Below are 144,179 nucleotides of genomic sequence, written 5' to 3' on the forward strand. Positions count from 1 at the left end.
GCACCCCTCTAGGGAATTAAGGCCATGGGTCGATCTTGCAAGAGATAACAAACTTTAATCTTTACAGATCATGAGGAATGGGGGGAAATGGCAGAGGACTCTGCCATTTCCGACCAGCATTCTGTCATCTGTGGCTGGCTCCCAGGTCCTGAAGACTGGTGCTGGGCCTGGGGCTTAAATACTCTTGACTTGGTTGCTGGATACCAGCAAACCTCCCCCAAAATTGTCCTTCTTGCCATACAAGGGATGCTGCAGTTTTTCCTTCTGGCATGGCTGGGTTCTGTTAGGGACAAGCTACATAACATTATGCTGCATATGCAGGAATACATTGTGCTCTTACTTAGCATCATTTGCTATGTTTTAAACAGTCATACATATCCCACCATTCTCGCAACACAACTCAACTTAATTATATTTGATCTGGTCCAGTAATGCCTACAAATAACCCTTGTTTTCCTAGTACTATGTATGTTGTGTATTGAATCTTTTTAGTCTCCATTGGCTTGTAATGGACAGGAACAGCTGCTGAGTTACCTCATGCTCTCTGCTAGAGCTCGCCGGGCCCCACGCAATGGCTTATAGTCTATTTTTAGTACAGGCTGCATTCTTTCAGGGAAGGGAGGGGGAGTATTTTTGGGTCATGTGCTAAGAACTGTATAAGCTTTAACATTTACAAATTCATTCAGTTAATGGACCTTATATTTAAATAACTGCCTTCTATTAACCCCCTGGTCTTTTGTGGTGCCTAGAAATAGTAACAGAATCTTGCCCAAAAACAATTAGCAGAAGTCTTGCCTAATTCTAAAGCGCTTGGAAAGTTTGGAAATGAAGGAAAGCACTAGGCTCCTTTCCAACTAAGGACCATGGGGACAGAACCACAATGTACCTTGTGCTGTAGGTGTTCTTGGTGCAGGGCAGGGTCAGTCAGCTTCAGGGCGCTTTGCAAGCTTCAGTGACAGAGTTCAAAACAGGAGTCAGCTGCGGGCATCATATGGCAAGACGGTTCGGCGAGTGAAGCTGGACGAACGGCTGCAGGCTGGTCTATACAGCAGCTCTGGATCAGATGTCATTGCCTCAGTGCTGGTCGGCTGTTCTGAAGCACTGGTCGAGACGTCTCAGGTGAGATCGCCCAACGCTGAGGAGTGTGTTGCAGATAGCTGCCTTGTCCTTGGTTTCAGGTTCAGAGACTGCCTGGCACTTCCCATCTAGAAAGCTTTCTGCAGAGCCCCGCATGGAACGCTGTGTGCTGGCTGGGTACCAGTTCTGGAGCGGCTGGAGAGTCCTCTGTATTCGGTATCTCCCCCTGTTCCCTGGGAGATGCTTGGGGGAAGGATATTGCTTCCCTCTTTGGAGGCCCTGGCATTCCTCCACTGGCGGAAGATGTAATGCAGACTGTACCTTCAGTCAGGGTCCAATGTTGAGTTCTTCTTGCTACTCCTTGCAAAGTTTTCAGGTGATCTGCCAAAAGAGGGATTCAGTCCTCCTTTAAAGCCAAATGGACCACCGTGATTGCTGTAGGCTAAGCCTACCTTAATGAGCCAATCATGGGGTCCCTACCAACAATCTCCTGTATGCAAGAGGCCATAGCTAGAGTGATTTGCAACAGGAAAGGTAAAGGAGTGAAAACACGTGGTACTCAGTCCCACCCATCTTCCTGTCTGTTGTGGATCAAAGAGGCTCTCTGGTTAATGGATCTCTCTGTGGTTCCTGATTAAAGCAGCAGGCCTCCCTTAAAGCTCCAGCAAAACCAGACTCTCTGAATTCTGCAAACTATATCCTCATACCTCACGAATGGGGTCCCCCTGTGTGGTGAACTACTGTAAACATGCAGTCCCAGACATGACAGCTCACTGTCAATTGATACTGACGGCGTCACTGGCTTCAGATTGACACAGTTTCATATGAAAGGTTGTTGGGGTTTCCTGTCTCCTTTGTTAACCTCTGCAGCTAGTCCTCATGTGGGCCTTTTTGAAGTACATTCTGTTCATCATTTAATTGCTGCCATCAGCTGCAGGTCCCAACAAAAGGACAGGGCATATCCATGGATCCTTTGTTAGTTAATTAGGCTGGCCCTAGCAGGGGGAAGGTTTGGTCCTCCACCTTCTGGAGATGCATTGTGTACTCCTCCTTCATATCCCAACTAAATATGACTAGGGGACTGCGCCTGTAGGCTGTGTCCACTCACAGTACACGGGTCTATGCGTATGCCGTGCGATGAGCATAGGAAAATGTGTGCAGATTAGTGCCACACATTTTCCAGAGGTTGATCTACCATCATGCAATTTCATTAAAAAAATTCAAAAAAGCCCAGTCGAGCGCACACCTACCATGCGGATGGTCGAATTCATACATACAAACATACAGCACGTATGCATGCACACACACAAAAACACACACACACACACACACACACACACACACACACACACACACACACACAACACACACACACACACACACAGACAAACACAACATTTTATTTTTACCTGCTCCAGACCCGTACCCATCTTCCCAGAGGAAGACCTCTGCTCCACTGCAGCAGCCGCCTCCCATGCTCCAGCATCCACAATGCAGACAGGATGCAGGGAGAGCTTACTGTTTCCTGTCATGTGCAGTGGGACCAGAGCACCATGCCCTGCAACTGGAACCTTTCTTTGTGCAATTTTACAAAGAAATGATTTGACTTCAGAAAGAATTCCCTTCTTTGTGAAGTAAAGGATTACCTTCTGAATGGGCCCCCCAGGACACGGGCTGCTGGGGCAATTGCTACGCCAGTGAATGGCATACATTATTATACATTGTATTTTGCTGGACTTCCAGATGTATGCATATTGCACAAGCACACAGTGCATGTCAGGCAACCCTAGATGTGTGAGACTTGCAAACATTTGTTGTTTATGGAATCCCTTCCCAGCTTCCTGGAGGTTACCCATGGGTTTTACAGCAAGTTTATTTCCTTCTTGTTTTCTTTATTGTATTACTTAGAGCACAAACTTAGTACAAGAGCAGTGGAGTGCTTTACAACTGGATTGTGGCAGAATTATCTTTGTCATTTTATACAGTAAAATAGTACTGTTGGTGGAGGGAGAGAAGTATTTTTATTCGTCAAATCTGACATTGTCATCCTTGGCTACCCTATACCTCATCACCCTTTCCTGTTACCAGTCCACCTGATTTGGGTCTCACTCCTCTCCCTTCTAAATGTGTTTGCAAACTATTAATAATCTCTAATGTAAATTCATGACCAGATTAACCACACAAGTAAAAAAAACTAATTTTGTAAACCTTAGAATGGCTCTTAACACTGCACCTTATATTTCCTATTCCAACATAGCCTCTCTCATCAGAGCTGTCATTCTCCAAGGAATTCACTATGCAAACACTTTTTCAATTGGCCTACTTAAATCCTACATCACCAAACTCCAGTCTATTCAGAATTACACAGCCAGACACAATTATACCTCTCAGGATCTGTCATTAGTACATGTGCTCCCTGTTTCCATCTTGGATCCGCTTGAAATGTCTCTGATGTCGCTGTATCAGCACTACATGACTGAGCTCCTTCTTCCCTATGAAATAACATTAAGTCCTAATGACCCCGCACCAGTTTCATAGTTTTCTCAGCCACAAATAGGTGACCATGAAGTCTCAGTACATCCCCTTGCCCTCCGGGACTCCTGGTGCCTTCAACATTGGCAGGAAGAGAAAAACTACTTTCATTGTGAACTTGGGACTCTTTTGTTTTCTGCCCCTTCCTAAATCTACCTTCGCTCTCTTTATTCCCTTCCCCTTTCCCGTGCTGATCTACGACACTAATTCCGGTCATCTTAAATGTGTTCATAGCCTGCACTTTCTGAAAAGAGACGTCAGTCACACAGTTGTGTAACCCAGCAGTCATTAAATGAAAACATACGTTTGGTCTTGTAGTAGGGGGATGGGATTGTTGAACAAAGTCTTAAATAGGGCTATTTTTGTTTAGAATATGAAGAAAGTAGTGCTGGGACTAGCTTAGAACATGGGCTAACTATCCTTAGGCAAAGGAGAATCTTTGTATAGAGATGTTTACACTCCATAGTAACTTATATTTAGATCTTGGAAAAGTAATACATGTGTAACTGTGTAGGATTATTAGTTTCCCAAAAGTAGCGCGTTTGGACTACACCCATGGTGAAAGGTGCTATACAAATGGTGAAATGAAATTAAATGAAATGAAAAAAAATACATAAGCAGCATTTGCGAGATTTCCGAAAAGAAGAAGAAACACTATGTATACATTCAAACCACTATGGAAGAGTTTTGTTGAACTATTTGCTTAAACCATTGATGTATTTAATGATATGATCATTTTCTTTTTTTAAATTCTTTATTTAAGCCTTATTCGAGGTGCACACCTTACATATTTTGTCATGGCACAGTTTTTCATGAGATTGGCTTCTCGCCATCGGCTAAGATTTTGAACTTTTTGTGGAATCAACAAACAAAAACGTAATACAATATTGTCTACTTAACCCCTATCCCAGCCCCTCCCCCTCATCCCCAACAGACGAGATGACCCAGCAGTTCAAGTTAGATTCATTGGTGATCCGTTGTTTAGGGAATGATTTGGGGGTGGAACTTGGGTGTCATTCATTTGTATGCATTGAGGAAGGGTGACCATTCCATTTCTCTTGAGGGCGAGAGGTTGTGTAGCGCCCTGTGATATTCTCCATCTCATAGATCTCTTTGGCCTTTTGGGAACCACATACTTTCCGTGGGAGCTTTGGTGTTTGTTAGGAAAGATTTCGTAATTGTAGGTAATTTTCCTTCCATGTGGCAACCCCTAAACTTTTTGCTGTTGTTTTTCACCTTGTTCTTGACTTTGCCAGAGAAGTGCAGCCTTCTGCTGCACTCCTCTGGGCTTTCGCTCCTTTTCTTACGGGGAAACTGACATGCCCTTAAGACAGTCAGTACCGGGGAACGCTGTTTCCCGTAGTTTCTTTTATCATGTTGCGGCTTTAGTGCAACATGACACAAGAGGGCACTGTAAGCTAAGTTACAGCTCTCTTGGGTCTCTAGCCTTCTACAGGCCCTAGATACTCGTTTAGGATTGTATTTGATCGGTGCAAGTCATTCAGGGATTGGAATGGTGGCAGCGATCGTTTTGTGTATTTTGAGCTCCTTTTGGCGTTCTGAGCGCATTTTTCGCGCTGAACCCAAAATGGTGGCCTGGCTCCCAAAATGGCCAGACCACGAGGCTCCTTTGTCCTGTCCACTGACCGTCTTGCTCCCTTCACCTTCCCCAGGTCGAGCCGACCCGGGGCCTTCCTTATTTGGGCATGTACTTTCCCGCGAAACACGGATGCTTTCGCGGGCTTCTACATGTCTTTTGTGTGCCTCCAGGGTGTGGGCTGGGATGTCTGGTCCCAATACACATCCTGGGTGCCAGAGAGTCTAGGGTGGTGTGAATGCCTGGGACCACCGTGGTCCGTGATTGGTCCACGAATGGTGTGAGTGTTGATGAGCGGATCTCCCATTGGGTCCCCACCGTTTTGGCGCGAAGGGAACCGTGGATAAGAGGGGGCTGGAAACACCACTACCATGTCGATCTCCTGAGTTCTCACGAACGAAGGAATACAGGAGCCAAGTATCCTGCAACCAAGAGGCTGGACCGAGGAATCGCTGGTGACCCGCTGAAGGACTCCTCCTTTGCACTGCTGTCGTCCTGTGAAACCCTTTCCTCCTTTGATCGAACCAGAAGGCCTGTACTGGTGCTTCGACCTTTGGAATAGCAGGAACAGCTATTCTCTGCGACTTCATCATCTCCTGCCAGTAAGCCTTCGGAAGCGTCTCTGGGCCATCCAGTTGACTGACCAGCTTACACGGGAGTCCCGCTCTGTAACCGCCGCCAGGTTGTGTTGTATTTCGAGTCCTGGTCACTCTCACACGCTTCGTACACTTGGCGTTCCCAAGTCTGAAGTGAGTAGTGTACATTTGGCTCAGATACACACGGCCGCTCCGTTGCCCTGCTGTGGTGACAAAACTGTGCAGGTTTCTTCGATTGGGACGTCTTTTTTCCTCTACACGACGACGAGGCATTCCCGGCTCTTCTGAACCTGCCAGCTGCTGAAACTAATGTGGAGAAGCCTGGGTCTGCTTGCATCGGGGACCGGTGAGTAGTATAGCTAGGATCTGGTCGCCCTCCTGCAGTAGCCCATTGCTTTTCCCCGCTGTGTAAAAACAGCACCCTTTTGTCCGTACTCGCGCTCTGCTTCTGCTCACTGTGGAGGCTGCGCTTGAGTCGCGGAACCTGTTCTCCTTCTGTTGTGCACTAACCCGAACTGCCTGACTTCCTCCGAAGAGCTTCTCCTTTTGCCCGTTGGCACCAGCGTGTGCAGGTACTTTGAGCACAAGGCTCCACTCTTCGCAGGGCTCGGACTTCCATCTAGTTAGGTGCCTCTGAAGGCGAACTGAGTCTAAAGCATTATCGCACTGCCTGTTTTCCTTCCCTTTCAGGTGGACTACACATTTCGTGCATATAACGCTTGCGACTGTCGTATTTGTATATATATTGTGTTGATATGGTATGTGTTGGCTTAATATTGTGATATTGTGATTTTCTCGCTACGGTCGTTGTTTTAAAGGCCTTAAAATAAATGTGTATATATTTTTGATATAACAACTGTTTGGAGTAGTTTGTAAGCGCTCTTGCTTTGTGTGCTCATTGCGGGCTTTCAGTCACCCTCACCCCTCTTGAGACCTAGTCTTGACCGCCGCGATCGCTACCTTGATTGGTCTGGCTCGTCCAGAGGTTACCCTGTTCCAAGTAATTAGGTTGGCCTTCTGAACTTCTGCGCCACCAGGACAGAGTTCAGAAATCCGTCTTAACAAATTGGTGTACAGCGGTGGGATACGACTGAAGGTATCCAGTGTTGCGCACGAACTAAGGCATTTCAGGTTATTCCAACCAGGACACGTAGTGAATTGTTGTAGTATAACTTTAAAAAGGCCATAGTCCTATCTAACAGTATGGAAACAAATACCTTGTTAACTTTAAATGCTTCCAAATCAGAAACATTGAAGAAGATGTGTGCGGAGAGAGGTGTTTCCTCTCAAGGCACTAAATTGGAAATGATCCAAAGAATCGTGGCGTGGCAAGAAGCGCAGCTTGACGCTATAACTTCTGAGGACAGTGCAGAAGGTGGTGGGGCTGCTCTCACTGGTAGAACCGACGGTTCTGCCGCTGCACTGATCCATCGCGACCACGAGGACGGGGAGGACGAGATGTCTAATGTTTCCTCTGCCAGTGCTGATGGGGAGGCTATGCTTGAATTCAAGAAGCAAGAGCTGCGGTTTAGGCAGCAGGAGCTTGAATTCAGCATAGCCAAACTAAAAATCGAACAGGCAGAAAAACAGAAAGACAGGGATCACCAGTTGGAACTGGCCAAGCTTCAGGTTGCAAATGGGTCCAAGTGTCCTGGACATGGGTCTGGGGCCTCCTCTCATCCACGGTTTCCGAAAGATCTGCTCAGTGTGTATGATGAAAGGAATGACATTATGGACTGGCTGAATGCGTTTGAGTATGCATGCGAAGTTCAACAAGTTGACAATGCTGATAAGATTGCCTGGTTACTCAGCAGACTGCCCCATTCTGGCTGTAGTGCCATTATGGAAATGTCGAAGGCTGAGCGAGCTGATTTCGCAATGTTAAAGCAAACTCTCATTTTAAAGTTTGGGAAGACTCTGGCCCAATATTTGAAACGTTTCAGAGAGTATAAGAAAAAGGAAGGTGGTACTTGGGTATCTTATGTCACTGAATCCTTGAAAAACTTAACTGGCTGGGTCGAAGGTTATAAGGTTTCTACCTTCGAAGGCCTGATAAATCTTGTCATGCTGGAACACATTTTTGCTTCTTCTTCCCCGGAGCTTAAGCAACATTTGGCCGATTCGAAGGAGATAGATCCTAAGAAGCTGGCCATTGCAGCAGACTTATGGGTGTCACATCGAGTGTCCCATAAGGACAAAACTCATCCTGGTAAGCAGGAGGAAGGGAAAAAGTCCAAAGATATGGAGGGTGGAGAACCTGCTAAATCTTCTTCCCATAAGGGCCACAAAAAGAAAAATAAGGGTAGGACACAAGAGAACTCACAGGGTAGTGGAGGTCAGCCTCCGAAACAAAACTCTGGTTACAATAAGCCTCCCTATGTAAACAGACCCAATGGATCTTGTTTTGCTTGTGGAGCAACTGACCACGTGAAGGGGGATCCCCGTTGTAAGGTTAGACCTTTGGGGGTCCACTCCGCTAATCTGGCCTTCTCCTCCTACGAGGAAGAAGAGATTACAGGAGCATCCTTCTCCTCAGACTCATTTCCCAGCGGGATAGAGGCTGAGGTAGTTTTAGTGTCCCTGGGTTCCTGGGAGCCTAAAGTCGCAGAGGTTTATGCTAGGATTCCGGATAATACCAAGCACTACCTTAAAGACAGTGTGCTGATCAATGGAGTGGATACTCCAGCTCTTAGGGATAGTGGGTGCAGCCGCACTGTAGTGGATTCTACCTTGGTAGACTCAGAGGAAGTTGCCAGAGCTACTCTGATGCCCACTAAATTGGCTGACGGCCCCCTCCGTATGTTTCCAGTAATACCTGTAAATCTTACTTTAAATGGTACAGCAGTCAGGATTCCAGTGAGCATTCAGAGAAACGTCCCAGGAAAGGTCTTGTTAGGTAATTTTCTCAGAGCTTTAGGGCTCGTAGGAGACACTGCCGAAAGACCCTACACACGGTCTCAAGCACGGGCAGCATTGGCCAAGTCCAATACGCCGCCCCAGCCGAAGGGGAAACCAAGGCGAAAGAAGTCGACAAGTCACGACAAGGGAAAGAGAATATTCCCCCGAGCTCGCCTACCACTGCGGTGGAGGAAGTTGGTCAATCGCCCGGGCCTGATGAGGAGGTGGCGATGCCTGAAGTATTCGACCCCAACGATCAACCTGAACTAAAAGACTTGTTAGTTGAAGGAGGTCCTGATAGGGACGAATTCAGTAAAGGCCAACGTGAGTGCCCATCTCTGGAAGGCCTAAGGAGACAGGCCTGCTCCCAGCTTGAGGGTGAACCTCCTGGGACGCATAGGATTTATTGGGAAGGTGGACTCCTGTATAGCGAGCCCACAGAGTTTACAGAAGGAGACCATAGGAGGTTGGTGGTTCCCCTTGCTGTTAGGCCCTTCCTCCTGCAGTTGGCGCATGAAGTTCCCCTTGCTGGTCACCTTGGTATGAAGAGGACCAAGCAAAGGTTATCCATGCACTTCTACTGGCCCAAGATGGGGGTGCAAGTAGAAAGTCACTGCAGGAGTTGTGCCTCCTGCCAGTTGTCTGGTAAGGTTGGCGCGACAATCCAAGCTCCGTTGGTACTGCTCCCAGTTGTGGGGGTACCATTTGAAAGGGTAGGGATCGACATCGTTGGTCCCCTTGACCCGCAAACATCCTCGGGCAATAGGTTTATCCTGGTGCTGGTCGACCATGCAACCAGATATCCTGAGGCCATCCCATTGAAAACTGTAACTGCCAAGTCAGTTGCAAAAGCTTTACTTGGCATATTTACTAGGGTTGGCTTCCCTAAAGAAGTTGTGTCAGATCGTGGCAGCAACTTTATGTCGAAGTATATGCAGGCTATGTGGAAAGAATGTGGGGTCACCTACAAGTTCTCTTCTGCATACCACCCCCAGACCAATGGTCTGGGGGGGCGTTTCAACAGGACGTTAAAGAGCATGATTGGGGCTCTGGAGGAGCCTCAGAGAAGAAAATGGGATCTTCTTGTTTCATGCTTACTGTTTGCCTACCGAGAGGTACCACAGGAGGGTGTTGGCTACAGCCCCTTCAAACTTCTGTTCGGTCATCCCGTACGGGGACCCTTAGCCATCGTCAAGGAGGGATGGGAGATGCCCACTCCCCCTGTTACTACCAACGTAGTTGATTATGTGCTAGGGCTCAGAAAACGGATGGTACTTCTGATGGGCTTGGCTAGTGATAAATTGAAGGCAGGGCAAGCGCTGGGGAAACATTGGTACGACCAGAAAGCTTCCCTCATCAACTTTACACTTGGTCAGCAAGTCCTGATCATGAATCCCATAAGGCCTCGAGCTTTACAGGACAAATGGTCAGGCACTTACCCAGTGGTGGAGCCCCTGGGTGAGGTTAACTATTCAGTGGACCTTGGAAGGCCTGGACAGGCTCCAAAAGTGTTTCACGTGAATAGGCTGAAGGCTTTCGTCCCAAGCGTCGAAATCGCAGCACTGCTACTGGCTTCAGACGTTGAGGAAGAGGAGTCTGAACCTCTCCCCGACCTGTTCCAAAGCAGTCCTTCAGATAGCTCTTTTGAGGGTGTCCGAGTGGCCCCTCACCAAAATGGACAAGGCTCAGTGGTTTACCTTGGACATGAAGTAGGTGGAGGGAGGAGACAGCCTCTACCCAGTAAGGTACAAGCAGTACAAGACTGGCCTACCCCCACTACGCAAACCCAAGTGAGAGCCTTCTTAGGACTCAAAGGGTATTACCGCAATTTTGTGGCAGACTATGGCACCATAGCTGCCCCTCTGACTGCCCTCACAACTCCGAAGAAACCCAAGAAGGTAACTTGGACCGACGAGTGTGAGAAGGCCTTCAATGGCTTAAAAGACTCCTTGTGCCAGGCCCCTGTCCTCAGGGCCCCTGATTATCAAAGACCTTTTATCGTGCAGACGGATGCCTCTGACACTGGGATAGGAGCTGTACTATCACAAGTAGATGAGAAGGGTAAGGAACACCCTATCGGTTTTATTAGTCGCCAGCTTAAGGACAGAGAGCTCAGATGGTCCACGGTAGAGAAAGAATGTTTCTCTGTTGTGTGGGCCCTAAGGAAGCTGAGGCCCTACCTCTATGGGACCCACTTCACTGTGCAAACTGACCATAAGCCGTTAAAGTGGCTAATGAACATGAAGGGGGAGAATCCAAAGTTGCTTAGGTGGTCCATAAGTCTACAAGGCTTCGACTTCACTATTGAGCATAGGCCAGGTGTCCAACATAGCAATGCTGATGGGTTGTCCAGAATGTTTAACCGACCTGAACAAGAGACTCATCCAGGGGTGGATTAGTTCCCCCTGTCCATAGTCTGGGAGGGGCGAGTGTTAGGAAAGATTTCGTAATTGTAGGTAATTTTCCTTCCATGTGGCAACCCCTAAACTTTTTGCTGTTGTTTTTCACCTTGTTCTTGACTTTGCCAGAGAAGTGCAGCCTTCTGCTGCACTCCTCTGGGCTTTCGCTCCTTTTCTTACGGGGAAACTGACATGCCCTTAAGACAGTCAGTACCGGGGAACGCCGATTCATGGCTTACATCTGTCATTGTCCCGATTTTTAAAAAAGGGGACCGTAGCATACCAGCCAACTATCGTCCGATAGCACTTTTGGATGCCCCAGGCAAAATATTTAATAGATTAGTCTTAAAGGTCTTTAACAGCTGGACACTTGAAAACAAAAGCAGAGACCGTAACCAAACAGGTTTTGTTTGCGGGTTAGGGACGTCAGTAAATCTAATGATCCTTAAGACATTAAAGGCTCAAGCACAACAAACTAAAACATCACTTTATTTCGCATTTATTGACTTAAATGCGGCGTTTGATTCCGTCTCGCGTGTAAGACTATTACAAAAACTATCTATAGCACAGTGTCCACAGATTCTAATTGACATAATAGCTGCGCTCCACTCAGGTACGTCCATTCAAATCCGGTTATCTACCACCGGACTGCTTTCATCAAGAATCAGCACATCAAGAGGCTTGAAACAAGGGTGTATTTTGGCTTCATCACTCTTTAATTTTTTTATTCATGATGTCAAAGAAGTATTTTGTAATCTCTATACGGACTCTCCAAAAATGAATGGTCATATAATACAAGCATTATGGTATGCGGATGATCTGGTGCTAATTTCTAAGACTCCAACAGGCCTTCAAAAACTTATAACTGCACTTTCAACATACTTTAAGACCAATGAACTCTCAATGAACATAAAAAAATCTCAGATCATCGTCGATGTTCCAAAGAGATCAAAAAGAACTAAGTTCACATGGAGAGTTGATGATATCACATTAGATATTGTCGCAAATTACAAGTACTTAGGCACGCAATTTGAGGCCAACACTGCAACTATTGCCTATAATCACAAGCTACAAAGTAAATTGAATACAGCAATTTCACAGTCCAAGTTGATTCTACATAAATATGGCAAATTCTCCATCAGTTCTGCCATATTCTATTGGCAACAAAAGGCAACACCAATACTTCTTTACGGAATGGAAGCCCGAGATATAACTAATATAAAAGAGCTAGATCGAATGGAAGCCAAATTTTGGAGAAACACCCTGCAGCTACCACAAGCCACTCCTGTAGCATGTATTAGATACGAACTTGGTCTTATCTCACTGAAAGCAAGATATCACTGGCAGCTGTGTGCTTTTCTTAGGAAATGTTTGATGAATATTGGAGCTGAATCAATTTTGGCTGTATTAGCGATATATATACTCAAATCAAATCATCAATTTGCAGTTGTATGGACTACCTACGTCTATCAAATAATGGTTGCAGCCGAAGTAGATTTAGAAACTCTAATACAGAATCCAGTTCGAGCTAAGAAAAAAATCTTTTTGCATGATTGGTTGGTGAATCGTACTGTCTGTTTGCAATACAGAAATTTTAAGAGTCAACTATTTCCGGATAAAAAAATGGGCACGGTTGAAAACTATTTACTAAAATCTCCATCTCCACAAGTACGCACAGCGATCATGAGAATGCGTTTCAATCTGTGGCTGACTCGAGACATCTTGGCACAGCGGAAACAAATAAAAATGATAGATAACTTTTGTAGGTTCTGTCAAAAATTAGATCAAAAAGAAACCTTAGAGCACATTATAGTAGAATGCCCTGCTTTGTGTGCAACAAGGTTTAATGCTTACAGAAAACATATGTCTGTGGTGGCCAACATACAGCCGAGCTTGAGATGGGCCTGTTTGTTAAATTCTGCTAATATGAGCATATTTATTGCATCTATAGAGTTTTTGAATTGTCTGAGCTTGCGCTCTACATGCGATGCTTGAATTTCGATTGCATTTTTAAAATAATGAAATATAAAATGGTCTCTATGAATTTTAAAATCATGTACTTTACAATCAATTCACATGTTTGTAAGCAAAAAAGTATTCTAAATCATATTTTTGTATTATTCTTGTAAAAATCATTTCTGATTAAAAACAAGAAAAAAAAAAAAAAAAAAAAAAGTTTCCCGTAGTTTCTTTTATCATGTTGCGGCTTTAGTGCAACATCACACAAGAGGGCACTGTAAGCTAAGTTACAGCTCTCTTGGGTCTCTAGCCTTCTACAGGCCCTAGATACTCGTTTAGGATTGTATTTGATCGGTGCAAGTCATTCAGGGATTGGAATGGTGGCAGCGATCGTTTTGTGTATTTTGAGCTCCTTTTGGCGTTCTGAGCGCATTTTTCGCGCTGAACCCAAAATGGTGGCCTGGCTCCCAAAATGGCCAGACCACGAGGCTCCTTTGTCCTGTCCACTGACCGTCTTGCTCCCTTCACCTTCCCCAGGTCGAGCCGACCCGGGGCCTTCCTTATTTGGGCATGTACTTTCCCGCGAAACACGGATGCTTTCGCAGGCTTCTACATGTCTTTTGTGTGCCTCCAGGGTGTGGGCTGGGATGTCTGGTCCCAATACACATCCTGGGTGCCAGAGAGTCTAGGGTGGTGTGAATGCCTGGGACCACCGTGGTCCGTGATTGGTCCACGAATGGTGTGAGTGTTGATGAGCGGATCTCCCATTGGGTCCCCTCCGTTTTGGCGCGAAGGGAACCGTGGATAAGAGGGGGCTGGAAACACCACTACCATGTCGATCTCCTGAGTTCTCACGAACGAAGGAATACAGGAGCCAAGTATCCTGCAACCAAGAGGCTGGACCGAGGAATCGCTGGTGACCCGCTGAAGGACTCCTCCTTTGCACTGCTGTCGTCCCGTGAAACTCTTTCCTCCTTTGATCGAACCAGAAGGCCTGTACTGGTGCTTCGACCTTTGGAATAGCAGGAACAGCTATTCTCGGCGACTTCATCATCTCCTGCCAGTAAGCCTTCGGAAGCGTCTCTGGGCCATCCAGTTGACTGACCAGCTTACACGGGAGTCCTGCTCTGTAACCGCTGCCAGGTTGTGTTGTATTTCGAGTCCTGGTCACTCTCACACGCTTCGTACACTTGGCGTTCCCAAGTCTGAAGTGAGTAGTGTACATTTGGCTCAGATACACACGGCCGCTCCGTTGCCCTGCTGTGGTGACAAAACTGTGCAGGTTTCTTCGATTGGGACGTCTTTTTTTCTCTACACGACGACAAGGCATTCCCGGCTCTTCTGAACCTGCCAGCTGCTGAAACTAACGTGGAGAAGCCTGGGTCTGCTTGCATCGGGGACCGGTGAGTAGTATAGCTAGGATCTGGTCGCCCTCCTGCAGTAGCCCATTGCTTTTCCCCGCTGTGTAAAAACAGCACCCTTTTGTCCGTACTCGCGCTCTGCTTCTGCTCACTGTGGAGGCTGCGCTTGAGTCGCGGAACCTGTTCTCCTTCTGTTGTGCACTAACCCGAACTGCCTGACTTCCTCCGAAGAGCTTCTCCTTTTGCCCGTTGGCACCAGCGTGTGCAGGTACTTTGAGCACAAGGCTCCACTCTTCGCAGGGCTCGGACTTCCATCTAGTTAGGTGCTTCTGAAGGCGAACTGAGTCTAAAGCATTATCGCACTGCCTGTTTTCCTTCCCTTTCAGGTGGACTACACATTTCGTGCATATAACGCTTGCGACTGTCGTATCTGTATATATATTGTGTTGATATGGTATGTGTTGGCTTAATATTGTGATATTGTGATTTTCTCGCTACGGTCGTTGTTTTAAAGGCCTTAAAATAAATGTGTATATATTTTTGATATAACAACTGTTTGGAGTAGTTTGTAAGCGCTCTTGCTTTGTGTGCTCATTGCGGGCTTTCAGTCACCCTCACCCCTCTTGAGACCTAGTCTTGACCGCCACGATCGCTACCTTGATTGGTCTGGCTCGTCCAGAGGTTACCCTGTTCCAAGTAATTAGGTTGGCCTTCTGAACTTCTGCGCCACCAGGACAGAGTTCAGAAATCCGTCTTAAAAGTGTTTTACACCCTATTCCACCCTATCATGAGGCAGACCCTTGCTGCTAGCAGGAGGAAGTGTGGCATATGCGAGAGACGTACTCAATGGCCTTCCACTTCTTCCAGCCCAAATAGCACTAACCAGGGATCGCAGTGTCTATTGATGCCATCTGTGCTTTTTGCCCAGCCCAAAACATCTTTCCAAAATGTTTGAACTTTCGGCCAGGACCACCACACATGCCAGTAGTCAGCTTTTTGGGTGCACCCTCTAAAGTGTAGATGACCAGATCCCTGAAGCATTTTGGAGGGGCAAACCAAACCGGGTCATACTTCCATCTATAGAGGAGTTTTAGACCATGTTGTTTGTACTGGCATGAGATAGATGTTTTATGGGTGTTAGTGCATAGGCGTTTCCAGAGGTCCTTATGGATAGATCTACCCAAGTCCCTTTCCCACCTTTTCCTGTGGGCTTCCTTCATATCTGTTGCTTTACTCATTGGGACTCTGTACATTTGTGAGATTAGCCCGCTTGGGAACGTGGTTGCACTCAATATACCCTCAAGTGGTGTTAGTGCTCTCTGTAGGTTGTTCCCCTATTTCAATGACATCAAGACCCCCTTCAGTTGCAGGCAGTGAAAAACCGAAAGGAGCCCTACTTTCAGACCCTCTGCCGGTTCCTGCAGGGAGGTGCAGGTGTCGCCCTTTATTATCTGTCTGACCCTCTCCATGCCCGCCTCAAGCCACTTTAGAAAGTGCTGTGGTTCTTGATTGTTGTCTCTAAACGGGGGTGCCCATATGTGACTCATCAGTGATGGCCATTTTGTGATTCCCTTCATTTCGTGTTTGTTCACCACAAATTTAGGAGTGGGCCTAGTATTCTGTGGTTTAGGACTTTTTGTGGGAATGCAGATTTCGGTGCCCATAGCCATTCCTCTAGTGTCAAGATAATGAGGTTGGATAAATGAAATACTACCAATCCGGTTTCTCTTCCTTATTCCTCCTGTCACCTTTTCATTGTTTGTTCTGGTTCGCCTATGCTGAGTTGTATCTTTGCCTTCTCACTTCATTTCTTGCACACCAGAAAATTGTGGTATTATTTTTGTTAATTAAAATTGACTTAATTTTGCACTTTGTATAGATTATTGTTTAACGTGTAAGAAATATACTTTTTGAGAACAAATGCATATGTAAAGGTTTCTAGAAAAATAAAGAGTTTGATACAATAAGTTCGCCAGTAACAGACTCCACCTTCCTAAACCAACAGTAAAACAGATTGCAATGCGTTTCTTATGTAATCTACGTCTGTATATTTTCTTTCTAGACACCAAATATTTATTGCAAAAGGATTTGCGCTCATACAGTATCTTTTTTAGCTCTATCTCTGCTTTTGCATTGGGCACCTGCTCAGGAAAAAAAATCAAACAGATTTATTAAGGAAAATGGAAACAATTGCTGCAATCAATGACTGTTATCAAGTCCTTGTGCCATTGATCTCTAATTTGTCACCCTTTGGAGTCAGAAGCGGTTACCTCAATGGTCTACTTTCAGTTTACATTTATAGGACCTGGCTGTAAAACGCGGGCTGGCAGCAGAGAGCCTTGTCAGTTTAATGACCATGTTTAAGTTTATGGCGCCATCAAATTATCATAGGCGCAGAGCTGCTAAAAAGAGTAGCGACCACGTGAGGCAACGGCCCTGATGGAGGCATCTTACATTACCCACTGGCTATGCTGCGCGCTCGATAAACATGAAACATTATGTGGCGATGAGCTTGACAGGATCCTAAAGACTTGGAATTAACACCCGATGAAACGCATGAACACAAACAGCGGCCATCTTTAATAAGAGGTGGGGCTCGGCCAGGAAAGCCAGTTGTTTTTTTGCAAAGTTGTTTTACTGATGACATGTTCAAAAGTACAAATATATGTTAACCAGATGTATTATAATGTTTTAAATGTTTTCAGATAACGGCATCGATGAAAGCGTTTTCTGAGTAGTAAACGACGAAAATCCTACCTGTCAAAAGTTCACCAATAGTTTTTTGATTAGTACACTGTAAGCACGTGGGGTCCAAGCATGCAGATAGCATGTGACTTGAAGTGGATTCTTCCAGACTCTAAATTGTCTACCAGGGGGCCCAGTAGTGTGAATTTGAAATAGGGTTTCACTGTACTAGGATGGGGGCGGCCATTCTCCCGGGCTACTCCAGTTTTGTGCTCGGGTCTCCAGTGGCGGGTGGTGAATTTTGATGTGTTGGAGCATAAATGGTTTTTTGTGACTTGGCCTGAGGGAGTGGAGCAAATTAGCCCACACCAAGGAAAATGGGTTTGTCAGGGAGTGACGAAATGACTCCTGCTTTGGAGGGATGAGTAGTGGATGAACTGCCTACTCAACCCCACAGTACTAAGAAACAAAGCAGTGATCCCATTCATAAAGGTGAAACAGGCATAGACCAACAGGTATAGCTTCTTGCGCCTTTTATGGTAAGGTGGGCTGAGGTCAGGCTATATTTTCAAGAGATGTAGTCCAAAAGAAGAGAATTTCCAATCAAGTTTAAAAACAACAGAGAGTTTTAATCAAACAATCAAATGCAAGCAAACTAATCAGAGAACACTAGAAAACCCACTCTCATTAAAAGAAGCACACACTATGCAGACGTGGGTGAAAGGCACTAACGGTAGATGGGCCAGAGTGTTCTGGCAATAGATTTGCAAAGATTTCATTGTTCAAGCAAATGTCTTGAAAGAACAAGGTAGAGAAGGGTGGCTTAAAATTCAATGTAGTCCCAAAAAGTGGACCAGGGGGACAGGGCCTCAGGACAAGGTGAGTCTTTCTGTTTGCACTCCCACTCTAGGGAGCTTGGTTGGCACCTAGATGTGGTCCATCACCTCCAGTGAACATGGTCCTGGTTCCAGGGCAGCCAGCAGCGAGTACTCTGATCAGTTCAAGCCCAATGTTCACTGGGAATAGTTAGGAGAGCTTGGATGCCTTCTGCTTCACCTCCCTGGCAGAGGACTTTGATATAGACTGTATCCCCTAAACAGGCCCAATTAATTCTTCCTGTTCTTCTGAGAGTCCTGAGATGAATCAAATATAAAGGTAAAATATCCTAAGTAAGCATGTGTAGGGGGTCCAATCCAGGCTGTTGTAACGGGTGCCCTTTGCCTTTTGACATCACACCCACAGTGCCTTGCCTGCAGGAAATGGGGAAGGGGGCAGAGAAATGTAGAAAGCCCCAGCAGAGACCAAGATGGTGTAAACCCTCACTTAGCCCAGCTCTCCCTTCTGTCTACTCTAACTGACCCCCTTCCCGATCCCTGCTGACTTCGAAGTGAGTCCAGTGGTCAGCATCCTGTTGTGAGTGTGGCTTTGTAATGTCACTGCTGCCTTTGAAACACTGGTTCCCAGGAGACCTCCTTTGGGAGGTTCCTGAGCCCCTGGATGAAAGTGTTGCCCTTCCTGCATATGGATAGAAGACAACCCTGTGCTCCATATAGCAGCTGTAGAGTTAGTCAGACCAAACACTAATAAACATCAGTCCGGCCATAGCCCTGCTCAAAGAACAAACACTATTCTTAAGTGCTTACTTAATCAATGTTTTTCACCAGATGCTACCCATTACTTACAACTAATCGGGTGTCTTCCATTGCATTAGACAATTTAATATGAGCCACTGTATCTTGCCAATTCGCCTTGACCTGTACCACGTGATGCTACATTGAACCCATGTACCCCCTTGTGTTTTAGCCAATTGTTACCACTTGATGTTAGACATTTCATTTAGCCATAGCATTTAGTCAAATCGGCCCACACCTAGATCCCATGTGCTACCATTGGCATTTGCTAACTGCCTTATTTTACAACTAGATGCTGCCTTTATGTAACTCCTGGCTAATTGCTTCTATTCTGAACTACTTGGTATCACCTTATTACAACCTAGCCAAATTGATTAACTGGGGCACTAAAGCTGTGGCTTTATTCGCTGCGGCAACCTAGACGAACTTCATTGAACATAGCTGTAGACACTGCATTTTATCTTCAAGTTCCAGTAGTACCACATACACTGAGTTCCTAATCACTGCCCACCGGCATCGCTTACCTCCACTATGTATTGGTGCCTAACTACTCTCCTCCACCTATTGTACACTTACACTAGAGATTGGACTTGTCAGCCCCTCCTACATACTAATCAATACAAATATACTAGCACACTTAAGGTAGCTACTACCCACACCCTGTGGATTAGTACTATGGCCTCTGCAAACCCACACCTGGATGATCCGGCACTCTGGATATGCCACTTTGCTACCAAACCTCTCCTAATCAACCTTGTACTATTACTAATGGAAACCTTAGACTTAATTCCAGAACTGCCCCACTAAAATAGCGCCCATACTTGCAAAAACGTCACAAATAATCTCGCTCCTACCTCACCTTGCTCTCACCACCCTAGCATTTTAACTAGAAATTCGAGATTAGGAGCCTGATTGGGTACTAAAAACCCCCAACCACATGCCCACAAGAGCAACAAACACTCACGTAGAGATAACAACCTAGCTAATTTGGCCACTGATTCAAATAGCAACCTAGACCCCATCTCCTTGCATAACCTACCCCTACCTCCACAAAAAAACCTGCAAAAGACACATTCATCAAATCAGCCTTGGTGAATGCTAGGTCCCTCCCCACCCATGCTCTGGACATCGCTGATTTCATAACTCATGAAAAGCTCGATCTCCTCGCGGTCACGGAAACCTGGCTAAATGCAGCCTCTGGTCCATCTCTGGCCCTTGCTATACCTAATGACTATGCTATCATCAGACGTGATAGAAACACCAATCAGGCGAAGGGAGGCAGACTCGCCCTCATCTTCAGAAACACCTTTGACATTAGAGTCATTCAGGATGCCCAAATCCCCTTTGCTGAATCCTTGTCCATCAAACTTCCATTATCACCTAACCATATGATATGATATGATATGATATGATTGTTTATTTATATAGCGCCTATACACAGAAGTGTTTCAAAGCGCTTCAAGGAGGGAGGGAGCAAAGGAAAATACAGTACATTCGGTAAAAAGTCCTTGAAACAATACAGAATGTGAAAAAAAAACTATCGTAATAGGCCTGACGACATTTCTGATAGTGCAAGTGCAAAATAACAAGTAAGGAAGGAGGTAAGGGGGAAGGAAAACAAAGCAAGCAGTAACATTACTATGTCTGACGACAATTTACGCAGTGCAGGTGGAATACAAGAGGAGGGTTGGGAAGGGGGGGGCCGAGGGATAGAGGGGTGAGGAGGAACAGAACAACTGCTGAGCAAATTCATCAGGGAAAAATTAAAGCAGGGGAGGGGGAGAGGAGAACAGAGGGGGAGGAGGGGAGACAGACAAGCTACTATCATCGGTCAAGGAACAGGTGATAGGAGTAAGTGCTAGGAGGGGAAGACCTCGAGGGAGAGTCTAGGTCCTCAGAGGAGGGGGAGATGCAGGAAGTGAGAGTAGGAAGAAGGGTGGGAAGTAGAGAGGGTGGGTTTGTGGTACCCAGCGCGTAGAACAGGGTGGGCATCTCAAGAGCGTGAGTAGGGTCGGCGCAGAGCAGGGGGTAGAAGGTCACGAAGGTCTGGAGGCAGGGGCACGACGTGGACATACAATTAACATTAAAGGATGGAGATGAGAAAGGGAGGGAGATGACCAGACATACAATTAACATTAAAGGATGGAGATGAGAAAGGGAGGGAGATGACCAGAGGGGAGAGGGAGTGAGGCAAAAAGGCGAGAGAGGGGGGGAGCAGTAGATGGGTCAGAACAGGTGTACATGGCACAATTATACAGAAGTAGGAATCAAGGTAAGTTAAAGCAGTGAATGCAAACACAGGAAACTTGCATAGATAATGGACCAAACATTTACAGTGCGTTTGAATAGAGGAAGAGTGAAACATGAATGAAGTACGGGTAAATCCCCCAAAGCCATGGAGGGCAGATGTGCGGTATGGAAAATAGTGCATAGACAACTACAAGCGGTATTGACAGTGTTGATTTACAAGATTCTACTGAGGTGGAATTAGAGACTGTAGATGATCAGTTCCAGAAAGAAGGTGGCGTGCCAAGAATACAAGTGCCAAGATCGAGAATGATTGTTGTGGCACAGAGGGTTTGGGTTTGCCCTTAAATGCAGAGGCTGAAGCAAGAGTCAACTGGAGGTGGAGGGCATTGAAAGTGTCACGTTGGTGCAGCAAGAGAAAGCTGCAAAGTCAAGTTCACCAGGGTGCTGGGTAAGTGGTAGGATCAGGAAGGGAATGTAGACATGGAACGAGGGGGAACAAGCAGAGGTGCGTGCACACCTTACCTTTGCGCCATGACCCTGCATAAGGTGTTGTACTGAACGCTGGATGACCAGGAGGGTAGGCTGCAGGCAGGTCCATAGGTAAAGTCCATGGAAAGGACAGGGAAAAGACAGGAAGGAGCCCTTAAGCGCTGCCCTTAAATGCGCGGACCCGGCTTCGCCTCACGGCTAGGCCGGGTCTCTGCATTTGATGAGGGCAGGGGCCAATCAGCAGGCAGGAAACAAGGATGTGCCTCCAAGCACCGAGGATGGTGCAGACAAAGAAGGAAGCTCGGCGGCCATCTTGGCATGGCCTCGTCCGATGCTGCAGGAGATGTAGTGGCAGCAATTCCGGGTCCCACGGTGGACAGGGGGGGACATCCTTCTCGGTGGAGGTCACAGCAACAGTGCACCTTATTTACCGACCACCAGGACCTATTTCCACATTCATAGAGGATATTGTATCCCTTATATCCACGGACACTAAACCTAACTCACAAACTATCCTACTCTAGCCTACTCTATGTGATCTAGCCAACACCCTATCTGACTTAGGTCACACCCACATTATTCACAAGCCTACACATATCAAAGGAAGAACATTGGACTGGCTCACTAATATTAACTGCTCTATTGATCTCCTATCTAATGATCCTTGTATCTGGTCGGATCATCATAAAATAACCTTTTCCATCAAAGCCAACACACCTCACCCGACTCCTATCATCGCTCCTGCCACCCGCACGAGAAACAAGAAAGACATCATACCGGATAAACCCCTTCCACTATTACTCCCCCTTCTCAACAACACTGCCACCTCTGACCCTACAGTCTTAGAGGACATTTACAATCAGGCAATTCTTAAAGCGCTGAATACCATCGCACCACTAAAATTGCGGAAATCTAAACCACAACCCCACTTAAATACATGGTTTACACCGCATCTAAGAGAATTACGCAAAACTAAAAGAACTGCAGAAGCAGACTGGAAAAAATGCCCTACAGCTACCAACACGAATGAGCTAACCCTAGCATCCTCTAGCTACAAAGAAGCCATTTTATTCACTAAAAAATACACCTACAACAAAAGGATTACGCAAGCAGAATCCAACACAAAAGAACTGTTCAAGATCCTAAAATAATTGGAATCCCCTATTGCCCCTATTGACAAATATGTCACAGATGCACTATGGTGTAGCAACATCCAGAAGGCACTATTAGATAAAATAGCTCGATTACAATCGAAAATCAATGCGAAAAAATGCTTGTTACTCTCTGACCCTGATTACAAACAACTCCCCAACAAGTCACCCACCTTTGAGTCAACTTGTAAGCCATTCAGCTTCTCACCCCTTTCAGTTTGGGAAGTAGAAAACATCATTAGGAAACTTAAACCGTCAAACTGCCAAGGCGACGCCTGCCCTGCCCCGATCATCAAAGCAGCAGCACATGACCTGGCACCATTCATTACTAACCTTATCAATGCCTCCTTCAAAACCGGAGTAGTGCCTGATAATTTAAAAGACGCCTGGGTCATTCCACTACTTAAAAAACCAACTCTTGACCCTGCCAACCCGTCTAACTATAGACCGATAACAACTGTACCCTTTTTACTAAAAATACTAGCTAGAGCAGCCTACCTGCAAATACAGCTTATCTAGAATCGAACAATCTTTTGGGACTAAGGCAATCCGGCTTCCGACCCACACATGGCACGGAAACTGCCCTAATAGACCTCACTACTCAGATCCAAATCTTAAAAGACAATGGTAAACTTGCACTCCTCTTACTGCTTGATCTGTCAGCAGCTTTTGATTTGGTCAACCACCAAATGCTCTGCCACCATCTGAAATCTGCAGCACACTTCTCTGACGCAGCCACTGCTTGGATCAGCTCCTTCTTGGCAAACAGAACTATGAGGGTCATCTCTCCCACTGATTCTGCTGAGCCTTCACCGGTACCTTGTGGGGTCCCGCAAGGCTCCTGTGTGTCTCCAACGCTCTATAATGTATTTACGAAGCCCCTCTTCGATTTCCTTGACTATCTGGGTGTCACGTATACTAATTATGCGGACGACACCCAGATACTCATTCCCATATCTGGTGACTATGCAACAGACAGCATAACCCTTAATGAAATATACGCAGTAATACAAGCATGGATGGCTCATCACGGACTTTGTCTCAATGACAAAAAAACAGAGCTGCTTATCCTTGGTACTCACGCCAAACTAAAAAAACTAAATACTGCTTTTAAATCTTTCACTATAGATGGTAACACTATTGCCATCTCAAACAACACTAACACCCTTGGTATCTACCTGGATGCTACCTTATCCTTCTCCAAACAAACTAATGCAGTAGCATCATCAGCCGCCTACACCTGTAAACTTATCACCGCATGTAGGCCGTTCATCTCCACATGTAACTGCATTACACTTGCTAGAACGTTAGTTTTGTCCAAAGTAGACTATTGTAATGCCCTCTATTTAGGCACCAGCCACAAAAATATTAGCAAACTACAAGTAATTCAAAATAATGCCATCAGGGCAGCCCTCAACATCCCTAAGAAGTCGCACATCTCTGGGACCAGACGCAATCTCCATTGGCTCCCATTAGAGCACAGAATATCCCTCAAAACTCTTGCCCTTACACACAAAGCCAGGGCCAACCTTGCACCATCCCACCTCACCAACCAACTTACCAGACACACATCATTAAGACCTCTTAGAGCAGCTCAAGCTAACACCATGTCCATACCGAGATTTAAACTCCATAACTCGGGAGGAGCTAGCTTCCCTGTATAAGCCTCAAAGCTATGGAACACATTCCCCGCTCTCCTCAGGTCAGAACCCTCATTCAACCTATTCAAACTTAACACTAAGCGCTGGCTTCATGACCTTGACACAATGACAACCTAACTTCCTAGATCCTAATCTTGTTGCCTGCCTAATGTATGTATGTAAATAATATATTATATTATATGCTATATTATTATTTGCACCCTCCATTGCCTTCCACATGAAAATGACAACTTGTATGGATGTACCTGTAACACCAATGTCTGTATTTATCTGTAACCGTAACCTTGAAACCTTTGCCTCCTGCATTATAATGTAACTGTAACCCAGTTTCCTGTAACCAGATCTAAACCTACGCGCCCGTATGCCCCTGGGCCTGGCTGTGCTTTATAAATAAAACAAATACAAATACAAATTGTGATATCAAATTGCTGCGGCTGCATGATTGTGTGCTCCCAATAGTCATCATGAGCAAAAAGAGAATAAGCCCTGCTGAAAAATGGTACTTCCAACCTAAAAGTTATACTGTGTAGGTGAAGTAGCCCTCGTCGGGCCTGCACTGTGTCAGATCCAGGTCACCTCATTCGGTATGTGATTTATACAATAAAACAACACACATGTTGTGACGTGTTAGGTAAAAAATTGTTAGAATTGTTGTTCAGTATTTTGATAATGGACAATACATTTGCAAAACAATAGTGGAACAAAATGCAAACAAAGCTAAATGGAAAAATGTTGTTGACACACTTAATGTAATTCCTGTACCAAATCTGTGGACAAATCTCTAGTTTGCAGTCCACTGTAATGAGCGCAAGAAGATGCAGGATAAAAGTTCTCAAAATCAGTGGTCAACAAAAACCCCAATCTTGGTTTAGAAATAGAAAGAAAAGAGTGATTGAGTGTGGACAGAACCCTAGTGTTAAGGGAAAGGAACTGTGTCTCCAAAGTTGGTCACAGGTGATAGAAAAGAAAAGCTGTAGGACTTAAATAGAGCTTAAACAACTGTGAATGAAAAATACTGACCTTAGTCTTTGATAGAGACTGGGCTCTCTCTCTCTGTTGACATTTCTAGAGAGACTGCTAAGTACCTATTATTCAGATGTGTAGCAAAATCTTTTTCAATTGTGCAACAGTTTTAATAGCTTCACTAAACAAGCAAACAAACAAACTGCTCTTGGGTTGAAGAGTTCATAACAGTGTAGTTAATGAGAAAGGCTTTCATTCGATCTGCCGTACACTGATTTTAATGGCTTTTGCTAATGAGTCTCTTGATCTTAGCCAAACTAAAAGATTAACTCCTGTATTGGAGAGTTCATGGCGGTTTGGTTCATGAATAGTCATCATGCCACAACCAGGACTGGCTTATTTAAAGATTTACATGCCACCAGACTGAATTAGGCATGCATTTATTGGATTTGGAACCAGATGTGCGGAAGATTAAAATGCCACCTATGTCTGCAGGAACTTTGTGTTCCAGCAGCAGTCAGGAATGCACATGTGATGCTTGAGCGTGCCCTGATCCACTACAGGGCTGGTGCTGAGGACGCGTGTGGGCTATCTCATCAGAAGCACTATCCTTTTGTCATGCAGCATTTATGAAAGGGGGTTCTGATTAGCATACCACCTTTTCAAAAACAAAATGGCTCACCCATTTTATATGAATACAAATAAAAAAGCTCAGACTATCACACCCTAAGCAAATCACCATTCGGTCAAAACAGCGATCTCAGCCAAGATGTATTTTAAAATAATAGGTGGAAATGTTTAAAGTGCAAATTTCAGAAAAATATAGTAAAAAGCCATCAATTTTACCATTAGTTTTGTAGGGGAAGGTATGCAATATTCCAATAGAGGCCAGGTTATGAACAGTACCAAGGAGGAAAACATTATCATGGTGTCTGTGCCGAAAGAAATTCATGAGGCCTAACTCAACAGTACATGCCAGAAGTGCAACTGTAAAAAATGTTCATGCTGCATGTGCCTGAAAACCACAAGGCCTAAAAAGGTTATACCTTCCCACTCAAAGGCCGTTCATGATGGGTTTTGATGGTGTACTTGTTTTTTAGAAGGATCACGATTACTTACTAAAAAGTGACTATGCACTGCATTGAACATTTGATTCCACTTTGCACCTGGAAACCCCTCACCACCTTTACCTTTTCAGATTAATACTCTCAAAGGGATGGGAACATATCCCACTGCCACCAAAGTTTTGGGAGAAAATATTCCTATATTTCTAAGCCCAAATAAACCCTCCTCTCTACTGAAGGAGGACTTAAAAGCTGCAACATCACGCGTAGCAACCGCATTCCCATAGTTAAGGTGAACATTTGAGAGGTATACCCCCATCGTTCGCTTGTGTCATCACCTTTGCAGTGATTTTACAGTGATTTGTATCTGCCAATCGCCCATTTAAGACTTCTTCTTCAGTACACTCGATTATTAACATATCCTAACTCTCCATGCCCTTTCCGCTTTTCGAGCAGAAGGAGTATCAAGTTGTGCCTTTCTTCTCCATGATTTTCTGATGACCTTCTGCTTTGAGTAAGCAATAAGGCCTCAGCTGTGTCTCCCTTATTGTTTTCATGCTTTTTTTGTAAATCTAGACAAGATATGAACACAGAGAAATAGCTGTGTATTGTCTTTGTTTTAAATTAAATGAGATCTGACTCCTTTAAAATGGGAAAACATCACATCAGACGTACCTCCTTGATGGCTCACCTCAGATTCCGGCGTTGTGGTAAAGGTCATGAGTGGTGTAATGTAGTGCCCCTTTAAATGGGGGCATGTTGAATCCTGAAGAGACGTGGGTCATCACTGCGTCATGGATGTTAATAAAAGGGGCCACTGACTGCAGGCACGTGCAGTAGTGCAGTGGAGACCCAGTTAGTGGCAACTCCTTGGCTTCTGTCTTTATTTGTGTGCCTGTCAGGCCATATGATCACGGCCCTGTAACCAGCCTGGGCCGGTGTGACCACCGTGCCTGGACATTGTGTGCTGGGTGCCCCCAGTGTGCCATCAGCTGCTGGTGATCCTGCTGCCAGAGGGTGCCCCCGCCTCTACTGTCATTCACTGCGTGTCCGCAGTGAACCCAGGTGACCCTGGGAACTTGGGTCCTGCTTCGATGCCCCGGAGCACCCCACAACATTGGCGATGAGGTGGTGCCCAGCGCTGGTCCCCCGTGCTGTTCTCGGCGCGGGCTGCCGAGGCGCTGTTGGTACCCGGCGTGTATGAGGTGCGCCAGCGAGAGGCGCGTGGCCACAGGAGCGCCAAGCCAGCGTCGAGCATGGCCAAGACCCCGTGCGAGTCGAGCACAGGCTGATGTGGGGCAGAGGTCGCGGGTGAGGAGACCTGCGGGTGGAATGTGCGGCATCTGCCGCAGAAGGATCACGGCAGCAGCGTCAGTCGCAAAGTCGAGGGGCCCGGGGGCAGTGTAACCGGCATCCGCCGCAGATGTGAGGGGGCGTGGTGGCAGGAACGTGGGAGCCTGCCACCAGCCCCGCTGCTGCTGCGGTGTCCCCCAGAAGGGGCAAAGCCGTGACGAACAGGTGAGCGGCGTCGGCCGCATGCTGGATGGAAATGAACGCAGCTCCTTCCCGGGCCCGCGGCGGTGTGCACAGAAGCAAATGCAGCTCTTACCCGGGCCGTGGCGGCACATACATAAATGAAAGCTGTCAGCTCCCTGTGATCCCCATAGGAAGACGGTGCCCGAGGCAGGAGCAAGGGGCTACCTAGCCCACACGGCCCTTTCAGGTGAAGAAAGAAAAAAGACGGTGATAAAGGGAGGACTTCCCCAGGAACACTTCCCCAGCCCACCAATACGGGGCCAACCCTCTCCAGCCCACCAGAAAAATTTTCCAGCTCACCAGAACGTGGGCAACATCGTTCCAGCCCACAAAATACATTTTCTAAGCCCACCAGAACGTGGGCAACACCCTTCCAGCCCACAAAAAGCCTTTTCACACCCACCAGAACCGAATAGGAGGTGACTGGGGCTTGCCCATTCCCCAATCAATCACCAGAACAATAAAGAGGGGAACACACAGATTGTTTGACAAGGACACCACAGGTGGAAAACCCAAGCAAACCGGAAGGGTAGCGGATCTGTCCAGGAGTGCTCGTGCGCCCTTTGGGTGTCAGTGTGGTGACCCGTAGCATGGACCCGTCTGTGGGTACAACGTACAGGGCCGCATCAGGACCCATCATGAGTGAGGAGGAAGGTGACGCCCATGGGTCATACAGGCAAAATGGACAGCTCACCCCATTACGTATCTTTGACATGGTGTGAGCACCGGCCAGTTTAGGTCCTCGCTGGGTGGCGTGGGTTGAAAATCTGGAATCATATTTTGAGGCTGTGTAGGTAAGGGAAAAAGCAAAACGACCAACCTTGCTGGATTTGGCCGGCCCTACGGTCCAGAGACTGTTTAAAAGATTGCAGCCCAGGGACCTGTCATATGCAGCGGCCATTGAAGCACTGAATGTATATTTCTTGGCCATGGTAAATAGGGACTATGAGAGATTCACGATGCGCAGCACGAGACAAGAAGAAGGGGAGAGCCTGGACGCATTCCACGGGAGGCTTCGGGGCATTGCGCTGTCTTGTGCCCTGGGAAATTCTGAGGAGGACGAGGTGAGGGCACAAATAATATACGGATGCAGCTCCACCAAACTGCACCAAGTTCTCAGGGAACCAGGCCGGAGCCTAGATAGGATCCTGGAGCTAGGACGGGCCCAAGAGCTGGCGAAAGTGCGTGCTTCAGTAATGGACAGCTCTAGGCAGTCCATCAAGCTCGAAAGCCCCTACAGCGGGTGAAGCTGGAGGAGGCGTGCGCTGTAGGCAGATGGCAAGGCGGCAAAACAGCCAGAAGAGGGGAATGGCCACGGAAGGAGGCAGGCAACATGTGTCCCCAGTGTGGATGGGACCTGCCACACGCCAATGAGTGTCCGGCAAAAGGGCACACGTGTGGCAGGTGTGGAAAAGATGGACACTTTGCAAAGGTGTGCCTTGCACCGGCATCGGCCAGCGCAGGGAAGCCAGCAGCCGCCAGGAAGGAAGCACTCACGTGAGGGGTGCCAAAATGCTTGTTGGGAGTTATTGTAGGTTAAAAGCGGTGTGGACTTCAATGCACCAAAGTTGGCGGCGGTTTTAAGCCCTCTTGTTAAACATTCTGTTTTGTTTCACTATAATAAACGAGGATGTAATGTAGGGCCCCTTTAAATGGGGGCGTGTTGAATCCTGAAGAGACGCGGGTCATCACCGCGTCATGAATGTTAATAAAAGGGGCCACTGACTGCAGGCACGTGCGGCACTGCAGTGGAGACCCAATTAGTGGCAACTCCTTGGCTTCTGTCTTTATTTGTGTGCCTGTCAGGCCATATGATCACGGCCCTGTAACCAGCCTGGGCCAGTGTGACCACCGTGCCTGGACATTGTGTGCTGGGTGCCCCCAGTGTGCCATCAGCTGCTGGTAATCCTGCTGTCAGAGGGTGCCCCCTCTACTGTCATTCACTGCGTGTCCGCAGTGAACCCAGGTGACCCTGGGAACTTGGGTCCTGCTTCGGTGCCCCAGAGCACCCCACAACAAATGGGAGCCACGCTGTTTGATCTTGCGCTGGGATGTTTTCCCAATCATCGACAGCCGAATCCAGTGGATTCCATGTATCCACTTGAGGCATTAGTTCAGCAGTGTTCCCTGTCATTTCAGCCTCCAACGCCGCGGCTAGCAACTCCTCCTGCACTTCCATACCTTGGCTGTTTTAAGGAAGCAAAGAAATATCAGTCTTCAACTGTTTTGGCGAGTAGACTAGTAACTTGATATGTGGTCACCGCGACCGGACCGTGCCATGCACCCCTGCACACCCTGCACATGGTCACACAATCACTCTGCCTCCACTCCACCTCAGCTCCACCGACAGCAGAGCACTTGTATTACGTGCTGCACACGTGGAAAAGGCAGTGGTGAACAGACTGCAAAAACACCTCCAGCAGTCACACAGTCACTCTGCCTCCACTCCCATTTTCAGTTGCTAGAGATGGATGTGTGACTGGCGGCTTTGTTTCCTACCCAGTTGTAGGACTATACAGAATGGCAGTCTATGGGGGTCATTACGACCCAGGCGGTAAGTACACCAACTTTACCACCATGGTGTAAACTACGTTTACACGATGGTGGATGGCGGATTTACCGCCCCATTCCAAGGTGAGTGGGGCGGTAAATCCCCATTTACCCTTCCCCATTCCCATTTTTGCCTCATAGGGCATAATGGGAGTGGGGAAGGCGCTAATTACGGCACCGTAAATTACGGTGCCGTAATTAGCACCAATGCGGTTTAGCGCCATGGATTTTAACGGCTGCTAAAAGCAGCCGTTAAAATTGGAATCAGGCGTTAAGAGTTAACGACGGCGTTAACCCTTAACGCCTGAGTTGTAATGTGTAGTCTCATAAGATGGTTGGTGACGGTGGCCCTTTTAATGGTATGCAATTGATTTGCCCCAACTATGCACTCAAAAATACATAGGGCCTCATTACGACCCAGGCGGTAAGTTACCGCCTGGGCCGTGACTTTACCACCATGGCGTAAACTACGTTTACGCCATGGTGGTTGGCGGACTTACCGCCCCATTCCGAGGTCGGCGGGGCGGTAAGTCCCCAATCCCCATTTACCCTTCCCCATTCCCATTTTTGCCCCATAGGGCATAATGGGAGTGGGGAAGGCGTTAATTACGCCACCGTAAATTACGGTGGCGTAATTAACTCCATGGTCCCTTAGCGCCATGGATTTTAACACCTGCTAAAAAGCAGGGACCTCGTAATTGGCGGTAAGGGGTCGGCGCAGCTAACGCTGGCGTAAACCCCTTACCGCCAGGGTCGTAATGAGGCCCATAGATTGGCTAACATTACAAGATAGTTTACCAGATAACAGATATTATTTTAACTTCAAGTATGAAACGCAAATTCGTTAAACAAGCGCAAGTAACGATCAGAGCTATTATTATACATGTTGCCATATGCCAAATATCAAACATCTGACCCAAAACAGAAATTATAAGATTGGTCCATAGCAATATGGAGCTTCTTTCTGAAAATTAAAATGTGATTTCGGTCTGTCAATCACATTGGAAAGAAAATTGCACGGGTGCAGTTTCAGGATAGTACAATTCTGCTTAGCCACTTACATCATGGATTCGCCCAAACCCACTATCAGAATGGAAAGTAACAAGGCGTTTGGCCTCCACCACCATTCACAACTTCTAGATCTTTTGATGTAGACAGTGGGCCTCATTACAAGGGTGGCGGCCACGGCACCTTTCATACCGGCCCGCTGCATTACGAGTTCTGCTCGCGGGTTCATGACAGCCCCCCTGGTCTTACCCGGCGGACTGTGCCGCACCCACAAGCAGAACTCGTGATTGCACCGGCACTGTTATCAACAGTGCCAGAGCAACCATGCTCCCCATCCCCATTCTGCCCTATGTCCTATGGGACAGAATGGGGTTCGGGAGCCCGGCATTACCGCCACCCACGAATGGGCAATTACTGGCCCACTCATCTCGTAATGGACCGGTTATTGCCCAATCGCGGGAGGCGGTGCCGCTAGCGAGCATGGCAGTAGCCATGCCTGCCATACTGGCACGGCAACCGCCATGCTCGTAATGAGGCCCAGTTTACGGTAGCAGGAAAGGCTACATTTGTCATTTAATCTCAATGCTGTGGAATGCAGGTCACAGTAAACATCTTCAATTAAATTACAGACAGAAATGTCTTTCGGGGTGGAGCCACAACACCAAGACACGGACATCATCATCTTTGCCAGTGAGAAACCAAGCCCCACCGTACTACTAAAACCATTTGGTAGGCCACCAGTGAAACCCAATAAACTCACCAAAGAGGACAAATAGTATAGGCTCCGCTACTACCTCACCGATAATTCTATATACTCCATCCCAAAACTCTAATAAGCCATGATTCTAGATGCAATAAAGTCCACGTCTGGCATCCCACATATAGCCAGGCATCCGCCCGATCTTATAAAAATAAAGAGTATTATGGTATATCATGTGCATGCATTTAAAGTGAACAAGTTTATGTTTGTAATTCATCAACACTTCTGTTGTTTGCAGATATATAAACAGCCACGGCATGTCCCCAGTCGCAATCCCCAGGAGATGTTTTCAGGCCTCTTTAACTTGAAAGGTGGGGGTCTCTCTGCTCCATACAAATGCGAAGGTGCCTACCCTTGAATCCCATCTAGAGACTCAGCTTCAAGGGCCCATATAGGGCCCATATGTACAACGCTGACATGGAAAGCCTGACCAAAGCATGCCAAAGGCTTGTTTCATCCATTAGTATCAAACACATTACATCATCACCACAGTGGTTAAAGTCCTTCATTGATAGGAAGAGCCCATCCACACAGAAAGGCTCCCAACTGTCATACTCTGGACTGTATTCACAAAAATGCCACTGTTGAGTAAGGGGCAGCGTAGGGATGTGTAGGGTTGAAACATAGGAGAGTCCCTCTCTGCACCATTCAGCAAATTTAACCCATGCCCTATGTGTCAGAGAAACAACATGCACCTCTCCTAATAGCGCAGGGGAGTTTCATAATAAGTCGGCCCTCAACTCATTAGGGTGCCCTCTCCAGTCAATCATGCCAGCAGGCGGAGATGGTTCAACACAGTTAGAGAGGAAGAAAGCCTGGGCAACCAAATTACAAGTCTCAAAATTGGGGACTGCCAATCCCCTGTCCACATACAGCCGAATAAACACCATGCATCGCACTCTTGGTTGTTTGCCAGGCCATATAATCTTCAATAATACCAAGCTCAGAAGTGAAATCCAGCCAATCATTGACAGCGGTAGCTTCTCCCATTGTACGACCTAATCTGTCTGTTGATGTAAAGCAGCAAAGTAATTCAGTCTAAAAGAGGAGAGCAACAGGGACACCAAATATTTAAAACTATCCTCTCCTTAATTAATACAGGTTCCTTTCTGGGGTTAGACAGTAGAGTCTGTTAAAGGACACATCTCAGACTCCTGTTTATTGATTTTAAAACTCAAATGACAGCCAAATCTCTCAACCTCATCTACAATCACTGGGACTGTTCGAGTCAGATCTGTTACATAGAGCAAAATGTCACCCACGCGTAATGACAAAGACATCCGAAGAGTAAATAGAAAACCCTGTATCTGCATGCAGCTCCGAGGGGATTGAACATTGGGATACCACTGTGAAAGGTGGCGAAGGGGGCACTACAAACATGTCCCCCTCTCCAGAACAAATGACTTCAAAATCAAATAATGAGTGCATGCCCTGTCACGTGAGCTGGAATATAGAAGCTTGTCCTTTGAGAGTAAGATACCACCCATGCCCATCCCATGTAGAGCCAAGAAAACAAGGAGGCCATTCATCTGAGTCGAGTGATGTTCAGGCATCCAAGACAAGAGATACACCTTCAGCTCAGTGTGATGAAGCAAGAACAACCTACCTATATTGTAGGGAATCGACCGATGGGCACCAGCCTGATCAGACAATGCAATTGTAGGCATCAGCCTATTAGCCACAATCTTGGCAAATATTTTATTGTCCATATTCATTAAGGAAACTGGACGATAGGAACCACAATTCTCAGCCATATGATCTGTTTTCTATTGTACATTTGCCAAGGCTTCACTAGGAGACACTTGCAATCTACCCATCACTAGTTTATATTTAAACACAGCCAGCAAGTGGGTGCTCAGAAACCTAGAAAAGGAGTTATAAAAGAAACAGCTAAGGACCCATTAGACCCCCAAACTTACCTTACACAAATGCATCTATGGCTGTCCATATTCAGCCTCTGTGGAAGCACAATTTAAAGTCTTCCATTCATGCTATTCCAATCAAAGCAGTGGTGCCCTATCCAGAAAGACAGTTATCGGAGTCCCAGAGAGAGAAGGTTTAGAAGAGTATGAGCTCTGTAGAAAGAGAGGATAGACTCAGGTATCCCAGAATCCTGAGAAGGAAACACACCATTTTCATCTCCATGCATCTGAATATCTGTGAACTCTTGCTCATGCGTGAGAATCCAAGATCCATTGACCCAGCCTAATTCCTTCACCATATCTCCTTGCCAAAAACCTTCAAGCAAAAAACACTCTTGTCTTTCTTCTGTCAACCTAAAATCTTCTAGGCAATAATGAATGTACCCAAGGAACACACGTTCCAGAGAAGCTTCATACACATTTTCCTAACCTTTGATTTTTAATCAAAGGTACCTCTTAGGCTGAGCAGATATCCCACCACACCAGCAATACAGGCCCCATGTGTTTATGCTTTTAAGGTTTCACATTGAGTACTCTGGGAGTCAATGGAAGCAGGATTTCTAACAAAATTGAACCGGGACAGCCGACCCAGCCCTTTAAAACGAGGTAGCAATACCTTTGAGATGAATGGGGATGCAGAGGTTACTCAAACATCAATCATTTCTGCACTAATTTCGCCTCTTCACCTTTCCTAACAACATCTTTCTTTGATTCTTTTCCTGAAACAGTCTGCAGTAATGCGAAATAGTCAGCTGAATTTCTGACCATGGCTTCGCTGCCATACCCACCAATTTTTCGAGTTTCTTCTGTACTGGCTCTTACAGTCCATGGCATAATATGTGATAAAATATAGGCCCTCATTACGACTCCGGCGCTGGACCATGGTGCTATTGGCACCATGGTCCATGCCGGAGTCCGGCATGGTGGATGGCAGAATTACCGCCCCATTCCAAGGTGAGTGGGGCGGTAATTCCCTATTCACCATTTGCCCTTCCCCATTCACATTTTTGCCCCATAGGGCATAATGGGGATGGGGAAGGCGCTAATTACGGCACCGTACATTACGGTGCCATAATTAGCACCAAGGTCGCCTAGCGCCTTGGACTTTAACGCCTGCAAAAAGCAGGCGTTAAAGTGTGAATCAGGCGTTAAGGGTCAACGGCGACGACGGCGCCGTTAAACCCTTAACACCTGACTTGTAATGAGGGCCATAGACTTCCCCGAGGCTCACGAGTTTCCAAAGACCATTGCTCTTGGAAACTTTGAATGTAAACAAGAGGATCATCCCCTTCCTGCATCTTTTTCATCATTATAGCTCCCATGTCTGACGTGTCCGGATACAACATCTACGCGCTTTCCAGACTGCCACTCTACTGTTATTAAATGGTGCTCCGTCATGAGGCATGTTCTGCATAGTGACACTTGAATATCCTTGAATATCCTGCTCTTGACCATACATGGCAGCTAACGTATTTCCTCCTGTCATTTTTTCTAACTCATGTATCCACTTCCCAGCACCAGAAGTTAAGCTCAGGAGTTTACACCTTAAATTGTCCTTATCCATTTGTGGCCCAGTATATACTGTGGACTGACCCCTCCTTTATTCTAACAAAGGAAACTGTGATAACCCAATCTCACACTCGCCCCCCAACCTCTGTCTGTCCATAGCAGAGGCAATGGTTCCACACCACCTTCTTCCTGGCAGCAATTTTAGCCTGCTTACATAAGGTGACGAGTCCCCCCTCTCACCATGGGACTGCCCTTTAGGTTGATCTAGTCGCACCAGAGATTCTGACGCCCTTGATTTGGGTAGATCTAGATCTGACCATCTCACTTCATTGTCCGTCAGGGAACATCCCTTGGGACTATATATGTTACCTCCCTCCTCCCCACGGAAGGTTTCTCTGTCTTCGTCTGAAATATCCTGTCTTCAACTTGTGTGACTTCCTTCCTCTTCGTCTCTATTCAGAGTCAGTTTATCTAAAGACAACTCTTTAGGCTCAAAACTATATGAGCCTCCCCCTCTATCGTATAAATGTGTACTCTCGAGTCGATCGTTTTTACCCTTTCCTTTCATCTCTTTCTTCTTTCTCATGTCATGATAGACTTTATCGATTGTGCTTCTAGAATCAAACTCATCCTCTAGATATACTCTAGACGGACCTGGCAATGGTTCATATGCAGGGAAGAATTCTTCTATGTCCTCCCATTCTACCACTGGATTAGGATCTATTAATTATTTTTCTACATGCTCAATGTCGGGTTCTCTCTGCCTTCTCTTTCGTTCTATTTCATCATCAAGCTCTCTTCACTTCCTTGCTTCTTCTCTCACCCTTCCTTCTTCCTTTTTTTCATATCTCTTCTCTCATTTGCCCTATGTATTTCTTTGTCACTTCGTCTTTATATCCTTTTATCCCTTAATTTTTGTACTGCCTGTTCCTTTCTTTCTTGCCTTTCTCGTTCTTCGATTGCCCTCTGTCTATTGTCATATTTCCTCTGTTCCTCTTCCCTTTCTTGCTTTTTCAGTTGTTTATTGATACAACTGTTCTCCTCTTTGTCCATCCTTCCGTCTTGCCCTATCTTCTTGTAATCGTTCTTCTCTGTCCCTATATTTTCTATATTTCTCGTATTGATCTTCCTTTTGTCTTACTTCCTCAATGCTCTTACCATCAAGTTTGAGAAAAATCTGGACACCCATCAATTAGTTCTGTATTAGCGCTACCTCATCAGCCTTATCCTTTTCTCCCTTCCGTCTCTTTATTTCTCTTCCTTTATCTAAGGATGTACTTGGTTGATCACATCTCTCCTTGTCTTTTCTCTCTTTGTCCCTTCTCTCTTTGTCCCTCAGGGCTTTAGAGATCTCTTCTTTTTCAGGAATCTTCTGTGCATCCTCGTCGCCGCTATGCACGGGCGACTCATATGCCGGATTGCTATACCGTGCCACTGCCTTAAGTTCTCCTAATGGGTACACTCCATCATCTTTTATACTATCACCTTTCACTTTCACTTCAGGCACTGCAGGGGGAGCAGAAGGCTCTTCACCCCCCTCTCTGCATATGTTAAGTATCCAATCTTCAGGAGGCAGCTCTTCTCTTTCCTCTTGGTACATTTTCCAGAGCTCTAAGCTCACTAGCCTTTTCTCTAACTTTTTTCCTGTGTGGGCTGCATGCAAATATGTCATTATATGCTGCAAAACAACCTTTGATAATGATCCCCCTTGTGGCCATGGCATGAAGATCTTGTCTGCCGAGTCCTTAACCCATTCTGCACTGTACTGTTTAAGCTTAGGTGCGTGTTTTGGTAACTGCCTACATTGATGTGTAAGTTGAGTAATATCCTCCATTTTGACTCATCACACTGGACTGTCAATGCTCACCTTTACACTTTGCACTTTTTCAAAAATGCATTTTCAGAAAAATAATACAATATGAGCGTGCACCAATCGTCGCAGCTCCAAACCCTTTGTATCTCGTTTTTACTTCAATCTATTTGTTCACTAAACACCATCAATTTCAACAAATAATGAACTCTACAACCTTGTGTTTTCCTCTTCACATCTCTTGATTCATCTAATATTTCTTAACCACATATATGTCTTCACAACACATGAAACAACTAGACAAACTGACGTACTCTACCAGCCACATATATCGCAGTCTCCGATCCTCGAGACTTATCCTGCCCATAAAAAATACCCAAATTGGGATGTGAGTCTTTCTCTTTAGACAAGTCTTTAAACAACTCTGTAGTCTATGTCATCTGCTAATGGGACTCTAGATACGACTCCTTCTTTTACGTGCTATGACGCAGGACACAGGGCGTACTCTACTGTGAGGCTCCTCATCTCACAGTTTCTCAATTGCTTGGCTCCTCTCCTCAAGTCAATTACTTAATAACTCGACGCTCATCGTCTCGAGTTTTCTTTTACACCAACCTCCCTCTGATACGTGTTTCCCCTTATCACTTTCTTCATTCACTGCCCATTCACAATTTTGTCACCTCACCCAGTTTTACTCACCATTCGACTTTTCGACTTCTGACTCTCTGGATCGATGCCTCCTTATCAGCCTCTTCAACCTTCCATCCGTTCAGCTTCCTGTAGAAATCGGGAGGGGATTTCATACAAACCGAGGGACCCGTCTCACCTATACTTGCAAGCCTAATTTAAAAACTTGTTCTGCCATCTACAGGGAACCTCACGTCTTTTCAGCCGAATGGCAGAGGACATTCGATATTGCCGGGAACCCCAGAGCTTCCTAGGTCGATGGGTCTTTAACCATCATCTCTCTGCTACCACGTGAACTGGGACAGCCGACCCAGCCCTTTAAGACGAGGTAGCAATACCTTTGAAATGAATGGGGATGCAGAAGTTACTCAAACATCAATAATCAAAATGACTCAGAAAGCTGGCAAAGTTACCTGTTTTATTATCAATTATCTAAAACAGGGAGTACAGCGGACATCAACAGACATCTCATGGCAAGGCTCTCAATTTGCTTCAGGAAAAACATCTTATAGTAAAAACTCGTTATTGATGACGTTAGCATACAAACTTACTAACGTCATCCTACGTGGCAAACTACAAAAACCTAGTGGCAAATGTGATATGCTTAAAGGGAAAATCTAGGTATACGTTCCATAAAAGTCTAGAAAGTGATAGGCTCCTTAACATCAGATGGGACTACTAAGCCCATCCTTTGAACAAGTCACTATGAACATCACTAAATACACAACGTCCCATTGGTTACACAAACTATAGGGCTCTCAATCATGTGCCCCCCTACCTTTGGTTGGCACTCTTACATTCATTCAGTACTTTTACACCCACGTTAGCAGCAGACAGGCTGGACTTTCAGGTGCTGGTGAGCTAGTCACAACTATAGCTTCCCACCAATTAGCAGCATATCATCTAGCATCACCTCCGTGGTCTGCATGTCATTTAAGCCTTTGAACTTGGCCTTGGAAATGTTCTTAGCTCTGGAGAATACAGGGGAGTAGAGCCACACTCTGCCTCTCTGCGTAGGTGTGGTTTGTCATGTTTGTCAATTTCCATCCATTCACGTGACTGAAGACCACAAATTTGAGCTCTGGTGCATTTAAAATACAGCTATTTTATGAAACTCTGACATCTTTCTTGTTTTCGTCCATACCTTCTGCACAGGAGTTTCATTCTTTCACACAATTGTAACTAATGTCTGCTCATCTCAGTCTGATAAGACCTTGGCTTCTTGGGGCTGATCCAGCCTCGCCTTTCTGAGATTCACTTCTGTAATTTCATTGTTTTTCAACTGTGACATACTGGAAAAAAGGTCTTCTTTCTCTGGTCCAGCTATGCTATAATACGTTGTGGAAACATCCATTCTTCACTTGATTCCTATATATGTATACGTTGGCGCATGTCGCAATCTATTCACTACTTAGCTAGCCTTCTTTGCATCTGTACATCTGTAAAATGACTTGATATGTTCATCGTTTCTGTAGCATAAGTGTCTTCCCCTCGAGCCCAAGATGTCACTTATCTTTGATACTTTCTTGATGCCTTATAGAATATCTACATTCTCTTGTCCCTGCATCACTTCACATTGCATCAGTATTCCTTTGTATGATGTCACCAATCTGCTCTTTCATTCATTAGTCCTTTTTCTTATGGGATTTTATTCAAATGACCATCATAATGTCTTACATGCAGGTATGGCTTTCTCAAGGGGAATATTGCCTCTAGAATTCTGCTTGCTAATGGTATTTTCACTGGGACTGCACGTGTCTCAACCTCTGGTTCCCAACATTTAGGCAAAATGGGTGAGTTGGTTGAGGTCCGGGTACTTGGCTCCTTCTCTACAAAATCCAATATCTTCCTTCAGAGGCATTGCTAGGGAGTGACTGAGGGGGCTATAGTCCTGGGTCTTTTTGTTGTAGCCCCGGATAGAATCTCAGGGGCTACAACCAAAAGGCTAGCTAGCCCCGAGTCCCGACAGCCCCGACATTAGCGTAGCCCCGGATCTTTTCCAGACCTAGCAACACCCCTGTCTTCCTTCATTTTATGATGAAAGTCTGTATGCAGCACATTATTCACTTTAAAAATCCAAATTATTCCAGAGACCCTTATCACAGCCACCCTTGGAGAATGGTCTTAGAGGGGCTGATGTAGTACCTTACACTCTCAGGTCCATTGAGACATTCTTTTTGACCCCATTGGCAAAGCAATGCGCAAGGCTAAGTCATGGGCTGTACAACAGAAGGAGAATTCCTGAACATTGGGATGGATTACGACATACTTTTCTCAGAAACAATTAATTGATCGAAAAAAAAACAGATGACCTTCGACTTCTACTAGAATTATAGAATACATAGCTATATCCATGCAGAGTTCAGAGCCAAATGAAAATCGATCACCATATAAACTGAGTCAATTATCTCACGCATATACCTAATCACTCTACACTAAAAGTCATCGATGTTAGCGCTATACACATTGGCTATTAAATATTAACTTACCAAAGACCAGCAGCAACCAACAGAAACCTACCATTTAAGTCAGGGCTAATTTTGAAAAAACTTAATTCAGTGATTAATGCAAATCTGGGGAATGACTATTATGACTGGTGGAATAATGGTAGCAACCCCAAGATCTTACAGGTGGCCCATGATTAGACAATGTTAGGTGTATCTCCTGCACAAAATCGATCTTAACAGGGTATCTTGAGCAAGAAGATGCAACCTTCCTCATCTTAATGAGATAAATGTGGCCTCCAACATTCCATGGCATAGCCTAGAGTTTAGCACACCTAGGTACCCATCACCAAAAGAGGGACTTATATTTCCGGTACCCATTACTAGAACATAGTCAAAAATCTGTTGACAGTCTTTCAATCCACACAGCTCAAACCCAAAAAACATAATGTAGCTCAGGTCTATTATCCCTGGCCCACCAGTTGGCCCTTGCTGCCAACACAGGGGCAGACCATTATAACCCCTACCTCCCTGCCCAGGCCAGCATACGCTAGGCAGCCTACATTGTGAAGAGAACAGATTTAACAGGGGTCGGGCTACTATTCTGAGTTCTAACCATCAATGATCACCTCATTCAATCAAATTGGAAGAGGAGTAATTTTGGGATGCAACTCCTCCCCCAGACCATACCTCTTCATTACACTTGGACAGAGCATAGTCTGTGGTTCTGGGACATCGCTGTTGCCAGGTATGTGTGTGCCTCTGTGGGCATTCTTCTAGTTATGCAGTGAAGAGCCACGATTTGAGCAGTTTCCTGAATAGTAGATGGTTTCTTGTGTTGCGTATACTCTTCGGTAAGTCGTTCCAAATTTTTGATGCGAGGTGAAAGAGGATCCTCGACAGTTTCTATTGTTGTAGGGTTTTGCTTCCAAGCGAATGTCATTGCTTGTTCTGAGCATTCTTGTTGTGTGATGGAGGTGTAATTTGTCTCTCAGGCATTCTTCACCTTGATTCTGGATTGCTCTGTGCGTGATGCACATAGATTTGAATTTGATTTGTTGTTTTATTGGTAGCCAATGTAGTGTTTCTAGCGCAGGAGTGATGTGTTCTCTTCGGGTTCGTTTGAGGAGCAGTCTGGCTGATGCATTTTGTATGTGTTGAAGTTTTTTTAGAAGTTGTTCAGGCATAACCAGGTATAGGCTGTTGGCGTAATCTACTCTGGACATGATGATAGCGATGATGGTTAGTGCTTTGTTGGCAAATGATAGGAACGGTAGGATCCTTTTTGCCACTCGCACGTTGTCTCTCTGTTTACTTGTGGAGTAGGTTGCACATTCCATGTACAGCAGTTGGTTTGTTCTTGTTGGAGAGTCCTGCTGGGCTCAGGGTTTCTGCAATAAACATCCTTCTCCAACTACCAAGTGTCCTCGTTAATTCCAAACGGTCTCCATTACCACCGCAGCAGTACATTGCTCACTTAAGCAAGCAAGGCAGCAATGCAGCACAGTAACGCATGTCCACCTCCTGCCTTCCTCCAAGGTGTATTTGAGGGTGGCAGGAGGATCCAGATTGAGTGATGACGACAAGAAAGCTGCCCTTCTGAATTGCCTAGGAACTGAAGGGCTAAAAGTCTTCAGGCATCTTCCATTGTGCCCCCAGCGCAGATCTAGGATATGGAGGGGATGAGGGTGAAGGAGTTGTATTGGCTTATAAGACAGCCTTAGGAAAGTTGGAAGCACATTTTGGCAAGAGGACAAATGTGGTGTTGGAAAAATACCACTTTTTCTCAAGAGCTCAAGGTGCGGGAGAGAATATTGACTCATACATGACAGCACTACATACTCTCATCGCATCTTGCAAAATTCACTGGACTGGGGGGCGAGTACATCCGTGATCAAATCATGATGCGCACAAGTGACTCCAGGGTGAGGGAGAGACTCTGGATTGAGAGGGATCCACCATTGGAAAAAGTGATAGAGAAAGCAATAGCTATAGAGGAATCCAAGAGGAGTGTCCTGGAGGTGACGGATAAAATACGAAAATGTACATGCCATAATGACTAAGAGAGGGAGTGATGATCACAAAGGAAAGTTCAGGGACAGCAATGGAACACCGGCACCTAGAGAAGGGTGTAAGAGATGTGGATGGCAGGGACATGCAACTGGCTCGAAGGTGTGCCCCGCTGCCACCGTTGACTGCAGAAAATGTAAAGGGAGAGGGCATTATGCCCGAATGTGTAAGAGCATTGTCCAAAACAGGCAAACTATTAGGATGGTTGATCCTGATCCAGATGAAGACAGTGTAACTGTTGTAGGTTATGTGAGTGACTCCAGCTCTGATCCTGGCGGTGAAGCTGTACACGAAGGAATGTTATTGAGTCTGGGAAATGGCCACGAGAGAAAAGGGGCATGGGCCATGCTGACCGTGAATGGTGTACCTATGAAGATGATGGTAGACACTGGTTTACCGTATACTATGATATCACCCAAGTTATATGTGGCAAGCTTCCACAAGCAAGTGGATGACTTGTTTCCTTCAGACATTAACCCATGTGCATATGGACGAGTGCCAATAAAAGTGTTGGCATATGAATGGGCCACCATTGAGTTTGAAGGGCGTAATACCCGCGGAAAGTTATACGTGGCCCACAAGGCCCACAAAAGTTATACGTGGCCCACAAGGAGGACTCTGTAGTAGGGTACGATGAGCAGGCGGGTCTTGAGATAGAAATACGGCTAGGGAAGGCCGTTCTCGCTCTAAGTGTGAGTGCGGACGGAAACTGGAGGGGGGAAGAGGTGTTGTCTGCAGACAAAGAGGCCTTTCCCAGTGAGTTTACTTCAACCCTGGGAAAACTAAAAGGGGTTTCCCATAAGATAGTTTTCAAGAGGGGTGCTGTGCCGAGCGTACACAAGGTGAGGAGGGTCCCCATGTTAGCCCATAATGGCTTTAAGGATGAATTGGTCAAGCTCCAGGAAGCTGGCATAATCGTGGAAGTGGAGAGCTCTGAGTGGTTGGCGTCCGTAGTATTGGCGTGAGAGGCAGATGGTGGAATGAGAATGTGTGTAGACCTTAGGGATTTAAATGCCAGCATATGAGTGGACAGGCATCCCCTGCCCAACATAAATGAATTACTCGCATTGGTGGGAAGGGATTAATGTTTTTCGACCTTTGACCTATGATCGGCGTATCACCAGATTGATCTCCATGTACAATCCCGTACCTTGACGTCACTCGTGACCCCTTTCGGAGCTTTTCCGGTTTTGTCGGATGCGATTTGGTTTAGCGTCTGCATCAGCGTTGTTCCAAAGGATTATGCAAAAGTTATTTGGTGGCATTTCTGGAGTTGAGTATTTTCAGGATGACATTCTGGTTTGGGGGGGAGTCGCAGTGAACATGATGGAAGGGTACTTAAAGTAATGGAAGTATTAAAGAAAAGCGGCCTCATCGTGAAATTGAGTAAATGCCACGTGGGGGTGTCTAGTGTGACCTACCTAGGGCACACCTTGGATGTGAGTGGAATTCATCCCAAAGAGGATCTTGTGAGGGTGTTGAAAGATGCCCCGGCCCCCATAAATAAAGAGCAACTTAGATCATTCATGGGTCTAACAGAATTCTATAGTCGTTTTGTTGCATCATATGCTGACAAGACGCTCAACATGCGGGCATTGTTGAAAAAGGGGGTTTGCTTTGAATGGTCCAAGGAGTGTCAGGTTGAATTCGAGGGGCTGAAGGGGTTGAAGGAGCAGGTCGACCGGGCTCCTTCTTTAGGTTTATTCTCTCCCAACAAAAAGACGGTCGATGCCAGTGAGGTGGGCATTGGAGCTGTACTTGAACAGTGGGATGAAGGGGAGTATCACCCCATAGCATTTTCCTCTAGGGTATTGAGGGACGTGAAACTGAGGTATGCTGTCATCGAAAGAGAGGCTTTAGCTGCTGTCTGGGCTTCTAAACATTTTAGAACCTTTTTGTGGGGTGTGCAGTACACCTTGCGGACTGATCATTAGCCCTTAGTGCACGTCCTGACCGCCAAGGGTTTGTCTCACGCGTCATCCAGAATTGTGAGGTGGATGGCAGACATGCATGAGTTCAATTTTAAGGTGGAGTACATCCCTCGTACAAAAAATGCCGTGGCTGACTGTTTGTCTCATCTTCCCTGCGGTGGAGGTGTGGTTGAGGAGAACAAGGTAGATATGGACAAATGCACCATGGTGGCCAGTGTAGTTCCGGCTATTGATGAGGAGGTGTGGAACAAGGAGTGCGCCAATGATTTGACTTTGACAAGTATCAGGGCTGCTCTCAAAAATGGCATCCTAGATAAGGAATTGAGTAGGTACTATGGTCATGTGTGGCATGACCTTTTGCAGGGCCCGTGGGGTGTCGCCAGAGGTCAGAGGCTGATACCTCTGGTGTCTCTGAGAAGTAGGCTTGTTACATTGGCTCATGAAGGGCATCTAGGTAGATCCATGACCAAGAGGAGATTGAGGGAATCTTATTGGTGGCCCAGAATGGATAGTGATTTGGAGGAAGAAGTGAAAGAATGTGAAAGAATGTGTGGCATGTGCCGCTAGTGATAAAAGCAAGGCTCCCAGCCCCCAACCAGTGTATCCGGTGGTTGTTCCGAAGGAGGTTTGGGCAAAGGTTGCCATTGATATTATGGGTCCCACGGATGTTCTAGGAGGCCACTTTAGGTTTATTGTGGTACTGGTGGACTATACTTCCAGATGGGTTGCGGCAACTGCCCTGGAAACGGTGACCGCAGAGAAGGTGGTGGACTTCCTAAATAGAGTGTTTGACAGAGAAGGAGTGCCGGCGGGCATTGTTACTGATAATGGAGTGCAGTTTGTTTCGCGCTACATGCAAAAGTTTTTAAAGAACATGGGTATACGGCATCATAGGGTCTCCTTGTACAATCCCGCGGCTAACGGTCTCGTGGAAAGGATGAACAGATTTGTTAAGGGTGCGATTCAGCTAGCGGTGGCTAATGGTCTGTCGTGGAGGTGAGTGGTGGCAGAAGGGCTTAAGGCATATAGGTACACCCCTTCTGCGCTGACTGGTTGTTCTATGTTTGAGATTATACGCGGAAGGAAACCGCGTTTTTGGGTGGTACCCATTCTAGGGTGAAAATGCAGGAGGTGTTGGAGCGCGTCTGTAAGAAGCAAGAGGTACTCAATGAGCTCCATGGGAACACGAAAACTTTGGCAGTTGTGGTAGGAGACCATGTTCAGATTAAGAATCCCAGGCATGTTGTTAAGGGCACCAGTATGTATATGCAACCCATTGTTTTTTTTAAAAAAAAGTTTTTATTAAATTTTGAACAAACAAACAATAAAACCAAACAAACAGTGCATGTTCAACAGTTTCATTACACTTTTTAAATTCCCTAACCACTACTCCCACTACCCCACCCCCCTTGCGAGTCTATCACCTTGAGTCATCAGATTCCACACCCTGTGGTTCAGTCTCCTCCTCAACAGGTTCAGCCGGGTCATCTAACGACCCAAACAATCCGGCTATCAGTGATTTCCAGGCCATCAGGGACTCATTCTCCTCCTCCCCCCGTTGCTGCACACCTCTTGCCATGCTATGGTTTTGGCTTCTGCCTATTTTTGCAAGTCTTTCCACCACACCTCTATCCTCCGCAGATGGCATGACTTCCATCCCATGGCAATCCTTCTCTTTGCAAGCACATAAGCCAGGTCCCTTAATTTGCTTACATGCCTGAGTTTCCGTGGTCTGGGGAACCCCCCCAGCAGGCAGGCCCATACCGTGTTCACTACTATCTTGACCCCTCTTCCTTCTAGTTTCTCTTTTACGCCCCTCCAGAACCTCTCTTTGATTGGGCAAGACCAAAACATATGCACCATGCCTGCGTTCTCTTCATCGCACTTGGGGCATGCTTGCCGACCTGCCTTCTCGAACCTCGATTTCCTCCAAGGCGTCATTAAGCCCTGTGTGTTATGTAAAGCTGTATCTGTTTCAGTCTCGCGTTTCTAGACACCTTCTTATGATACCTTTGCACCTGTTCCCACATTCCATCTCCCATTTGGGCCCCAACCTCTGTTTCCCAGTCCAATCTCAGCTGTGTGAACTCCTTCCCCAGTTTAGACATCAACATCTCGTACAGTCTGGAGACCTCATGGCCCCCATCAGCTATATCATATATAATGTCGATGGTGGCGTCCAGTTCTTCCACCAACACAGTTTTGGTCCACATTCTCTTAATCCTCTGTACCACTCTGTGGTACGTGATGTACTGGCCTTCGTGCAACCCAGCCTCCTCCCGCAGCCTCTCAAAGGTAACACAAGAGCCCCCCTGCCAAATATCTCCCATCGTTGCCACACCAGCCGGCTCCCAGTGGGTCCGGAGTATCAGTCGCAGCTGAGCGTCTGCCCCTGTCAATACCATCAATGGCATCTGCGGCGAGCATGGGGACGGGTTCCCCATCAATTGGCATGCCCTGCGCCACACCTACCACCCCAGCAGCATAATTTTAGGGCGCCCCACCATCTCCGCCCTGGGTGCCCACATAACTTCTTTCAAATAAAAGGGTGCACAATCCCGCCCAGCCTAAATTCGGAGGTCTCTTCATCAGATAGCCATTTGGCAACATATTGCAACTGGCTCGCCACATAGTACGCCTCGTAATTGGGCAGCTTTATACCCCCTTTGTCATGGAAGTTCTGGAGCTTCCATAACGCCACTCTGTTTCGCGTGCCATGCCACAGAAAGTCCCTACACATTTTTTTTGCTGTTCAGTTTGGCAAAAAACCCTTTAGGAATCAGATACGGAATATTACCAAAGTAATGTAGGAGCCTTGGCAGGACCACCATCTTTAGCATCGCTCCCTGCCCCATCATTGCCAAAGGTAGCTTCGCCCAAACCCGCATACATTCCTCAATTTTGTGGATTGCCACCTCTGTATTACACCTATGCTCCTCCCCCACAGTGTGATATATATCTATCCCCAAGTACCGAAAAGTACTAACCGCCCACGGTACCTGTAAGACCGGTAACCTCTCCGCTGGAACCCCTGTATACCCCTCCAACGGGAACAGACTAGACTTCTGGGGGTTCACCGCTATGCCTGATAGCTCAGCGTATCTCCCAAGCACTTCCAAAATATACTGGAGGTTCTCCTCCGGGTGCCGCACATACAGCAACATGTCATCCGCATATAGGGAGACCAAATGCCGCTCCCCGTTCACCTCGATGCCTATGGTGTCATATTGCTGCCTCAAATAGATCGCGAGAGGCTCCAGGTCCAAAATGTAGAGCATAGGGGACCACGGGCATCCTTGTCTAGTACCCCTACTAAGCTGCCACCTCTCTGATATCACAGATCCCGTCTTTACTCTGGCCAGCGGTTCACTATACAAAATCTCTGCCCACCTTACATAGCCAGGCCCTAACCCATAGTGTTTCAGGGCCGCCAGCAGCCACGGCCACTTGACGGAGTCGAAGGCCTTGATCGCATCCAGGGACACGATTGCCATTTCCTCCTCACTTCCGCTGCCAAACTCAATGATCCTCTGAAGTCGCCTCTGAAGTCGCCTGTGATTGTTGGTGATGTTTCTATGGGGGACATAGACCGTTTGACCCGGATGTATTAACTTACCAATGACCTTTTTCAGTCTATTCGTCAAGACCACAGTTAATATCTTGCCGTCTTGGTTCAACATTGACACAGGTCTGAAGGAACCACAGCTGCGCCCTGGTTTATTTGGTTTCGGGAGATGTACTATAACAGCCTCTCTCAGTGACTCCGGCAGGCGGCCCGTCTCGAACGCTTCATTTATCATCTCTAGCAGCGGGGGGAGGACCTCTTCTATATACACCTTGTCAAATTCGCTTGGGAGCCCGTCTGTCCCCGGGGTTTTACTAGTAGGCAACTGCCTCACCACCTCCCCCAGTTCTTCCAGGGTAATCGGGGAGTCCAATTCCTCTCTTTCCTCCTCACTTATCTTGGGCAGCCCCATATCCTCAAGCGTTTCTTCTATCATTGCCCGGCTACTTTCCCCGTCTTCCCCGTATAGCACTTTATAATAATCCACAAATGCTTGATTAACCCCTCCTGGGTGTCCTCTACACTACCATCTTCCCTCTCTATAGTTCTGATTGTGGCTCTGGGGGTCTCGCTCTTATATAACCACGCCAAAAGTCTCCCCGGTTTCTCACCTCCCGCATGCTGTCACTCTATGTACCTTTTATAGTTAAGGTTGCACAACCTCTCCCAGTAATCCGCGCATTTTTGCTGCAGCTTAAGTATCAAATCTAGTTTCTCTGCTGTATCGTCGCCGGCTTTTAAGGCCTCTTCCAATTTTGCTTCCGTCTCCCTCAGTTCTGTTGAAACCCCACCATGTAGGCCCTTGGATTTCGCCATGGCCGCCCCCCTCATAACAACTTTAAAGGCCTCCCATAGTGTCCCCGCCGAGTCCACACTCCCGTAAATCTTCTCTAAAGAAGGGGTCTCTCAACGTCTCTGCTCGTAGGCGCCATGTCGGGATCCTCGCCCTCGGGGGGCAATATTGCCACGCAAGAATCAGGGGCGAGTGGTCCGAGAGGACCCTGGCCCTGTACTCTATGTGCGCAATCTCCGCTATCATTTCTGGTGATGCGAAGACATAGTCCAGCCTTGTTGATAACTGCTGTGGGGCAGAATAATGCGAATATTGCCTTTCCCCAGGGTGCCACACTCTCCATGCATCTTCCAACCCAAAGTTATCAAGCAGTGTCTGTAGCGCCCTGGCTGCAGGGGCCGGTCTATTCCCGTCCGATCTATCCACCCTCGGGTTCAATACACAGTTGAAGTCCCCTCCCCAGATCACTGCGCTTCCGACACACACACTCAGGTTCACACTCCGTGTCCTAATATACGCCACCGTGTTCTGGTTCGGGGCGTACGTGTTAACAATACTTATCTCCCTATTCTCTACCAATCCCCTCAGCATAACCATCCACCCGTCTGTTCCAGCCACCACTTGCAACCGCTGAAACGGGACATGTGGCGCCACCCATATAAGTACTCCTCTTGCGTAGGCCGAGTACGAAGAGCCCACCAACACCCCCTTCCACTTTCCGCTATCGTGTCCATCTTCTCACGTGTAGGGTGGGTTTCCTGTAGCAATGCAATATCTATTTTCTGCCTGCGCAGATACAGCATAACCTTGTTCCTTTTTAAATAGCTATTAAGCCCCCGCACATTCCATGTGATTATTTTAAGGTCCCCCATAGCCTGGTATGATCCCATTCCCTCCCCCACAGGTGCAGTGTAACCCTGAGTTCCATTCCAATCCATATAGGCTTGCATCCCCTTCTAAAACCCTGTTAACCAAAAACACACCAAACTTCCCACTCCCTCTCCCCCCCGCCTCCCAACCCTTCCCCAACACTCTCCCCCCAACTGTTGCCCAGCTCCATCCCTGGATCTCAGGCTCCCCCGCATCTAGCTCTTTCCGGCTTTCGCCTGTACTCGAAGCTCCGCAGGGTGAGGCCGCCCTAGTGGCCAACCTACTATAACTACAACTACAATTCGGGGGGTAGGGTGCTACCGCCCTGCCGCTCCAATAGCACATCAAAGAACTACACATTGCTATACAGTTTAAATATATGTACCGCCACTATATTCAAGTCCATCAAGTCTCTCACAATCCGCAATATGTTATCGAATATCAGCCTCCTACAGCCAGGCCCATCGTTCTCAGCCTTCGCCTAGGATGTTCGCTCGCCGCCCTAGCAAAATGCATACCGTCTCTGAGTCACTTTTCACGTCCATTTTGTGTCTCCTCCGTGTCTTGATCCGAGCAGCCCTGCAGATCCAACCACGTTGTCGCTTCTTCCGGAGTGTCAAAAAAGTGCATTTTGCCCTTATACACGACCTTCAATTTCGCAGGGTACAGCAGCATATATTTTATCCCAGCCGCCCGCAGCCTCCTTTTGATGGTTACATAGCTGTACCGCTGCCTCTGGACGAACATAGTGTAATCCGGGTATGCCGTGATAGTGCTCGAGGCCCTCTCGATTGTACCTCCTTTCCGAAAATACTCCAATATTTTCTCCCGGTCTTTATAGTTCAGTATTTTGGCAATTATCGCTCGTGGAGGAGTCCCCGGTCTCGGCTTCCGCATGAGGGCTCTATGTGCACGCTCGACCACAAATCCTTGCGAGAGTGTACCGGCCCCGATTCCTTGTAGGAGTAAGTTCTCGATATAATCAGTCGGGTCCTGGCCCTCCTCGCCTTCCGGCAGACCCACCACACGAATGTTGTTTCTCCTCGCTCTCCCTTCTGCTTCTTCTGCTCGAGACTCCAAGTTGGCCACCTGTTGCTTGAGGACATGGATCTCTTTTGTATTGTTGGCACCGGTGTCCGTATTAGATTTCACTGCGCCCTCCAGGCTGCTTGTGCGTTCCGCCAGTCCCCTGACATCCTGTCTCAGCAGGGAGACTTTGATGCCCACTGCTTCAATTTTGGCCTCCAGGGAAGTGCGTAGGTCCATCATCGCAATCCCCCAAGATTCCTTCAGCTCCGTAATGGCCTCCAAAATCTGATGATTATCAGCCGCTGTCGCGCCCTCAGCCTGTGCCATCGGGCCTTTGGTTGAGGTGGCAGCAGGAGACAGTTGTGCTTTCGCACAAATGCCCATCGTTGGTTGTTTGGTCTTATTCTTGCCCACGGCCCCTCGCGCCGCCATTTTCTGGTTCAGCGACCGAGTGTCCCCTCCAGCCGCAGTTTCCGCTCTTTACCGACTGTCGCGGTGGTCTCCAGGCAGTTGCAACCACCACCTCCTCTCGCTGCTGCTAGTACAATGCTTCTCATGCTGGTCATGGTGCGGCCTGCATTTTCACACCTCTGCTGCCCTCGGGCCCCTGCCGTCTGGGCCAGCGCCCAAGCTTTCACGACTCAGGACTTACTGCCCCCGGGGGGTTTTGTATTCCGCCTTCACCTTGCCATTGTTGTTCTTTCCCTGTGGCCGCCGCCTCTATTCGTCCTCTTCGGGTACCCTGGTTTTGTTTCTTTTGTTGTCGGCCATCTTGTGTGACAATGGGCCGAGCCGCCGCCGTCGTTCCTCGACCAATTCCTCCAGACTCCCACTTCCGATTTTTCTCGATCTTTATTCAATGAGCGAAGCATCCATTCCCATGCGTATGTGATCGATTCTGGAACCAGTGGCGCACTTTTAAAGGTAGTTTGTACAGATCATCTGTCGGATCCACCAGAGCTCCACGGGAAGCACGTCCTACTCCATGGCTGCTCAAGCCACGCCCCCCATATGCAGCCCATTGTTGTTGTAAAGACGGGGCAAGGATATCTCAAGTTGGATGATGGGCCTAGATGTAGTAAAAGGCGTGTGGTAGCTGTGGAGAAAGGGCATGTTGGGAGCAAATGTGATATGGTCAATGCTGATGTGTTAGCAGCGGAACCCACGGGTGATGAGGTTTGTGTGTGTCCCAGGAATGATGTGGTTGGTGCAAGCGCTATTGTGCAAATGGAAGGTACCGGCATTGGAGGTGTGGTCCCGAGGGAAAGTACCAGTGTTGAAGGTTTTGAGTTAACTGTTCCTGTCAGTGAAGCTGACGGTGTTCGGCAGATCAATCACCCTGTGTGGGAGAGGAAGATGCCTGCCAAGTTTAATGACTATGTTGTAGGTGCTATTGTTAATTACTCTTTCCTTCTCCTCCATGTGTGTTCGTCTGTGTGAAGGTGTGCATGAGGTTCTGTTGCTGAATGAATGGTGACTTTATGTGGGGGCGTAGTGTGTGAGTGGTGTCCTTGAATGGGTATGCGTGTAGTGTCTGTTATGTGAAATAATATGGGGAGGAGAAGTGTTACAATGTGATTTTAAGGCTTACCTGGAATGCTCACCTTAGCATTCTATCTGTGCTCACATTTTCTCTCTGTTTACTTGTGGAGTAGGTTCCACATTCCATGTACAGCAGTTGGTTTGTTATTGTTGGAGAGTCCTGCTGGGCTCAGGGTTGCTGCAATAAACATCCTTCTCCAACTACCCAGTATCCTCGTTATTACACATTTCTTGATCGTAGCGTTTACTTGTGGCTCTAGTGTGAGTTTGTTGTCCATCAGGACTTCCAGGTTTTTTACAGTCGATGATGGAGCAAGGATTGTACCGAGTTCCCTTGGCCAGGGGATGTAGTGGTTATCTCCTCCATTTTTTGTGATGATCATTATATCTGTTTTACCTGGGTTGAGTTTGAGGTAGTTAGAGTTCATCCAGTTGAATACATCGCGAAGGCAGTGCTCAAGTGTTTTCTTCTTTAGGGTCTTGTATTTTGAAAACTATTTGTGTATCGTTGGCATAGTTGTATCAGGTGAGGGAATGTCTTTTGATGATTTTGATCAAATGATTTTGATTGAATAATAGCGGGGAGAAGGATGATCCTTGTGGTACCCCGGATGTGGATTCTCTTGTGTTGGATTTGTGATATAGTTTCTGTTCTGTTTGTTAGGAAGGATTTGATCCATAGTAGGGTGGTGTCTGTTATTCCCAATCCTTTTAGTTTCATGATGAGGATGTTGTGGTTATCTGTGTCGAATATTGCAGAGAAGTCTCGAAGTACCAAGGCTGTACTGTTGTCTGAGTCTGCGTTTGCTTTTAGGTCATCCCATATTGAGAGGAGAGCTGTTTCCCTTCCTCTCATTGATTTGAAACCAACTTGTGCCTGGTCTAGTAGACAGTGCTCTTCTATGAATCCTTGGGTTATTTTGTATATGTACGTTTTGAGCAGTTTACCTGTATACGGGATGTTGGAGATGGGCTTGTAGTGGGAAAGGTCCTCTATATTTCCAGCTATGTCTTTGAGTAGCTATGTCTGATGTACGCTGATTTGAAGGATTGTGGCACTTTCCGTGTTGAGATTGAAAGGTTGTGGACATTCCTGTTGTATTCCATGGCGGTTCCTTGCATGAGGATTGATTTGTATATGTCCGGTGGGCAAGGATTCTCAAGAGAACCAGTTTTGTTGCTTTGATTTACCAGTTTGACGAAAGTCTCCACTGATATTTCCGGGAAATTTTGTAGATTGTTCAGGCATTCCTCTGAAGGGTTGGTGGGATCTTGTTGGATGGTGGTGAGTTTGTTTTTGAAGTGGTCTGCCAGGTCATTGCACAGTTTCATCAATGGTATTGGCATGTTGTTGCATCCTGGTGGATTTTTTATTTCATTTATGATTTTGAAGAGTTCTTTTTGGGTTTTTGGTGCTGTGAGGATTTGGTTGTTGTAATATTTCCTTTTTGCTTTTTGTATTTCCTTTTTGTATGCAGGGATATGTTGTTGAAGTTTAAATTTGTTTCCTGTGTCATTTGTGTTTCTCCATTTTAGTTCTAGTTTTCAGTTCTTTATTTCATGGTGCTTAGTAGTGGGATGAACCATTTTGCCGTTGCTCTTTTACGTGAAAGGGTGAAAGATTTTTCTTTGGCGATTTTGTCGATCCTTGGCATTATCCAGTAGTGGAGTAGAGCTACTTTTTTGTCTAGGTCGGCTTCTTCCATAATTATTTCTTGTGGTTTGCTGAGTTCCAGGAGTTCAGTTAGGTTGGAGTTTTTTATGGTTCTCCAATTCCTTTTCATGGTGATCAGAAGTTTGTTTTGTCGCTTGTTTCTTGGGATGGTTAGTTTGATTACGAAGGGGATGGTGAGGTGGTTGCTCCAGAGAATTTGTATTGGGGGTGCTGTGGTAATGAGTTTTTTATTGGCGAACATTGCGTCAAGTGTGTGCCCAGCCGAGTGGGTTGCTCTAGTTGTTGTAGATTCATTGCTGCCAGTTGGCTCGTTAAATATTTTTGTGTGGTTGTGTTTTCTTCATTGAATCAGATATTGAAATCTCCAAAGATGATCAGATGATTGTGCTCGATGGCTAGGGTTGTGATAGCTTCTGTGAAGGCGTCCATGAAGGTTGCATCATATGTTGGCGGTCTGTATATCATTATGAATTTCAGGTTTGTTTTGGGGTTTACTGATCGGCATAGGATTAGGGATTCACATCTTCCAGTTTGATAGCCAGGTGTTCCTTATTGATGATTGCCAGTCCCCTCACTCTTTTGGTTTCTCTGTTTGCTTGGATGCATTTGAAGTTAACAAGCAGGCAGTTGTTGAGGGTGATCTTGTAATTGTTGTCTAGTCTCTGTTTCAGTTATAAATAGGATGTCGATACCCCCGTCACATAGTAGGGCGTATATTTCAGTGGCATGTTTGGACATGGACTTTGTGTTGATTAAATTGCAGTGGATCTTATGGGTATGGTTCTGTTAATTAATAGTTCCTTGTTTTGGTTTATAATTGTTCAGTTGGAGTGTTTCTGTATTGACGTTGATTGGATGAAGATCAGCAAAGGCTGCTTCGTCATTGAAGCGGTCTGCTAAGATTGGTAGCTTGGCAGTTCAATTGCAGCGCTTCTCTAATGATGCCGATTGGTTGAATTTCAGCGAAAGCTCCTTCTTCATTAAATCGGTCGGTTAGGTTAGTGGTTGGGTTGTTTACTAGAGCTTCAACGTCTTGTGTGGTCTGTTGTGGATATCGAGAGTGCTCTTCTGTTCTTGTGTTGAATAGAGTGAGGGGGTTGGAGACTTCCCACTCTCTTCTAGGGTACTCCTGTCTTTTTTCCGATTGTTTGTGGTGATTCTTTATTTGTCTAGAGATATCATGGCCCTTGAGGTATCGGTGCAGTGTTTCCTGTATTCGATGTCACTTCTGATGGGAACAGTTGGGTTTGTCTGTCCATGTCGATTGTTGCGTGATGCAGCCCTCTTTGTCTGCGTCCATTTCTGTGTTGTGTTATTTTGCTTCTCTGTGCCGAGTTAGCAGGGCAAGTAGTCGTCACTAGTGTCTTGTGCTAGGGGAGTAATGGTGTTTCCTCTAATGATTATATTAGGGTGCTATCGGTGCAGTCTGTCCTTTCATCGGTGGGTTAGGTGGTTCCCTAACCTACGCACTATCTGGGGGTATAAGGATTAGTGGGCATTTGGTTGTCGTGTGGTATAGGACTTAGTAGGGTGGGTACCAATGGGGTGCTAGGCTAGTGGTCAAGCGATCACAATGTGGAGCAGGCAATTGATGACAATACTATCACAGTGTGGTACTACACAGCTAGATTTGAGAGTCCTGTATAGTGGGAGAGAGGCCTACACCTAACCATGCAAATTGAGTACAAGACCAAACACAGCTAGATATTTGGGTGTCCTGTATGGTGGGAGAGAGGCCTACACCTAACAATGCAGTTTGAGTGCAAGACTAAACACAGCTAGATTACGGTACAAGACTAGTCACAGCTAGATTTGAGGGTCCTCTATAGGGGGAAAGAAGCCTACACCCAACAATGCAGTTTGAGTACAAGACTAAGCACGGCTAGATTAGAGTACAAGACTAAACACAGCCAAATTTGAGAGTCCTGTATAGTGGGACAGAGGCCTACACCTAACAATGCGGTTTGAGTGCAAGACTAAAACAAAGCTAGATTAGAGTACGAGAATAAACACAGCTAGATTTGAGAGTCCTGTATAGTGGGAGAGAGGTCTACACGTAACAATGCAAATTGAGTGTAAGACATAGCTAGATTTGAGAGTTCTGTATAGTGGGAGAGAGGCCTATGTCTAACAATGCAGTTTGAGTGCAAGACTAAACACAGCTAGATTTGAGAGTCCTGTCTAGTGGGAGAGAGGCCTACACCTAATAATGCAGTTTGAGCGCAAGACTAAACACAGCTAGATTTGAGAGTCCTGTATAGTGGGAGAGAAGGAGGCAGAGGAGAATAGTCACAGCATTGTACAGGTGTAGGTAAGTTTGGTAAGTGGCTGGGCTTCCAGAGTAATTGCTCTACTCCCAACCCAGCCACTCCTACCGTACTGCTCGTTGCTGGTTGATGGCTGGCCACTGGCTTCCCCTGCTGCCCTGGGAGGATGAATTACGAGTCAAAGTGGAGCCAGTCAGGGCCGGGGGGTGGGAGGGTAGGCGGGAGCACAGAGATTCAGGCGAGGACGTGGCTTGGCAAGGGGAGGCAAATGGGGGCTGGGGGTCTAATTCTATTTCAAAATGGCCAAAATCAAGGCCCACAAAGAGTCAGGGGGCTCACACACTCACCTGCACTGCCCAGATGGAAGTGGCGGGCAGGTCAAGGTGTCGGCTTGGGGTTCCAAAACACAGATTAAAGGAGCCAATCAGGGCCAGGGGGCAGGAGGGGAGGCGGGAGCACAGAGATTTAGGCAAGGACGTGGCTTGGCAAGGGGAGGCAAATGGGGGCTGGGGGGATCACTTTTTTAACAAAAAGGCCAAATTCAAGGCCCACAAAGGTCCAGGGCGGTCATACACTCACTTGCACCGCCCGGATGGAAGTGGTGTGGAGGTCGAGGTGTTGGGTTAGGGTTCACAAACACAGATTAAAGGAGCCAATCATGGCCAGGGGGCTGGAGGGGAGGCAGGAGCATGGAGATTCAGGCGAGGACGCAGCTTGGCAAGGGGAGGCAAATGGGAGCTGGGAGAAACACATTATTTACAAAAAGCCCAAATTCAAGGCCCACAAAGGGTCAGAGGGCTCACACACTCACCTACACCCGCCGGATTGAAGTGCCATGCAGGTCAAGGTGTCGCTTATGGTTCCCAAACACAAATTAAAGGAGCCAGTCAGGGCCGGGGGGGCTGAAGGGGAGGCGGGAGCACAGAGGTTCAGGCGAGGACACGGATTGACAAGTGGAGGAAAACTGGGGCTGAGGGAATCACATTTTTTACAAAAAGGCCAAATTCAAGGCCCACAAAGGGTCAGGGGGCTCACACACTCACCTGCAACGCCTGGATGCAAGTGGCGTGCAGGTTAAGTTGTCGTCTTAGGGTTCCCAAACTCAGATTAAAGGAGCCAATCAGGGCCGGGAGGTGGTAGAAGAGGTGGGAGCACAGAGATTCAGGCGAGGACGCGGCTTGGCCATGGGAGACAAATGGGGGCTGGGTGAATCAAATTGTTTCCAAAAAGGCCAAATTCAAGGCCCACAAAGGGTCAGGGGGCTCACACACTCACCTGCACTTCCCGGATGGAAGTGGCGTGTAGGTCAAGGTGTCGGTTTAGGGTTCCCAACCACAGATTAAAGGAGCCAATCAGGGCTGGGGGCAGGTGGGGAGGTGGGAGTACGGAGATTCAGGTGAGGACACGGCTTGGCAAGGGGAGGCAAAGGGAGGCTGGGGGAATCAAATTGTTTACAAATAGCCCAAATTCAAGGCCCACAAAAGGTCAGGGGGCTCATACATTCACCTGCACTGCCCGGATTTAAGTGGCGTGCAGGTCAAGGTGTCGGCTTAGGGTTCCCAAACACAGATTAAAGGAGGCAATCAGGGCCGGGGGGCGGGAGGGGAGGCTGGAGCACAGAGATTCAGACGAGGATGCAGCTTGGCAAGTGGAGGCAAATGGGAAGTGGGGGAATCAAATTGTTCAGGAGGAGAGGAATTCACTGACGGGCCATAGGTCAGAGCTCACCCTCTAAAACGTGTAAGACAAGATAGCTGCACCGTGTGAGGACAGGGGGTGCAGGATTCATTTACTCCAACACGACTCAATAATGAGGACTCATTAAGTTGGCAAAGGGAAGTCTGTTTAATGACAAGTACATCAAACAGAGACACAACTGGAAATCAGCAGCATTGCGATCACCTGTCTCGCTCCGACTTCCTCAAACTTCAGTTGAACAGCAGTTCTTATAGGCAGTATTCGTCATCATTGACGTCTAACTCTACAAAAACTCGACATGCAATATAATTGGTTAGGAAAGGTAACTTAAGTATAGGTGCTATATCTGTATATGATAATAGGGCATGCGGATTGGATAACTCTTATCGGGTGGGCGTCTACGCCCATTCCACTACACCACACGTGATTGACGTCACTACAAGTACAACGTCTTATTGGTTCTACTATCTATAGGACTCCAGATAACATGTTCCAATGTGATTGGGCAGGTTACACCGCTAGACATAAATCCCCATTTTAATTAGCGGCATGCAGAATGGACACCCAAGTGCCTGGTGTCCCAAGTTTCACCCTGCCTCCCTTCCATCAATCAGTATGTTAGGGCTATGTGTCAATTAGTTGGCTAGGTATGGCCGCGAAACTGTAGCCTCTTATCAGGAAAAGTTATGGCATCCTCGGGTCCTGGATGACATCAGGGGGTGGTACTTCTTCGCGCCTGGCTGGTCACGTGGTAGTTCACCATTAATCTGCTTCAGTTTCCAGCTTTTAGTGCATTTAATTCTGCTTCACCCACGCCACCTGCATGGGCCCCCCTTATCTTGACCTTCATGGGGCAGGCTGGTATGCTCTGAAGTTTGAGTCTTGTTAGCTGACGCTCTCCTCCCTTTTCTCTGGTTGCCCTCGATTTCCTAGGCATGAGCCGCTCTTTGTTGAGTTTCGATTCCGCTCCTTCTCTTGCCTTTGGAGGGTTTACGAAACTTGGCCTGTCAGGCCTCTGGCAGCCTGGGTACATTTCTGATTTTACAAAATGGAGTCGCACTTGTATAATGTGCCTTATTGAGGTAGATATATGGTTGGCGCTTGCCACTCTAATCTTCTACTAAGCATTGCAAGCAGTATTGTTTCTTTTGCCTCTAGCGTTCCAAGCCTATTTACACACTTTTGACAGGTCGGTTGCTCCCATCTTGTCTCGTAGCAATGTTTCCTCACGTTTTAACATCTTCTCTTCTCTATGTCCATTACATTTATTTTCGTAGTTACTCGCACTGGCGTGCTATCTTCGATAGCTGCTTTTGATCATTCACGAGTCTGTTCAGGCCCTTGAGTCATTTCCACTGACCTTCCATTAAGGCTTTTGGGGTCTCTTCGTGGACCGTTTGTAGGTACTCTTCATTTCGTATCAGCGGTTGGTACGGCTGTCTGATAGGGTACCGTGCTGCCCAGGGTTGTCTGGTTATGGGCGCTTCAACAGGTATGGACCTTCTGATGTATACTGGGCAGATTCCCAGTGCAGCTCTTTGTTGGTTCATTTGCTTCTGATACGTCACATACCTTGGCGAGTACGCTCCTGGTACCTCGAAATGAGGGGAAGGGGTGCAGGCCATGTCTGGGACCTCCTCTACAAAATTATTTACTAAAAGGCCAAATTCGAGGTCCACAAAGGGTCAGGGGGCTCACACACTCACCTGCACTGCCCAGATGGAAGTGCTGCGCAGGTCGGGGTGTCGGCTTAGGGTTCCCAAACACAGATTAAAGAGCCAATCAGGACCGGGCGGGCCGGAGCGGAGGCAGGAGCACAGAGATTTAGGCAAGGATGCGGCTTGGCATGGGGAAGCAAACGGGGACTGGGGGAATCACATTCTTTGCAGAAAGCCCCAATTCAAGGTCCACAAAGGGTCGGGGGCTCACACATTCACCTGCACCGCCCGATGTAAGTGATGTGCAGGACGATGTGTCAGCTTAGGTTTCCCAAACACAGATTAAAGAGCCAATCAAGGCTGGGACGCGGGAGGGGAGGCAGGAGCATGGAGATTCAGGCAAGATGCAGCTTGGCAAGGGGAGGCAATCTAGATTGGGGGAATCACATTTTTTACAAAAATGGCAAATTCAAAGCCCACAAAGGATCACGGGACTCACACACTCACCTGCATCACCCAGATGGAAGTTGCGTGCAGGTCGAGGTGTTGGCTTTGGGTTCCCAAACACAGATTAAATGTGCCAATCAGGGCCGGGGCGCGGGAGGTGAGGCAGGAGCATGGAGATTCAGGCAAGGATGCGACTTGGCAAGGGAGGCAAACGGGGGCTGGGGGAATCACATTTTTTAGAGAAAAACCATATTCAAGACCCACAAAGGGTCAGGGGGCTCACACACTGACCTGCACCGCCCGATGGAAGTGGTGTGCTGGTCGGGGTGTCGGCTTAGGTTTTCAAAACCCAGATTAAAGAGCCAATCAGGGCCGGGACGCGGGAGGGGAGGCAGGAGCATGGAGATTCAGGCAAGATGCAGCTTGGCAAGGGGCGGCAATCGGGATTGGGGGAATCACATTTTTTACAAAAAGGGCAAATTCAAAGCCCACAAAGGATCACGGGACTCACACACTCACCTGCATCACCCAGATGGAAGTTGCGTGCAGGTTGAGGTGTCGGCTTTGGGTTCCCAAACACAGATTAAATGTGCCAATCAGGGCCGGGGCGCGGGAGGTGAGGCAAGAGCACAGAGATTTAGGCAAGGACGCTGCTTGGCAAGGGGAGGCAAACAGGGGCTGGGGGAATCATATTTTTTAAGAAAGGACAAATTCAAGGCCCACAAAGGGTCAGGGGACTCCCACACTCACCTGCATCACCCAGATGGAAGTTACGTGCAGGTCGAGGTGTCGGCTTTGGGTTCCCAAACACAGATTAAAGAGCCAATCAGTGCCGGGGGGCGGGAGGGGAGGCAGGAGCATGGAGATTTAGGCAAGGACACGGCTTGGCAAGGGGAGGCAAATGGGCCTGGGGGAATCAAAATGTTTACAAACATGCCAAATTCAAACCCACAAAGGATCAGGGGGCTCACACACTCACATGCACCGCCCAGATAGAAGTAGCATGCAGGTCGAGGTGTCGGCTTTTGGTTCCCAAACACAGATTAAAGGAGCCAATCAGGGCCAGAGTGCTAGGCCCTGAAGACCCTTGTGTATGGAAACAAGGCACAATCACCATACACTAAATGATACGACAGACACAAGGTTCAATTCCAAGTACTAGGGTTTATTGCAAAGCAAATATTCTCAGTCGGCCAACTGGGTCTAACGTCTTGCAACGTGTGATCACGCAGACCTCGTGAGACGCAAGAGAGCGAGCATTCTACAACAGTATCATATATATAAAAGACAATCATACAATCTCTTTGTGACACAACAAAAACCAACCATAATGTATCTTCTTGAGCTAGGGTTCGATAATTGACAATTATGACAAATATGACATACCATGACACGCTTCTTTCTTAATCTACATTACTTGGTTTTAGCAACAGTTGCAATTTGCAGTAAGCAGATATAGTTCTTTGTTATGAAGAACACAAAGCACTTGTTTAGCGAGGAAGCTGTGTTCGTAGGAGAGACACATTCGAAAGCATGCTGTCTTCTAGTTTCTATTTCGTGAACTAGGGCTCAGCCTGATCTAAGTAGGCCCCGAAAGGGGGGCCGCTAGGAAAGTATAATTCATGCCTTTAACGGCCTGTTTCTACAGTTCCAGCGAGACCGACTGGCACCTGGCTTGGTGATCAAATGTCTCTCTGCTCGCATTCAAGGACTTGTGAGGGAGGAAAACAATGTATTTCTGTACTGCTTGGCATTTCTGTTTGGGCTGGTCTCTCAACATGTAACTTGTGGCCTTGCTTCGTGTAAGAACAGAATGAAATAAAATACATTTTGCAAAGCGTTTGAGCAGAAAAGCAAAGAAGGCAAAATGGCAGATCTAGTGCACAAAATGGACGCTCTATGGTTATGCTGACGATTCTGTATTGGCTATGTAGGGCATATGATGCGATTGGTTTTCGGCCAACATAATATACCATCTATTCTTTGGCAGGGTAATTTCTGGACTCACAAACCCTCCTTTTGGCCGTAAGCCAAGAGCATCATCCATACATCGCATCTTCCTCCGACCATGTATCTAGTTCTGAACTATGTATACTACTTTAATCGTCATCATCAATATCAATCGACATGAACTCTTTCATAGTTTCTGTTTCGTGGTTTGTATTCGTAACTAATTTGGAGCTTCTTTTTCTGTTACCATGTGTAAACATTCATTCGTTATTTCAGAGCAAATGATTGGTACGCAGTGTATGCAACAACAACATGTCATGAGGATTCTGAGTAATGTTACTAAGATGGCAATTAGTTTCCATTCCCATGAGCGCAGTAACTCCCAAAACCAAGAACTTATATTCAGCTCCCAACCACCTGTCGGGATACGAAGGTCAGAGCTCAGAATGTGTAATTTCTTTATTGCCTCAAAAATCGTAGGGGAGGAGTCACTTACAAATATGCAGCACGCTGCCCCACGATTTTGCAAACACCTCCACGGTCGGCCAACATTATATCAAGAGCCATTTCTATTTTGAAGTGTCATTAATCTAACTGCCTTTTCTCTAGGGTCATATTATACAATATGTCGGTCGTTCCATTTATCGTTTTTTCTAATATTCTGGACAGTCTCTGTATATTCCACGAGTTTATTGCTTGGCCCTAAAATGGGATAAATGATTTTACTATGTCTTCTGCAATTAATCCGGTTTCATTCCGCTGGGACCTGGATCTAGATAATCTCGATAAGTCTGACGTTCTGGAAAGGAATACACCTGGAAAAAGGATCCCTAAGTAACACGTCCCTCTCCAATTTCTAGGCAACCAAGTGTAAGCTTTTTCTCCACATATAAAATAAACGGGATCACCTACATATATTGGTTCTTCTTCTCTTTCGAGTACTGCAATATTCATGCATCTGTTGAATGTCCCTACTAAATAGGAATCTTTTTTCCATAGGCAAAATGGGACAGTGCGGAGATTGCAATTTATTGTATACAAGGGGGGCACTACGTCCTTGTTCCCTACTGGGTTCATGTGAAACGTTATTACAGATGACTTACAAGGCACATACAGTCTGTCTACTGGCCTTACCACTGGTTTTATTACTCTAGCTCTGTTAAATATAGAACAACCTACAGGTTCCATAACCACTTTTTCAATCTTGTCTATGTTTGTTCCATCTAACTGACCTGTATCACTCTTATTCCACTTCCCATAAAATAGCGCACTCAGTGATACATAGCATGCTGTATTGAGGGGCAAGGGCTGTACATACCAACCCATTCCTTTCCCACCATGCTGGGGTAAATGGGAGCAAACCCAGCAATTAGTTTTGTTCAGGATAGAGTGAGTCATATTCATTATCAAAAGCAACGTTTTATTACCATAAGCTTCCCTGTGTCTTTCTTCTAATGGAGGGAGAGTATAAGAGAGTACATGGACTGGACTGTCTGTGGCAGGTGCATCGGTGGCAGGCAAAAGAGAACTTAATGGATGCATGCTCTCCAAATACCATAATACTGGGATCAGTGTACTCAGAATACAAAGTAGTAGTATAATCATTAGCATGAATGTTCTGCAGCAAATTCTTCTAGACATTTTTATAGTCTCTATTTCTACTACATCATCAGCGTTGGTGCAGGAGGGAACAGAAACGAGTATGGGCATTGTGTGCCATTCTTCTTCTCCAACAATGTTCGTCGCGAATAGTTCTTCCAGCAGCACCCGTTAAAATAGTAAAGTGTTCAAAGAGGTCACCAAAGCGTCTAGCCCAGTTCTCGGCAGCCTGAATTGCTACACATGTGGCAAGATTAGTGTGCCTCTGCACAGTGCTCAAAATACTCCAGAGCAGACATCAATTGACTTTGTACCATATGCGCCCCATTCGTCCCCAAGGGGTGATCAACATATGTCATTCAATTTTCTTTTTCTGTTTCAAAGATAGCACCGGGAAGCTGCATTCCAGAGCTCCCAATTTGATACAGATTGGTACAGCCCCCACGCTCCACTTCCCTAGGCCTCCGATTCCCAATTAATCCGTGATGGGAATAGATGCGAAAACCAAACACGTAGATCTGATCACTTCCGATTTTGAGAACGTAGGTTGTACCTTATCGCTCCAGGTACTGTGTGATCAATGAACAGTGCAGATGCACTTCCAGATGCAGGCTCAGTATCAGCCTGTGATGCAACAAGTGATGAAGCAGGATTTATGCCAGCCTGTGATGATGCAGGTTCAGCTGGACAAAGTTGGGGCACATTTAGTCCTTTCTCCTGTGTGGCAATCTTTTCAGGCTTTTTCTCAGGCTCAGGCAGTATTTGTGGCAGAGAACTGGCGATGGTGTGTTTCGAGTCAAGGGCAGCTGTTTCTTTCTTGTTGTCTGGATCAGGTAGCTCTATCAATGGAAATGGAATTCTTTTCGTGTGGGTGGCATGTATCCATGCCTTACGACCATCCACTCGGACTGCAGTCTGCATTGCCAGGAGAATTTGATATGGGCCCCTCCACCTGGGTGCAAGTGAGGACTTCCTCTCAAAGTCCTTGACCATGACCCACTCGCCCGGCTGCAGACAATGCCCTGGGCCTGTGTATCAGACAGGAAGAGCCTCCTGCACCTGCTGATGAATCAAACTGAGTTTCTGCGTTAACAAGTTACAATAAGTGCTGAGCAAAGGGTATTCTACTTAATTCAAACGCCTCGGCAGTGGGGCGCACCAAACATTTGCGGGTCTCCCATTATGATTTTGTATGGGGAGAGTCCAGTCTTTGCCTGTACAGACGTGTGCATGCACAACAAAGCTAAGGGCAGCGCATCAGGCCACCTCAATTCACTCCCTGAACAGATTTTACCTATTTTATTTTTTAAGATACCGTTCAGGTGCTCAACAAGACCGGCACTCAACGGGTGTCTTGTGGAATGGAATCGTTAATCAATCTGAAGGCCTGCACAAATCTGTAATATTATGGCTGTCACAAAATGGTGGAAGTTGTCTGACCATATGACCCGTGACAGGTCGAATCTAGAGAAGTATTCCTTCAGCATCACTTTTGCTGTGCTCATTGATGTGCAGTCCTTAAGCGGGTATGCTTCCACCCATTTACTGAATGCACAGACTACCACCAGGATGTATTTAAGGTTCTGACATCTTTCCATTTCTATGAAATCAAAATGGATGACTTCAAAGGGCATAGAGGGGGGGCCAAAACTACCTATTGGAGTAGTTGTTCCTTTTCTAATGTTATGTTGCAAACAAGTCATACAATTCTGGACTAGCCTTTCAGCAGTTTTCTAATGTGTGGGTTCTGCCATACCGTGGCCAAATACTGAATAATGTGTTTAGCACATATGTGTGTGGGACTGTGGGCCATGATGACCATCGCGGTTACATAGGAGTTGGGCAGCATCCACTTTCTGCTTTCTTTGTCTACCCAGCAACCCTCTATGTCTAATTCTGCTGAACCCTCAGCCCACGCTTTTATTTCATCTGCAGTTGCTTCCACCTGCATCTCTTTGACTGTGGCAATCTCATTTTCTATCATGCAGGGCACTTCTACTGCCTGTGCTATAAACATTTTCGTATGTGGATCAGTGGCAGTTTGTTTAGCAATTTTGTCTGCAAATGCGTTTCCTTTTCCAACATTACATGTTACTTTCTTATGCGCCTCGCATTTCATTATTGCTAGTCGCTTTGGACACGTCAGTGCAGACAACAATCTTGTTATTAAAGCACCATGTTGAATCTTGGTTCCATGTGTTGTTAGGAAACAGCTCTTAGCCCAGAGTCGACCAAAATTGTGTACCACCCCAAATGCGTACTGACTGTCAGTGTATATGTTTACATTCAAATTTTCAGAAATCTCACATGCTCTTGTCAATGCTATTATCTCTGCAGACTGAGCTGAATTATATGGGATCCTTTTGCTCTCTACAATACTCTTTAATGTTGTGATGGCATATGCAGCAGTTGATGTGCCATCGGGCAGTTTAAAACAGAAACCGTCACAAAACAGTTCTTTGTCTGGCTCTTTCTGTGGCATGTCTGTTAGGTCAATTCTTCATTTCGTTTCTTGTTCCGTAACCATTATACAATCATGGGGTGGTGATTTCTTCTCAACCGTACTTTCATTGTGAGGGGGCATTAACTCTGCAGGATTCAAAGCAAAATATCTCAAAATTTGAATAGGTGGTGCAAAGAGGACAATTTCGTATCTCGTTAGTCTAGCTGATGTAACATGTTGTGTCTGCGTTCTATTTAAAAGAATGTCTACTGTGTGAGGCACCATCAAAGTTAAGGCGTGACCCAAAACCATTCCCTCGGTTTGTTTTAATGAGGCGGCAGCCACAGCAACAGCTCGCAAACAGCGCGGCAAAGCGCATGCAACAGGATGCAGCACTGAAGCAAAATAACCGCATGGTCTAATTCTTGCTCCTTGTTCCTGAGTCAAAACAGCCAAAGCACAACCATTATTTTCATGCACAAATAACTTAAAATTCTTTTCATAATTTGGTGTGCCCAAAACTGGAGCTGAGCACAACACAACTTTGAGCAGATCAAATGCATTCTGACATCACTCGCGCCATGGTAAAGGCAAAGCAACATCTTTCTTTGTCAATGCCACCATAGGTTTTACAATCATCGCAAAATTGTCAATCCACTGCCTGCAAAATGAAGCCATGCCTATTATGGCTCTGACTTCCTTCTGTGTCTTTGGAATAGGCATACCAGAGATGCTTTCTATCATTTCTGGTGTCAGTCTCCTTCCCTCCTTTGAAAGGAGGTAGCCCAAATAGGCCACTTCCTTTCGACAATACTGGAAATTTTTTAATGAAGCGTTATGTCCATGTGCTGCCAAATGTGTCAACAATTTAACAGTACTATCTTTGCAAATGTCTTCTGTGTCGGCAGCAATCAATAAGTCATCAATGTACTGCAATAGTACACACCATGTTGGCAATTCTAACATGTCTAGCTGTTCTTTTAGTGTTCTGCTATAAATACTTGGGCTCTCAGTGTAACCTTGTCGAATTTGTGTGAATGTGAAAGAACGTCCTCCTAGTGTGAAAGCAAATAAATATCTGCTATCTGGATGTACTGGGATGTTAAAAAATGCGTTCTTAAGGTCTACGACACTACAATGTGAAGCAGATGCTGGAATCATTGTCAAATTGGTAGTGACATCTGGGACCAATGGAAATTGGGGATCAACTACTTTATTCAATCTGCGGAAATCAATTATAAAATGATATGGTATTTCATTACCTCCTTTCTTATAAACTGGAACAATGGGACTGTTGGAAGTGCTACCAGTAGTTTCTTCCATCACGCTTCATTTAATCAAATCAGAAACAATGCATTTCAATGCTTTTTCACCTTCCACTGAAATTTTATACTGTGGATACGTGGCAATCTAACTCCCTCCTTCAAAATAATTCTCATTGGCTCCATTTTCAAACAACCAACATCATTGTCATTCATCGCCCATATACAAGTCGGTACCTTACTTAATTCAGTTGGTAATGGTTTAGACAAGAATTGTTACACTGGCATCTTTTGTGGTGATATTGTCAAATACACTCCATCAGGAGAACAATGAATAACCGCACTTAATTTTTTAATCAAATTTAAACCCAATACATTCTCACCACAATTTTGTGACAAGAGGAATGGGCGAGACTCAGTGAATGGACCTAGTGTTATAGGTACCAACTGTGACACCGGACTGATTACTGGGGTGCCTGAGAACCCTACTGAAACATTCTTTTGCCCTGACAGTGGTATCTCTGGAACCAAGTGATGGTCAATCGAGCATTTCTGCGCACATGTGTCCACTAGAAAAGTGTGCTCTCTATTCCCTACTTTCATCTCTACGTAGGGCCCTTTCTGGTCAACGGGAATAGCTACTGGTCCCGACCCCTGTCTTGGGCTGTCCTAGTTGAACAATACATCATCCGATGTAAAGTCACCTGAATAGTATGAATTGGACTGAGTATCAAAAACATTTCCTTCTCCTGCACTATTCTGCTGCTGTTGGTTTTGGTTCTGACTCTGGTTATTATTTCCTTGGCTATTCCGATTTTGTGGCATTCTTGTGTTTCTATTTTGTCCTTGTGTTCCCGGGCGACCTCTATTCTGTCTTCTTGCGGCATTTCCATTCCTATTCTGTAAATGTGGGTACTGTGCTCGCCAGTGGCCTTCTTCCTTACAATATGCACATTGATTCAGTCCAATTGGACCTCCGTGCATGTTGGAGAAATTCCCTCTCGTTTGTGCATTTCCTCCGCCCCTATTATTATTCGCTACCTGTTGCAGTAACACTCTCGTTTTTAGATTCACCCTTTCTCTCACCTCTTTCTCTTTCTCTATAGTTACTCTGTTCTCATAATATTGTGCCATGTGTAATACTTCACTCTGTGATTTTGCTTGCCACGCACTTTCAGACGTCATGATAAAATTTTGAATTTTCGGTAGCAACCCTCTCACATATTTGTCAACAAATAATCTCTTTCCGGGTTCAGTGCTTAAATATTTGCCACTAAAGTCTGCAAATACCTCTTCAAATCTGTTAAAATAGTCAGTAGCCAATTCATCTTTACCTTGCACGCATGCCGTTAATTTGTCCCAGATAATTCTCCTCTCAGGTACCAAAATCTTTAATTTCTGTACTATTCGCGCTGGTAATGCTGACAAAGCTGGTGATGGCTTCTCGCCAGCTTTTCTGTCTGTATCCTCTTTTATCAAATTTTCCCAGGTATCACCCAAAATATCAGTGTCATCTACATTCCTAATTTGCTTCCATATATCTACTGGGAGAATCACAGGAAATAATAAATCAATATCACTCATTGTAAAAATGGACGATTTCAAATAGGACTCAATCTCTTTATAAAATCCTGCCGGATTCTTTCTCAAATCAGGGATTGTTTGTTTTATATTATTTACTTCTTGTCTAGAAAAAAGGGACATGCATGTACTGGGCTGTATAATGGGATTCTGTTACCTGCGCCGGAGCTCCATCACCACCAGGAACTTCTACTTTCGGCACAAAAGTGGGAGGGACTTCTCTCATGGGAAATATCGAACTGGCCCTATCTTCGTTCTCTCTCTTGTTAAGCACTATAGCTAGATCGAGGGAAAGGGCAGTCTTTCCAGTTTCAGGTGAAAACGCTCTCTTGTATATTGTCATTAATTCAGGGGGACAACAATATTTTTCTCAATACATTTATCTCGTAAATACTCAACCATTACCTGCAATACCTTCCTTTGCATTTCTATCGTATACTGATTGAACGTATCATGCACCTCCATTGTAGGAATGCTAGCATCTGTAATCCATCTAATTGCCTCTCGTGTGCATATTTTCATTTCTTCACTAACAGGTTCAGATGGCGGAAAGAATCGCAGCACGACGTATGGTACCACCTCTTGCTTCCCTCTTTTCATCTCTTCATGCAATTCATCAAGTTCATCTTTAAACTCAAATAGCCTGTCTACATGCTCTTTTATTTCTGCCGCACTTTCCCTCATACGCGAAAAAGCATTCAGATCCTGCAACTTCTGCGGTGCTACCATACCAGTTAATTTCCTTTATCGATCCATAAGATACTCCCCCATGCATTCTAACAATACCTGAGCTTCTTATAGTCATACCTTGCACTCAGCGTGGATCCCTCGTCATTTCCTTCAATGTACGTATCTGCCCATTCTTTAAGTTCTTCCATCCTCTCCCTGCTAACCGTACTACACATTACTCTAGTGCTTCCTTTCTGTGCAGGTCCCGCCTCCGTACAACTGCCTCCTAAGGCAGCTGCTAATTCCTGCTCTGTCGGCGGTGGGGGAAATGGTATCACGTGCACAGGGGGAGATGGTGCAGTTGGAACAACAGGGATGGGGGGTGGCAACTGAGGTGGAGCACTGGGTACTGGTGCAATTGTGTCAATCTTGCTTTGAGGGCGTTCTTGTCTTTTTTCAATCAAAATCTTATTTATTAGTTCATCTGATGCATGTAACCCTTGCTGTGGATATATTTTTTGTATGCCTAATTGGATACTCCTGTCCCCTCTTCTGATATCCTCATCCCATTTTCTCTCTTCTAGTTCTATCGCTTTCTCTGTGTTTGATTTATGCCTGTGTGCATGTTTCTCCCTACTTTTTAAACAGAGGTTAGCTTCTTTCCTCCAGTCTCTTATGACGTCAAATGTCGCAGGGCCAGCTTTCTTGCGCAGCAATACTGATTCTAAATGCTCTATTCGGGCCGTCTCAAAAGTACCATCTTTCGGCCATTGTAAATCTACTACATGTCTGGTCTGCCTATGCCAAATTTCATTAAACATTATTGCTCCTATTCCATATTTCACATACATTTCAAACGCTGGTGACCCTATGGGCGGCGCAGCCTGGCCAGTTTCCAAAGATTGTCTACCGCAGTGGAAAAATCCCACTAGACTGGAAGACAATTTCCCAGGCATGTTGATCTTATTCGTACCTTACCCTGGGCGTTTGATCTTGCAAGAGCAACTCTCAACCAATATCAGGGCTGTTAAGAATTGGGGCATGACTCACCTGATCAATCAGTTTGTCTCTCAAGACGCAATTCATCCGTATACAGACGCAACCAAGGATCGTCGTGACTGAATATCTGGCTCAATCTGCCTCATTTCGGGACCCTCGCCTTCTTGCTCTCTGGCCGCTGCTCGTCGATCAGGGATCGGCTGTGTACAGATCTGAAAGGAGTCTCTCATCACTTTCACAGGGGCGCCCCAAACACCTTTCGATCCCGGTTCGACGGCCTTGTCCTAGATTAATTTTCACCTTCTTCAAATTCAACGTGCACGATGGAGCAAATGGAGGAGGGTCCCTATTCGGGCGCCATTTTTTGCTAGGCCCTGAAGACCCTCGCGTATGGAAACAAGGCACAATCACCCTACACTAAGTGATACAACAGACACGAGGTTCAATTCCCAAGTACTAGGGTTTATTGCAAAGCAAATATTCTCAGTCGGCCGACTGGGTCTAACGTCTCGCACCGCGTCATCACCCAGACCTCGTGAGACGGTAGAGAGCGAGCATTCTACAACAGTATCATATATATAAAAAGACAATCATACATTCTCTTTGTGACACAACAAAAACCGCCCATAATGTATCTTCTTAAGTTGGGGTTCGATAATTGACAATTGACAATTATGACAAATATGACATTCCATGACATGCTTCTTTCTTAATCTACATTACTTGGTTTTAGCAACAGTTGCAATTTGCAGTACGCAGACATAGTTCTTTGTTATGAAGAACACAAAGCACTTGTTTAGCAAGGAATCTGTGTTCGTAGGAGAGACACATTCCAAAGCATGCTTTTTTCTAGTTTCTATTTCGTGAACTAAGGGTCAGCCTGATCTAAGAAGGCCCCGAAAGGGGGGGCCGCTAGGAAGGTATAATTCATGCCTTTAACGGCCTGTTTCTACAGTTCCAGCGAGACCGCTGGCACCTGGCTTGGTGATTAAATGCCTCTCTGCTCGCCTTCAAGGACTTTTGAGGGAGGAAAACAATGTATTTCTGTACTGCTTGACATTTCTGTCTGGGCCGGTCTCTCAACATGTAACTCATGGCCTTGCTTCGTGTAAGGACAGAACGAAATGAAATACATTTTGCAAAGCGTTTGAACAGAAAGGCAAAGAAGGCAAAATGGCGGATCTAGGGCACAAAATGGACGCTCTATGGTTATGCTGACGATTCTGTATTTGCGATGTAGGGCATATGATGCAATTGGTTTTCGGCCAACATAATATACCATTTATGCTTTGGTAGGGTAATTTCTGGACTCACAAGAGGGCGAGAGGGGAGGTAGGAGCATGGAGATTAAGGCGTGGATGCGGCTTGGCAAGGGGAGGCAGATGGGGGCTGAGGGTATCAAAGTTTTTACAAAAAGGCAAAATTCAAGGCCCACGAAGGGCCAGGTGGCTCACACACTCACCTGCACTGCCCAGATGGAAGTGGCCTGCAGGTCGAGGTGTCAGGTTAGGGTTTGCAAACATGGATTAAAGGAGCCACTCAGGGCCGTGGAGCAGGAGGGGAGGCAGGAGCACAGAGATTCAGCTAAGGACGCGGCTTAGCAAGGGGAGGCAAACAAGGGCTGGGGGAATCAATGTTTTTGCAATGTTTTTGCAAAATGCCCAAATTCAAAGCCCACAGGGTCAGGGGGCTCACAAACTGACCTGCACCACCCGGATGGATGTCCTATTTTGACCTATTTTATTGTCCAACATTGTGGCGGGCACCCCATTAGTCTCTGTTGTCCTCTGTTAAACCTGTCTCCACCCTGATGCATTGGGTGTCTGAATCTTCTTCCCCAGGCCACTCCTCCCCTTCCCCATGGCCAATAATTGGCATCTCCTCTTCCCACAAAATGTCCCCCTGCTACCTGTTGCCCATTTTGAGCTTTCTGGGTAACTAGTCCCTCTGCGCTCGTCAACATCGATGCTTCCATTGTATACTTCGATAACTTCTTCTGCACTAACTTCACATTTTCCTGCTTCCTCTCCTCGCGCTTCTTTCTTGCCTACAGTCAGAAATAATTTACTTTAGTCAGCTGAATTTCTGACCATGACTTTGCTTACATCTCCACAAATTTCTTCAATTGCTTCTGTACCTGCTCTGGTAGCACGTGGCTTGACATGTGGTAAAATAGCCTGACTGTTTTATCCCATGGCTCCCTCATCTGAAGACACCAACCTTCTTGTATCTCCTGGACATATTGAAGTGGTCTTCATCCTTGCATATTTGCATGCCATAATTGTGCTTATGTCAGATGTGTCTGGGTACTGTACTTTCAGAGCTTGCCATATGGCTGCTCTGCAGTTATTAAACAGTGTGCCATTATGCGCTGTGTTCTGTGCCAACACTCTGGGGTACCTTACGCATTTACAAACATCATCCTCTACCTCCCCAAGAATGGCTGAGAGCAAGCTTTTAATGTCGCCCACTGCCAGTGTTGTCCCTGCCATCAATCACTTTAGCTCGTATATCCCTTTCCCTGCACCTATGGTCAACGAGGGCAACTTGCACCTCAGATTGTCCTTGTCCATCTGTCGCCAAGGTTTATAGTGGGATTATCCGCCACCCTCTTCTAGAAACAAAAATTGGGTCAATTTCATTCTCCTGCCATGTCTCCCTATGTCTTTGCAAATTGACACGGGGGCTCCTGGGAGTCCCTCTGCCAGACATTAGTCCTGGTTACGAGAGACTTACCCAGAGTCTTTAGCTCACTATCTTTCACAGAGAAGAAATATCCCAAACATATCAGTCTTTGTCCTGCCCTGGGGCAGTCCAGCACCAAAATACTAGGCAATTCTCCTCTGAACAAGAGTACCAACAGCATCCCCAGACACGTGTTTCGGTCTGGTTGGACCTCATCAGTAGGGAGGAGCTGTGCCTCTCTAAGAGTAGTGAGCAAGGGGTCCACGTCTGGATTCGCCTAGTAATTTAGGGTGAGACCCAAAGTTACTTAAATATGTAAATTAACAAGGAGGGTCCTGAGAGTCCCAGGACCCCCCTTGTCAATTTGCATATTTAAGTTGTTGTTTAGGATATTTCTTCTCTGTGAAAGATAGTGAGCTAAAGACTCTCAGTAAGTCTCTCGCAACCAGGACTAATGTCTGGCAGAGAGACTCCCAGGACCCCCCTTGTTAATTCCCTATGTCTTTGGTAGTTATGAACTCTCTTGTCATGCTCGCACATTTCCATCCCGGTAAGGCTCTAAGGGGGTCATTCCGAGTTGGGTGGTAAGGGAAAAATGATGCCGGTAAAGGACTACCGGCATCGTTTCCCGTTACGGCCCATTCTGACCCACCAGACCGTTATTTACGGCGCCGTAAAGTACGAGGCCGTAAATAGCGGTTTAGTGGCGCGCGCCCAACACGCCATGCCAAAATTAGCGGCATGGCGTAAACCGGAGCTGATCCCAAGTAAAGCGGACATGGAAAAAACGGCCTCCACAAGACCGCAAAGTACCTTACCGCCATGGAGTAAATACCGGCATCACCGAGAAGGTGTAAAGAACCCTGAGCAGTGTTTCCAAGAGGAACAGGTGCACTCAATCAGCACAGGTGGAGGCAATGGAGTCTGGCACACCACAAAAGGAGCACACCCACACACCACACCCACTCCCACACCAAGATGATACCAATTGTAGAAGCATTCCTGGAGCTGGAGGCCCTGCTTGCAAGGCAGCAACTACAACAACAGCAACAACAACAACCACAGCCCCCACCACAGAGAATACACAGGAGGAGAAGAGGGTGAGACAGGCCCAGTATGCCCTACCGGTGCAGCCACCATTACCACGCCGGCAGACGCCAATCCCCCGCATCAGAGCCACCCTTTCAACCTCACACCAGAGCAGATCCACACCCTGTACCGGCTTGACCGGGACACGATTACCACCATGGTGGACCTGATACATGACGATATAGTGAGCCGCATAGAAATCAGCACTGCCATCCCCCCTCTACTGAAGGTAGTGTCTGTGCTCCACTTCCTTGCCACAGGCACCTACCAGCATACAGTGGGGCACATGCATGGCATTTCATAGCCCATATTTTCCCGGATACTCAACCAAGTGCTGGATGCCCTCCTCAACCACACAAGGGACTACATATCCCTACCCCGGACTCCCCAGGAGATATATGACACCAAAGTTGCCTTCCATACACTGGCAGGCATGCCAAATTGCATAGGTGCCCTCGACTGCACCCACGTTGAATTGGTGGTCCCGCATGCCATGGAGGTGCCGTATCGCAACCGCAAGCAATACCACTCCATCAACGCCCAGATGGTGTGTAATGCCAGTAAAGCCACCACAAATTGCAATGCCCGATACCCCGGATCAACTCATGACTCCTTGGTCCTGAGGAACTCAACACTACCACGCTACATGGAGCGACATGCTGGACGACGTGCCTGCCTGCTTGGTGAGTAACCTGAATGGGCCATGGCAGTGCATTGGGCCTGTGAGTAGGTTGTCTGCATACCCCACCTGGGTGGGAAAGGGGGGGAGATGCATACTCCACCTGGATGGGAAAGGGGGGGATGCATACTCCACCTGGGTGGGAATGTTCACGCCAGTGCACGATGTTCACCTCACAGCACACTGTGCCCCAAGGCAAGTGACACGGCACATGACCACATAACCGCACAGTGATGAATTTGAGCCGACACCTAACACTACATGACTAACAGGAAACCTGGCCAGATACCACAACACATGCACCACTCATCGGCGGCCCTTACACACCGTAGGGGCATCCTGCACCATGCAGTGCAATAGTACCATGTCGCTGACTCCTGCATCTCAACACATAGGACAGTCATCCCTGGGAGTGCATAGAAGTGAGTCTAACAGGGATCCTACAGCGTGTCACTGGTCCTGCACCCCCATAGGATTGCTGCTAGTCACCATGGTAGGGATCCGTGCAGAATGACGAGTATGCTACCAACTACAGCCAACACCCCCTTTCACCAAGTCTCGCGCAAGACATCAATGAATGCAGTCCAACACTGCTGCATGCATATACGATGCACATGCAACAAGACGTGAGTGCACACCATGACCCATCAGGGAGAAGCTACCCCCTCCATCATTCCATTGCACATGACACATAGCCGGGCCAGTAATGGGGTGACTGTTCCCTGGGACATGTGTGTATGGCCAGTAATCACATGCGGCCATGTAAGACTAGTACAATTCTCCACCATGAATGCACAAACACTTACCTTCATTACACTCTCATGCAGCTGATGCTGGCTACCCTTTGAAGCCGTGGCTCATGACCCCGGTCCGCAACCCACAGAACAGGCACGAGGAGGACTACAATAGATCCCATACCCGTACACGGGTGGTGATAGAGCAGACCTTCGGCCTGTTGAAGGCACGATTTCGTTGCCTCAGCCGGTCGGGTGGGGCATTCATCTACAGCCACGAGAGGGTGTCCAAGATCACCATGGCATGTGTAATGCTGCACAACATGTGCATCCGTCGGAACGTGCCACTGGCCCCTGACGTGGAACTGCTACCACCAGATGATGATGAGGGGGAGGAGGAAGGAATGGCAGGACAGCATCACGGTGCCGATGCACAGGAGGGACGTTCCGTGCGGCAATCATTGATCGGACAATATTTCTGACTCACAAGTCAGCTGAGGGTGTGAGTATGACAGGACATTGGGCACTGGGTGTGGGGATACATGTACACCATGCACTGTGCGACATTAAAAGACACATGCACAATGACCAATGTCCACTCTGTTTTTTAAGGATGATCAACCAGTGTATTGAATAATAATGTAGAAACGTGTACAACAAAACCTCCACCCTCCCCCCTCCCGCTCCCCCCCAACTCCCACACACACCCTTACCCCCTCCCCCTCCCCCCCAACTCCTACACACACCCTCACCCCCCTCCACCTCCCCCCAACTCCCACACACACCCTCACCCCCTTCACCTCCCCCCACCACAACCCCACAATAGTCCCATCAGTGCAACATAGGCCACATGTGTGTGGCAGTATGGTCAATGTGCACTCCCAGAGTCAGGGGGATCCAGGTTGTGGCTGCACAATGTACGCAGTGACCAACGGACAGGGCTAGTCTGCGTGGAGGAGCTTTGGGAGGGTGGGTACTCCCACTGGGGCTGTGGTCTGGGGGGTGCTGCCTCCAGGGCATCTGCGATCTGGCCCAGCACCTCACAGAGCCGGTTTGTGCTCACAGTGATCACCTCACCCAGAGCCTGAAGGTCATTGTGCCACTTCAACCTTGATTCTCGGTTGTCCCGGATGAACTCCTCAATCAGGCCCGTGAGGTGCTGGGAGCGCACTGCATCCATGGCCGGTGTGGCCGATGTGCTTGGCAGGCTTGGTATTGAGCCTGCAGCCCTTTCGGGACTTTCTGCAGGGGAAGTGGATCCAGGACAGGCAGGTGTACTCCTTGGCCTGTGAGCCCTGGGGTGTCACTCTCCCCGGAGTCGCTGTGTGCCACCTGGCTGTATGATGGAGTTCTGGGCTATGTCCAATGTCATTGGGTCCTCCACGTTGGCCACGGAAATTGATGTGGGGCTGTCTGGCACATCGAGGAGGCACATGGCAGCATTCTCCCCTGCCACACTGGACTCCTCAGAGTGCACCGTGGGGCATGTGTCCGGTGGCACTGCAGGCATGGGTAGGGGTGCAGGTGGGGGTTGTGCAGCCTCCATGGGGGTTGCTGGAGCAGGTGGTGTTGCATGTGTTTTCTTCCTGCTTGCAGGTATATGGTGTCCCCTGGCTCTGCCCCTGGAGGTACTGGCCCGGGTGGCTTCCTGGTCCTCACTTTCATGCCCGCTGCCTGTGGAGGGGAAGAGAGAGACGGCATGAGCAATGATTTGGGGGTCAGCATTTCTTCAAGCCTATGGTATCACAATGGGATTGCAGCGTTTTGTTGACATTTGGGTGGTGAGTGGGACAGTGATCTGGGCTTGGATGGAAAATGCATGCAGATGTCTGGGTCACTCATGTTGGCGGAGTACTGTGGTGACTCACATTGACAGCCTCTTTGTGTGGTATGGCCAATATGGGTTGCAGCCTTGCACCTGACATCAGCCTGGGTCCCACTTGTTACGGCATGATTTCATTGGGGGGGGGGGTTCCCATACATGATGTGACAGCTTGCCCAGCCCTTGGCGGTGCCTTACATTAGGAATGCATTCATGACACTCACCTCCATCAGCGGATGATGGAGCACCGCACTCCATTTCGCCAACCCCTTCTATGGCTTCTGTGCCCATCATGTCCACACACGTTTGCTCCCAGGGCATCATTTTGATGGGAGAAGCTGGGCCTCCTCCTGTCTCCAGGACCTGACTTCGGTTGGCCGATAGGATGGCCCGCACCCTGAGACGGAGGTCATCCCACCGTTTCCTGCAGTCCTTCGTGGTGCGGGGGGTGTTTCCTACGGAGCTCACCCTCTGTGCAACCAAGTCCCAGATCTCCTTCTTCCTGACGACGGTGGACCTACGCATGTCACTGCTGAATACTATCTCTGCATGTTCGTGCAGAGTGTCCACCAGTACCTGGAGCTCGTCCTGTGTAAAGCGCTCCTTCCTTATGCGGGCGGCACCCTTTTTCAGTGCTTTCGGCATGGTGCTGGTCTCTAATGGCTATTTTTCCGATCCAAATATCCCTCCGGGTCCTGTATGAAGAGGATGGCAATGGATTGTGTTTTTAAAGATGGCCACCGCGCTCCTTCCCGTTCCTGTGCGATGACGTAATTTCCGTATCCGTTAATTAGCGGTGACCGTAATTTACGGTATCAGTAAATTACGGTCACCGCTAATTACGGACGCCGAATCTTCGATGGCGGTGTTGTAAAGAACGTCTCGCTTCATGCCGCTAAGGGGTTTAATGGGCCCTTTAGCGGTATGCCGCTAGGGGATTTACCGGCATGGCGGAAAGCTCGTGCCCACGAGGTCGGAATAGCCTGTAAATAGCGGCGTGGTACCAGATCGGACTCGCTCTTTCCGCCATGCTGGTAAAAACCAATACTTACCGCCAACCTCGGAATGAGGCCCTAAGTCTCTGTGCATATGGAGTAAATTTGTCTGTGCTATGTCACCTATCCTTGTGACGCTCCAGGTGCCTTTGGGTTATCCCTTATTTTTCTCAGTGTCTTTTTCTCCTCCCCACAATGTCTCTCTTTTGGGACTTATTTCCCTGGAGGGATGGCGAGGCATCCTCCCTTTGTCATCGTCACTTTCTCCTGAGTCCTCATCTGACCCTACAGTCCTGATACTGTCCTAGCTGTCCTCTCCTCCCTTGTCCTCAAAATGAACTCTCATTAACCTGCATTTCCCCTGTCTTTTCCCCATCACTTTGTCCAAGGAATCACTTTCCCCCCCTCAGTGGAGACCCTGCTATACTCCTGCTTGTCCTCGGGGCAGAGGCGCTATCCCTCCTACTCTTATACAGTATCCCTATACTTCTGCATATCTCCTCTTCCTCATTGTCATTTAGATGTGTTTGTCCCATCATAATGTCTGCTACCTCCCCGAGGCATCTCTCTTGACTTCTGTCTCTTTCCCATTCCTCTCTCCAATCCCTCTCTTCTCCCTCTCTGCGTCGATACTTTTTAACAAGTCTATCAATTACCAACTTCCTTTTCTCTATCTTCACTTGCAATTGCATCTACTTTTCTTTCTCTGCTTTCATCATCAACTTTTCCTCTGTCTCCTTCTGCCTTTTCCTCGCTCTTTCCTCCATTTCCTTGTCTTACGCCTTTTCCTTTTCCCTTCTCAGTCACTGTTGTTCCTCTTCTTTATGCCTTCTCTCTTCTCTTTACTTCCTCCATTATCTGTCCTCTTCTTCCATCCCCTTACATTTTTGGAGCTACCTCTCCCGTAATTCTAAGCTCGCCTTGTTAGGGAGAATTCTCATTTCTGTGCTAATTCCCTTCAAACTTAGAGACCCCCAGCTCTTTTGCTTGACTTTATGACTTTTTCATTTTAACCCTGAAGTGAGTGAGACCTTTTTACTCACTCTCTCATGTGTTTTGACCTGACTTGGATTATATGTTTCCTCTGTATTTGGAGACTGACAAATTCCATAGGCATCAACTTTTTGTATGGTGCCACACAGCACCTTTTGATATTGTTATTGTGCTTGTACCGCGCCAAAGCCTTTGGGCATCCAGGCGCCAAGAGACAGAGCCTGTGACAAAGAGCTACATGCGGATATTTATACTAATTGAAAAGATGTGTTTTCAATTGTTTCTGGAAGGTGAGGAGATTCTCTGTCTTACACAGTGATAGGGCAAGGCATTCCATGCCTCGGCTCCTTGGGTGTGAAAAGCCCGTTCAAATCCACTGGCTCGATTTACTCGGTGCAATAGCATTAGAAAGTCATCTGCTGACCACAGGTTTCTTTTAGGCTGGTAAATGTTAACTACATCCTTCAGATAGGCGGGTGCATTACCACACATGCATTTATGGCATATGGTTAGTAGTTTGAACTGAATTCTGGCTCCCACTGGGAGCCAATGTAGTTTTTTCCTGGCTGTAGATGTGGGTTCTGAACGCTTCATTTGAAAGATGATGCAGATGACTTTGTTCTGAATGTTTTGTAATTCTTGGACATCAGCTTTATTTGCAGCACCTAGAAGCACGTTGCAGTAGTCCACTCGTGGTAGAATGCCCGCTCTCACGAGTTTAGTGCAATTTTCAACTGAAACCAATGGTGCAACCTGCCTAAGTACTTTAAGGTGGTAGTTGGTACTGATCGTGATGGCTGCAACATGGCTTCACAGTCTAGGCTGCTTTCCATGTATGTGACTACGGTCTTTACTTTCTGCACAACCTTGATTTGGCTACCGTCTATACTAAACCCAGTGTACTCCTAACCCAGCTTAATGTGTGCCTGCCGAAGGCCAAATAGCATGAGTTCAGTCTTTGTAGCATTCAGGCAGTGCCAATTTGTGGACATCCTGTCTGTTTCCATTTCCTTCCCACTCTCCCCCTCCCTTCCTTATCTATGTCTTAGCTCTTGCACTATCTGAAATGTCGTCAGGCCGAGTACGATAGTTAATTTCACATCCTTACTGTTCATGGCCAGTAAGAATTTCATTGTATTTTCCCTTGTTCCCTCCCTTGCCTTGAAGCGCTATGAAACACATTGTGTATAGGCGCTATATAAAAAAACGATCATATCATATCCACTATTGTATCGTTTGATACACTGCGTCCAGCATGCATTGGTCCTTCACATAGGGCCTCATTACACGTTGTGTGGTAAAAATCGCAAATTACCGGCATGATGTTATAAACGTGTCCGCCCTTGCAAGAGGGTGCTAATAGCTTACCATTACGAGTACGCGGACATGAGCATAGCGCCATGCCGGTAATGACCCCACCGTCATGCCGCTAAAGACCCCAAAAAGACCCTTACCGGCACCAATGAAAGCGCAGATAGCACTTCCGACCTCTATCAACATGCAAACAGCAGTCACCGCAATTAGCGGTCACCGTTAAAAAGCGGAACCGGAAATAGCGTCATCGCACAGGAACGGGAAGGAGCACGGCGGCCATCTTTAAAAACACAATCCATTGCCAGCCTCTGCCCCTGGACCTGTTTTGAGTAGTTTGCAATTGGAAATCCACAGGGACACCCTCGCCATGCCCAAGGCCGTTAAAAAAACCACCGACCGGCAGCGCAAGGAAAAATTCACCACGGAGGAGCTAATAATGCTCACACAGACCCTTGCAGATAATGCTGCTGTGGTATTTGCGAGCGACATGCGTTGGGAGACCCTTATCTGAAAAAAGGCAATCTTAGCAGAGGTTGCCTTGAAAGTGAGTGCAGGGGGCACCACCACCCGCAATGTCCGTGAGTGCAGAAAGCGGTGGGATGATCTCCGCCTCCGGGTCAGAAGCATCCTGTCTGCGAACCACAACATAGCCACAGCAGGTGGATCTGATTCGCTGATTAAATTAAAGGAGTGGGAAGAGACCTGCGCCAACCTGATTGGGGTGGAATCAATAGAGGGAGTCGGGACAATGGAGCATGATGTGGCAACCACTTCAGATGGAGGTGAGTGTACACATGACAGTATGCACTGTGAATCTTCAGTTCCCTCCAAATGTGAGCCCAGAATCACCTCATGGATGCCCAAACATCCACAGATGTATACAACCCTGGCCATGTCAGTGTCAAACCCAAACACACTCACATGCACACATCACCAGAGACAAGTGCCACACACAACCATGCATGGATGAGCCACTAAACAGACACATCACCTGCATCCTCACCAATGAAGTCCAAATGCCCACAACTGAATTATTGACGCATACTGCATTACGTACATAGAACCGTAACCAATGCCATCCCCCTCTTTGTCCCCGACAGGCTCACATACAGACAGTGAGGATACTGGCACTGCAACTCAGGCATCCCCTGCGAGTAAAAAATCAAGGCCACAGGACACAGAGGACACCCCCACGACATCAAGGGGCAAAGGGAGAAGAGTCCCCATGCAGAGTGGCAAACATCGGTGGAGTGCCACTGCCAAGATGTAACTGTCCACACCAGCAACAACTGTCCCACCTCCTGAGGTGAACCCACCACCACAGATCCCAGCCACGGAGGGCCCACCCTCAGCTGCAACTAGTTCCACAGGAGAGGCGGCAGCCACAGCCCCACTCTCAGATGTGGAGGATACGACAGATTTCCACATGGAGATGCACACCCCAACCCCCCTGGAATACCCGAGGCATCACCACAGCAGACACCACCACAGATCCCAGCCACGGAGGGCCCACCCTCAGCTGCAACTAGTTCCACAGGAGAGGCGGCAGCCACAGCCCCACTCTCAGATGTGGAGGATACGACAGATTTCCACATGGAGATGCACACCCCAACCCCCCTGGAATACCCGAGGCATCACCACAGCAGACACCTGGTGAAACCTCCCATCTTGTACCTGGCAAGGACAACATGGGAGGTTTCAGTAGCCCACCGGTGGCTTCACCAGTTGTCCTGGTTGCATCGGAAGCCGCAGCAGCCACACCACCACAACGCAACAGTGCCCTTGACCTGGCCAGCATCAGCCAGCGCCAAGAGGACATAACAGTGCTGGTTGGGCAGCATGTGGAGGAGGCTGCCCGTCTCAGGGCGGAGATTACAGAGACAGCCAGGCACTCCAGGGAGGCAATAGAGGCCTGTACCAACAGGCTGTGTGGGGAGATTGTGCAATTTAGGGAGGTCCTCACGCAGATGGCGGACGCAATGGACCGCCAGTTCCCACCACCACCACCACCAGGACAGTCAGCCACTTCCTCATCCGCCAGTTCGAGGCAAACAAGCCCCTTACGCCGCTCCACACGCACCACCAGGCGCACGTCTAGCCAGCCTCCTAATGCCGGTGGTGGCAATGGCGAATAGGGACTGCATGGTCAAGCTTCCACGTGCATAGCTGGACAAAAACATTGTGCCAGACACATAAGGGACTGTTGTGGGGGGTGGGGGGAAGGGTGTTTTTGGACTGTTGTGGGGGGTGGGGGGAAGGGTGTTTTTGGACTGTTGTGGGGGGTGGGGGGAAGGGTGTTTTTGGACTATTGTGGGGGTTGGGGGGAAGGGTATTTTTGCACTGTTGGGGGGGGTGTGGGGAAGGGGGGTGGGATGTTTGGGGACATGCACTTTTACATCTTTACATTTCTTAATACACTGGTGTTTGATCTGTACACAGGATTGGACTTCTTCATTGTGTATGTGTACTTTATTGGCGACAGGGTCCATTGTGCGCTTCCAAACAGACACCTGTGCATTACTACCCATATCCATTCCTACAAAAAGAAAACATGCAACTCAGAATATTTGGTTGATCAGATGCTGTCTCACAGCACGTCCCTCCTGGCCATCCCATCTTGCATGACCTGCATCCCCGTCAACTCCGTCCTCATCACCATCATCATCCTCATCAGGTGCTTCTATTTCTACGTCAGGGGGCAGTGGCACATTCCGTCTGATACACATATTGTGCAGCATGACACATGCCATGGTGATCTTGGCCACCTTCTCATGGACATACAGGAGAGTGCCACCTGACCTGCTAATGCACCTAAACCATGTCTTCAAAAGGCCAAAAGTCTGCTCGATCACGACGCGGGTACGGTTATGTGCACGATTGTAGTCCTCTGTGTGCCTGTTCTGTGGGTTCTGTACAGGGGTAAGGAGCCACCTCTTCAGGGGATAGCCGGCATCACCTGTATGGGGGGACGAATGGGGTCTGGTTACTGTTCACCTCAAGAGCGGCCTGTTCATATCACACAAATTGACTTTGCATTGTGATTGAAGTCCACAATTAACAGCATGCATGCAGATGATCTGTGTGACTGCAATGTGCAAAGTTGAGCTTGACCCTGCAAGTGAACATGCCCCATTAATGCCTCCAAAAGTAATTGACATGTCCTGGGTGAGGCCAGTTGTTACGTGTCCCTGGGCCCAGGTAGAATTGGTACCACACTGCTAGTGTACTGCCATTCAAACATTTATGTTGCCATGCTGAGAGGCATCACTTCAGTGGTGCTATAGGTGCGTGGTACAATGCTACGGGTAGGGGTGATCCCTTTGCATGCATTCACAGGCACATGGCATTATTGTGGTTGTGCTGCACTGATTCTGTATGACTATCTTGACGGCATGTAGGAGATTTGTGTATTTTGTGGTGTTGAATGTTGTGCAATGTGGATGTGGATGGATGTTTAATGTTTCTAGACCTAGATTGTTCTCTATGTTGTGTAGCTTATACTTGCATGTCGGTTCATCTCAAGTACGTTGCGGCCTTCCCAGATGGACATTGGCGTACATCTGTATGTGCATTTGTCCTACGGAAGACAAGCTACACCCAATTGGAGTATGTATCTCTCCCCCCCATCACACCCAGTTGGAGTATGTATCCCCCCCCCCCAATCACACCCAGTTGGAGTATGTATCTCTCCCCCCCAATTACACTGCCATGTGCTTGCCCTGCTACTCACCAAGTAGCCATGAACGTTGTCCGGCTTGTCGCTCCATCTAGCGTGGGATGGTTGAGTTCCGCAGGACCATGGAATCATGGGTTGATCCGGGGAAACGGGCAGAACAATGTGTGATTATCTTGTTGGCGTCACATACCATTTGGACATTGATGGAGTGGAATTGCTTCCTGTTTCGGTAGACTACTTCATTGTGATGTGGGACCACCAATTCCACATGGGTACAGTCGATGGCCCCAATGCAACTTGGGATGCCAGCCAGTGAATAGAAGCCAACTTTGGTGTTTGCAATCTCCTGGCCAGTCCGTGGCATGAATATGTGTTCAGGTGCATGCCTCAGGAGGGCATCGAGTACCTGGTTCAGCGTGCGTGAGAATACTGGTTGTGAGATGCCATGCATGTGCCCCACTGTATGCTGGTAGGTGCCTGTGGCCAGGAGGTGGAGCACAGTCACCACCTTTAGTAGAGGTGGGATGGCAGTTCTGATGTCTATGAGGCTCACAATGTCATCATGTATCATGTCCACGATGCTGGTGATGGTATCCCGGTCCAGACGGTACAGGGTGTGTATCTGCTCAGGCGTTAGGTTAAATGGACTGGCTCTGATCCTGGAGATTGTTGGCTGCCTCTGTGGTATGACTAGGTGCCACGGTGGTGCTTGCTGTGCCTGTCTTGCCCTCCTCCTCCTCCTCCTGCGTCTCCTCTGTGCTGCCTGTTGTTGTTGCTGCTGCACTCCAATCATGTCCTCCAGCCCATGTAATGCTGCTAGTATTGGGACCATCTTGGTGTGGAAAGGGGTGTGTGAAGGGGTGTGGTGTGCTCCTTTTGTGCTGCCACAGTCTCCATTGTCTCCACCTGTGCTGATTGTGTCCACCTGTGGCAGGTGTGAACACTGCTCAGTTCTCTTAACGGGTGGTTCGCGATGCCGGTATTAGCGCCATGGCGGTAAGGGATTTTGGGGGCTTTACCATGCCGCTATTGGCATGTCCGCTTGGCTTGTGATGGTGTGCTATTAGCGGCATGGCGTTATTTACGGGAAGGAGGGTCGCGCGCACGCGGACTGGCCGCTATTAGTGGCACCGTACTTAGCGGTGCTGCTAATGGCGGTGAGCCGGGTCGTAATTGACATGGGGATTTAACGTTACCGGTATTCCATTACCGGTAATGTTAATTCCCTACCGCCTACCGTGTAATGAGGCCCATAGTCACCGGTAATGTCAAGAACCAACTGAAAATCATCAGCGTAGTTACAGAGAAAAATCTGTAATATATCTAACTCGTTGCAAATAGGGAAAATGTATATATTAAACAACAAGGGGGAGAGGCATGCCCTCTGGGGCACTCCACACATTATGGTTTGGAGCTTAGAGGCCCTATCCCCCCAGTACACTTGTGACCGGCGGCCTTCCAAAAAGGATCTCCTCCAGGTAATGGCATTTGGGGAGACGCCCCCAACAGTCTGCATCCTATCAAGTAATGTTTTATGATCTAGCAATTCAAAGGCTGCTGATAGGTCCAACAGCATCAGCAGCCCTGACTTGCTATGCTCTAATTTAGAGAGCATATATGTCTGCAGGTCAAGGAGGGCACTCTCTGTGCCATGATGACTTCTAAACCCTGACTGTTTAGTGTGCAGAATTGTGGCCATTTGTACATGAGCTTGTAACTGGATGGTCGCTACCTTATCTATAAATTTAAGGAAGAACAGTGTATTGGTAATTGGTCTTAAATTGGCTGCGTCGGTGGGTTCAAGTCCCACTTTTTTTTAATAGGGAGTAACTGCAACATTTTTTTATCGACTGGGGAATGACACCAGTCTGAAAAGAGGCATTGGCAAATCTACAAAGGAAGGGTGCAAACAGTTCATTTTGTTCCAAAATATGTTTGGATGGAAGCAGTTCTCCAGGACAATTGGTGGGGTGCATAGTATTGAGTATATTTATCATTTCAGCTATGGTAGATTCCTTGAATATAAAACCTGCTGCTGGCCCAAGTAACATTGCAGTGTCAGATGTTAGACTTGACTGGGTGTTTAATGGGTTGGCACAGATATCAGGTGTCTCAGTGGGCACTGATTTCGATGTCAATTTAGGCAATAGGGATGTCAAAGATTCTTCTTTGATTTGATCTTGCGCTTTCAAAAATTTGTCAGCAAAGGCTTTTTGTACTCGGTTACAATCTTCCGCTGTAGGTTTTATAGGAGGACTGAAGAGTTCCTTCATCTGATCTCAGGCACCTCCGGTGCAGTGTCACAGAGAAATCCTTTAGATTTCTCATAAGGTTTAAATACCTTTTCTTGTGTGAACTACTGTTCCCAAGAATAGTAAAGGGAAATTTATTTTGCTTACCTTTTCTCTTTGTGGATCCAGCACACACCATCTTGTGTGGAGTGCTGGGGGGTTACCTAGTAGCCCCTTATCCTACATTCTCATGTAACATTTTTTTTTATGTTACCCTCACTACTTTAAATGGCTGGTGGCAGTGGTTTAATTTTCCTACCACTGTGATTTTCTACCGCAGGCTTAATCTTCAGATGCAGTATAGCACCCATTGGGTGACCATTTATGTCAAAATGGCCCTGGTTGTCCTTTTTATGCCATTTTCTGTTTGTGAGGTTGTTCTTGGGTTTTGCTCTGTGCGCCAAACCAGTTTTGAGACTTTTGTTCATTTTGCCTTTGGTGGGCTTCAGCCTGCCACTGGCTCTAGTGTGTCTGGAAAGGCAGGATATGAGGGAGGTTGCCGAAACTCCAGTCCTTTGTCTCTAGGAGTCAATGAATGCAACCAGTCCTGAATGGCTAGCTGGCTGTCCTTTAGAACAGCCACCCTGCTGTTTGAGTGACAGCCTAGGCTGTCCATGAATGGGAGAAACCTGCTTAAAAGGCAAGTGTTATGGGACTAGGGGCAGAGTCAACCACTTGGAGCCAAACCTGATGAAGAAACCGTGAACAAAGCTTGCCGCATCCTCCCGGACCTTTGAATTGCCCGGCGAAGCCCTGCTGCTGTGCTGAAACTCCTTTTTCTGATCGACAAGAGAAGCTCCGGAAGAGACGTCTTCTTCCCTTGGTTTAGTGGGACCAACTATATATGAGACAAACTCCACTGGACCATCTTCCCTGATTTGCTGTACTTCTTCGCTGCTGCAAGAACTGAGGGATAGTGGTCGATAAATCCATAGTCAAGTGACACTGAAATCCGACCAGAAGCTCCAGGAGTGTCCTAAGGACCCTCCAGAAGCAGGACGACCAGAGCTCAAGTCCCCTCACCAGAGTGCAGGACCCAAGGCGTGAAGGGAGCCCTAATGGTATCCGAGGTCCACAGTGTTGCTGTTTGCCGAGCACGGAAACCACAAAGTGGCAATGATCCGAAAAGAGCGGTAGCTGCCAACGGCCTCCGAATTGCTGCTGCAGGAGTTCTCCAGATGCCCTCCTTCTTGTCCCCACGACTGAGGCTCAGGAACCCAGGGCCTGCATCGCTGCAACAGGACAGACTCCAGTAGGACCACTCCTCTTCAAACCGGAGCTACTGTGCACACTTGGGTACTTACCTCAGTGTCTTTTTGAGCTGTGCTTTTCTCAGTTGAGACTTGCATTGGCTTACCTTAGAGTTGATTCCAACTCTGCTTTTCACAAGTGTAACAGCTTGTGACCTTGCAAGTGATTTCTACAAAGTGCTCTACCTTTGTGCAAGATTTTTATTATCTAAGAAGCGCCTCAGCTACATAGACTGTGCTCCAGTTGACTGTGGCTATCCTGGCTCCCTGCAAACTCTTCTGGTTCATTGACTTTGATATTTCTGTCCCTCTCAGGTGGTAACTTGTTGTTAGACTGTTATTGCTGGGAAAGGCTTGTCTAGACATCATTGGAAGATTTAGTTATACTCACATGCCCTGAGAACCTTTTTAACCTTTTTACTTCCTTTAAACCTTCCTGTCTGCAACCGCAGAATCTGCAAAGTATAACTAGTGATATATAAATGCCGTTACTGTCCCGTTGAATAAAGTAATCTCCGGTTGTAGGAGGTGTGTAAATAGTATATCTAAAGAGTTTCCACTAACTGTTTCATTGTTACATATCTTGCCCTTTTTAAAGAACGCTTATTTCAAAACTGCTGTTAAATAGATAAATAACTATTTATAACTGAAACCTTGAGTGTAAGTGTTACTTGGTTACTTGTATTTTCGAATATCAATGCTACAGCTCTACAGCTCACATTTACCCCTTGTGTTGTACAGACCTATACCAAAATGTGGGTTACATAAACCAAGCAGATTAGTTTTGTGTAGTCTCACACAATGTTACTACATCAATTCTTACCTAACACTGGTGGCAGGTAGTGGGATTGGCGTAGAGTGGTTACATTGACTATTTGCTGTACTTGTGCCCAACTAAACCAGCCACAAGACTAAACTCCACCAAAAAGTTAAGCAATTGTAACATGCCAAATATGGATAACTTTAATGAGGTAGCCCTGATTGTCCTAAGAGTAGAACAACTGAAATATATGTGTAAAACCAGGGGTCTGACTCTGAAAGGAAATAAATGTGAATTGATTACAATGTTGTTAAATCAACAAAGTTTGGGTAGTAGGCATGTAACCCCTACTCACACAAGTAATGTGGACGATTATGATGAGGATGCTAGTTTAGAGTCAAACTCCACTCTGCAAGAGAAGCCAGAGGAGGTAGAGGTGAACTGTGGGAGTCGCCTCAACCCTTTAAGACAAGGTAGCAATACAGTGAGATGAATGGGGAGGCAGAAGTTACTATAATAATCAAAATGACTCAGCTAGTTGGCAAAAAGCTTAACTGTTTTAATATCAATTATCTAAAACAGGGAGTTACAACGGACATCATCCGCCGTCGCACAGTAATATCTCTCAACTTACTTTAGAAAAAACAAACATTATATAGCAAAAACTTGTCACGGATGACGTAAACCTATGCATTTAGTAACGTCATCTTACGTGGCAAACTACTAAAACCTAGTGGCAAATGTGATAGGGCCTCATTACACGGATGGCGGAGAACCATGGCGCTATTAGCGCCATGGTTCATGCCGGTAAAATACCGGCACCGCCTTGGTGGAAAGGGGAATTACCGCCCCATTCCAAGGTTGGCGGGGCAGTAATTCTCCCTTCCACCATTGCCCTTCCCCATTTCCATTTTTGGCCCATAGGGCTCAATGGGAATGGGGAAGGCGCTAATTACGATACCGCAAATTGCGGTACCGTAATTAGCTCCCTGGGTCCCTTTGCGGGTTGGTTTTTAATGCCTGCAAAAAGCAGGTATTAAATCCCCCAACCCGCAAAGGGACCTTGTAGTAAGGCGGTAAGGATTTACCGGTATCGGTATCTTACCGGTACCGGTAAATCCTTACCGCCATCCGTGTAATGAGGCCCATAGTCTTAAAGGGAACATCTACATATACTTTATATGGGATACAGGGTTGTGATTGGACTTCTAAGATCAGGTGGGCAATTAAGCCCTACCCCCAAACAAGTCATTACGAACATCACTAAATACATGATGTCCCTTTGGTTATACAAACTATAGGGCTCTTAATCATGTGCCCCCCCTACACTTGGTTGGCACTCTTGTATTCATCAGTACTTTTCCACCTACGTTAGCAGCACGCAGGCTAGACTTCCAGGTGCTGGTGAGCTGGTCATAACCATAGTTTCCCATCAATTAGCATATCATCTATCATTAACTCAGTGGTCTGCTCTCAATTAAGACTTTAAACTTGGCCTTGGAAATGTTCCTTGATCTGGACAATACAGGGGAGTGAAGGCATGCTCTGGCCTCATGCGTAGGTGTGGTCCGTTATCCTCTGGTGCATTTAAAATACTATTTTTAATAGACCTCTGACGTCTTCCTTGTTTTGTCTGTGCCTTCTGAACAGGGGTTTTGTTCTTTCACACGATTTGTAACTACTTTCTTCTCATCCACATCTGATAAGACCTTGGATTCTTGGTGCCCATCCAACCTCCCCTTTCTGAGATCTGCTTCTGTAATTCAATTGCTTTTTCAGCTGTGACACACTGGGAAAAAGGCCTTCCTTCTTTTGGTCTAGCTCTGCCATAACACGTCGGGGAAAACATCCATACTTTACTTGATTCCTATATACGTGTACTTTGGCGCTTTCCGCAATCTATTTTTTTCGAAATAGCCAGCCTTAAGAATACTTTGCATGCTTGTGTTTCATTGCCTATTTACACATGTAAAAATTACTTGATATCTTTATCGTTTCTGTAGCATATGTTTCTGCATCTTGAGCCCAAGATGTCACTTATCTCTGATACGTTCTTGATGCCTTATAGAATGTTTTCATTCTCTTGTCTCTGCATCTTTTCCATGTACGTCAGTTCAGCTTCATGTGTGCCGGTAGTGACATCAGCATTCTTCTCTTTCATTCATTGGTCCTGCTTCTTCCGGGATTTCATTCAAATGGCCGTCATACTGTCTTGTATGCAATTATGGCTTTCTTAATGTGAACCTTGCCTCCAAGATTCTCCTCAGTATTGGTCTTTTCACTGGAACTGCACGTGTCTTGCATTCCGGTTCCCAACATTTAGGCAATGTGGGCAAGATGGTTGAGGTGGGGGTACTTGGCTCCTCCTCTACACTCCCCGCTTTGGCCGATTCATCAACCACACTCCCATCCTTCTTTACATCCAAACATCCGTGCCTGAAGAAATTCTTTTTTCGGGACCCATATCTTTACAAACCCTCCCAGGCAGCCAGCTGATTTCACATGCTCATCTTTGTTCCATGTCATGAGCATGCACTGTCCACTTGGACTGCAATAGATACATTTTCCCACATACTTCTTTTGGTTATTTGGATACAGGAACTTTGTTCCTTCAGGTGCATGTATATTCGCCTTCACAAAGTCTCTGATTTCTTCATCTGTCAGGTCTCTGGCCATCCATCCTGATTCAACATCGATCATAAACTTCATCCCTATGCCTTTCTTTGCTGTCTTCTTGCATTGGGCAATGATTATTCTAATCACACAAAATCCAAGCAACACCACCACGATCAGGGCTCCAAGAAACTTGAAGATGTCTGCCATCCATTTTGGAAACCAGGAAAAGAGTGATTCAAACCAGCTATCATCAGCAATGTCTCCTACTTCGTCTATCATCTAGACATGTAGCTTTGTCAGCATCTCTATGGCCTCCGTCAAGGTGCCATTCTTGTCATCATGACAAGGTATTAACGTGCAACATGATTCTCTGATTTTTGCACAAACACCTCCATCATAGCTGTAATAATGTCCAGGACGTATCTATTCTGAAGTGTCATCAGTCGTATGGCTCTCAGCTCTTCTCTGATAGCATTGAATTCCTTTATGGTAGTGTTGATGGTCTGTAGTAATTCCCATCTGCAGCCATTTGGTATTTGCTCCAACTTTGACACTTGGCATAAAAATCAGAGTGAATACTGACAGTTGACTGAACAGTTTGTGCTCATAAGGGATGGCATCAAAAGCTTCTATTGGCTTGTCTGAGAAATAGTTCTCTCTCTTCATTCAATTTATCAGCTCCACAGATCTCTTCTTCCTCCTTAGATGAGCATCTGCTTTTGGGACGCTATCAAGACTTAAATCACTTTTCGGAATCACCAACGCTGGAACATGAACATTCACCAATGAACACTTTCCTCCCCAGTCCTTGGGCAATCTCATATAGGCTCTGGATCCACATGCCCAATAATGATCCATACTTACTGCTGTCCCAAGTTTCATTTCTGGTACATCAAAGATTCAACCACAGTTCTGGTTCTCTCTGACATTTCTCGTGCCTTTGTTTCTGGTACGCTCACCTGGTATCCACGGGGACGCCACCCAGCTGTGGGGACTCTGGTCCCCTTCTCAGCCGCTCCCAGGTATAATCAGCGGAGAAGTTCTGCCTGGAAAACAGGTGGGCAATGTTCAAGACTGGGCAACTGGGGTAAGAGCCTCCCAACACCCCGTATGCCCGCAGCTCCTCCCCGGACCTTTCCTCACCTTGTTATGGGTTTTGGCATGCTCTCCATTCTGCCTTCTTGGCAGGGGCGCCTTGTCCTTTGTGGGCGAGTGCGATCTAGTTACTTCACTGATGCAGACCCTTTAGAGTTTTTCAGGTAGGTCTTATTACTGTTACACTGTATGCCTTTCTCAGATTTAAATAATGTCTTTTCTCTCTCCTTAGGTGCGCGGAAGTTCGCTGTGGAACGTTGGCTGAATTGGGACTCACCGGCAGGTGATGGTGCTTCGAGAGCACCTTGATGCGGTAAGTAGGTGCTATGTGCAGCGCTATGATGCCTTGCCTTTGCTAACCTGTTGTCTTTTGTCCCCCTAAGGTTGCAGTGCTCACCCGGAGCAAGAAGTCCCAAGGTGACTCGTGAGGTAAGCTGCCGGCACAATTGTAAAATTTCTAATGTCCTGTTTCTCTCCTTTTTGCAGATCCGACGGTCCGGGAGGCTCGCTGTTCCTTGGATGCTGTTTGCAGGAGCGGAGGGCAGCTAACAGTGGAATCACAGGTAAGCTGCTGCTATTAACAATGTCCTTTTGTTTTTCAGATGCTGTTCTTCCGAGGTTCGCAGATGTAGCTGAACACGATGAGCGTCATGTTGCTGGATTGCAAAGTAACGCAAAGCGTGCTATCCAAGTCGGGTGTGGTTTAAATAGCATCAAGAAAGTAGTCCAGGTAAAATAGTCCCCAGGCTACCACACCCAAAACACTATACCGCATAGCTTGGTTCCAAGGAGCCAAGCTATGTGGGTGCCTCCATTTTGACTGGCACTGAAATAAAGTAGTTCCCAAGCACAAGTCTTCATTAAGTATGAGCCTGGTGCCAAAGGCGCCAGGACTAGCCCCAAGAGGGCCTAGGCAAAGGATGCCGAAGCTTGTTGGGGCCCGAGCCGAGACCCCTCCTGGTCCATGAACCTGCCGGGGGGGTTTCAGGAAGTGGATTGTGACAGTTTCTGAAGCACAGCTTAAAACTTTCCAGGGGCATTATCTGCAAAGGTCCTCCTTTATCATCGACCCAAGTTAGTAGTTTTGCGAGTCTCGGCCACAGAGACTTGCATCCATTTTGCACTTTGTAAATGGCTGGTTTATAACAACCAATGACCACCCAGGCTCTGCAGATGACCACTCCTTCTTCCCATCCATCTGGTGATAACACTGATCCCCAAATCTGCATCTGGCTTCTCTTTTTCCATCTCTGAATTTCTTCTGCAGATTTTCCTGGACTTTCAAGTCTCCTGTTTACTTCCTATCTCATTCCAGCTCCTTTTACTCCAGGCTTTTCATATCTGATCACATGATTCTTGGTATGTGCTGTTTCTTGTCTTTGTGTCTGGATATAATCATCTTCATCTGGATCTGTCCATTCAGTTGCCCATTTGAGATAGGCATCTTGACCCATGAACTGGCCTCTTGTCAAGCAGATTTGTGTGATAGACAATGTGCTGTCTGGACATCTATTTCAATAGCTATGAAGATTTTGGACTTCCCCATGCTATACAGTAGGAGTGCACATACAAAACATTCCTCCTTCGAGATCCTCCTTCTCACTTCCTTCATATGCTGATACCATATGTTATTCCCCAAATGTGCTGTACTGTCCAAGTAATCATTTAACTCATGATCCTCCTCTTTAGCACTTTGTTTAGGCCTCATCCTCTTTCTTTGAGCTTCTATTACCATCTCAAGAAGTATGTCAGAATAATTCCTTTTTATTGGGCCAATCATAGAAACATTGTCAGTGGATTCTGTGTTTTTAGGTGTGCTACCTGCATAGGAGAAAGGTCTAGAAGCCTTATTCTATCAACATAATGTACAGGCATAAAGATGTCTTGCATAATCTCGGCATGTGACCTCTTTTTAATAGGAAGTCTTGCTATACCCATTTCAGGACTAGGTGTCTTTGACCGTACCTTTGAAGTAGCGATAATTACATAAGGTCTCTGCTGCCTTGTAGTTGTCACATCTGTAGCTTCCTTTTGCAGAGGAAGATACACATGATTCCTTTCTCTGTTTGGTTTCAAATAGTAAACTGTCCGTACTGTAAGTGAAAGAAGTATCACTATAAACAAAATACATGCATAAATAATATACAAGTAGGCCCATTCTTTACAGCAGTAACTTCTTCCACAAGATGGTCGTCTCTCATTGTCTTCCACCACGTTTTTACTATTGACGCTGCCCATTCCTTTTTTAAGGAAGGAAAACCAATTTTTTAATCGGGCAACATCATGCAATACTCTGAAAGCTGCTGATCCTTCTCCACAAATTCCTCGATCAGCTTCAACTGGCTTACTATCCAATGGTGAACAAAAGCTCCCAGTGAAGACCACAAATCGGCCTTTTACCAGAAGACATGAAGATTCTCCTTCAGCATAAAACAAAGTGCTTTAACCAGTAGATTTTCAAATTTTCTCCTTCCTCAGTCTTATTCAGTTCTCAGTGTTCTCTCAGAGTAAAGGTTCACCTGCGTGATTATGTCTCTTAGAATTTCATTAAGTGCAGCATTATTGCCCGGATCCCTTAGGAATGAGCAGACATCAGTTTGCTTCCCAACAAGAGTCGGGCATTCCTCAATGAGATATTAGAACACCGAGCTGAAAATGAAATGAAATGAAATGAAATGAAATGATATTTTATTTATATTGCGCTCGTACACAAGTGTTTCAGAGCGCGACCAGGCAGAAAGGGAGGGGAACAAAGGAAAAACAGAAAACACGATCTTACTAGGCCCAGGGACATTTAAGAAAGCGCAAGTGCAAGGGAAAGGAAAATGGGGGAGAAGTGCAGGGGGTGGGAGGGAGTGGAAAGTGTGAAGCAGAGGAGAGGAAACATAAATAAATATTAAATAGAATAAATAATAAATAAGGGCTTTAAACCATGGTAGTGCAGCCTGCAAGTGGCAGGTGAAAGTTAGTCAGAAAGGTATATCTGATAAGTGCAGAAGAAACGTGGGAGGGGGACTGTATGGGTACAGATACAGAACTCTAGTGCAGATGGTGGCCTGGAGGCAGTACAGGAGGGTGGCAGGATGAGCAGATACCAGATAAGAGCTGACCAATATATGTGCATTATCCGTTGACAGGGGCATTTGTGTTTTCCCCACTGTGCTCAGGAAGCTGAAGGATTTGCTCAATAGCTGTGAGCAATCTCCTCACGATCGGACCATTCTTAGGATCTTGCAGGAAATGATGAATATCAGTAGTTCTCCCCACCAACGTAAGCGCGCAAAATGAACAAAAAAACTGCAAGAACGATCCAATGAACGTTGTCAGTAGGCACCACCATAGACACTTCCAAAAAGAAACTCAGTGAGAAAGGAATCAGTGTATTGTTCCCTCTTCCAGTTGTCGAAAAAGGAACTCCAAATCTGGCATGCTTTCCTTCTCAGTCAAGACTTAAACATGTCTCAGTCCAATGTCAACAAACTCCTGTGGCTCAAGAACAAATAGATTCCCTTAACTCCTTTTTTAATGACTGAAAAGAGTGTCCCGACAATAAGCCATAGTCCACTATATTCTTTGTCTGCCTATTCAACAGCTTCTGCGTCCTTCTTCCTCATCATAGACCTAGTCTGCACATGCTGTGGTTATTCCCCTGATGCTTGCTTCCGATAGGGGTGCGGGTGAAGAGGGTTCTCCAGCATAAATATTCACGTCACCAAGAAATATCCAGGCTCGCCTTCCAATTACCTTCACTGCTGATTGCATTACGTCCTCAACGATAAATGGACCGTTAAGGCGTGGCACGTGCCTTCGATGGGTAAAGTTCCTGATTAATATTTGATCACCAGGGAAATGTTTGGGAAGGCGTAATTTTTCAATTCCGGTTGTTGAAGCATCTCCGTCTGTGTTCTGTGTCCCACACCCCTTTCATTTGAGCTGTTCTGAAATGACAGAGATACTTGGGGTCATAGAGGTTAAGTAATCACGTAACTCCTTTCCTTACAATTCTGCTGTTGTCTGGGCATCACTTCTAGTCCTAGATGGAGGTGTGAGGGGTGTCCTCATTCGCCTCCCTGTCACTATTTCGTGGGGCGTAAGGTGGTGGTCGGAATCTGGTTGATTTCTCAATGCATACAATGCCAGTGGTAGACAATGCAACCATCCTTTCTTCAGGATAAGCTCCAATCACATGGTCTGTTTTGTATGTCTTGTTGGATGGTGGCGATTTTGTTTTTTGAAGTGGTCTTCTAGGTCATTGCACGGTTTTATCAATGGTATTGGCGTGTTGTTGCAGCCTGGTGGATTTTTTATTTCATTTATGATTTTGAAGAGTTCGTTCTGGGTGTTTGGTACCGTGAGGATTCGGTTGTCGTAATATTTCCTTTTTGCTTTTTGTATTTCCTTTCTGTAGGCACGGATATGTTGTTGAAGTTTAAATTTGTTTCCCGTGTCATTTGTGGTTCTCCATTCTTGTTCTAGTTTTCGTTTCTTTTTTTCATGGCGCTGAGTAGTAGGGTGAACCATTTTGCTGTTGCTCTTTTGCGTGAAAGGGTGAAAGGTTTTTCTTTGGTGATTTTGTCAATCGTTGATGCTATCCAGTTGTGGAGTAGAGCTACTTTTTTGTCTAGGTTGGATTCTTCCATGATTATTGCTTGTGTTTTGCTGAGTTCCAGGAGTTCAGTTAGGTTGGAGTTTTTTATGGTTCTCCAATTCCTTTTCATGGTGATCGGAAGTTTGTCTTGTCGCTTGTTTGTTGGGATGGTTAGTGTAATTACGAAGGGGGTGATGAGGTGGTTGCTCCATAGTATTTGGATTGGGGGTGCTGTGGTAATGAGTTTTTTATTGGCAAGAATTGCGTCAAGTGTGTGCCCAGCCGAGTGGGTTGCTCCTTTGACTAGTTGTTGTACATTCATTGCTGCTAGTTGGCTGGTTAGATATTTTTGTGTGGTTGTGTTTTCTTCATCGAACCAGATATTGAAATCTCCAAGGACGATCTGATGATTGTGCTCGATGGCTAGGGTTGTGATAGCTTCCGTGAAGGTGTCAATGAAGGTTGCATCATATGTTGGCGGTCTGTATATCATTATGAATTTCAGGTTTGTTTTGGGGTTTACTGATAGGCGTAGGATTAGGGATTCGCATTTATCGAAGTTTAATGGGTCTTCCAGTTTGATAGCCAGGTGTTCCTTGTTGATGATTGCCAGTCCCCCCACTCTTTTGGTTTTTCTGTTTGCTTGGACGCATTTGAAGTTATCAGGCATGCAGTTGGTGAGGGTGATCTTGTAATTGTCATCTAGCCATGTTTCAGTTATAAATTGGATGTCGATACCATTGTGACATAGTAGGTCGTATATTTCTGCGGCATGTTTGGACATCGACCTTACTTTGATTAAATTGCAGTGGATCTTTTAGGCATGGTTCTGTTTATTAGTAGTTCCTTGTTTTGGTTTATAATTGTTCAGTCGTGGTGTTTCTGTATTGACGTTGATTGGATGAAGATGAAGATCAGCGAAGACTGCTTCTTCATTGAAGCGGTCTGCTAAATTGGTAGCTTGGCTGTTCAATTGCGTTGCTTCTCTAGTGATGCAGATTGGTTGAGGATCAGCGAAAGCTTCTTCTTTATCAAATTGGTCCGTTAGGTTAGTGGTTGGGTTGTTGTTTACTAGAGCTTCGTCATCTTGTGTGGTCTGTTGTGGATATCGATAGTGCTCTTGCATTCTTGTGATGAATTGAGTGAAGGGGTTGGAGTCTTCCCGCTCTCTTCTTGGGTACTGCCCTTGAGGTATCAGGAGTCTGTGGTTGTTGTGAGGTAAGGTGTAAGATATAGCAATTTTTCACTTACAGTGTTTGTTCTGATGGTAGCATTGTTTGGTGGGGTGTTTCCTGAATTCGATGTCGCTTCTGCTGGGGACAGTTGGGTTTGTCTGTCCGAGTTGATTGTTGCATGCACCAGCCCTTTTTTTCGGCGTCCATTTCTGCGTCATGGCATTTTGCTTCTTTGTGCCGAGTTAACAGGGTAAGTAGTCGTCAGTAGTGTCTTGTGCTAGGAGAGTATTGGTGTTTCCTCTAATGATTACATTAGGGTGCTATCGGGTGCAGCCTGTCCTTTCCTCAATGGGTTAGGTATTTCCCTAACCTGCGCACTGTCCGGAGGGTCTAGGGGGTATTGGGCCTTTGGTTGTCGGGTGGTATATGACTCAGTAGGGAGGTCCCGGTGGGGTGCTAGGCTAGTGGTCAAGCAGTCACAGTGTGGAGCAGGCCAGTGATGACAATACTATGACAGTGTGGTACTACACAGCTAGATCTGAGAGTCCTATATAGTGGGAGAGAGTCCTACACCTAACCATGCAAATTGAGTACAAGACCAAACACAGCTAGATTTGGGAGTCCTGTATGGTGTGAGAGAGACCTACACCTAACAATGTAATTTGAGTACTGGACCTAACACCGCTAGATTTGGGAATCCTATGTAGTGGGAGGAGGCCTACGCCTAACAATGCAATCTGAGTACAAGACTAAGCACAGCTAGGTTTGAGAATCCTGTATAGTGGGAGAGAGGCCTACACCTAACAATGCAGTTTCAGTGCAAGACTAAACACAGCTAGATTAGGGTACACAACTAGACACAGCTAGATTTGTGGCTCTTGTATAGTGGGAAAGAGGCCTACACCTAAAAATACAGTTTGAGTAAAAGAGTAAACACGGCTAGATTAGAGTACAAGACTAAACACAGCTAGATTTGAGAGTCCTGCATAGTGGGAGAGAGGACTACACCTAACAATGCAGTTTGAGCGCAAGACTAAACACTGCTAGATTTGAGAGCCCTGTATAGTGGGAGAGAGGCCTACACCTAACAATGCGGGTTGAGTGCAATACAAAAACACAGCTCGATTAGATTACAAGAATAAACACAGCTAGATTTGAGAGTCCTGTATAGTGGGAGAGAGGCCTACACCTAACAATGCAAATTGAGTATAAGACACAGCTAGATGTGAGAGTCCTGTGTAGTGGGAGAGAGGCCTGCATCTAACCATTCAATTTGAGTGTAAAATACAGCTAGATTTGAGAGTTCTGTATAGTGGGAGAGAGGCCTATGCCTAACAATGCAGTTTGAGTGCAAGACTAAACACAGCAAGATTATAGAGTCCTGTATAGTGGGATAGGGGCCTACACCTAATAATGCAGGTTGAGTGCAAGACTAAACACAGCTAGATTAGAGTACAAGACTAAACACAGCTAGATTTGAGAGTCCTGTATAGTGGGAGAGAGGCCTACACCTAACATTGAAGTTTGAGTGCAAGACAAAACACAGCTGGATTTGAGAGTCCTGTATAGTGGGAGAGAGGGAGGCAGAGGAGAGTAGTCACAGCATTGTACAGGTGTAGGTAAGTTTGCTAAGTGGCTGGGCTTCCAGGGTACAGTAATTGCTCTACTACCAACCCAGCCACTCCTATCATACTGGTCGTTGCTGGTTGACGGCTGGCCACTGGCTTCCCCTGCTGCACTGGGAGGATGAATTAAGAGTCGTGGTGGAGCCAATCAGGGCTCGGGGTTGGGGGGGGCGGGAGCACGGAGATTCAGGCGAGGATGCAGCTTGGCAAGGGGAAGCAAACTGGGGCTCGGGGAATATTTTTTTTATAAAAAAGGCCAAATTCAGGGCCCACAAAGGGCCAGGGGGCTCACACACTCACCTGCACCGCCCGGATGGAAATGGCGTGCAGGTCGAGGTGTTCCTAAACACAGATTAAAAGAGCCAATCAGGGCCAGGGGGCGGGAGGGGAGGCAGGAGCAAGGAGATTCAGGAGAGGATGCAGCTTGGCAAGAGGAGGCAAACTGGGGCAGGGAGAATCACATATTTTTTACAAAAATGTCAAATTCAAGGCTCACAAAGGGCCAGGGGGCTCACACACTCACTTGCACTGCCAGGATGGAAGTGGCGTGCAGGTCGAGGTGTCAGTTTAGGGTTCCCAAACACAGATTAAAGGAGCCAATCAGGGCCGGGCGGCGGGCGGGGAGGATAGAGCACAGAGATTCAGGGGAGGATACGGCTTGGCAAAGGGAGGCAAACAGAGGTTGGGGAATTACATTTTTTACAAAAAGGCCAAATTTAAGGTCCAAAAAGGGTCAGGTGGCTCACGCACTCACCTGCACCACCAGAATGGAAGTCGTGTGCAGGTTGAGGTGTCAGCTTAGTGGTCCCAAACACAGATTAAAGGTGCTAATCAGGGCCAGGAGTGGGAGAGTAGGCAGGAGAACAGAGATTCAGGCGAGGACACGGCTTGGCAAGGGGAGGCAAACGGGGACTGGGGGAATCAAATTTATTACAAAAAGCCCAAATTCAAGGCCACAAAGGGTCAGGGGCTCACACACTCACCTGCACCGCCCAGATAGAAGTGGAATGCAGGTCGAAGGTGTCGGTTTAGGGTTCCCAAACACAGATTAAAGAAGCCAATCAGGGCGGGTGAGCGATAGGGGAGGCGGGAGCACAGAGATTCGGCCGAGGTCACGGCTTGGCAAGAAGAGGCAAATGAGGGCTGGAGGAATCAGATTTTTTTTTTTACCAAAAGGCCAAATTCAATGCCCACAAAGGGTCAGGGGGCTCACACACTCACCTGTACCGCCCGGATGGAAGTGGCGTGCAGGTCGAGGTGTCAGTTTAGGGTACCCAAACACAGATTAAAGGAGCCAATCAAGGTCGGGTGGGCGGTGGGCGGGGAGGCGGGAGCATGGAGATTCAGGTGAGGACACGGCTTGGCAAGGGGAGGCAAGTGGGGCCTGGGGGAATCACATTTATTACAAAAAGCCCAAATTCAAGGCCACAAAGGGTCAGGGGGCTCACACACTCACCTGCACCGCCCGGAGGAAAGTGGCATGCAGGTCGAGGTGTCAGTTTAGGAGTCCCAAACACAGATTAAAGGAGCCAATCAGGGCTAGGGGGGGGAGGGTAGGCGGGAGCACGGAGATTCAGGCGAGGACACAGCTTGGCAAGGGGAGGCAAATGGGGGGTGGGGGAATCACATTTTTTTACTAAAAGCCCAAATGCAAGGCCACAAAAGGTCAGGGGGCTCACACACTCACCTGCACCGCCAGGATAGAAGTGGCGGGCATGTCGAGGTGTCGGCTTAGGGTTCCCAAACACAGATTAAAGCAGCCAATCAGGGACAGAGGCGGGAGGGTAGGCGGGAGCACAGAGATTCAGGCGAGGACATGGCTTGGCAAGGGGAGGCAAACAGGAGCTGGGGAATCAAATTTTTTCACAAAAAGCCCAAATGCAAGGCCACAAAGGGTCAGGGGGCTCACACACTCACCTGCACCGCCAGGATGGAAGTGGCGTGCAGGTCGAGGTGTCAGTTTAGGGTTCCCAAATACAGATTAAAGGAGCCAATCCGGGCCGGGGGGGTGGGAGGGGAGGCGGGAGCATGGAGATTCGGGCGAGGATGCGGCTTGGCAAGGGGAGGCAAACGGGGGCTGGGGGAATAAGATTGTTTACAAAAAGGCCAAATTCAAGTCCCACAACGGGTCAGGGGGCACACACACTCACCTGCACTGCCTGGATGGAAGTGCCGTGCAGGTCGATTTGTCGGCTTAGGGTTCCCAAACAAAGATTAAAGGAGCCAATGAGGACCGGGGGGCAGGAGGGGAGGAGGGAGCATGAAGATTCAGGCGAGGACACGGCTTGGCAAGGGGAGGCAAACTGGGGTTGGGGGAATCACATTTTTTACAAAAAGGCCAAATTCAAGGCCCACAAAGGGTCTGGGGGTTCACACGCTCACATGCACCGCCCGGATGAAAGTGGAGTGCAGGTCGAGGTGTCGGCTTAGTGGTCCCAAACACAGATTAAAGGTGCTAATCAGGGCCAGGGGTGGGAGAGTAGGCAGGAGAACAGAGATTCAGGCGAGGACACGGCTTGGCAAGGGGAGGCAAACGGGGACTGGGGGAATCAAATTTATTACAAAAAGCCCAAATTCAAGGCCACAAAGGGTCAGGGGCTCACACACTCACCTGCACCGCCCAGATAGAAGTGGAATGCAGGTCGAAGGTGTCGGTTTAGGGTTCCCAAACACAGATTAAAGAAGCCAATCAGGACGGGTGAGCGATAGGGGAGGCGGGAGCACAGAGATTCGGCCGAGGTCACGGCTTGGCAAGAAGAGGCAAATGAGGGCTGGAGGAATCAGATTTTTTTTTTTACCAAAAGGCCAAATTCAATGCCCACAAAGGGTCAGGGGGCTCACACACTCACCTGTACCGCCCGGATGGAAGTGGCGTGCAGGTCGAGGTGTCAGTTTAGGGTACCCAAACACAGATTAAAGGAGCCAATCAAGGTCGGGTGGGCGGTGGGCGGGGAGGCGGGAGCATGGAGATTCAGGTGAGGACACGGCTTGGCAAGGGGAGGCAAGTGGGGCCTGGGGGAATCACATTTATTACAAAAAGCCCAAATTCAAGGCCACAAAGGGTCAGGGGGCTCACACACTCACCTGCACCGCCCGGAGGAAAGTGGCATGCAGGTCGAGGTGTCAGTTTAGGAGTCCCAAACACAGATTAAAGGAGCCAATCAGGGCTAGGGGGGGGAGGGTAGGCGGGAGCACGGAGATTCAGGCGAGGACACAGCTTGGCAAGGGGAGGCAAATGGTGGGTGGGGGAATCACATTTTTTTTACTAAAAGCCCAAATGCAAGGCCACAAAAGGTCAGGGGGCTCACACACTCACCTGCACCGCCAGGATAGAAGTGGCGGGCATGTCGAGGTGTCGGCTTAGGGTTCCCAAACACAGATTAAAGCAGCCAATCAGGGACAGAGGCGGGAGGGTAGGCGGGAGCACAGAGATTCAGGCGAGGACATGGCTTGGCAAGGGGAGGCAAACAGGAGCTGGGGAATCAAATTTTTTCACAAAAAGCCCAAATGCAAGGCCACAAAGGGTCAGGGGGCTCACACACTCACCTGCACCGCCAGGATGGAAGTGGCGTGCAGGTCGAGGTGTCAGTTTAGGGTTCCCAAATACAGATTAAAGGAGCCAATCCGGGCCGGGGGGGTGGAAGGGGAGGCGGGAGCATGGAGATTCGGGCGAGGATGCGGCTTGGCAAGGGGAGGCAAACGGGGGCTGGGGGAATAAGATTGTTTACAAAAAGGCCAAATTCAAGTCCCACAACGGGTCAGGGGGCACACACACTCACCTGCACTGCCTGGATGGAAGTGCCGTGCAGGTCGATTTGTCGGCTTAGGGTTCCCAAACAAAGATTAAAGGAGCCAATGAGGACCGGGGGGCAGGAGGGGAGGAGGGAGCATGAAGATTCAGGCGAGGACACGGCTTGGCAAGGGGAGGCAAACTGGGGTTGGGGGAATCACATTTTTTACAAAAAGGCCAAATTCAAGGCCCACAAAGGGTCTGGGGGCTCACACGCTCACATGCACCGCCCGGATGAAAGTGGAGTGCAGGTCGAGGTGTCGGCTTAGGGTTCCCAAACACAGATTAAAGGAGACAATCAGGGCCAGGGGGCGGGAGGGGAGGCGGGAGCACGGGGATTCGGGCGAGGACACAGCTTGGCAAGGGGAGGCAAACGGGCCTGGGGCAATCACATTCATTACAAAAAGCCCAAATTAAAGGCCACAAAGGGTAAGGGGGCTCAAACACTCACCTGCACCGCCCGGATGAAAGTGGAGTGCAGGTCGAGGTGTCGGCTTAGGGTTCCCAAACACAGATTAAAGGAGACAATCAGGGCCAGGGGGCGGGAGGGGAGGCGAGAGCACGGGGATTCGGGCGAGGATGCGACTTGGCAAGGTGAGGCAAATGGGGGCTGGGGGAATAAAATTGTTTACAAAAAGGCCAAATTCAAGTCCCACAAAGAGTCAGGGGGCACACACACTCACCTGCACCTCCCCGATGGAAGTGGCGTGCAGGTCAAGATGTCGGCTTAGGGTTCCCAAACAGAGATAAAAGTAGCCAATTAGGTCCGGGGGGCGGGAGGGGAGGCAGAAGCATAGAGATTCAGGCGAGGACGCGGCTTGGCAAGGGAAGGCAAACAGGGACTGGGGGAATCAAAATCTTTACAAAAAGGCCAAATTCAGGGCCCACAAAGGGTCAGGGCACTCACACATTCAACTGCACTGCCCGGATGGAAGTGGTGTGCAGGTCGAGGTGTCGGCTTATGGTTGCCAAACACAGATTAAAGGAGCCAATCAGGGCCAGGGAGGGGAGACGGGAGCACAGAGTTTCAGGTGAGGACGCTGCTTGACAAGCGGAGGCAAATGGGGTTTGGGGGAATCACTTTTCTTACAAAAAGGCCAAATTCAAGGCCCACAAAGGGTCAGGGGGCTCACAAACTTGCCTGCACCACCCGGATGAACGTCCTATTTTGACCTATTTTATTGTATGTCCAGCAATGTGGCAGACCCCCCATTAGTCTCTGTTGTCCTCTGGTAAACCTGTCTCCACCCTGCTGTATTGGGTGTCTGAATCCTCTTCCCCGGGGCACTCCTCCCCTTGCCCATGGCCAATAATTGGCATCTCCTCTTCCTGCAAAATGTCCCCCTGCTACCTATTGCCTATTTTGAGCTTTCTGGTCAAAATGTCACTCTGCGCTTGTCAACATCGACCCTTCCATTGTATACTTTGATAACTTCTTCTGCACTAACTTCACATTTTCCTGCTTCCTCTCCTTGCACTTCCTTCTCGCATTCTCCTGCATTAGTGTTGATGAGGGTTCGGTTGTCTGCGCTGGGAGTGGCTGAACTGAGTGGGAAGGCTTTGCTGGGAGGAGTCGGGGTGAGAGGCAGGGAGAGGAGCAGTGTGCTGCTGGATTTTGTGGGGCAGACGGGGCGGTGGGAGGAGTTATGAGAATGTGAGAGCTGTGTGTAAGATAGGTGGGGGTAGGTGCACATCGTCCTTTTGGACGGGGAAGCGCCTGCGTGGGTCCGCCCACGCATTCGATAATTTGAAGAAGAAGAAGAAGAAGAAGAAGAAGAAGAAGAAGAAGAAGAAGAAGAAGAAGAAGAAGAAGAAGAAGAAGAAGAAGAAGAAGAAGAAGTCAGAAATAATGTACTTTAATCAGCTGAATTTCTGACCATAACTTCTCTTCCATCTCCACACATTTCTTCAGTTGCTTCTGTATCTGCTCTGGTAGCCTGTGTCTTGACATGTGGTAAAATAACCCCCACTATTTTATCCCATGGCTCTCTCATCTCAAGACACCAACCTTCTTGTGTCTCCTGGATATATTGAAGTGGGTCTTCATCCTTGGGCATTTTGCATGCCATAATCGCGCTTATGTCAGATGTTTCTGGGTACTGTACTCTCAGAGCTTGCCATATGGCTGCTCTGCAGTTATTAAACAATGCACCATTATGCGCTGTGTTCTGTGCCAATACTCTGGGATACCATACCCATTTATACACATCGTCCTCAACCTCCCCAAGAATGGCTGAGAGCAAGCTCTTTATGTCGCCCACTGCCAGTGTCGTCCCTGCCGTCAATCTTTGTAGCTCATATATACATTTCCCTGCACCAACGGTCAACAAGGGCAATTGGCACCTCAGATTGTCCTTGTCCATCTGTTGCCATGGTTTATAGTGGGATTGTCTGTCACCCTCTTCTAGAAACAAAAATTGCGTCAATTGCATTCCCCTGCCATGTCTCCCAATGTCTTTGGTAGTTGTCATGCTTGCACATTTTCGTCCCGGTAAGGCTCTAAGCCTATGTGCATATGGAGTAAATTTGTCTGTGCTATGTGACCTATCCTTGGGACGCTCCAGGTGCCTCTGGGTTCTCCCCTATTTTTCTGAGTGTCTTTTTCTCGTCCCCACAATGTGTCTCTTTTGGGGCTTATTTCCCTGGGGGGACGGCAAGTCCTCCTCCCTTTGTCATCGTCACTTTCTCCTGAGTCCTCATCTGACCCTATAGTCCTGATACTGTCATAACTGTCCTCTCCTCCCTCATCTTCCAAATTAACTCTCCTTAACATGCATTTCCCCTGTCTTTTCCCCATCACTTTGTCCAATTAATCACTTTGCCCCCTCAATGGAGACCCTGCTATACTCCTGCTTGTCCTCGGAGCAGAGGCGCTATCCCTCCTACTCCTTCCTATAGAGTATCCCTATGCTTCTGTGTATTCCCTCTTCCTCATCGTCATTTAGACCTGTCTGTCCCATCATAATGCCTGCTAACTCCCTGAGGCATCTCTCTCGACTTCCTCTCTGCGTCGATGCTTTTTAGCGAGTCTTTCAATTTCCAACTTCCTTTTCTCTATCTTCACTTGCAATTGTTTCTCCTTTTCTTCCTCTGCTTTCCTCATCACCTTTTCCTATGTCTCCTTCTGCCTTTTCCTCGCTCTTTCTTCCCCTTCCTTTTCTTCCGCATTTTCCTTTTCCCTTTTCAGTCACTCTTGTTCCTCTTTCTCTGCCTTCTCTCTTCTCTTTACTTCCTCCATTATCTGTCCTCTTCTTCCATCCCCTTACATTTTCGGAGCTACCTCTCCAGTACTTCTATGCTCGTCTGTGTTAGGGAGAATTCTCATTTTTGTGCTAATTTTCTTCAAACTTAGAAACCCCCAGCTCTTTTGCTAGAGTGCTAGGAGTTTCTAATTTTAACCCTGAAGTGAGTGAGACCTTTTTATTCACTCTCTCATGTGTTTTGACCAGACTTTGATTATATATTTCATCTGTATTCGGAGACTGACAAACTCCATGGGCATCTACTTTTTGTATGGCGATAAACAGCACCTTCAGTGCAGTGTCACAGAGAAATACTTTAGATTTTTCATAAGGTTTAAATACCTTTTCTTGTGTGAACTACTGTTCCCAAAATTTGTAAGGTGAAATTGACTTTACTTGCCTTTTCTCTTTGTGGGTCCAGCACACACCATCATATGTGATGTGCTGGGGGGTTACCCAGCAGCCCCTTATCCTATATTTTCATGTAAATAATTTATTTTAGCCTCATTACTTTACATGGCTGGTGGCAGTGGTTTACTTTTCCTACCATTGTGCTTTTCTACCGCAGGCTGAATCCTCAGCTACAGTATAGCTCCCATAGGTGACCATTTTTTTCAGAATGGCCCCAGTCTGTCTTTTTTGCCATTTTCTGTTTGTGAGGTCTTTCTTGGGTTTTACTCTGCGCGCCAAACCAGGTTTGAGCCCTTTGTTCATTTTGCCTTTGGCAGGCTTCAACCATGAAGCCTGCCTTTGGCTCCAGTGTGCATGGAAAGGCAGGATGTGACTGTCCATGAAATGGAGAAACCTGCTTAAAAGGCAATGGTTTTGGCACTAGAGGCAAAGGCAACCACTGGGAGAAACAACCAACGAAGAAACCGTGAACGAAGCTTGCTGCATCCTACTGGACCTTTGAATTGCCCGTTGAAGCCCTGCTGCTGTGCTGAAACTCCTTTTTCTGATTGACAAGAAAATCTCTGGAAGGGACAACTTCTTCCCTTGGGTTAGTGGACCAACTAACCCTGAGACGAACTCCACTGGACCATCCTCTCTGATTGGCTGTACTTCTTTGCTGCTGCAAGAACCGAGTGATAGGGGTCGAAAGATCCGTAGTCGAGTGAAACGTCTGAAATCCGACCAGAAGCTCCATTAGGTCTCCTAAGGACCTTCCAGAAAAAGGGCGGCCAGAGCTCCAGCCCCCACACAAGAGTGCAGGACCCAAGTAGTGAAGGAAGCCCAACTGGTATCCGAGATCTGCCGTGGTGCTGTTTACTGAGCACTGAAACTGAGAAGTGGCATTGATCCGAAAAGAACCTGTAGCTGCTGACGACCTCCAAATTGCTACTGCAGGAGTACTCCAGATGTCCTCCGTCTTGTCCCCACGACTGAGGCTCAGGAACCAAAGACCTGCATCACTGCAACAGGATTCCATTTGGACATCTCTTCATCAAACCAGAGGTACTGTTTAGACTTGGGGTACTTACCTTAGTATCTTTTTGAGCTCTGCTTTTCTCAGTTGCCACTTGCATTGGCTTACCTTAGAGTTCATTCCAACTCTGATTTTCACACGTCTAACAGCTTGTGACCCTACAAGTGATTTCTACAAAACTCTCTATAACTTTGTGCAATACTTGTATTATCTAAGAAGTGCCTCAGCTCCATAGACTGCGCTCCAATTGACTTTGGCTGTCCTGGTTCCCTGCAGACTCTTCTAGTACATTGACTTTGAAATTTCTGTCCCTCAGAGGTGGTAACTTGTTGTTAGACTGTTATTGCTGGGAAAGGCTTGTCTAGACTTCATTGGAAGATTTAAGTATACTGACATGCCCTGAGAACACATTTAACCCTTTTCCTTCCTTTAACCTTTCCTTTCTGCAACCTCAGAATCTGCAAAGCATAACTAGTGATATGTAAATCCCATTAGTGTCCTTTTGAATGAAGTCACCTCCGGGTGTAGGAAGCGTGTAAAAAGCATCTCTAATGAGTATCCACTAACGTGCTGATTCTGGAAAAGTATTTTAAAGTATATTTGATAGTTGCATATCTTGATCTTTTTAAATAACGATTATTTAAAAATGGATGTTAAATAAATAATTAACTATTTATAACTGAAACCTTGAGTGTAAGTGTTACTTGGTTACTTGTATTCACAAAATTCATTGCTACAGCTCAAGAGCTCACATTTACCACTCTTAAGATAGACCTGGCTACTCAGTCACACTACCAACTTGTGTAGTACAGACCTATACCAAAAAGTAGGTTACCTAATACCAAGCAGATAAGTGTTGTGTAGTCTCTCACAGTGTTACTACATCACTTTTTACCTAACAATCCGCGGCCCTTCCATCCAATTTGACCAATAACTGTCCCCCTACCCACTCGTTTGTCGGGACTGTAACTTCATTGTCCTCACTACGTCCCAATATGCCTTTGTCATCTCCCCTCAGTTTTGCTTGCAGCTCGCTGCGCCCCTTGCGTTCGTAATTTATAAGCTCTATTCCCTTGTTTGCCTGCTTCGCGCTGCTAAGAGGATCCTCGCTGCTATATGCGGGTGGTGCATAAACGCAGTTGGTATATCCTGACACTGCTTTTAATTTCTTCAAGGGATAAAATCCCTGGCTTCCTGCTGTGGGGTCTGTGGTTTGAGGAGGGGGAGGAGAAGCCATGGGTGAATTGCTCCATGCATCACGTTAGCTCAGCATCCACTCTTTCTTGGTGGGTCCTCTTCCCCATCCTGAAACATTTTCCATAGCTCCAATATAGCTACTCTGTTACTCAGTTTCGTCCCTTTATAGGAATCATGTAGGTACGTGGTCATCTGTTGCAGCACATATTTGGAAAGACTGCCCTCTTGGGGCCTTGGTTTTACCATTTTGCCCTCTGTATCATTAGTCCATTCCGTACTGTACGTGCGTATTTTGTCTTGATACTGTGGAAGTGACTTGTACTTACTTGATCTGAAATCTGGATTTTTGACACGTTTGAATACCTCGTTAATTTGTATATTTCACAGTTATCGTACATTTTCAGTTAAATACTCCAAAGCTGTGACAATTCTCAAACCACTCCACCAGCTTCTCTGGCTCACCACCATCATGAAAAGCGTGCTCCGTGCACCGCCCATACTGAATTCTCCAACACCTAAAGCCCAAACCAAAATGTCTTCACGTGCTCCTCCAGCCCAGCCCAAATGCATAACACTCCTTGATAATCTAAACATCATTCCATCAAGTTAAAACCCATCGTCTTCTGTTTTTCAACACTTCCCGGCTCTCTCACCATCACATCTGTGCCCCTACTGCGGGCCTTCGATCCCACATAAACACACCAAGTCCTATTCAATAACCTTATGCGTGATGTCATAAGCTTAAAAGGAAAAAGCCAAATACTTCAAATATACTTCCAATTATTACACCATCCCAAGACACAACTACGCAAATGACATAACAAATGACCATCTTCCTGCCTCTCAAATCACAGGGAATCCCAAAATCATGTGGTCCTTCTTCTATACCGCTGCATACAGAAATACATCTCCTTGAGATAAACTATGAAACCACCTTGTGCGACTGAAGCGAGCTACGCTAGTGCCTAGACATAGGAAACCATACATAAATCATCCGTAAACCAAGCTTAACTGCCTAGAAAACAGGTATCCTTTTTATTGTCTTTTACTTATTTTTCATCTGCAATCTAAGCTAGCACCTAGGAAACAGGTATATGTTTTATTGTTTTTTTTTTCTTTTTTCACCCGTAATCCAGCTAAAATGCCTGGAAACAGGGATCCTTCACAAAAACATAGAAACACAATGACAAACAACACTTTCCCCTCCCCAGTAGTTGTAATATGGCTGAGTCCATACTTACACTCAGACCCTCATGCACCACCTCTCCCACAACCTGCCACTCTGCCGTTCGGTCTGCTTGGTGTTCCACAGAGAGCGGGCAGGAATTTCTCCAAGCCGGCATCTGACAACCTTCTCAGTGTCTATGGGTGGCTTTTAATCCCATCCTCGTGGGCCGTGACGCATCCCTTTGGGCATGCAGCGGGAAAAAGACGGTCTTAGTACTGAAAGGTATTTGCAACCATCCTCTGCTACCACTTGTAATAGAGTGGCAGGGGAATTATTATCAGTCTCCCCGTCTACAAGCAAGAGGAACTGGGCCCTGGAAATCCCCTGCCCCAAGAATTGAAGACCTTGCCATAGGACAAAGTTCACTTGTCCTCATTACAACTGTGCCAGTCCAGTAACAACGGTGCCAGTAAGCATACCGGCACCAATGTTACCGGACCGGCATAGTATGACTCTGGGGTCGGGTGCTGTCCCGCCTGCCAGGGTCAGACCTGGCGAGCAGAACGGCACCCACCAGCAGAGTTTCATGGAATCACCAGCACCGTCAATAACGGTGCTGGTGCTTCCGTGATCCCCATTCCCATTGAGTCCTATCGGACTCGGACTCAAATGGGAATGGGAATGGGAATTTACAATTTACCATCGCCTGACCCCCCGGAACGTGGGGGGGGTTGTAATATTGCAAATCTAGCGGCAACCCACCGGTAGCTTACCGCCGAACTTGTAATGAGGCCCACTGTCTTTATTAATAATTAAAATGACAGGGATCCAACATAAACAACGCACAATTCTCGAAGTGCTTGCACTCTCCAGGTGCTTATCATTCCATGTTGTTAACCAGGGACATCACAAAATTGTAGTTACATCCCAAAAAACTAATTGGGGAAGGGATTGATTGGTGCGGTGAACTAGGTATGCATTCCATAGGTGGTTTTTATGATCATTGGGTAAGCCATATGTGGTGGCTCCTCCTGAGGCCGCCTCTATGTGTCACAAATACAAAGCTACAGTTTAGTGTAAAGGTGATTGGTTAGGAATTAGACATAAAGAGAGTTCTCAGCTTTGGAGGGTTGGACAGTTACCAGGTCAAGTGCAACTGACATTACCCAGAAATATCAACAAAGAAAAGGGTGGTAGATTTGATCGAATTTCGGCTGGAAATGTCGTACAGCCAAAAATTTAATACAGCTGAAATGTTTGATCAAATTCACCATACGGTACCATTGTAGTGAACAAGGGCAGCAGGGGGGTGCAATGGTGTCCCCCATACCTTTGTTCGCTACAATGGTAACAGGGGTTGCATGGGTCGCCCCCGCTTCATGTACAATAAAGTTGTTCCAAATAAAATAAAAGATGACCATACAGCGCCGGTTCCCGACAACGTAAGTGAAGGGAACCAGTGTCGCAGGGAGATGGGGAGTCGGCAGCACACAGCGAGATGTACCACCAACAGGTAGGTAGGGTGGGAGGTGGGGTGTACGGTAGGGTAATGTGCCTGAAATTATGCATGATTTCACTGCAGCGTGCATTTCGAATTCGGCTTTTTGCAAATTTGAAATTTTGCAATGTGGTGAAATTACATCCTTGCAACTATTTAAGGTAGTGGGACCGACCCTGAAGGTGCTGCTTGTTTGTGATGAATCAACTTCTGGGGGACCAGTGGTCTAGGGATGAATATCAGTTTCTAAACCATCAATCAGCCCCACAACTCTAGTACACCAGGGATCCGAACAGATTGGAAACACAAGCAAATTATAAACCTCCTTGATCAATTTTGGTAACGAGGACGGAACAGAATGCTTATGTCCGCAAGGTTGTGGATCCTTGGTTAGTTGCAACACAGCAAAAATACACTTATTAACCAGTGATAAAAGGGACTGTCCATTCAAGATTGTGTAAAGTGTGCGACGCTGCCACAGGCAGGTAACAAAGGAAAGGGCGATCCATGGAGTCTTTGTTAGTTAATTAGGCTGACCATGATAGGATGAGGGTTTTGTCTTCCACCTTCTGTGATGCCTTCATGCACTCTTTGATGTCATATTCCAGCTAAATATGACAGGGGAACAGCAGCTGTAGGCTGTGTCTACCCAGAATACAGCGGTCCTTGTGTATGTCATGTGGTGAGCATAGGACAATGTGTGCGGATTAGCCCCACACATTTTCTGGAAGTTGATCTACCATCATTTAATTTAATTTAAAATTTCCAAAGAGCCCAGGCGAGCATTCACCCATCGTGCAGCTGGTTGAATTCCTCACAAAGTTCCCAATAAATTATCATCTCCTATCTCCTAGGCCCTGAGACAGAACATTCAGCTTTAAACCTGTATTACTTATGTATCTTCCTGCCTGTGGCTCGATGGGAATAGCCTTCTACGTCTGCCTCAAATGAATAGGCTCTTTCTCGTAGATTCAAGTTACATGTGTATGAAACACAAACTTCAACTCTCTATCTTGCAAATAAGAGGATTTTCAGCTTGTATTCCTCATAGGTACTCTGTATCTCCTACTAACTTGAAACCTTCCTTCCCTAATTGTCCCTGGCGAGGCTGTGCCCAGTGTCTGAGCTGGAAGTCTTGTCTGTATGCTTCAGCAGGAACAGCCTGTCAGCCTTTCCCTGTATTCTGAGGTTCACCTTGCTTTTCCCATTCACTCCAATTTACCTATAGCTTCCATCTTTATTCGAATGGCCGCCCATGTTATTTCCGATTAAGCGTTGGCAAGCTGTTCATATGTATTCTTAGGCATCTTGCTGTTTCTGCTGGTGAAATGTATAGGTGTGTGTGTGTCAGTCCTCTAACTATGTGAGTCATAAGCATTTGCTTTGTGTCTATCAGCAATAAAGCGAAATGCCTGCATAGCTTCAAGCAGAGATGTCTATGTGCTTCATGTCTAACGTATCTATGTTGTGATGTCTGTCATGATGTCATCAGCGTTTCCGAGGTTGTGGGTAGTCGACTTGTTCAATTGATGGACAGCTGTATCTCTTCAATACTGTCATCCGGGTGTGGTCTAAATGGTTGTCTGAGTGAGTAGCGTTTCTCACACCTGTGATACATCAATGATGGAGAGGAAGGGCCCAGAAGCGATGTACACCTTTCATTTGTCTGTCGCCGGGCTGAGAGTGGGATGGGTGAAACGAGGGCCACGTTTGGGTCTCCCTCTTCACCCTTCTTGCTTGAATCCAACAATCCCTCCCTCCCAAGAGACAACAATCCCAAGCATCTACCTCCTCTCAAAATTACCCTCTCACTTGCTGCTCTGTGGAATCTAAACACTGCTCCCTCTTCTGCTTCCCGCATTCACTGCACAGATGGTGACCAAATCCACATACTCTATCCTCTCTTGCTTGGTGAAACCACTCCATAACACTTGCTTTTCCTCACCCAATTACCATATCCTTTCTCATTCACACACACTCATTGTCACCATCACCATCCCACCCCTCCCATTCTCACCCACCCTTCACCCACTCACCTGCTCATCACTCTTTGACTCAACCCACATTCCTCGATCTCCTTCTCACTAATACCTCATATCACCCTCTCAAATTACTCAATGCACCATATAAGGACAGAGCCCGCAATGGCACAACCTATTTCCCCATAACTCAAATTGTGACACACTACCTGGCCAAACTACAAATCACTCAAATAACCCATCTGACATGTCTCACCTCATCACCATGCAACCCACATTGGCACTTTAATTCCTCTTCCTAACCAACATACCACACTCCTTCCTCCACTGCCCTTCATTGTATGTATGATTGTGATTTATAAAGCTTGAACCTAGCTGGGAAGCAATGGAGTGCGGTACAAAGGGGATGCAGCCAGGTTTACAAGGAGGGTGCAGTGGTAGCAGAGGAGCTAGGATGCATAGGGAAACAGGGGGGGGGGGTGCTCCAAAGGGGAAGAAGGTATTGAGTGGAGTGATAAGTGATTGGTGAAATGTTCTTTGAAGAGTACAGTCTTCAGGTCTTTACTGGAGTGCAGGATGTGGGGTAGTCCTATCTGAATTGGACTGTTTCTGTTGTTATCCCTCTTGTAGTAAAATATACTCCCTTTATTTCCAGACTGGTGATATTGTGGCTTCTGGTAGTGCACTGGCCTCCAGAGAGGTTGAATTTCTTGACCAGGTAGGGTGGTGTTTTGGATGTGGCTGCTTTCTATGTGATGGAGACTCATGATGGTTGCTTGAAGAGTAGCCAGTGCACCTCCATGGCTTGGGCAATGGTTTTGAAACTCATGGTAGGGATGAAACACTTAACTTTGTGGAGGAGTGCAAGCTGGTACCATGCTGCTTCGGTCTTCTTGGCAATGTGTGTAGTGAACGAAAAGTCACAGTCGATAAAAAAGCCACAAGATTTTGCTCTGGGTGCTAAGGAGGCGTGATGCTGTTGAGCTTCATAACAGTCAGCCAATTCTGGACTTGGTATGCTTTCTGGAGTTTCCTAGGAGAATTAATTAAGTCCTTTTAAGGGTGAGCTTCAGGTAGGCACTTGACATCCAGGCTTGTATGAAGGATAATCAGTGCTTGAGTCAATGGATGTCATTAATGCAATTCACCTTAATGAAAAGCTGTGGGTCATCTGCATTTTAGTGAATCTTGAGGTTGGTGTTGTCGAGGAGTTCTTCCAGGTTTTTCATGTAGAGGTTAAAGATGACGGGGGAGATGATGAAGCCTTCTGGAACTCTACAGATTACTGAGCAGCACTGGCATTTGTTTTGGACTATCTGGACAAGTTGGCCTCTGTTGGAGAGGTGTGAGGTGATCTACTGCAGGACTGTTCCATCGAAGCCTATGTGCGTGGCAATGCTGTTAATTTATTGGTTATTTATAATGTGCCTATACACAAGTGTTTCGAGGAGCAACAGCACAAGAGGGTGGGGGGCGAGGAAAAACAAGTAACAATCTTACTAGGCCTTGTGACATTTAGACCATAAGGTCTTGCTCACGGCTTTCGCTCGACGCCAGCTATGCCTGCCGGCCAATGTGCAGCTGCTCGCCAATCTGGGCCAGTGATGGTGATTTTCATTTGTTCTTCCGTTGCTGGGGATGTCGTTCCCTCATGGGCGGACATTTTGAAGAGGCTTTGGTCTCTTTTTGCAACGCTAATGTTCCAAGCACTCCAGTGCCCCTGAGCAGGTTCTTGTATAGTGGCATTGCAGCGGAGTGGCAGAGAGCAGATAAGGCCTTTGCCCACAGCTTTCGCTTGACGCCGGCTTCGCCTGCCAGCCAATGGGAGCACATTTCATTGCTTGTTTATCTGCTCCCCAATCTGGGCCAGCGGCAGTGATTTGCATGTGTTCTTCAGTTGCGAGGGATGCCGTTTCCTCGCGGGTGGACATTTTGAAGAGGCTTCGGTCTCTTTCCACAACGCTAACGTTCCAAGCTGAAGCGGGAGCTGCAGGCTGGCACTCCAGTGCCCCTGGGCAGGTTCTCGTGTAGTGGCCTCGCAGTGGAGCGGCAGAGAGGAGTTAAGGCTTTTGCCCACAGCCTTCGCTCGACGCCGGCTTTGCCTGCCGGCCAATGGGAGCACATTTCATTGCTTGTGCAGCTGCTCCCCAATCTGGGTCATCGGCAGTGATTTGCATGTGTTTTTCAGTTGCTAGGGATGCCGTTCCCTCGCGGGTGGACATTTTGAAGAGGCTCCGGTCTCTTTCTGCAATGTTAACGTTCCAAGCTAAAGCAGGAGCTGCAGACTGGCAGTTCAGTGTCCCTGGGCAGGTTCTTGTATAGTGGCATCGCAGCGGAGTGGCAGAGAGCAGATAAGGCTTTTGCCCACAGCCTTCGCTTGACGCCGGCTTCGCCTGCCAGCCAATGGGAGCATATTTCATTGCTTGTGCATCTGCTCCCCAATCTGGGCCAGCGGCAGTGATTTGCATGTGTTCTTCAGTTGCTAGGGATGCCGTTCCCTCGCTGGTGGACATTTTGAAGAGGCTTCGGTCTCTTTCCACAACGCTAATGTTCTAAGCTGAAGCGGGAGCTGCAGGCTGGCACTCCAGTGCCCCTGGGCAGGTTCTCGTGTAGTGGCCTCGCAGTGGAGCGGCAGAGAGCAGTTAAGGCTTTTGCCCACGGCCTTTGCTCGACGCCAGCTTTGCCTGCCGGCCAATGGGAGCACATTTCATTGCTTGTGCAGCTGCTTGCCAATCCGGGCCAACAGCTGTGATTTTCATGTGTCCTTCAGTTATTGGGGATGTCGGTCCCTCGAGGGTGAACATTTTGAAGAGGCTTCGGTCTCTTTATGCAACGCTGACATTCCAAGCGGAAGCGGAAACTGCAGGCTGGCACTCCAGTGCCCCTGGGCAGGTCCTCGTGTAGTGGCCTCGCAGTGGAGCGGCAGAGAGTAGATAAGGCCTTTCCCCATGGCCTTCGCTCAACGCCGGCTTCGCCTGCTGGCCAATGAGAGCACATTTCATTGCTTGTGGAGCTGCTCGCCAATCCGGGCCAGCGGCTGTGATTTTCATGTGCTCCTCAGTTGCTAGGGACGCCGTTCCCTCGCGGGCGGACATTTTGAAAAGGCTTTGTTCTCTTTCCGCAACACTAACGTTCCAAGCTGAAGCGGGAGCTGCAGACTGGCACTGCAGTGCCCCTGGGCAGGTTGTCGTTTAGTGTTACATTTGTCAATTCATATCACTGCCAAGTATATCTGAAAGCTCTAAAACTGTTTATAGAAAAGTGGTGAGGATCCTCCATTGGACCTAATAAAAGTAGGACCTGAACCACTATTCTTCAAAGATTTCTCCACTCACCTCTACTTCTCCCCCTTCAGATGTCCCGCCAACCTTTCTGTCCCATCCCTTACTTGTAACTCTTGCGGTGCGTCCTAGCAGAGCTAGCTGGGAGCCACGCACTTGCTTCCCAGCTAGGTTAGCGCTAGGTTTGTGCTTTATTAATCTCATTCATACATACAAAAATGCATTTAATACAAAGAGATAAGAAAGTGTTTAAGAGGGACATGCAGATACTTAATAATGGAAAATCGGAAATTGCATAATCTTAAAGTGATATACTGACTGTATGCTACCTAAATTGAACTCTTGGTATGCTGATATTTTCATACTGGTTGCAATCGGTTGAGTGTATATGTTACATTAAGTTCTGTTCAGTTGCTAAGATGCGGAAACCTTCAGTATAACCAATGGTGAAGGATCATAGGAGTAATAAGCCAAAATATCTGGGGAGACAAACCTTGCCTACCGTTAGGATACACATCTCTGCAAATATCTCAGCTACTATTACATATATTCTTGAGGTCTCTCCTTTAAAAATTAATCTTTAGTCATTTTGTAAGTTTTTGAAGAAACTTTGGAGTTTATTTTGTATAAACAATGCATTTTGCCTTGCTGTGTTTATACTAAGGAAATGGAAACTGAAACAAAGAACTTCCTGGGTCTAGAGAATGGTATAATAAATAAACGCAATGCTGATTACTACATTTATGTTTATATATTAATAAATGAATGCAGCACACTTTTAATTACTTTTTAACGGTAAGCAATCATCACATTGACATGACAAGATGTTCTCCTCTAGAGATAGAGGTGAAGTCTGACGTTGCAGCTAGGTGAGGAAAGATACCTATCTCCTTTCAATATTTAAGGTGGAGTCACACATACCTCCTTGTTTTATTAGTAATATGGCTTTCATGCCCTGCCAGGAAGGCGGACATGGCCTTTAAAGGCCCGCCAGCCTGAGCTAAGGCAGGCCCTTTTCCATATCTATGGAGGCAATAGGGGAGGAGCTCCGGGACCGGAATGCAATGCTCCGGTCCCGCAGATAAGAGGAGGGAATAAGGAGCCAACATGGAGAGACTCCCTGTTGCCTCACCGCAATGAAAAGAAAAAACAAGTGCCACCCGGGGAAGGGTCTCGGGTGGCTGGGACAGCAGGCAGGGATTGTGTATTCTCACCCACTGTTACAGCCACCTGATTGGCTGAGTGCGTTCCCCGGGTGCGAATGTAGTGTAATGTAAGTGGTCCTGTATAGTGCCCTTTTGACACTTTTGGTGGCCTCACGTAGCTCTGTAAGAAGAAGTGGGGTCATTCGAGTGGCAGATGTGAAACTGGTGTTGTTTAGGTGTGCAAGTTGGAAGTACCCTTTTCCTTTGTGCCAATCTGCTTTCCATGCGTTTGGTGGAGATACTTAGAAGTATGTAATCCATAGGGAAGAGCCCAAGATCTGATTGATTACAGTGTTTTGGATATGGTTATCCACTGACATGGGGCGGTGTGATAGAGCTAAAGAGGAGAGCTTAGTCATGGCACAATTTGTGTTTATTTGCTAACAGATAGGCCTTTGGTGGTCATATATGTGGGATTTGTGTGTGTAGTGTAAGGTGGTAGGAAACCTTAGAGGGGAGTTGGTTAGTCAGGGGAGCAGGAGAGTAGGCTTAATAAGCCAAAACAACCTGCAACCCTGCATGCTTATCACGGACTTCTTGCAGACAAGTGAACTTTCACTCTCTCTCTCGATCTCACTCTCTTCCTCTATCTCAGATACATTGTATCTCTTGTCAACAAAACAAGCATCTGCAAATGGACAGATGAGGGAAAGGGGTGCCGTCTGGAAACTCCACTCAATACCATTAGCTACATAATAAGGCAAAATCCTTTTGGTTCAGAGAAAGGGCTGCTTGAAATATGAGGACTGTAGGTGCCCAGAGAAGAATTGTGGTGCCTCAGGAACTAGGAGGGGTCATCAGTGTCTGGCAAGGCAGGTCGGATTCCTGAAATCAAAAGGGTAGAGTGAGGCAGGCAGTCTGGATCATTATTCAAAGCATAATGTTTTGAATGCTGCTCAAGACTGCATGAGTGACTGAGAGAATCAAAAATCAGAGCTGATGTCTGTAGATTAGGGCCTAGGGTGGAGAAACAACTGTCTCCTCTTTGGTTGTGTTTTAAGTGAGCGGTGGAAATTAGGTTGTATTTCTGAGTAACGAAGAGCGTATTGAATGTCCATATACTGGGATGCAATGGTTTACAAGCTGGTTTACTGAACAGTCAGCAACACTGGTGTTGTGGAAAAATGACTTGGGCTTATAGGGATCACCACGAGGTATGCCCGACGACAATTGGGTGCAGGGCAGCAGGAACCCGACATCTAAGGCACAACACTTGTGGAAAAATTCCCACTGACTAATCAGGTGGATTGGTGAACAATTTATTAGTAAAAGGCGAACAACAGGACAAAACGAACCAAAGACAGTACAAGACTTCGGCTCAAGTGACAACCACCCTCCCTCTGTGCACCATTTTCTTATACCCAAAGGAAAACATGAATGAGAGGGCAAGGATTCATACTGAAACAATGTTGCAAGCAGGGACCAAGGCCAGCTGTGTTCTAACATGTTAGAGAGTGTTATCAGGAGGGACAAAATAGTGGGATACATTTAGTGAAGTTGAATATAGTCCTCAAAGATTCACACATGCTCTGAGGCAGGCAGGAATGCTTTCAGTATGATGACTTCCGTCTGCTAAAGCCGCTTTTTCTTGGAAAGCAGGAGCCTAAAACATGGTTACATATGCCAAAATGGAAACATGTCAGAAGAGAGAGCTGTGAAGGCGAGCTGTAAGGGGATTCAATTCAACACTACAGCTAAGTCAACACCTAGTCTATAATACTGAATGAAAACCCTTATTGATATATCTTTAGGTCCAGTTCATGCGTTCTGGATGACTACCCCTATATAACACCCCTCTCTTGGAATCCCCCTGACCCCACTGAGCCAAGAAGTAGTTCTGTTTTGCAAGTTAAAAGGTTTATTTGATAATTTAAACAATAGGTATATATATCCCACTTTATAATAAATTAATAATTGAATAGCACACTTAATCTGATATGATAAAGATCAACAACGGAGAATCTGGCACTAGCACACTTCTTTATAATTACTAATGAGTTGACATGAAATGGATAAGGTAGCACACTGGTACATAGGAACAAAAGAAGAAGGTGGTACAAAATGCTTTATAGAGTTCAAATGGATGCAAGGTTGAATGAATGAAATGCAGTATAGAAATACTCAATATGATTTCAACAAAACAATGTAATCACTTTTCTCTGGCAATCCCCTCCCCCCCTTGATGCAAGGCAAGGAAATGGAAGGAAGCACACAGTTCTCAGAAATGCAATCAAATGTGATTCAGTTCACCCCAGCAAGCTTAGACAACAGAAAACAGATAGGAGTTTTGAAATCACAGGCCCAAATTGCTTTGATATGTGCTGGCAATGAATGAGAAATATGCTGGAAACGCTCTTAATTCCCTTTTAGAGGTTCAGGATGAGTGGTATCTAGTTAATATTAGTCCAGGCTCACACTAGCAATGATGCAGGGATAGTTAGCAGGTTAAACGAATTTCTGGCAAATGGAAATCAGGCAGCAGCAGTTTTTTTACATGTGAAGAAATTGCAAATCGCGGCAAAATTCGCGGATGCGCCGAGCGCTATTACAGAGGAACCGCAAGGACTATCTCTACCGTTTTGGGGTCCTAGGAAAGCCTAGGATCTCAGGTTCCAAATGAAAGTTATTGCAAGTCTCTAGCCCAAACGGTTGCGGAGATATGAGTAATTTAGTAAAGGTCGTTTTTGGTTTTGTAAATTCTAAACGCACACTTTTTCAAAATGACAAATTTTACTAGAAATGACAGGTGACAGATAGGAGGCAGTTCTACTTAGGTTAAATAGATTGAATTAGATGAATTTAAACTAAGAGATGTGTTCTGAGTTTTGCTAAGTACTCACAAGAGATTTTGAACAGGAAAGCGACTTGGTCACGATCTTCAGTCTGGTCAGGTCTTTCCGGATTCTGCTCACAGCGCCTGGTCTGGTCTCGGCTAGGCACAGCACTGCTTTCTCTCTGGTCTGGTCTCTGCTAGGCACAGCACTGCTTTCTCTCTGGTCTGGTCTCTGCTCTGGATAGATTGAAGTCTCTAGTTTGGCTTTCTGGAGTTTGATGGAGGTAAGTATGGATTTTTCCGGCAGGGCTTCCAGCGGCAGATGAAATTGAATGTCCCTATGTGTCCTGACTCTCTGCTTTTATCTGTTTCTTGAGAATGGGTGTGTGTGTTGCATCACTAGACTTGCCTCTCTCACCTGTCATTGGTCAAACTTCCATTTATCATTTGATTGGGGAATGAACTGTGAGTCAGAGTGATGTCATTTTACAGCCTGCCGAAAGTCCACTCCTCCTGTCAACTTACACACAAATCTAGATTTGAAACAAATACATATTTGCAGAGGTACATATTGTTTTAAAATCATATGCACCCATCATGCATTACAGGAGGTATCCCCTGTTCAAACTCTGCTCTTCCTGGGAGCTTGCATTCAGAACTGGCACATATTTCACTTTTTAACTGATTTTGCAATTTCTGACATTGACCCAACTTTACATACATGTGTGCAGGGAGTACGGACATTAACTGATGAAGTTTCAGATTTTTAACATGCATACATTTAGAGTAATATCCATTTTTCCGCTTAAACCCCCCTGAACATGCCACCGGGTCGAAAAACCTCTTAAAATGTGGGCAGAAAAATCACAAGAATTATGGTATCATTTATAAAATTTTCACATGTCCGCTCTATGAGTTATTCATCTTTTTAAAGTTATGTTCTGGCTCCAAAGGGGTGTGGTTTCCCAGGTCACATGGTATAGAAACCAGTCTTTCCAGTTTCTGCCAAGCCAGCTTGCTCTCACAGGCAGTGCTCCTCCCAGCTCTTGCCAAGAGGAAGCTACATTTTACGACTGCGGTAATAAAAACCTTTGCCTGAGTGAAGAGGGCTTTGTCCACTCTCTTGCAGAGCCCAGGTAATTCAGTTATCAGATAGATGGCATATCCTCAGTGGGGGCAGCAAAAGGAAGGTTGGCCTGGGAACACAGTGGTGACTCAAGTTTCACTGCTGATGGGGGTAGTTGCCAGGCAGAATCAAGTTCCTTAAGCCAGACTTTCAGCTACTGTCATGTTATTTGTTGCTTTTTAAATTAACTTGCAATTTTACACATGCAGCTAGAATGCTGATTCTAAGTGCAAAACTATGACATTTAAACAATTGCAACCTATGTGACACTCAAAAGTAGGTCACTCAGTCAATTTAAACATTTAGATTTTTTTTTAGTGTCTTTCAATCCAGTGCAACTTAAACTGCTGAAATCCACAGCGCAGCCAGTCTTGTTATAAACCTTGTCTTATGATCTTCATTTCCCAGATTTTGTAGGCACACAAAACTCCATTCTGCCAAATGTCTGCTGGTGTTCAGTAAATATTTTGCACATATTGCAATGTTTGAAAATAGGCATTTTGACTTGCCTTCAGGGAAACACACAGTGGGTTTTAAAACGCCGGCTTTTGGATAGTGGTGAGTACTGGTACTGCACCCATTTTTGGGATTTTCTTGGATTAATGCATTCTAAACAGGAATGGTTCTTACATGGTAGTAAATCCTTGCTTAACATTGTTTTGATGGGGCTCCTTACAGTAAGATGGTTATGTGGAACCCCACAAAAAGGGTTGAATCTTTAAAGTGGTCCAATGAGTCACGATTTCAGCAACTTTTTGACATCAGTAAAAGTGGATTTTGTTAACAAAGACCTTTCTTTACCCTGGTGGGTGGCAAGTTAGGTAACCATTTCGGTGTGCGCACAACTGCGCAGCTTTCCTGGATTTCGGCGCACATGTGGGTTTTCCGCCATCTTGAATTTCCTAAGCCCACAGCACCAAATGTTGTAGCAGGGTAGCTTAAACGTGGGTCAGGACACCCTACAAGCCCCCCCACGTGACTGCACTTTGAGTTTGGGTCGATGGGGAGTCGCGTGCCCAAGGGTTTTGACCCACGCACCGGTCTGTCCGCATAATCTTCTTCCTCTTCTGTAGATGGCACAGTTCAGCATCTTCTTCTCCATCCGGTCAGATCGATCAGTTCTCCTCGCCGGTCCTGATGGGAAGATTGGGCGGTACCCCGGGCCCGTTGTGTCTTTGCTCCCGGTCTCCGGATCGTCCTTCTTGGTCATCCTTCATGGTTTCATCTCTCCTAGGATGATAAAGGAAGAGCGGCAATATCTACTCATAGACGATTTTTTTTTCCACCACTGTTGAGATAGTGGGGCAGCATATGCATTTCATCGTAACGAAATATTACATTCTTATTTTGAAAAAAAAAACAGCATCACTAGAGACAGTTTCATGTAAATCACAATATTTTAGAGACTAGATGTGGTAGGTTTTATGATTGGAACTGAATTAGTCTGATACAGTACCCGCTAGGATTCCAGAGGATTCCTCCAGTTGTTGCAGAGTGTGCCTGGGATGGCAACATTTCAACTGGTTTATGTGGACCCACTTGTCTTCCCCCTCTGCCGAACCACCTTTGGGGATGCGGATCTTGTAGGCCACAGGGGAGATCTTATCGACGATCTCAAAGGGTCCCTTCCATGTAGGCAAAAATTTGCGCTGCTTGGCCTGGTTCCTTTGGAAGTTGTATAGATAGACCCGGTCTCCCACCTGATATTCCTTCCTGGAAGTTTTCAGGTCATAATGGGTCTTCATGCTATCAGCTGATCTTTCTAGATTCCGCTGAGCGTAAGCAAAAGCATGTTGGAGGTGTTTCCTTAAATTCTCTACATACTCATGAGTAGTGGAGGCATTTATCAGTGTCTGCTCTTGGGTCCTGTAGAGCAAATGCTGAGGAAGCACCATCTTGCGCCCAGTCATCAACTCAAATGGTGACATTTTGGTTGCAGATGAAGGGGTAGATCTGATGGCCATTAGGACCAGAGGTAATCGGATATCCCAACTTGGCCCAGAATCTGCCACAAACTTCTTTAATATGCTCACAATTGTCCGGTTATATCTCTCTACTGCCCCAGAAGAAGCTGGTCTATAAGCAATATGCAGCTTTCTCTTGACCCCCAGTGTCTCCCACATCTTTGTCATTACTTCACTGGTGAAGTGGCTACCTCTGTCTGACTCAATCCTTTGAGGTAGACCAAAACGGGAAAAGATGTGGTTAATCATCAAGGCAGCTGCAGTTTCTGCCTTGCAATTTGGGGCTGGGAGACATTCCACCCACTTGGTAAACAAGCATGTCACGGTCAACATGTACTTATTCCCCCTAGCCGAGCGAATCACAGGGCCTACAAAGTCGATTTGTAAATCTGACCATGGCAGTGTCATTCCCCTCTTTTGTAAAGGCGCCCGGTGTGTGAGGGATGATGGCTGAAATTGTGCACACACAAGGCAACCCTTCAGGTACTGGTCGAGGTCCTGCCCCATGTGTGGCCAGTATGCAACCTCTCTTAAGATTTCCAATGTTGTGTGAAACCCCCTATGACCGGCAGTGGCCGCATCATGGGCGTGACTTAACATCAGGCTTCGGAATGAGGTAGGAACCACCCACTGATCGTGGCCAGCTTTGGATTTCCTTACCAACAAACCGTCTTGGATCCGGAACATTTTGGGACATTTCATCAACACTCTTAGGTCCTCTTTCCCAATGTAATCGGTATCCGTCAGGGGAAAGTTCTCAGGGTCCTCAAGGTGCTGGTAAAATTTACCAATTATTGGATCCCCCTTCTGAGCAGTAATCAAATCAGCATCAGGGGTCTCCTTACTCCATTGTGCAATTGAGAGGTCGTTGTGAGCATTTGTCTGGGACCTAGTGATGGCAGTGACCTGGATTTCCCCCAACAGGGACTCAATCTCAATTAGATCCCCTTGGATGGCCCCGGTTTTGGCCAGCTGATCAGCTAAGTCATTTCCAGTTTTGTCTGGTCCCTCTACTTTGGAATGACCCTTGATCTTCTTCCAATAGATGGTCATCCCATTCGAGGTGACCAGATCATCAATGTTTTGGATCAACTTCCCATGTTTCAAGGGTTTGTTGTTAGCACATACCATGCCTCTGGTCTTCCAATTAACCAGGTGCTCCACGAACCCGTTCCGTACATAATCCGAATCTGTGATTATGACCAGTTCGTGGAGTTGATGCTGGACAGCAGTGAGGATGGCCTGATGCACAGCCATCAATTCTGCCACCTGACTACTTCGGGGACCAATTTTGTATCCAGCGGAGGGTTCTGGGGACTCATTCACCCATGCATTCCCTACGCCGGCCACCAGTTCTTTCTCCCCGTTGTTGTCGACATGGTAAGAGCATCCATCCACATACACAGTGGGCATTCCCTCACACTTGTCTTCTTCAAAGACTTTGTGGGGGGAATTAAGGTATGCCTCCATGTTGTCCTTTATTTTTAGACTTTCGTCCTCGAGACAGTTTTCTCTGGCACAATCATGCAAGTCAGCCAGACCTTGCGCGAGGGGACTCTTCTTGTTTTGGCCATATCTGACCTCCACAGGAAAGCCTTGCATTGACAGAATCCAGGAAGTAATTCGGGAATTACTCACATTTCCGGCCCGGATTCTGTCACTTTGGAGATATTGCAGAGGCTGGTGTGGAGTCTCCACTATGATGTGTTCCCCCTGGATAAACGGGCGGTAATTCTTCAATGCCCACACCGTTGCCAGGAGTGCCTTCTCACAATCGTTGAATTTTTCCTCCACAGAGGATAAAGTTTTGCTCGCATAGGAGATTACTTTATTGACCTTGTCATGCTTTTGATATAATACTGCCGTCAAGCACGTATTAGAGAACCCCGTCTCCAGGAAGAACTCCTTGTTTCTGACAGGGTAAGCTAGGCAAGGCGCTTGTGAGAGGCTTCTTTTGAGTTGTTTTACTGCCTCGGCTTGTTCTGGACCCCATTCCCACTTGACCCCCCCCTTCAGGAGATGAATCAGGGGTCTGGTGATCTCTGCGTAGCCCTCAATGAACTTTCTGCTGTAATTAGTCAGTCCAAGGAGGCTCCTTAGTTCCCGCAGAGTTGTGGGGTCTTTCAGTTTCTGAAGTGCTTCCACTTTCTTTTCCTGGGGACAGAGACCCTGAGGAGTAATCTCATGCCCCAAGAAATTAACACGGGTTCTACACCACTGTGCTTTCTGAAAGGAAAGTTTTGCTCCGGCGGCCCTCAACTGTGTCAGAACATAACGGATCTCTGCTATGTGTTCCTCCACAGATGAACTTTTGATGAGGACATCATCTACATAAGCCAGGTTACCCCTCGTACCCAGGTCGGGCATGGCCTTATGTAGGAAAATATTGAACTCATTACCGGAGTTAAGGTATCCAAAGGGAGTCCGGGTCCATGTGTACTGCTGGCCCCCAAAGGTAAAAGCCAGCTTGTATTGGTCCTCCCTACTGACAGGCACGGTCCAGTATCCATTGGTCAGGTCTATTGCAGTGAATACCTGTGACCCCTGAATCTGGGCCAGCCCTTGGTCAATGTAGGGAAGAGGCCATCGGGAAGTGTGGACCCGTTTGTTGAGCTCCCTGAGGTCAGCGCAGAGTCTCCACTGGCCGTTTGGCTTCAATATTCCCAGCACCGGATTATTGAAGGTGCTGTGGACTGGACGGATTATTCCCCGGGACTCAAGGTTCTTAATTATTTCAGTAAGGGACTCCATTGATGCGAGAGGCAAGCGATATTGCTTCACAAACACTGGAGTCATGCCAGGGTCCGTGGGGATTGTTGTGGTGTGGATGTCGGTGCGACCACAGTCATATGAGTCTACCGCAAAGAGATCTTGGAAATCCAAGAAAACTTGTTTCAACTTTTGCTTTTGTTCCAGAGTCACACAGGCATCAGCTAGGTTGACTCTCTCTTCCACCATCTGCCTGAAGCCTGGAAAGACTTCTGGTTTGGCTATCTCCGCGGCCTCCTCCAGCTGGGTGGAGAAGTCCCTGGTCAGAGTGCTGATTTGGACCGGAGGCTTCAGGTGGGAAAGGCAGCCCTCATGGACCTGGAAAATCACCTCATCCCTCCTGAAGTCACAGGTCACATCTTCCTTACCATAGGGGCAGGAAGTGTACACCAGGAAGTTCCCCCCATGCCGGGTAAAAATCCTGTCTGGTGTTGCGTTGTCATCACTGTCACTGTCAAAACAGTCCTTGGGGATGGGTCCTAACAGTTCATTTACTAAGTCGATGGAAAAATGTCGGTCATCAACCGCCATTCCAATAATGGTGCCTGCGGCTAGAGTAATACTCTTTAAGTCGCTGTTATCCACCTCTATTGGAATGGTGTCATGTTCTATGTTGACTAATGGAGTTGGGTTTACTCCCAACCCTTGCTGTTGGAGAGAAGCATTTAGATGTATGTAAGCATCAGGGTTTTTCAACTCTTGTCCCCTTTTAACTTTCACTTCCAGGGAGAATTGTCGGGTCCTTTCTGGGATGGTGACTTCCTCTTTGATCTGAATTTCAACTGCATAAGGTAGCAATTGAGCTGACCTAAATGCTTTTTCTGGATCATCAAAGCCCATGGGATTATCCGCTAATCGGGACCAAGCTTTGAAGTTTATTAGGTCCAAACTAATGGCAAAGCGATTGAGAATGTCACTGCCTAAGTAAAAGGCGGCAGTGACGTCTCGCACGACCCAACAATTATGGACTATGCTCTTGTTGCCAATGGAGATTTTGAGCATACACCTGCTTGGCAGGAGATGTTTTGAATTGGGTGCTTCCAGGTCCATTTCCCATTTGTCTATCAGTTTGAAGGTGGGAATGGCTGGATCTTTTGGAAGTTGGCGAAACATGGCTTCGCTGATGAAGCTCTTACCGTTGTTCACACACACTCGAGCGAGAACAGAGTCCTTCCCATCATTTAACTGAACAGGGATGAACAACTGCTCTCCAATTTGCTGAATATCAGCCAGGCTTTGAGCTGATTTCACATCTTTCTGGACTATAGGAGTGGGAGTTTCAGATTGTGGATTGGTATAGAATTTCAGAGTGTTTCCTTCCAGCGTGGAATACCACCTTAAACTGGAAGGAAGGTTGATTTTCAGAAATAGAGAGGACCCCCCATCACCAGTCTGTTGTCCTACTGCTATTACTGTCACGTCTGGAATTTGGCTATTCTGGAAGTGAAATTCTACTTGGTCAGATTTTTGTTCAACCATGTGGCATGTGCCGTTTAAACTAACATGGTTGACACTCTGTTTTAATTTTATTGGTCGGCTAGTCTGGGTCCAGAGGACCTTGTTTACACAATCTATTAGGGGTGACAACCTTCTCAGGAGGTCATTCCCTAGTAAACAAGGGGTGCCCTCTGGGGTCACAACTATGACCGGGTGTTTCAACTTATGTCGCCCAATTTTAATGTCCAAGTCTGCAGTCCCCTCAACGGGAATTTCCTTCCCGTCAAAGTTCTGCAGTTGTCCAGGAAGAGAGGTGAGAGGAATTTGGTAATCCTCTCCCCTTCCTGCATTCAGTTCATCAAAGGCCCTTCTGGACAGAAGGGTAGCTTGAGATCCAGTGTCCACCAGTGCCGAGATTGTACCCTGCCCCTGTACTTGTACCGGGGCATAATATCTTCCCTCCTTCTCCTCAAGGGGGCACAGATAATGTACATTTTTGGACAACTGGTGGGCTAATTTTCTGGTTTTGGACATCGCAAGAAAAGAATTTTGGGCAGAATTCTGTGGAGAGCCTTGGGAATCTGAAAGAAAAATTTGGCAACTGGAGATCAGAGCCATTGTGGGTTCCCCTGGCTTCGGTTCTGGGCCGCCCCCCCCCTTTTGGAGGCAGTCACCAGGATGGGTTTGAACCAGGGGATTTTCTTGCGGTTGGTTCTGGGATGAGATGGTGGGCGGCGGTAGCTCAGTCTCCACATCTCCCCAGTCTGGATTTGCATCCCTAGGGACCCATTTTTCTTTGGGAGGAGTTCCCCCCTCTCTGAAGGAGAAGATCCTTTTCCCAGGATCCTCTGAGGATCCCTCTCCCTCAAATTGGAAGATCTGTACCTCCTCCTCAAATTGAGTCTGTTTGGGTCTTTTGTTTCTCCTACCCCCCCTCTGCTCCTTAGGAGGCAGACTTTCAGGGGCAAGAGATTTTGTTTCCGGTTCCTGGGTTTCCAGGGGCTGTTTACAAGTGAGGAAGGAAGCTTCCTCCAAGGCTTTACACCCCCCTTCCCTTTGTGCCTCCTCCCTGGGAACCGGTGAGTTATCGGGGTGCTGCCCCCGTCATTGTTCTGGAGCACCAGGTCCAGAGTTGGGTGCGTTCTGCGCCGGCATGCTGATCTGAGGGTTCTGCTGAGCCCTCAGTATGTGACCCATATCCCGCGCCATGTTTTGAACCTGGCGCTCTAACTGGGAAACCCGCTCAGGCTGATACGGGGCCCTGTTTTCTCCCCTGGGCTGATCCCGGGAAGGGTAGCTGTCCCTCCTCTGGTAATACCCCGGGTTGGGAAGATTTGGGTACCCCTCCACCCTTGGCCTCCCCTCTCCCGGATTCAGTGGTCTGGGCTCAGGGAATTGGGGAAAGAAGGATGGATGGTTTTGGGGCTGAAAGTCGGGTGGATATCTGGGGAAAAAGTTCTGCCCAGGGTTTGGTAATTTTCTGCCCTCCTGTGGGAAGTTTGGAGGGAAGTTCCCTGGGTTAGGTGCTTGGCTGGATCCCCCCCCTTGGGCTGGAGGAGTCCACACATAACCCAGGATGGGTCGATTTCCCTTGTAACGGGGACTTACATAATCAGGAGAGCGAGGGACCCCATTTGTGGGGCTGCCTCCCTGGCTCCCTGTCTGTGACTGGCCCGAGGACCTTCTGGGCCTAGCATTATTAGGTGCAGGTAGGTTTTTAGGCCCCCCCCATCTCCAAATCCAAAACGGGGGTGACCTTTACCTCTGCCACCTTGGCAGCAGCAGGGGTGCTGTTGGCTTTGGGGTTTTTCTGGGCATTACTTTTGCTATCTATCGGTTTCTGCACCTCATAGATCCGGGTAGCCTGTTCAATGACCCAATCTAAGGATCTTTTCTCGTGAAAATCCCTCACGAGCTGGGTCATGATGTATTTGGGCAAGGCGTGGAAAAACGTATTTATGAACTCTCTACTATCTGTGCGCACCCTTCTTGTGGTCTGTGCAAAAGCACGCTTTAACTCCTGCACAAATTCTTGTGGGGCCTGATCCTCCCCACATTGCAAATTGTAGGCTGCCTTGCGAGCCTCTTGAGGATTTCTGTGAACAGAAAAATGTTTCAGGATGGCCGCCTTATAGGTGGACCATCTTAAATGATTTTGGTCCTCCAGCCCCGCAAAGAAACTGGAGTATTCCGGGGAGAAGGTCCACTTTACATATTGAATACAGCTTTGGCTGTCCTTCAAATGGAAAGTCTCCATCATTTGTTCAAACAACTCTAAGTGCTCCCAAACAGAATACTTAGCGTTCTTATGGTAAGGCGTGATGACGCTCCTGATCGCCTTAATCTGCTTTAAGGGGTCCTTAAGCAAGGCCCTTTTTGCCTTATTGGCCTTTTTGGTTCGGGTAACCCTTGTCCATTCTTCCTCGGACTCAGAGGCACTGCTCCCCGAGGTTCCCATCTGTTCTTCCAGGTTTTCCCGGATTCTGCGAGCCTGGGAATGGCTGGCAGAATGTGGGGACCTGGTCTCCTGTGTCCTGCGCAGTTCAGAGGAGTCTTCAGATTCCTCCTTGCTGCCAGGATTTGATGGGTACCCCCTCCACTGACCTAACTGGGCAGAGGTTTTCAGGATGCCCTTAATGGGCCTACTCTCCTGGGGTTCCCCATTGAACTGTACTGTACTTGGGTGCCCATACCCGGATGCCCACCCCTCCATTCCTGAGTGGTACTGGCCTATGAGCCCCATACTCTTAGCTGGATAGTAATCTGCCATCCCTGCGGCCCTGTGCTCATGTGCGCCAGGGGACATGGGGGTGGCAGAGTCCAGGGACTGAGAGGTATGAGGGCCTCTGGTACTAGGGCTCCTGAGGTTATGCTCCGGAGTTTCCATTTCCCAGCGAACCTCATCTCGATCCGCCCCTGCTCCCTGTTGCAATGCAAGAGCCTGCATTTGTGCCTTCAGTTCCTCTGTTAAGGCCTTACTCGACTCTATCAGTTTCTCCTGCATCGCTACCTGTTGCTGGAGCCTATCATTGTGTTGACAGAGGGCCTCATTCTCCCTCTGTGCTTCCTGGTTGGTCCTGGAGAACTGGGCCAGTCTTTGCTGCAGGAGGTTTACCTCCTGAGCAATGTCCCTATTGGCCTGCTCCTTTCTTGCTAGAGCATCTTCCACCCTTCTGGTGTGCTCTACCAAGTTCTGGTTTTCTTTTTGGAGATCACCCAGCCCCTGGAGGGCCAGGTGATTTTCTTCCATTTTTCTTTTTAAATGGCAGACTTCCTGGCCTAAGGCGTCTCTTTCCTGACTAAGAGCCTGCATTTGTGCCGCCAGGTCGTCCCTTTGCCTTTGGAAGGCACCAGCTTTCTGGCGCTCCTGATCAAACTCTGCCTGGGTATCCAGGTCTTTCAGGATCAGTTTATTGCTCTCCTCTTTCTCTCTGTCTAGTTGGATTTGCAGGGTGGCTACCTGCTCTGTGCATGCCCTGTTGAAATTGATCTGTTGCTCCAGCTTTTTCTGGCTCTGCAGTAGGGAGTTCAAACTGTCTTGGTGCTCCTTCTGCAAGGCCAGAAATCTGGTATCCTGGTCTGTCTTTTCTTGTTGTAGGATGCCCATATCCTCTTTTATTTTAATGATATATTGCCTACTATCATTTTCTGCCTCCTGGCTCCTCTGCAGCCTCTGCTCAGAAGAGTCCAGATCAGATTGGGCCTTCTGTAATGCCATCTGTTGCCTATTTGCCAGATTTTGGCTTTCAGCACATCTATCCTGCATGTCTCCCATATATAGGTACAGGTATGCTGCTATCCTGGCAATCTTATTGTGTTCCTCTTTGGCTTTAGGAGCCATATATAGTTCACTCAGGGCCACATGTAATGGACCCTGATCTCTATATATATCTGACCCTGTTTCAGTGACCTGTTGTGTGATGGCCTGCAACCACACATCCTGGCCCTGTTCGGTCCATTCACCTCTCACAAATAGCTTATGCAAGAGGTGCTCTCTGGCTATTTTCATGTCTACTAAGGTCGTCATTCTAGAGATTGGTCTCTGTCCTGACTTACAGAAGTTTGTATTTTATTTTTGCAGAACAGAACTTTTCTTGGAGTGTCCCTTTTGAGGAATGCTTCACAGCGTAATGCAGCGTAGCGTGGTGATCCGACCGGATGTATGTATCCCGTCAGTTAGCACACTGTATTAAGCTGCACAAGTGGTAAATCTAACCCAACGTCTCGGCTCGAGCCCCCAATTTGTAAGGGGATTCAATTCAACACTACAGCTAAGTCAACACCTAGTCTATAATACTGAATGAAAACCCTTATTGATATATCTTTAGGTCCAGTTCATGCGTTCTGGATGACTACCCCTATATAACACCCCTCTCTTGGAATCCCCCTGACCCCACTGAGCCAAGAAGTAGTTCTGTTTTGCAAGTTAAAAGGTTTATTTGATAATTTAAACAATAGGTATATATATCCCACTTTATAATAAATTAATAATTGAATAGCACACTTAATCTGATATGATAAAGATCAACAACGGAGAATCTGGCACTAGCACACTTCTTTATAATTACTAATGAGTTGACATGAAATGGATAAGGTAGCACACTGGTACATAGGAACAAAAGAAGAAGGTGGTACAAAATGCTTTATAGAGTTCAAATGGATGCAAGGTTGAATGAATGAAATGCAGTATAGAAATACTCAATATGATTTCAACAAAACAATGTAATCACTTTTCTCTGGCAATCCCCTCCCCCCCTTGATGCAAGGCAAGGAAATGGAAGGAAGCACACAGTTCTCAGAAATGCAATCAAATGTGATTCAGTTCACCCCAGCAAGCTTAGACAACAGAAAACAGATAGGAGTTTTGAAATCACAGGCCCAAATTGCTTTGATATGTGCTGGCAATGAATGAGAAATATGCTGGAAACGCTCTTAATTCCCTTTTAGAGGTTCAGGATGAGTGGTATCTAGTTAATATTAGTCCAGGCTCACACTAGCAATGATGCAGGGATAGTTAGCAGGTTAAACGAATTTCTGGCAAATGGAAATCAGGCAGCAGCAGTTTTTTTACATGTGAAGAAATTGCAAATCGCGGCAAAATTCGCGGATGCGCCGAGCGCTATTACAGAGGAACCGCAAGGACTATCTCTACCGTTTTGGGGTCCTAGGAAAGCCTAGGATCTCAGGTTCCAAATGAAAGTTATTGCAAGTCTCTAGCCCAAACGGTTGCGGAGATATGAGTAATTTAGTAAAGGTCGTTTTTGGTTTTGTAAATTTTAAACGCACACTTTTTCAAAATGACAAATTTTACTAGAAATGACAGGTGACAGATAGGAGGCAGTTCTACTTAGGTTAAATAGATTGAATTAGATGAATTTAAACTAAGAGATGTGTTCTGAGTTTTGCTAAGTACTCACAAGAGATTTTGAACAGGAAAGCGACTTGGTCACGATCTTCAGTCTGGTCAGGTCTTTCCGGATTCTGCTCACAGCGCCTGGTCTGGTCTCGGCTAGGCACAGCACTGCTTTCTCTCTGGTCTGGTCTCTGCTAGGCACAGCACTGCTTTCTCTCTGGTCTGGTCTCTGCTCTGGATAGATTGAAGTCTCTAGTTTGGCTTTCTGGAGTTTGATGGAGGTAAGTATGGATTTTTCCGGCAGGGCTTCCAGCGGCAGATGAAATTGAATGTCCCTATGTGTCCTGACTCTCTGCTTTTATCTGTTTCTTGAGAATGGGTGTGTGTGTTGCATCACTAGACTTGCCTCTCTCACCTGTCATTGGTCAAACTTCCATTTATCATTTGATTGGGGAATGAACTGTGAGTCAGAGTGATGTCATTTTACAGCCTGCCGAAAGTCCACTCCTCCTGTCAACTTACACACAAATCTAGATTTGAAACAAATACATATTTGCAGAGGTACATATTGTTTTAAAATCATATGCACCCATCATGCATTACAGGAGGTATCCCCTGTTCAAACTCTGCTCTTCCTGGGAGCTTGCATTCAGAACTGGCACATATTTCACGTTTTAACTGATTTTGCAATTTCTGACATTGACCCAACTTTACATACATGTGTGCAGGGAGTACGGACATTAACTGATGAAGTTTCAGATTTTTAACATGCATACATTTAGAGTAATATCCATTTTTCCGCTTAAACCCCCCTGAACATGCCACCGGGTCGAAAAACCTCTTAAAATGTGGGCAGAAAAATCACAAGAATTATGGTATCATTTATAAAATTTTCACATGTCCGCTCTATGAGTTATTCATCTTTTTAAAGTTATGTTCTGGCTCCAAAGGGGTGTGGTTTCCCAGGTCACATGGTATAGAAACCAGTCTTTCCAGTTTCTGCCAAGCCAGCTTGCTCTCACAGGCAGTGCTCCTCCCAGCTCTTGCCAAGAGGAAGCTACATTTTACGACTGCGGTAATAAAGACCTTTGCCTGAGTGAAGAGGGCTTTGTCCACTCTCTTGCAGAGCCCAGGTAATTCAGTTATCAGATAGATGGCATATCCTCAGTGGGGGCAGCAAAAGGAAGGTTGGCCTGGGAACACAGTGGTGACTCAAGTTTCACTGCTGATGGGGGTAGTTGCCAGGCAGAATCAAGTTCCTTAAGCCAGACTTTCAGCTACTGTCATGTTATTTGTTGCTTTTTAAATTAACTTGCAATTTTACACATGCAGCTAGAATGCTGATTCTAAGTGCAAAACTATGACATTTAAACAATTGCAACCTATGTGACACTCAAAAGTAGGTCACTCAGTCAATTTAAACATTTAGATTTTTTTTTAGTGTCTTTCAATCCAGTGCAACTTAAACTGCTGAAATCCACAGCGCAGCCAGTCTTGTTATAAACCTTGTCTTATGATCTTCATTTCCCAGATTTTGTAGGCACACAAAACTCCATTCTGCCAAATGTCTGCTGGTGTTCAGTAAATATTTTGCACATATTGCAATGTTTGAAAATAGGCATTTTGACTTGCCTTCAGGGAAACACACAGTGGGTTTTAAAACGCCGGCTTTTGGATAGTGGTGAGTACTGGTACTGCACCCATTTTTGGGATTTTCTTGGATTAATGCATTCTAAACAGGAATGGTTCTTACATGGTAGTAAATCCTTGCTTAACATTGTTTTGATGGGGCTCCTTACAGTAAGATGGTTATGTGGAACCCCACAAAAAGGGTTGAATCTTTAAAGTGGTCCAATGAGTCACGATTTCAGCAACTTTTTGACATCAGTAAAAGTGGATTTTGTTAACAAAGACCTTTCTTTACCCTGGTGGGTGGCAAGTTAGGTAACCATTTCGGTGTGCGCACAACTGCGCAGCTTTCCTGGATTTCGGCGCACATGTGGGTTTTCCGCCATCTTGAATTTCCTAAGCCCACAGCACCAAATGTTGTAGCAGGGTAGCTTAAACGTGGGTCAGGACACCCTACAGAGCACAGCTTCACTCTACGTGGAAAGCCTTCATCACAAAGATATGTGCAGTGAAGCCTAAAACCTCACCTTGCACCAGCAAGAAACAACATTTAAAAATGGCAGTTTGCAGTGCCTACTCAATAGTATAATGCAGTAATGTTCTAGGGGAGTACATACATTTTCAATTCTGAACTTTCTCCCACACTGGGCAAAGTAGAATCATTTCAGAGACTTTTTTAAAGCTTATTAGCATGCATTGTGTTAAGCCGTTCCTACTTAGGTCTGTTCAAGAGAATCACATCACACCTTCGTAGATATCTTACATATTAAGAGTCAGTGATAACTATGGCACCCTTTCACGAATCTTCATGAAAATGTCCCCCCAAAAATAGAGACTTGACCCTGGATTATTCTGGAATGTTTTGAATAGTTCTGTCCAGGTGGGGTAAAGTTAAATGGAGGGTCCCACTTATTGTACTTCCCTTTCAATTTCTCAAGTGGCACATTTTTATTTCACCGACATCCCGGACCGATGTGCACAATAATTCTGTAAGAAGCAGGTATCTGGTCCAGAAAGGGGCCATTAGCTTGTTTAGTGTAAATCCACCTCCGTTTGTCTTAAGTTTTTTACATTTTTTAGACAATGTGCTTAGAATTACCTTGACCTCGAACCTCGTCAGTGAACCCACAGGGCAATTTTCAGTGTCCTGACTGGGCAATTTAAGTTCAGAGATTCAGGCTGGGTCGGTGAATTTTGGTAATAAGAAATGGGATTGACTAGTAGATAGCCACTCTTATTGGTTGGTGTCTCAGAACATTTTTCCAAACCCATTGTTGTTCACTGACTTTTTTCAGGGTGCTGCAGACCCTGTGCCTCAAAAATGTGGAAAGGGGGCACATTGCAGCTCTCAGGGGGTCGCCCAACGTAGGGAATATGGGATGGGTTGACAAAAGGGCAGAACATAGCAACATGCATGTTATCAAATTGTGGGTTTACAGTATAGCAGGGCCCCAAAACATTGGAAGTGGTGGATGGATTTAGAGTGGTGTAATATGCCTAAAAACATGATAAAGGGCTTTTTTTCTTGTGACACACACACCAATGTATTGGCCATATTCTACACTTTTGGGGCCACAGTTGCCTGCCCTGGGGTAGAGTCGGCGGGCACATAGGGTGGGAACCGGCTCTAACCCAAACCATGTGAGCCCCGCTCAAACCTGCAGGCTGGGTATGCAGGATAATGGTATGCCATAACCTAAGGGGGTGTCCAGAACATAACCAAAGGTCATGATGGTGGCAGTGTGCCCACTGGGCACGGTCAAAGACCATGCTGAAATGCCCAATGGCCTCTGCAGGTTCATTAGTGTTCCAGGGGCATGGTCTAAGGTCAAGCCACACGTAAAGGGCTACTGGCATGCCTGCAGGGGATGTCTTGTGACAAGGTATGACCAGCTGAGATGGTGGATGGCTTGTGTGTGCCCAATGATGGACAGGGGATGTGGCCCAGGCAAAGTGGCCACAGGGTATGGCTGTAGTGGGGGCTTGGATTGCCTTGGGCTTAATCAAAGACCATGCCAGGGGCCAACAGGCCAGAGGCCATGGCTTCAGGCCATGACCAATGGCCACTTTGGCTGGCTTGAAGCGTCGGGGCAATGGCCAGCGGCCATGTCCTGGGAAAAGTGGCCCCTGGGTATGGCTCTGAGAAATACCCAGTGGTGAACGAAAAGTGGATCGAGAGTACAGACAGAGTGGCTGAAGGAAACATTTGGCAAGAGCATGGTCATAGGCAATGCACAGGGGCCCCATCCGGTTGGCCTGGCATTGTCTGAAACACAGTTGAAGGGCATTCCCTGGGTAAAATGATGACATGTCTTGGCCTGGGGGCATTCCCAGTGGCAGAGCAGGATGTTTGGTGGGGCAGAGCCACAGTGGATGGCTTGTGATGCCAGATGCATGGCACTGAGCGGAGCCATGATGCCAATCGAGGGTGCCAAATACTTTGATGTACAAATATTATTCTCTGTTTTTGTATAGTTGTATTAACTATTAACAAAGGTAGTTCATAGTTGCCCGTTTACATTATACCTACTGAGCACATCATGTTCGTTTTCCAGCATAATTATATAACACGTTTATTACCCATTGCAAAGTACATCCGTCCCACTTAGGAGACCATTACACACTCCATTGTGTCCAATTCTGCACAACAAGGCTGGTGTCCCTTACGTTCATTGAAACCATCCCTGCCTGGCCCTAACCTCCTACTTACCCTCTGTAGGTTTTAACTTCGGCTAACGATGAGATACAGAATGCGGCTGATCCAGGGCGCGAATCAGCAGCTGGTTTAGATCAAGTGAAATGACTGACTCCGGACTGGTTTTGGGTCGGCGCAGTGTCATGATCTGCACCGTTGGAAGCACCGGCACACGTAGCCTGGTGTTAGCTGTAGCACTCACGGCAGCAGAAATGTGGCACGTGATCCTGCCCAGACAGGCTCACCAGTCCTCTCTTCCAACCAGCGCCGAGCTGGCACACGCTGCTGCGTCACTCCTCTACGAATAGAAGCGTCCATATGGCGAGGACCCTGTGAAGCCAGCCTTACTGTGACGAGTCCACACAGACCATGAAGAAATCCAGCCCACAACCCGAGGCGATGGAGTGATGCGGCTCAGGCCTGGTATCCAACAGTCACCTCTGATGGAGTCAATCTGCCACTAAGAAGAAGAAAGACGAGAGTTCAGGCTGATTTGAGAATTTAACTTGCCTTCCTAGCAGCACCGCGAACCCCTTAACTTCAGTATTCCTGACACTAGACTGGGCATAATTCATGGAACTTTTAACGTGGTGCAAAGTCACCCTGATACACAGGCTGGTGGTGCAAAGTGTATTTTTGCAGTGCAAGGTCACTTTGCACTAGGACCTTAAGATCACTTTCTGTGCCTAATTGTTTCCTCAGAGTAATATATTCAATATCTAGACAACAGAACGTTGGTGTTTTAAAAAAGTTTACATCTTAAAAATCAATTGTATATTCTTTAGTCCCTGGTAATTTTATAATCTCTTTTCTAAAGTATATATAAATCTGGAACTACGAGGCCACTCTCGAGCAACTGTCTAGGGTATGCAACTGTTTGGCATGCAAGATCTTACAAACATGTAATTCGTTTGAACCAAGTCACATATGGTGACTTGGCTCAAATGAAGTATCCTATATGTATTTTATATGTCATTGAAGTGAAGACAGTATTTGTTGGTGATATAATTGAACATGACGCTGGAAGTTGTGCGCATCTGCCATCTCGCAAGGCGGTGTCACCTTTATCGATAACAATTCCCCCGAGAGTGTCATTTCTTTTGGTGGTCGCCTGCGGTTGGGTTTGGTTGCTTGCAGCTCTCGGCTCCGAGCCCGAGTCTTGAAAGACGGCTCCGGGAGCCCCTGTGACATAAATGACAACACACACGCGACACACGGCACCTGGCCTCGGGGGCATTATCTGCATACATACTCCCCTCCCCCCGCGCCCCCTCTAGGTTCTTCAAACCTTTGGACCGAAGAGAACTGGAGCACGGATACAAATAAGACAAACATTTGAAGAAAAAAAAAAGACCGAATTGTAGAGACAAGGCTTATAGTATCTGTTTAAATCGGACTGCAAAATGCAGCATCCTTGGGACAGGTAAACAGGTCACATGACGTGTAGTCAATGGGAGCCAGAAGGAAGGGTAACATTTCTTGTTTAAGGGAGCAGTCGTTTCTGCGGGAATTGTGCTTTAATCAGTCGGTCGCTGCGTCTAATGGGGCGCTGGAATAAGAGCTTCAAGGAAAGAAAAAGCCCGGAGCAGGGTGGCACTGGGGCACAACATTGTCTCAAGCACCATTGAAATGAAGGGCGCTCAGTTGCAAATGTCAATTCATTCCTTTTATGACAAACTGTGTGAGTAAGTGCCCAAGGGGGAGGTTTTTCATAAAATGTGACGCAAATTGTGCATTGCAAAGAATATGAATTCAGCAAAGACAGTGAAAACTATTTGCCGCAGAGTGAAGTAACTCATCAAACTGGCCCACACTGCCAAAAAAGTGGCCCACTTTGACCATAAACTGACCCACACCAGCATTTTGCGTTTTTATTTCGGGCATTGCCGTATTTCCCTAAAGGCCCGCCCGAGCCTGTCCCGAAGAAAAGGCAAGAGGCGTCCTAAGCTTGTAAAACCAAATAGAAGTTCAATCTCTTTCAAACCGCAAAATGCATTATTTTTAAACGAAAACAGTCCCGGTTAAAACAAATATGATCTGTGTAACCCACACACTTGTCATATTAATGAACACGGAAACCTGTTGCCGTCCCATATGGAACCGACACATGTCGCAGTGTAGTCGAGAGGGCATTTAGAGTACGGGGCGATTTGTCTAGCTGGACACGACGTAGCGTTCGGTTCCACGGTCGCTGTAAACGAATTGTTTATTTTGCAATATCTGGAAGATGTCCGCGCTGGATTTTAACTATGTTTTTTTTGGGGTGCACATAAAAAAAAAATCCAAAAGCGCCACAGGACTTCGCCACCTGCGGCTATTTGCGGCATTCGGTGATGCCGCCCGGTGCTCTGCTTCTGAAAGGGAAAGAACCGGTGCCACACAGAGTTCCTTCTACTGCTTGATGCCTCTCCCTTAGCGGCGGGATATGGGCGAACGGCACCCCGAGAGCGCCGCGGTGGTAAAGGTCGCAGCATGAAAGCAAACAAACACAAAATATCGTTGTTGTAAATTGTATGCTCGAGGGATTAGTAAAACCTCATACGTTTTCAAGTAAAAATCGCATTGATTTGATATGAAATATATGTATTCGTTCCCCAATTAAATTGAGATAGCTCGAGATAAACGCTCATCGCGGCCATTCCCGCCAACTCAGCCTGTCAGCTTCTGAGGTCGATACAATGAGTAACAAAGAAACGCGAGATACCAACTTCTATTATTAAAGAGCCTAGAAACAGATATTAAGCGCTGTGCAAAAATTAGATAATATATCGATATTATCTCTGCATTAAAGTGTTTCTGGAGCACAGTGACAGCGCGCGCAATGGCTGTTTCCAGCTTAGTGCCCCATGTACTTCAATGGTTCGTTATTGGCTTTTTAAAATGGAAGGATCCTTTCCTGAAAATCCAACTTTTTAAAAGGTATTTTCTTTTCCTATTTTTCCCGTAGCACAGCCATCGATTTGGCCCTTTTTGAGCTCTTGACAGTCTTGGTGCGGGACCGGATGTAGTACCAGGCATCGAATTCGCCCTTTCCGCCATCTTTTTGAGTGCGGAAGGTTCAGTGCTGCACTTACGTAACGCGATTTCCACGTCTGCGGGTACGTGTTCCGCTTATATGCATGCACATATATCGAGAGGCCTTTTCAGTATCCAGTCCTAAAGGGCGCACCAGGAACGGCAAATAACACGTGCCTTCTCGCAGACCTGCGCAGCCAGAGCCGCCCTTCACCCTCTTTCGTCGACACCATGGCCTTCAGTTAAAGGCACGCTGGGTGAAAAGACCCCCTTAGAGTCGACAGGCAGGAGCTGTTTCCAAAACCTGCCCCAATCACCCTGGACAGTAGAACATGAAGAAAACCTCTGAAGCCACTGTTCTGTTGCAAGACTCCATTGGAGGAAGAAAACAGGAGGCGCAGAGGGCAGCGCTGACACCTGTGTGTTTCGTGCACTCCTGCCGCAGGTGTGGGTGGGGAGATAGCGGGAGATCAAAGCTAGAAGGCAGCCTGTCTCGCGGGGCACAGGGCAGGGGAGGTGCGTGTCCCGTGCAAGAGAAGGCCTCGTTCGGGCATTCTGCCTTGTGTCTGCCCTCGGGTGCCTTCTGGCAGGAGGCCACCTGCTAACGGTGACTAGGTGACAGGTAAGCACTGAAGGAGAGGGACGTCAAGCGGTGCCCGATTTTTTGGTAATATAGTGAAGGTATGGTCCCTAAGGGGTCCTCAAACTACATTTGCCCTCGGGCAGTGAATGCCACCTGCGAGTACTCTGCCATCTTCTGTGCTTTGTAGTGCCTATGTGGGCTCAGGGCAGGGGGGTGGGCGGGTTGCGAAGGCTCGCCATCTATTTAGAGGTACTTGGGGAGAGGGCCTCCTGGATTCTGCTTGCCCCGGCCTGGGGTATGTCCACCTGTGGTTGCTCTGCCCTCTTCTGTGCTCTGTGGAGGCTGAGGGGGGGGGGCAGGTTTGGGGGTTGTGTAGACTGCGTGTCTAGTGGTGATGTTGTGAAGGATAAGTGATTAGGAGCGAGGGGCCCTGGATATGCCGGTCCTGGCCTGGGGACGACCACCCATAGTTACTTTGCCCTCTTCTACGCTCTGTGATGGGTGTGGTTGGGTGGAGGGACAGGGCCACGAGGGATGTGTGTCTAGTGGTGATCTTGTGAAGGATAAGTGGTTAGGAGTGAAGGACCCTGGATTATGCTTGTCCTGGCCTGGGGAAGTCCACTTGTGGTTGCCCTGTCCTCTTCCCTGCTCTGTGGTGGTTGGGGGCTGGAAAGGCAGGTTTTGGATTGTGAAGACGGCCTGCTTAGTAGTGATCTTGTGAAGGATAAGTGGTTAGTAGTGAGGGCCTCCTGGATTAGTCTGGCCCTCTCCCAGGAAGACCACCCGTGGTTACTCTGCCCTCTTCTGCACTCTGTGTTGGTTGGGGGCTGGCGTGGCAGGTTTGGGGGTTGTGAAGACTGCCTGTCTAGTGGTGATATTGTGAAGGATACATGGTTAGTAGTGAGGGCCTCCTGGATTTCTCTGGCCCAGGAAGACCACCCGTGGTTACTCTGCCCTCTTCTGCACTCTGTGGTGGTTTGGGCCTGGTGGGCAGGTTTGGGGGTTATGAAGACTGCTTGTCTAGTGGTGATCTTATGAAGGATAAGTGGTTAGGAGTGAAGGGCCCTGGATATGCTGGTCCTGGCCTGGGGAAGACCACCCATGGTTACGCTGCCCTCTTCTATGCTCTGTGATGGTTGGGAGCGGGTCGATGGGCAAGGTTGTGGGTTGTGAAAACTGCTTGTCTAGTGGTGATCGTGTGAAGGAGAAGTGGTTAGGGGAAGGCCATCCTGGAAATTCTGGTCCTTGCCTGGAGAAAGCTGCCTGCGGTTACCCTGCCCTGTTCTGTAGTATACAGTGTTTGGGGGCTGGAGGGGCAGGTTTGGGGGCCGTGAAGACTGCCTGTATAGCAGGTGTTCTTGTGAAAGATAAGTGGTTAGGAGCGAGGACGCCTGGATATGCGTCCTGACCTGGAGAAATCTGCCTGTGGTTAGCCTGCCCTCTTCTGTAGTCTATGGGGGTTAGGGGTGGAGGGGAGCAGCTGGGGGTGTGAAGACTGCTTGTCTACTGGTGATCTTGTGAAGGATAAGTGGTTAGGGGCGAGGGGCCCTGGATATGCTGAACCTGGCCGGGCAAGACCACCCTTGGTTACGCTGCCCTCTTCTACGCTCTGCGATGGTTGGAAGTGGGTCGAAGGCTGTGGGTTGGGAAGACTGCTTGTCTAGCAGGTGATATTGTGAAGGATGAGTGGTTAGGGGAACCACCCTGGCTGAAAATTCTGGTCCTGGCCTTGATAAAGCTTCCTGTGTTTACCCTGCCCTCTTCTGTAGTCTATAGGGTTTGGGGTGGAGGGGCAGGGCTGAGGGTTGTGAAGACTGCTTGTCTAGTGATGATCTTGTGAAGGATAAGTGGTTAGGAGCGAGGGCCCCTGGGTATGCTGGTCCTGGAGTAGGACCCTGTGGTAGTCTAGCCACAGGAGGACCCCTGTGGTAGTCTAGTAGGTGTTCTTCTGAAGGATAAGTGGTTAGGAGCGAGGGCCCCTGGGTATGCTGGTCCTGGCCGGGAGAAGGACCCTGTGGCAGTCTAACCACAGGGGGACCCCTGTGGTAATCTAGCAGGTGTTCTTGTGAAGGATA

This window comes from Ambystoma mexicanum, chromosome 7q (assembly GCF_040938575.1).
Source record: "Ambystoma mexicanum isolate Mex_15411 chromosome 7q, UKY_AmexF1_1, whole genome shotgun sequence".
NCBI classification, from domain to species: domain Eukaryota; kingdom Metazoa; phylum Chordata; class Amphibia; order Caudata; family Ambystomatidae; genus Ambystoma; species Ambystoma mexicanum.